Source organism: Castor canadensis, chromosome X, assembly GCF_047511655.1.
Source record: "Castor canadensis chromosome X, mCasCan1.hap1v2, whole genome shotgun sequence".
Lineage (NCBI taxonomy): Eukaryota > Metazoa > Chordata > Mammalia > Rodentia > Castoridae > Castor > Castor canadensis.
Window position 1 is genome coordinate 67,671,482 of NC_133405.1, and position 144,179 is coordinate 67,815,660.

Genomic DNA, 144,179 nt, shown 5'->3' on the forward strand with positions numbered 1-144,179 from the left:
AGGCTTATTCTGCATCTATTGAGATGATCAAGTAGTTTTTGTCTTTGCTTCTATTAATGTGCTATATTATATTTATAGATTTGCATATGTTGAACCACCCCTGCAACCCTGGGATGAAGCCGATTTTGTCATGGTCAATGATCTTTCTGATATGTTGTTGGATTTGGTTTGCCATTATTTTATTGAGGATTTTTTCATTGATGTTCATTAAGGAGATTGGCCTATAGTTCTCCTTTTTAGAGGCATCTTTGTCTGGTTTTGGGATGAGTGTAATACTGGCTTCATAAAATGAGTTAGGCAGTGTTCCTTGCCTTTCTATTTCATGAAAAAGTTTAAGAAGTGTTGATATTATTCCTTCTTTAAACATCTGATAGAATTCAGCAGAGAATCCATCAGGTCCTGGACTTTTCATTTTTGGGAGACCCATTATTGCTGCTTCAATTTCATTTTGTGTTAATATCTATGCAGTTGTTTAATATCCTCTTGGTTCAACTTTGAATGGTCATAAGTATCTAGAAATTTGTCCATTTCTTCAAATTTATTAGAATATAGAGTCTTAAAGTAGTCTTTGATGATTTCCTGGATTTCCATGGTCTTTGTTGTTACCTCCCTTTTTGTATTTCTGATTTTATTGATTTTGGTTTTTTCTCTCCTCATTTTAGTCAGGTTTGCCAGGGGTCTGTCAATTTTGTTTATTTTTTCAAAGAAACAGCTTTCTGTTTTGCTGATTCTTTGTATGATTTTTTTGGTTTCTATTTCATTAATTTCAGCCCTTTTTTATTATTTCTCTCCTTTTGTTTCTTTTGGGATTTGCTTGTTCTTGTTTTTCTAGGAGTTTGAGGTGTATCATTGGGTCATTGATTTGAGATCTTTCTGTCCTTTTAATATATGCACTCATGGCTATAAACTTTACTCTTAGGACTGCCTTTGCTGTGTCCATAGGTTCTGGTAGGTTTTATTTTCATTTTCATTAACTTCCAGGAAACTTTTAATTCCCTCTTTTATTTGACCCACTGATTATTTGCAGGATTTCTTCTTTGTGGAGTCCTTGGGGTCATTTGTCTTTGTTTTGTTGGAGTCTGGAACTGGGTATTCATTTTCTTCATTTCCCTCTGAATCCTGTATTTTTTTGGGGGAGGAGAATGGTTTCCATCTCTTTTTCATCTTCCCATCACTACACTTGGTGCTGTGCAACTTTGTTCTTGATAAGCTATTGTTGGTTTCAGTCACCTGTTTTCTTTCCCTTGGTTTAATTTTGTTTTGTGGGTGTATTGGATTTTTGGCTTAGTGTATGTATGGTATTTCTGTCCCTGGTCTGGGTGCAATTTAGTATTGACTAACTTACAATAGTAAAACTAAAAAAAATACAAAACAAAACAACAACAAAACCTAAAGAAATCAATGGGGGGAGATGAACAAACACAAACAAATTCACACACACAAAAAAACCAACAACAGCAACAATAACAAAAAACCTCAGAAAACTCCAGGTTCAGGAACAACAGTATTTTAGTCTTGGTAGATCTGGTGTTACTCCTTTGGCATCCAGCCCTGGTGTTGGTATTTAAGCAGAGGCTCTGTCATATCCTTGCCAGGTGGTTGGGTAATGTTTGATATTTTTTCTTCTTCTGTCTTCCAGAGGCAGCTGCTTGGTCATCTCCTTCCTCAGTGAGGTATGGCAGCTTAAGTTGTATGTTTTCCTCAGGTTCCAGAGATCAGCTCTGTAGCCCACTCCTGCTTTGGAGTTGGGTTTTCATTATGTTGATTTACTAAGGGCTTGTTTCTTTGCCTTGCCCCCTTTCTCTGGGGCAAGGTCAGTGATCTGTTAGTCAGCCCCCTGCTGTTGTGATGGTTTGCTGATTATTTTTCAATGCAGTGTCCTTTGACTTTGGATGTTGCTCACTTGCTCAGGAGATGAGCTTTGTGGACCTTTTCATGCAGCAGCTTATCTCTGGCCTGCTGTCAGCTCTTCTGCCTTTCCAGCCTTTGTTTACTGAAGGTTCACATGGAGATCAGTTCCTTGTCCCTCTCCCCTTCTCTAGTGCCCTTACAACACCCTGGCCCCTCTGCTGTGTGTTAGTTTTCAGTTTCTTGTTTATTTAGTTTTTTGTTGTTGCTTTTTTTGTGGGTTGTGGGAGGGTGTCAATTTGCCCAGGGGGCTATGCTGGTTTGTCCCAGGGGTGGTTGGGCGATACCGCATGATGCTTGGAGCTCATCTGTTGGTCTGTCGAATATTTCCCAAGCATGTTTGGAGCTGGCGTCTGGCAGTGTGGGAGCCCACCTGTTTTTTCAGTGTAATGTGGCATGGAGAAGCTTTCCATGGGCTAGGGGTTGTTCTTGGTGCTTTACTTCCACCAAGTGTGGCTCCAGCATCTCAGCAACATTTTTGATTTATGGAGCTCATGCTGTCTGCTCCTGCGCCCTAGTTACCATCTTGGATCCTTTCCTCTGCTGGCCCTTTGTCGTATTGGATATTTTTGAGATATGGTGTCCCCAACTATTTTCCTGGGCTAGGTTCAAACTGTAATCCTCTTGATATCTGCCACCTGAGTTGCTAGGATTACAGGCATGAGCTACTGGTGCCTAACTCAGATTCTAAATCTTTCATTCTGCATTTTATATTTGTTTCTAAATCTTGTATTAATCTGATCTGTGTACCTTCTAGTATGTCTCCCTCTAGGATTAATTGATCCATTAATTACCTGTCTCTGGTAATGGTCTTCCATTTACTAACCTCTTGGGAAATATTGTTATCCAAAGCAGGTTGTTCCGTGGCCTTATCAAATACCTTGCTGAAATCTGGGTACTTTTTTATCTATAGCATTTCTATCACTTGTCTAGTGACCCTATCAAAAAGAAAATGAGATTAAACTGACCTCTAAACTCATTGCCTTTTCTGAAATCCACATTCCTCTTTCACAAAATTCTCAATGGAGCCTCTCTTCTATTTCTAAGGACAGGCAATATCACGTTTTTCCAGCAATGTCTCATATTCATGCCCTTTTTCACTCTATTCCCATAGTCAGAAATATCTTCCCCCTTTCTTCTCCAGTTATTAATGTTATTATTCAAGATCTGGTTCAAATTCAACTTTATCTTAGAACCTTTAAAAGAATCCCATTCTTCATTTCACCTATAATGAGGAAGTGAAATGGGATGGTCTCTGCCACTTTTTGTAGGTTGGGAAAGAAAGTGAGGGAAACAGAGTAAGCAATTTGATCCTGGCATTCTTCACAGTCAATTACAGAGTAGAGAATAGGATAAAGATCTCTGAGTGTAATAAAGTCAGGATTAATTTTTCATCTAATGTTTAAAATATTCAAATTTGTTATATAAGCCAGATGGAACATGGGGTAAGATTCATTTTTAGGTTCTCTGTTGTAAATATAATAGGAGAGAAAATACTTACAACTTTACCTCTATCCATATCCTCAGAATATATCTACAGAGAAACTCTGAAACACATAAAAGAGTGGTAGAAATATATCCTATAAGTTGCTTTGTATTATAGCAAATTATACTTATATTAATGTACACCTCAAAATTCTATCCACAATAGAATTTACATTATTTGATTTCTAAGGCTGTGTCATAATCACTACAATAGAATTAAATTCTTTCATTCCTGAACATAAGAACCTAATTAAGTCATAAAGAACCTAAATGATTCTTAAGGTTTGCATTAAAAAAAAACCTGATGCAAGTTTTCAGGTTGGAAGATTTACTACTATTATTTCTGCTCTATTGATAGCAATGTCTACAAACATCCAAGAAAGTTGCTAAATAAAGAGCTAGTGCTTTTAAATCTTTTTGGTAGGCATCTTTATTAGCATATATTAATTATTAAGGGGAGTTGTGATATTACATATGTGCTTAAAATGTATCTTAATTAGAATCACCCCATCCAACATTGTCCCTTATCTTCTCTATTTAGGATTTAAAAAAGGAAATTTAGGAAAGTTTCTACTTGGTAGAGCTACCTTAATATATGATTACAGATTAATGTGATGCCTTAATCTTTTCTTCACTAAGATTATGTCCTGGTTCTATCACTTTTGCTTGTGGTCATATCACTTTAAGTGTCAAATCTCTGTCTCTACTCTGTCTTCACATCTCCTTCTCCTCTGTGTCTGACAAATTTCCCCCTACTTCCCTTTTAAATTATTAGTAATTTAATCACATCAGCACAGCACCTTTATCTAAATAGAATGACATTTACAAATTCCAGGGATTAGGACCTGGTGTCTCTGGTGGCCATTATTCAACTTATTATACCATCCATTTCCAGACTGTTGAGGGAGAGATAATGGGAAGGAGGGAGGGAGAGAGAGAGAGAGATTGAGAATATGGAATACAAATTCATCTACCAACGTTTTAGGTCTGAAAAGTAGCTCTCCACATACATGGATCTATGTTTTGTAGAGTATGCTAATGTCTCTTTCCAATACAAAATGGTAGGCCTTAAGCTGAGTGTTATTAGGGAGTGAATTGTATTCCAAATTCATATATTTAACCTTAGCCTCAATGTAATTGTATTTATAGATTGGATTCTTAAAGAGGTAATTAAAGTTAAATGAGGTTATAAGGATGGGGTCTTAATTTAATAGGACAGGCGTATGTATAAGAAGAAGGGTCATCAGTAGCTTTTGCTCCAAGAGAAGGATGCTGTCTGAAAGCCTAGGATAGAAGACTCATTAAAAAAAAAAACCCACCCTGACAGTACCTTGATCATGGACTTATAGTCTTTACAAATGTGAGAAATATTTTTTCTTTAAGCTACCCAGTGTGAGGTATTTTGTTATGGGTATCTAAGCAGACTAATACAATGAGTAAAGGGATAGATAACTAAATTGTTTTGTATAATAAAATAAAGAGAATTACGTTTAGGGAGAGCAATGCTGGAGTGTCCTGGTAAATAGAAGGGCAGTGATTTGTAGGGAGAGCTTTGAGGGGGAGAGGCCTGAGCATTCTAAAAGAATTTTAGAGACTGGGTGCCAGTGGCTCACGCCTGTTATCTTAGCTACTCAGGAGGCAGCGATCAGGAGATATCAGTTCAAAATCAGTCTTGGGCAAATAGTTCACGAGACCCTATCTTGAAAAAATCCATTCCCAAAAAGGGCTGATAGAGTGGCTCAAAGTGTAGGCCCTGAGTTCAAACCCCAGTACTACAAAAAAAGAAAGAATGCTGGAGTTTGTGGCAAAAGATGACCAATGAGAACTTTGTAATAACAGGTTGGTCAAAAGACTTGCAAGGAAATTTGTATCTAAAGTTTAGCTGTAAATTGTTCACTTTATATCATTTCAAATTCTCTGTTTCTAAATTGCAAGTAGTGTTCACAGAGCTTATGCAAAAAGTTAGGGACAGAATTAAAGGAACAGAGTTCCTTGGCTAAAAGAAGAGAAAAACTGAGATTGATTAGTGAAAACAGGAACTCACAACCAGATTTGATTATGACACTGTATTATTCTGAGGATTCACAAATCACAGAGAGAACATTGGGCTTCTCTATAATTTGTGCTAGAGAATTTGTGCCAGAATTAGCAAATCTCAAAGCATTGGGTAATATTAGCTGACATCTGGGTAACATACAAATATTGCCCTGTATGTTTAGTATCTACCTAGAAATTTTCTTTTCTATTTTCTCCTTTTTCTCCTGGAGAGAATAGGTAGATGTGTTGAAACAAAATAAACTTTTCAGTGAGGCCTACATGAACTAATACTCAGCTTTACTTTTTTAGAGTCTTGTATACCCTAATGTTCAGAAAGAAAGAATATTATACATAAAAACAGTGAAGTACAGAGCGCCAGAAGAGCAGTGTGTAGGCTGAGCAGACAACCTTTTATAGATTTTAGGGAAACTAGCTGAATGAAACATATTTCTAGTATAGCAATTAGGAACCCCAAATTTAGAAATTACCCGCAAACCATGAAATGAAGACATACTACTGGAATGTTCTTCAGACTTTCTGTGTTTCCAATAGCAAATCTCCATACCACATGGGAAGAACTAAGAATGTCTTTTTTTCTAATTTGGCAGAATTTGAAACATCTTCTTATATGATATAAAGTAATGATATGTATTAAACACTTTGAAGTTTAACAGCCATGAAAGCACCACAAATTTACTGACAGTGGATGTTTATAAACAGATTCCAGAAGCCTCAAGTCCTCTCTAGAATTCTTTTGAATAGAAAGGTGCTTATAGTATTTCATATGAAGAATGATATTGTAGAATTTGGGAGATATTTTTCTAGTAATGCCTTGAGTAATCACAACCAGCTACCCAGAACCCCAAGAAATGTTATGGAGGTAATTAACTCCTCCACAAGAACCTAATTCCTTTTTGGGCAGTTACATGGATGTCACTCAGCACTTCTTGAAATGTTCTGCCTTCTCTCCAACCCCACCACCACAGAGGTGGAAATCCTTCCAGCTATTCCAAAGTGAAATTTTATTACAGAGTAGAAAATTATGATGAGCACCTCCAATGTAACTACTTATGAAAGAGATATTTCTTAACTGAGTCATTCTCCCCTGAAGGGGTAAAGCAAATTCTATTTCTTTATGCTTACTTTTGAAAATTATGTCAGGACTGCTGAAGGCAGCAGAAAGAAGACCATTTGTACTTGGGCAGCTCATACCTTGTCAGTGCTTAGATTTTCAGTTCTGTAATGAACCACTAGTTAAATGGTATAATTGGCTGATTGCAGATATTGCAGCTGACACAAGTTTCCAGTAGCATTAAGAAGACACTGCTTCAGACTGAAAGATTGCATGAAAAATGTTGTATTAGAATCTGACTATATAAAAGTAAGGTATAAAGATGTTTATAGACTTTTACATTCAAGATATAAGTGAAAAAAAACAGAGAACCATGAATATATCTCAATTTGTTCTTTAAAAAAGTAGGTATTTATCTTCATACATACACACATGGAATAATATATGCCAAATTGAGAAACAGTTGATTAAGGATTTTTTCTTTTTATTACTTGTATTTGCTGTAATTTCAATAATAAATATGACTATATATTTAAGAATATTATAGTGATATCTTTATAGAAAGAGATTCAGTTATTCAGATATATTTTCCGTTTTTGGAACAGGGTCTTGCTATACAACTTATGACTATTTTGCTATAGGATTTGCATATCTATTCTTTAATCAAAGCCCCCATTCTTTAAACTGTTGGTTCTTTTCAATAAGGTTAAAAAATGAATTTGGGTGGTTAGTTAAAAATTACTGAGGATCCACTTGGAGGAATATTTTGGTTCAAGAAATGAATTAGTTTTCCCTACTCTAGTTGTCTTAAGCAGGGTTTTTTTTTTTTAATGGATTCTAGCTTTGCTCAGCAGGATAAGGCTATGAACCAATTACTTTGACAGCTATTGTCTCAGTCTCTAGAAGGCATCTCTTGACCAAAGTCAAAATTGTTCTCAAGGAGATAAAAAGTACTTTTTTTGGATGAAGCAGTCTTTTTGGTTTTTTAAAAAACTTTTTTCTTTCCAAAATGCCAGAGTTTATTGAATAACTAAATTCACAAGCTACATCAATTAACTTGGCTTTAAGTCATCAAGAATCCTTTCTTATGGGGAGGGAGGCAGTACTGAGGTTTAAACTCAGGGCCTCATGCTTGCTAGGCAGTTGCTGCACCACTTGGCCATACTTCGAGTCCTCCTTTTGTGCTTTACTTATTTTTTAGGTAAGGTCTCTCACTTTTGCCTCAGGCTGGCTTCAGACCAAAATCTGTGGGTGGCCTCTCCAATTTAGAGACTATTTTCTTGTTGTTGTGCAGAAGCTCTTTAATTTCATGTTATCCCATTTGTCAATCCTTTCTCTTAGTTGCTGAGCCACTTGAGTTCTATTGAGGAAGTCATTACCTATGGTCATTAATTTCAGTGTATTCCCTGCTCTTTCCTACACGAGTTTCAAAGTTTCTGGTCTTATATTAAGGTCCTTGATACACTTTTTTTCAAGTTGATATTAGCACAGGGTGACAGACATGGATCTAGTTTCAGTTTTCTGCATGCAGATATCCAGTTTTCCCTGCAACTTTTGTTGAACAGGCTGTCTTTTCTCCACTGTATGCTTTGGGGGACTTTGTCAAAATTCAGGTGAGCATAGCTACATGGATTCATACCTGGGTCTTCTGTTATGTTCCACTGGTCTTCATATATGTTTTTGTGCCAGTACCATGCTGTTTTCATTACAAAGGCCCTGTAGTATAGTTTGAAGAAGGGTTTTGTGATACCTCCAGCGTTTCTCTTTTAGCTCAGTATTGCCTTGGGTATTCATGGTCTTTTTTGCTTCCAGATGAACTTTAGAGTAGATTTTTTAATCTCTGTGATGAATGTCATTGGGATTTTGATGAGAATTGCATTGGACATGTAGGTTGTTTTTGGTAATATAGCTGTTTTCACTATGTTGATTCTACCAATCCATGAGCATGTGAGATCTTTCCATCTTTTGTAGTCTTCTTTGATTTCTTTCTTCAGTAGATTGTAGTTTTCCTTGTAGAGGTTTTTCATATCCTTTGTTTTTTCCTAGGTAGTTGATTTTTGGGGGGCTATTGTAAATGGCATTGTTTTCCTATATTCTTTTTCAGTCTGTTCTTTGTTGGCGTATAGAAAGGCTACTGATTTTTGCAAATTGATTTAGCATCCTGCTATTGTGCTGAAGCTGTTTATGGTGTCTAGGAGATTTTTGGTGGAGTATTTTGGGTCTTTTAGGTATGCGATCATGTCATTTGCAAATGGGGATAGTTCGACACCTTCCTTTCCTATTTGAATTCCTTTTATTTCTTCTTCCTCTTTTATTGCTCTGGCAAGGAATTCCACTCTTATGTTGAATAAGAGTGGAGAGAGTGGATACCCTTGTCTCATTCTTGACTTTAGAGGAAGTGATTTCAGTTTTTCCCCATTTATTGTGATGTAGCTATAGGCTTGTCATGTATAGCCTTTATTATGTTGAGGATCATTCTTTCTATTCTTAGTAAAATAGTATTTCTGAACAATGATAGCTACTACTAGATGAACATCTACCATGTGCTATGAACTTAGTATACTTTATTTCATATAATCCTCAGACTAATGCTTTTGGTAAATGCAATTGTTCCTATTTTCCAGGTTAGTATTTGTGGTTAAAGAGACATTAACTTGTCCAAGAGCATACATCTGCAAACAAAATGATCTGTGACTCTAACTCATGTCTGAGTTACTCCAAAGAGTCTTCATTACTATGTTATATCAACTTCTTTGACCAACTATATCTAGAGCAGGATTATTTACAAAGAGAATATGTATAAAGAGAATAGAAAGTGGAAGAAAAACTAGATTTTTTAATTCTTTAAAAAATTTTATCACTTTCACATTTACTCACATGTGTATGCATTGTTTGGGCTACCTACCCCTCACTCCAAGCTGCCAGGCAGAACCTGTTCCACCCTCTTGTATCTGAATTTGTTTTTTGTTTTTTTTTAATTTATGTAGTCTTTATAATTTTCTAATATTAATAATGACAGTTAATGATTGACTCTTCTTGAGTGTGAGACAATATAGTAAGGACTCTACATTTTTAATTTTCAAAACCCAGATGATGAGAAATATCATTGTCCCCACTTTAGAGATGAAAAAGTGATACAGGGACAGATTAGTTCAACTCAAGGATAAGAAAGCAACACACCAGAAAAAAAGAGAAAGAAGTAAAGAAAATAAGAAAAAAAATGAAGAAAAATACTACTTCATTAAATAATACTAAGAAAACATAAAAGATAATAAGAAAGACATAACATTTTTGTTAGTTTGAGATAGAAAAACTAGATTTTATATACATTTTACACATACCATCTCATTTCATCCATGAAATCCTATGAAGAAGTTACTTCTGTAAATCTCATTTTGTAGATGATGAAAATGAAGTTCAGAGTTAAGTAAATTAGCTGATTCTACATAGTTGGTGAGCAGTGAAATTAAGATTCAAATTTAGATCTATTTGATTTTGAAGCTCAACACTTCACACAAGATCATATAAAGAAATAAAAGCATTAAAAAAATAAATAACATTTCACCATGTATTGAATTGTGCCCATTCACCAAATTCATCTGTTGAGGTCATAACCTTCAATGTGATGGTACTTGGAATTGAGACTGCTGGGAAGTAATTAAGTTAGTTAGAGATCATGAGGGTGGGATGCTCATGTCAATATTAGTGCCCTTATAAGACGACACTTGTCTCTCTCTCTCTCTCTCTCTCTCTCTCCCCTTTTCTCCCTCTCCCTCCCTCTCCCTTCTTCTCCCTTTGTCTCTGTCTGTCCCACATCTACTTTAATCTCTCTCTCACTCCTTATGGCATGTGAGCACACAGTAAGAAGGTAGTTGTATAAGTCTATTTCTGTTACTATAACAAATTGCGTAAGGATGTCACTTTGTAAAATAGAGTGTATGGTACTGATATTAGCTTGCTTCTGGTTAAGGCTTCAGAGCAGGTGACATCATTACAGGGGGAGTGTTTGTGAGGGGGAACAATCATATCAGAAAGCAAGAGTCAACTGGAGTTCTATGATAATGATGTTATGAAGACACATCCCTGAAGACCTAATAAGAGACTGTACTTCTTAACATCACAACAAATGAACTTGTGGGAGTCAAACCATATCCACACTGTGGCAGCAGCATTCCACAACGATGAGAGGCCTTGTCAGAAATCCACAAATTTGACACCTTGATCTTGAACTTCTTAGCTTCCAGCACTGCAAGAAAATTAATTTCTGTTGTTTAAGCCATCTAAGGTATTTTGCTATAGTAGCTTGAGCTAAGAAGACTTATTGAATATTCATTACAGTCAACCTTCTGCACCTGTGATTTTCACATCTAAGAGTTCAACCAATAGTGGATTAAAAATATTTGGAAAAACATTCCAGAAAGCTTCAAATATCATAAATTGAATATGCTGCATGGTTAGCAAATAAAGGGAATCCTTGCAAATGAAGGAAAGTGCAGGCATACACTGCTTAATCCTTCCACCATTACACACATTCTCAATCGCTCTCCAACATTCATTGTTTGAGCATTGTTTGCCTTACACCTGCTTTGCTAATGATGTAGCTAAGACTTTGATGGTTACATTTTACTGAACATGTACAGACTTTTTCATGTCATTATTCCCTTAACTAATACAGTATAACAACGATTTATTTATAGTGTATTGTGTATCATAAGTAATTTATAATCTATAGTAAATCTATAGTATATGTTTGTAATAAAATTTAAAGCATATAAGATGTGTGTAGGTTATTGAAAATACTGCATTTTATATATGAGACTTAAGCATTTTCAGATTTGGGTAGCCATTAAGTGAGTGGGTATCCTGGAACCAAGAGCTAGTTGTATAAACCAAGTACTATGCTAAATTCCTTATACATATTATCTCATTGAACCATTACACCAATGTCTTATGAGGTAGAAACTTTTATTCTTCTGAGTCCACAATTGAGGATGAAGGCTTAAGAATATTAAGTAACATGTCGAAGTTTACATCAACAGTTAAGTGGTAAAGCAGAAATCAAGCTGTAGTCTTTTTCACTACGAAGTCACAAGACATTTGTAGGCAGTATTATATAGCGATTAAAGGAACAGACTGGGGTCAGAATTTTTGGAGTCAGATCACATGGGTTAAAATCTTTGTTCTGTATTCACTAGCTGTGTGATCCTAAGAATACTGGCTACCATTCTAAGTCTCAGTGCTCTTCTTTGAAATGGAAATAATGATGAAAACTAATTAATAAGTTAACATATATAAAGTGCTGAGAACAGTGTCTGACAATAGTAAGTGTTACATTACATGTTAGACAGTATTATTTTTAACAATTTGGATAAGGAGCAAGCATTGAACATGTTCTCTATGCTTTTCTTATGCTAAGCATCAGAGGAAGTAGCAAGAAACACTGGACTTAATTTCTACCATTTGTAGGGACAAATTGGAGGGAGTAAAGGTTGTAAGGAAATCTAGTCAAATAATCTCGATTTTCTAGCTGATGAAACATGCAGAGAATATCACTATACAATTAAAGAAACAAAGAAAGGAAAAAGAATAGATTCAAATCTGTCTAAAGAATTTATTACAGATATAAATTCCAATTTGCAAAGTGTATAGCAAGGTTTTGAACACATTCAAATATAAATAAGGAAACAAAAGGATTATATGATGCAGAATTAATCTACATGCTTCATCCTCAAAATAGTGCTTCTGAAGTAAGTATGATTATTTCTGTTTTCCAAGTTAGAAGTTGTGGCCTACAGAGGTTAAATGATTCTTTTGGATAGGACCCTGAAAGCGTAGGAAACAAAAGCAAAATATAGAATTGGAATTATATAAAACTAAGATGCTACTGCACATCAAAGGAAACAATCAACAGAATGAAGAGACAATCTATAGTATAGAAGAAAATATTTCCAAACTGTTCAACATGGGATTAATATCTAGAATATAGAAGAAACTCAAATAACTCAGCAAAAACAAGCAATCCAATGATAAATTGGCAAACAATGTTTCTCTAAAGAAAAAATTCCAATAGCTCAACAAGGGTATGAAAAACTGTCCAATATTACTCATAATTAGAGAATTACAAATCAAAACCACCATGAGATATCACTGCACTCCAGTAAGAATGGCAAATATTGAAAAGACTAAAGATAACAACTACTGGATGTGAAGAAAAGGGAACTCTATACACTGCTGGGAATGTAAATTAGTATAGCTACTAAGAAAAAAAGTATAGTAGTGGTTTTTCAAAAAGTATAAACATAGAGCTTAGCATGGTAGTACACTCCTATAATCCCAGCATTTGGGAGGCAGACACAAAAAAACCATAAATTCAAGGCCAGCCTAAGCTAAACAGCAAGTTCAAGGTCAACTTGTATTACATAGTGATGCTCTGTTTCAAAAAACGAAATAGGTTGGGTGTGGTGGCACACATCTGTCAACTCAACTACTCCAGAAGTAGAGGTAGGGACATCATGGTTTACAGCTGGTCCCTGCAAAAGCATGAGATCCCATATGAAAAATAAACATTACAAATCGAAAAAAAAGAGAGGGGATGGGGAGAACGATAGAGGGGATGAATTCAACTGTAATAGAGTGTAAGAACTTTGTAAATGTCACATTGTACCCCTAGTAAAACAATAAACAATGGAAAAAGGAACTGGTGTATGGTTCAAGTGGTAGACTGATTACCTAGCAAGTAGGAGGCCCTGAGTTCAATCCCCAGTACTGCCAAAAATGAAACAAAATAAAACAAAAATAAAATAGATCTACCATCTGATCAATCAACTACTTGTTTATATAGTCAAAGAATATGAAATCTGTCAAAAAGACATCTAGGGTGACGGAGTGGCTCAAGGTGTAGCAAGCGTGAAGCCCTGAGTTCAAGCCCTAGTGCCACCAAAAAAAAAAAAAAAAAAGAAGAAGAAACAGACATCTGCACTTTTATGTTTACTTGCAATACCCAAGCTGTGGAATCAGCTTAAGTGTCTACCAATGGATGAATGGGTAAAGAAAATGTGGTACATATACTCACTGGAATACTATTTAGACATAAAAAGAATGAAATTTCATCATTTGTAGCAACAGAAATGAAACTAGAGGACATTATGCTAAATGAAATAATCTAGACACAAAAAAACAAGTCCCATGTGTTTTCATGAATATTTAAAAATTTAAAAGTTAATCTCATAGAAATAGAGTAGTCATTATTTAAAGAGAGGATGGGTAGTGAGGAGGAGTGGTAATAGGTAACAAAATAAAGTTGCCCATATACAATAAGTTTTAATGTTCTATAAGCTTAGCAGGGTTATGCGTTTCACAATTTAATATATATTTTATAAATAGCTAGAAGATATTTGACTTTCTGCCAAAGGGGATCCTACTTCAGGATGAATGTTATTTTGATAAACCTCTGTACAAATGTTAGAGTTGGTGAAGAAACCCCTCTAACAGATCTAAGTACATTAAAAGTGAGGCTAAAAATGGCCTGCACACAACATGGTAATTTCTGTACGTACGGCTAATCTACCCCTTTCTCACTGCCTCCAGAAATGTTCCAGAGCTAGCAGCATGATCAGTGCTTGTAACAGAGTAGAGATAGATTTATAATTTATGTAGATCCATGCAAATGATTGTATGGGTGGTTGTGCCAAGCATATCAGATGAAAGGCTTCAGAGGTTAGAATGTGGTTTGCGAGGGCATCCAGTTCATTTTTTTATCTTTTACTGGGATTATAGCAAAATTATCTCACGAAGCTAAAACAATTGTTTCTTCCTTGTTTGCAAAAATCTCCAAAGAGATGGCGCAAACAATTGGTGACATGTTTCAGTCTTATGTTTCTTATGCAAATGATTTAGCCCTAATAGAGACAGGGTTACCGTAGTAAATAATTTCCATTTCCATCACTTTATGCAGTGAGCAGGGCAAACAAAGCCACCAACAAGAAGCTTTGCACATGGCTAGCCCATCTGTTAACAAGGGAACACATTATATGCATATTTAGTACATAAAAGATTCTAAAATCTGGAACAATACACACACACACATGCAGGCACCAAAGTAATCAGCTAATAATACAGAAACTAATCATGAGTATGATGTGGAGGTTGTTTGCATTTATTATGTTTAACAATGTAGCCTTTGTTTCAGGAAATGTTCCTTGTTTTAAAAATGGAGCTGAACTCCTAATTTATTCTTGTAACAAAGTCCAGATCTCACTGGGAGGACACTGTCTCGATGTGGGTTCTATATCTCCAGCTATCATTGTGTACCCAGGTGACTGGACCATAAGTCTCAATAATTCTTTGGGGTGGCCTGCCTAGCGGTGTGGGCCTCCTATTTCTGGGAGTTCTTTTAGCCCAGGGAGGTCTTTTTTTAGGTTTTGTTTTTAAGTCTTGAAAAATAGGGACTCTTAACTGTTGTCCTTTTTGTTTGAGCAAGAGCAAAAATCTAGGTTGTGGGTGAGCATCGCTTTTGGAAGGCAGGTCTGATATTCCCAACAGACCCAGCAATCTAGATTCCCATGACATTGCCCAGTAGAATTGCAGGTAATTTTTGTCTTTTAGAATTTTTTCTTTTCCTTCCATGTATACTTGAGCCTCCCAGTAGCAGGTGCTTGGTATATGAGTGGTGGTTTGAAAGCACTGGGGACCACTTCCCCAGATCCAGAGGAGGCCTTTGGAGAGTGGTTTATAACATTCTGAGCACCATGTAAACTCAGCCTTTTTGGCTGGAGAGGAAGAGGCTCCCATGAGTGTAACGATTTGTATGAGCATCAAGATCATAAAGGGGGACATTATGCTCTTTACAGGGTGTTAGGGATAGTTGCAAAACAAAAGAGGAAAAGAGCTAGGGCTCTAGTTAGGGGGAGCTATGGCATTAATCCTTTAAAGTCCTTTGTTGTAAGTCCCAGTTTCAGCCATATGTAGATCAGTCAGACCATGGAGTATCTGAAGCAGGGCAGGTTGTCACCATGGTGCTGTGTTGGGCTGTCTGTGGAAGATGAGCTTTTCAGGCTGTTGTGGATCTGGAAAATACTTCCACTCCACTCTAGTGGACACTGCTGGTTTTTAGATGGCTGTGATGAATCCAGGAGGTCACCTCAGCCACCTTGAAAGCAGTGGGGGTACATAAGAGGACAATATAGGGGCTCCTCCATGGGGCCTTTAATGGTTGTACATTTCATTTTATTACACATACTAAATCTCCTGGCTGATAAGGATGTACTACAGTAGAGAGGCTTATTGGGAAATGTTCCTGGACCCATTTATGGAGCTTGACTAAAACTGTCCCTAAGTCTTTTATTTGTTGTTGTAGGGTAAGATTGCCGTTTTTTTAATAGATTTTCCCTAAAACCTTTAATCAAAGGAGGAGGCATTTCATACAAGATTTCATAAGGAGAAGATCTGGTTTGCTTATTAGGGCTGCACCTGATTCTAAGGAGGGCAACAGGCAGAACTTGAGTGTATTTTAGGTGGGTCTCCTGGCACAATTTACTTAGCTGTAGTTTTAAAGTCCAGTTCATGGGTTCTATCTTTCCTGAGCTCTGAGGGCAATAGGCCATGTGCAGCTTCCAGTGAATGTTTAGACCCTGTGATAGGGCTTGAACAACCTCAGCTATAAAGGCAGGCCCATTGTCTGATCCTTTGGTGAAAGGGATGCCATAGCAGGGAATGATTTCCTTTAGGAGAAGTCAGGTCACTTCTTGGGCTCTTTTGGCTTGGTCTGGGAAGGCTTTTACCCAACCCAAAAAGGTGCAGACACATACTAGTAGATATTTGTTTCCATTGGCCTGGGAAAGCTCTGTAAAGTCCATTTGGATGTTCTTGAATGGGGTGGTTCCAATGCTCTGGATGCCTGATGGTGACTTGGGCCTCTGGTGTCAATTGTTTTTTGTGCAAAGCATCATGGCTCACAAACAGCACAGGCTATGATGGATAGTTGGGGGATGTAGAGATATTTTTTGAGAGCAGCTTCCAGTGCAGTCTAGCCAATGTGGGTGTCTTGGTGGTATGATTGTACTACTGAGAAGGCTGGAGCTTCTGGGATAACTTTGTCCATCTTTGAGCCTTCACCATCCTTCTTTGAGGAGTCCTCCCTCTTCAGTGTCAAAACAATTTTATTCATGCTGTGAATACTCAGGGTTCCAGTCTCTTAATGGTGTTGGTAAGAGGGTGGCCTCCAGAACAGGTGCAAGGAAGGCTGATTCACTGCTAGCTGCAATTTTTTGTGCTGCTTGATCTGCCTTTCAGTTTCCTGGGGTGGTGATTGAGTTTCCCTTTTGATGGCCTCTACAGTGTGTTACTGCTACTCCTTTGGGGGACCAAACAGTTTCTAATAACTCCAGTATTTCTTGGCCATACTTAATGTCTTTACCTCCTGAATTTATGAGTCCTTTTTCTTTGTACAGAGCTCCATGGACATATAGGGTGGAAAAAGCATACTTAGAGTCTGTGTAGATGTTTGCCTGGACCCCTGTTGCCAATTGTAGGGTTCTGGTGAGAGCTGTGAGTTCATCCTTTTGAGCAGAGGTTCTTGATAGATGAGGGAGTGTGGTTTTTCCAATTCAAGAGGTCTGTGATGGTGAATGGCTGGTAATGAAAGATATGGTGACCTCCCTGGATTTGGCCCTCCTGGTCAGTGTAAAACAGAGTTCATGTCTCCCTCAGTGGCATCTGAAGTGCCTTAGAATTTTGGCTGTTTGTCTGACTTCTTGGACCTTGGCAGGGTCAGAGGGTTCTAAACTTAGGCTCTGGAGATTGAGGAGACATCTCAGGAGTAGGTGTTGTGGTCCCGGAAGGACTCTCTGGTGAAGAATCCTCCATTGAAGAGAGTGAGGGTGCCAGTGGAGTGGTTGGCACTCTTGGTGGCAGTGGGTCTGAGAGGCTGTAGGGCAGTGGGCTGTCTTCAGGGTCAACTGTCAGGAAAAGTTTTTTGGGGGTTTCTTTGGGCATATGGTGCCCGTGTCTATGAACCTTGTCACCATAATCTTGGGTTGTTGCTCTGCGTAAGCCTTAAGCCCCAAGGGCTTAAGATCCCACCAAATATTTATATATGGGAACTGATCTGGGTGCCCTGGTTTTCCTGTGACCGCCAAATAAAAATACTGGATAATCTCTGGGTCAAATGACCCTTTAAATGGCCATCCTACCTCAAAACTGGTCCGGTCAATCTCATAAAAGTTTCATAGTTTTTGAGGAGTGAGTTTGATACCAAAGTCATCAGTAAATCCCTTTTTAAAGTTCTTTAGCATGCATTCTAAAGGGGTACACTTGCTCTCTTGTCCACCCATTTTACACCCAATACCAGACTTCAAGACAGACCTAGATGGGTTGGGATTTTGGAGGAAAGGTAAGGGGTCCTTTCCGACACACAGGAATAAGAAAATTAACATCACTTGCTTCGTTCATCTCCAGCTGCTCCCCTTGTGGGGATTTAGGCATCTCATGGCCTTAATGAGTCTGTATAAGTCCTGGACCAGAGGCCCTGTTAGAGTTCACCCTGGATCACCATATGAATTCACCACGGATCCATGAATCAGGACTCTGCACTCAGTTCACAGCTGGGCTGTGTCTCAGGATCTCACTCTCATACACTTTCATATAACATCAGCCCTCCACCCAGGGATTGTTTTAAGAGTTCCCTAAGAGTTGCAGTTTCCTTTCATCTACTTGAAAATACTCAGACAACTTGACTCTGGGAGGTGATCAGTCTCCCCTTCTGCCACTTAGAGGTAAACACTACCACTGGAACCAGGGTTCTTACCAGTCTGATGGGCAGTGCTCCAGATGCTAGTTCCTAGACCTCCTCAGGTACTGTTGTTGCCACAGGGTGCATGATGTTTGCACTGGGAGAAGCCCTTCCTCAATGGGAGAAATCATCTGTTGGCACCAGAGGACATGGCTGGTCCTGTGGCATCCTGGGCAGGTCTCTAGGGAACAAGGGAGGTGGAAGACCACTGTCTCCAGTTCTCAGTTTCCCAACCAATGCACCAGAAATATATCAGGAGCAAAGGGGTCATGACACTGAGATCTGGAAGCAGCACTTTATTGGCAGCACCATGGCACAGTGGGATAACTCCCAAAATCTGAGCCCTGGACACAGTAGGGTTATTACTTGTATACATTAGCAGGTTTTGAGTACATCAAGGCAGGGGGTCAATGCAGGCTCATTGGAGGACAGCTTTTACATTCCTAATTTGAGTACAAGCCTGTCTCTACCAAGGCAAGGAAAGGGGGAAAAGAGGGTCTTTACTTCTGTTGCTCTGCTTTTGCTATTGTGGTTACCTTGCTATGAGTTCATGTCAGCAGCTGTCAGCTTCTGTTTTTGCCCTGTGGTTAAATGTCAGTGGGCACGGTTGTGGGGAGCGGATTATGAGAATACTATGAAAACTTAACATAAGCACAGTTATGCTCAATAATCTGCAGGCTGAGTTTGGCACCACCACAGCTGCAGAAGGGGCCAAGGGCAAAATGCAGCACAGCTGCTTTTCCTAAATGTTTATGTTCAGAGAGTAGTGATCACAGGTTTCTCTTGTTACAGTGTCACAGCCCTTCCCAAGAACTGTTGCTACACCTCCTTGTTTATACTGTATATAAAAGACTGGCTGAAGGAGGATGGGGTTGTTGGTTGGCTGCTTGTGAGATTGGCTGCTGCTGATGACACTGCTGGCTGCTTCTGTTGATGCTGCTGGCGGCTGCTGTTGTGTGTCTATGAGTCTGAGGACTGAGACCGAGATTAAAAGAAACACAGGACAGTGCAAGTCTAAGGACCAAGACTTTAAAGAATAGAAAAGAAGTAAGGTTTTAAAGAATACAGAACAGAAGCAAAGAAAAAGAAGAGAAGAGAAGTAAAAAAGATGTAAAAGTGGCTGTTGTGCATCTACATCCGAGTGCCCAGCACACCTGACCCCAACTTTCTGCGTATTTGTTTTCTATATCTTTTGTCCTTTCTGCATCTCCAGTTGCTCCCATTTAGGTCAGTAGGACAAGTTTTCATGGGTTGGGAGAGGTGGTGCCTGAAAAGGGACCTAGCTATGGGGGAACTCAAAGCCTGAGATGAGGAGACACTCTCTGAGAAGCATGTGTGTAATAGAAGAAAGGAATAGAAGGAAGAGAAAAATAAGTAAAGTGAGGAGGAGAGCGAATTGAATACAGTCAGGTGTAAAAACATGGGAACTCTATATATAGGCCTTTAAAAAGCTATAAGAAATAAAGTAATAGAGAAAAGAAGTAGGCAGGATGTGAGACTTACCCCTTAAGTAAGAAGTAATAGAGAAATAGAGAAAAGTAAGGGAATAGATCCATGTCACTTTCAGGCTATGGTCTAAGTAAAGTAATAGAGAAAAGAAGTAGCCAGGATGTGAGACTCACCCCTTACATCCAGTCATACAGGAGTATGAGAGGCAGTAACAAGATGCTGTGGGTGGTGGAGCTGCTGAACCATCTGTTGACAGAAATGGTGAGGGAAACAAAGTCACCAAGACCACTTTGCAGGAAGCAGGAATGTTATTACACTAGTGGACTCAGGGGAGATAATTTCTCAAAGCCTTGAGCCTCAACCAATGAGTTATATACCTCCCAAGTGTTTATGTAAACAGGGGTTTTTTTCAGTATATTGTTCACTGGTAGTCAGAATGACAAGTCAGTTACAGAGAAACAAGTTGGTTACAGAGTTTCTCCTCAACTCCCCTACAGACTGTGGTCACAGTTACAGGAAACCTTGCAGAGCCTAGCTTGAGGTCTGTGACACTTTGGAGCTTGCAGAAAGCTGCTTGTAGCCCCCAGAGTAGGGAATTCAAGGTAAATTCTAGACACACAGTAAATCCCAGAAAAATAGCCACGTTGGCTCCAACATCTCCCCCTTTGATACTTTGACATTTTATTTGTCAAAATGCATCATTTTTTTCATCCTCAGGGATGGGATTTACTCTTTGGCAACCCAAATAAAATTGTGCAACTGTTTTTCGTTCTACCATGGCTTCCAACAGGGTCAATATGGACCGCATGACCAGTGACAGCATGCATGGGAATATAAGACAACCCAACACTATAATTACTAAAGCCCAAACATTGTTTTAAACCCTCCTATTGTAGAGAACCATCCTCCAAGCAAATCATCAGGGTTCCACCCTTTCCAAGTCTGAATTGGAACATGAGCAATCTTTCTCATTCTCTCTGTGATCTCTTCTATTGCTTTTCCCATGTCATCAATCTAAAGACAATAGTTACTCAAATTGCATTTGTCACAAAATCCCCCTTCTGAGACTAAGGGTAATCTAGAGCTAAGTGGTTTTAATGAATTGTATTGTGCATCTTGGTGCTCTGCTTAGCTAGTATATTGAGGGCTTTTGCAGTTTCATTGGTTATGTTCTCTTCCACTGCCTGGAGCAGTATGATATGGTTGAGCATAAATATTGGAGTCCGGTAGCCCCAAGAGACATCCTCAGTCTGTGTGGCTGGCCCATAATACTGAATTATGCCCTCTGGGGGCCATTCATCATCTTTCCGGTTTCCAATCTGTATACTCTTTTGTACAGCCCTCCTACTCCTTGGATGCCTTTTTTCTTCATAGACTGGAATTCCCAGCTGTTCACCTTGAGGTAAGGAGAGGAGGAAAAATGAGGGATGTATTGTCTGTAATACACAGGCCCTGGCCCAGTTCTGGGGCAGCCTGGCATAGGCAGTCCTTCCACATATCCAATATAATCATCCTGGGGCTCACCACTCTATGTGTATGTCAACCTTGTACCATGCCTTTTGGAGGCAGGGCAAACTAGACAAGGGCTGTGTGTTTGGCTCAGAATGGTTTGGAGACCTCCAGCACTGGGTTTTTCTGTCAGTGGCATTATGAAATTGCTGACCCAGGCACGTTAAGCTCCTGACAGGGTTGTCGAACTTTCTTCCCCACTGGGCAAGACAGTTTTTACCAATAATGGAAGTTTTTAGGAGACAAGTTTCTTCCTCAAGGTGAGGATGCTTTTTCCCAGTGGGGGATTTCTGGGGATCTAATTCTTTGGCCTCCCAGGGCCAGTGATCTCCCATATTTGCTCCCCTGCACACATAGCAAGAAGTGACATTAAGAGACTATTGTCTCTTAAAGACAGGAACAAATTTCTGGTAATGATGGAAGTGGGAAGAGGGCCTTTTTCCATCTCCTCATAGAAGGAATGAAAAACTTGGTAGGATGTGGTCTTGCATAAGACAATGACCATCTTTAAAACTAGTTTTTCTCTTGGGTCATTCCATAGGCCACCTATGCAGATGCCTATTATGTGGCCCTTTTCCCATCTCCATCTGGAATCTGTGAAGTTAAGGATAGTGAAATTGACAGGATTGCACGCTCCCCAGAAACAATCAGGTGGTGCAGCTCTCTTTTGGAGAATGGCAGACTTATTGCTTTCTTGGGCTCCAGCCCATGTGGCCCAAGTTACACATCTCCAAAAAGGGCACAAGGGTCTCCATAACACCTATATTTATATCCATTTGGCTGTTCTTCACATGTGTACTTGTTTTCTATAGTATAGCTCCTTACCCATGAGAGGGTTGTACACTCAGAGACATCGGCATCAGAATTATGGCTAGTTGTCACACAAGCATTAAAATAGACTGATACTGTCTGATGGGGGTTAATGATCTGGGTCTGGGTAATTAGGGACCCTGTAGTGTGCTGGACCTCTAGCCATTGCTCTGAGGGAGCATATACAGGGTCAAAGCAGGTGTGCTGATTGCTGTGACAGCACACTGAGTAAGTAGTACCATTGTGAAAACATGACCCAATAACAGTACCTGCACATGAGTAATAATTATGGAACAGCAAGGTTCTGGTAATGGCATCCCTAGTCTGAGTAGTACACAAGTGAAACTCACACATGAGGGGTTAGGCTTGTAGGAGGAACCCAGAATAGAAACAACCAGAAACAATACCACATCCTGTCAGTAGGAGGAGAAAGATTGCCAGAAAGAGCCCCTTTATTTGGCTTTGTCCTGCTGGGGCAGTTACTATTATTGGTACTGACCAAAATAAGGTTACAATACCAAAAAGAGAGATGGGTAAGGGATGGCAGAACTCAAACATCACCACAGAACATTGCCCATGAGAAATAACAGTCCACCAACTGTCTGTCCAGTTGACTCCTCAAGCTTCTGCCATGCGTACACTAGTCAGCTCCAGTTTGTGACTAGGGCAAGGCTGAAGGTTGCCTCCTCAGGGTCAGTTTGAGTGGATCACTGGAGTCCAATTGACTCTTCCACTCAGGATCTGCCTTCTTCACTCAGGTGTGGTGGATCCATGGGGTGATCTCCGCCACCTCGATTGCTGTGGAAGTGGTTAGGATCACTGAACAAGTCCCTCTCCACCAAGGCTGGAGAGGCTGAAGATTCCATTCCTTTATCCAAACTTGGTCACCTGGATTAAAGGAATGTACATCAGTAGTTAAGCTAATAGGGAGTCTTTCTTGAATAAGGCAGTGTAAGTCATTGAGCACTTTTCTCAAACAGTGTATCTGTTGGAGCAAAGTTAGATTTCCTATCTCTTTTAGATCTCCCTTAATGTCCTTTATTAATGGGGGTGGCCTTCCATAGAGAATCTCATAGGGTGAGAACCCAGTCTGTTTGGTGGGATTACACCTGACCCTAGGTAAGAACAATGGCAAGACTTGTTCCCATGTCAGGTATATTCCCTGACAAGAGTTTACGCATCTGAGTTTTTAGTTTCTGATTCATTCTTTCAACTTTGCCTGAACTCTGAAGCCGGTATGCTGTATGAAGGTTATTTTTAGTCCCTTTTCCAGTTGTTTAAGAACTTCTGCCACAAAAGTTGGTCCATTGTCTGACCCAATGGAGATGGGGATCCCATACCTGGGAATTATTTCCTTTAGTAAAGCACAGACCACTTCTTGGGCCTTCTTTGTTCTGGTGGAGAAAGCCTCTATCCATCCAGAGAATGTGCACACAATCACCAGAAGATATTTGTAGCTTCTGGTTTGAGGCAGCTCAGTAAAGCCTACTGCTAAGTCTTCAAAAGGGGAACTACCTACATGTTGGACTACCAGTTTAGGGAGAGGCCCCTGCCTGGGGTTATTTTTGGCACATGTTTCACATTGCTTACAAAAATTGCTTGCTAAGCTGGTGAGATGGGGGCGAGGGGACATAGAAATGCTGGCTCAACAATTGCTCAAGGGCTGACTTCCCCATATGAGAGTCCCAATAAGCATTCTTTATAAAGGTGGGGGCTAGTGTCTCTGGAATCACTATCTGCCCATCTGCAAGCTGATACCATCCCCCTCTGCAATATTTTCCTTTCTCTTGAGTAAGCTACTCACATTCATGACTGGAGTAATGTGGAACACATTCTGTCACTGGGGTAGAAAGGAGTTCAGCAGTTACAGCCACAAGCAGGGTGGGTGACACTCAGAGAGCTGCTGCGTGAGCTACCTGATCTTCTCTCCAGTTTCCCAATGCCACCACAGACTTGCCTTTTTAATGCCCTGGACAATGCATAACGGCGACCTTTTTAGGGGCCCACACTGCTTCCAGGAGTTCAAGAATCTCTGACACATATTTTATGTCTCTTCCTCCTGAGGCAATTAGTCCCCTTTCTTTGTCTATATCCATGAACATTAAGAGTGGTAAAGGCATATTTAGAGTCTGTGTATATGTTAACAGTCTTTCCAGCTGCCAGGAGGAGGGTGCATGTCAGTGCAACAAGTTCAGCTTTTTGCACTGACGTGCCTGGAGCTAGAGCCTGAGCTTCCAGGACTGAATCCAGAGATACCACTGCATACCCAGTATATCTTGCTACTTCTTTAAGGAAGCTTTCTTGTCTGTGAATAATTCAAGGTCAGGCTGAACTAGGGGCAGGTCTCTGAGATCAGGGCAGCTTGAGAAGACCTCATTAATCACCTCAACACAGTCATGGTCCAGAGGCCCCACAGCTGATGGGAGGAGGGTCACCAGTTTTAAAGTCTGGACAACCTCTAGCTTCACTTGTGGATTTTCACAGAGCATACTCTGGTATCTGACCATCCTGGTATTTGTCAGCCAATACTGTCCCTTGTATTCCATTAGAGTCACTGCAGAATGTGAGACCCTAACAGTTATTTCCCCTCCCAGTGTTAACTTTTCTGCCTCTGATACCAGCAAGGCTATGGCTGCAAGAGCTCACAAGCTGGGAAGCCATCCCTTTGCCACTGAATCCAACTGTTTGGAAAGATAAGCCACAGGGCAATACCATGAAGCTAGGAATTGGGTCAGGACTCCAACTGCTATGCCATTTCTCTCATGCACATAGAGGAAGAAAGTCTTTCTCACATCTGGGAGTCCCAGAGCAGGGGCACTGACTCCTTGATGGCATAAAAACTGGTTGCTGTTCAGATTCCCAGATTAGGGGTTCCCTTTCACCCCTCTTTGTGGCTTCATACAAAGGCCTTACTAGCAATGAGAAACTAGGTATCCAAATCCAGCAGAACCCAGTTGCTTCCAAGAACTCATGGATCTGTCTTTTTGAAGTCTGAGTCGGGATTGAACAGACAGCTTGTTTTCTTTCTGCACCAAGGCTCTGCTGGCCTTGGGAGATGTGAAACCCCAAATATTTGACCTGGTCTTGACAGATCTGGGCCTTCTTTTTAGATACCTTGTATCCAGCTTCCCATAAGAGATGGAGTAGGAGTTCTGTCCTTTTAAGACAGTCTTGGTGGTAAGCTGCTGCAAGGAAGAAGTCATCCATATATTGTAAGAGTGTGCAGCCAGCTTCCTCTGCTGGGTATGCTCGCAAATCTGATGCCAGCGCAGTTCCAAAGGTGGTTGGGGAGTTCTTGAAACCCTATGGGAGATGGGTCCAGGTTAACTGTTGTTGCCCCCCTGACTGCAGGTTCTCTCATTGGAAAGAAAAGATAGGTTGGCTCACAGGTGCCAACTGGACACAGAAAAATGTATCTTTTGTCCAAGCATGAGAAGCAGATTGCCTCTGCTGGTATCAGGGCTAGCAAGGTGTATAGGTTAGGAACCATCGGTTGCAGAGTCACTGCTGCTTGATTGACTGCCTGGAGATCCTGCACTGGGTGGTAATCATTAATGCCTGGCTTCTGAACTGGCAGCAAGGGAGTGCTCCAGGCAGACTGACAAAGTCTCAGGATTCCATAGTTTAAAAGTCTCTGGAAGTGATGAGATATCCCTTCTCTTCCCTTGTCTGTATTGGGTGTTGCCTCATTTTTACTGGAGTGACTCTAAGCCTTATCTCTATCACCACTGGTGGAATGTTGATGGCTAGCCCCAGAGGATTGTCTTCTGCCCATACTTCCAGAGCCCTAAAGGGCATCTCTGGCCCCATTAAGGCAGTCTTTACTGAATGTAATCTCCATTCTTCTTCCCGGGGAGTGACGAGGGCTAGGACCCTAGGGAACCCTGAGCCAAAGCTCAAAGCTGCTTGTCCATCCTCTGAAAACTGATCTTGGCCCACAGCTTGCTTAGCAGATTTTGGTCCATCAGTGCTACTGGACATTCTGGTATATAGTGAAGCTCATGAGTCATGAGATGTCCTCCCAGAATACACTTTCGGGGCTGGAGAAAAGGGTGGTGGGCTTGGGTCCCTGTGTCCCCCACAATTGTCTGGTGTCTTTTTGAAATTTGTGCCACCTGTCAGGTCACCACAGAATGCTCAACACCAGTGTCCACCATTAAATCTGCAGGTTGGCCCCCTACTGACATACAGACCATGGGCTCTTGGGGACTGAGGAGGAAAGAGCCCAGTCAGCCCACTCAATGCTTGAAGCCACACAAAGTCGTCTTTCTCTTTTGTCACTCTTCATCTGGCCTGGAGCTATGGACACTCATTTCTCCAGTGTCCCTCTTGGTGACAGAAGGCACACTGATTTTTCTTTAGTGGCTCTGATCCCTGGGGCTCTGCTTGTAGGGAGTTTCCTAGGGTCCCCCTTTGCCTGTTCTTTGGCCTTTGCCCTGACTGGAACTGTGCCCCCCTCCATCCATTTAATGCTGCTGCCAGGAGATCTACTTTCTTTTTTATCTTTTGTTCTGCCTCCTTTTGAGCTTCCTGGTCTCAGTTAACAAACACCTTTGTTGCCACTTCTAGAAGTTGTGATGCATTCATGCCTGCAAACCCTTCTAATTTTTGTGACTTTCTTCTAATGTACCCCTGGGCTTACCCCACAAAGGCAGTATTGATCATTCTCTGATTTTCAGGGGCCTCAGGATTGAAGGGAGAATATAGACAGTATAATTCATATAGTCTCTCATAGAACTGTGCTGGGCTCTCATCAGACTTCTGTAAGATCTCTGAGACTTTGTTCATGTTTATGGCCTTTTTCCCCACTTCTCTTAGACCTGCCATTGGAGCCTCTCTATATCTGTGTAAGTTGTCTTGGTCTTCTGCTTCATTAGGGTCCAATGTAGGCTCTGCTTCTGGAAAGACTTTCTGGGCATAAGCTCACACATCATTTGTCCCATTGGCATGAGCCTCAAGCCAGTGAAGGGCTTCCTGGACATCTCATCTGTGTTCCTCCACACTGAGGAGCATTTGGAGCAATTGTCTCCAATCCTGCCAGGTGGGATTGTGAGTTTGGATGATGGACTGAACCAAGTCAACCATGGCCTGTGGTTTCTCAGTGTATGAGGGGGTATGATATTTCCAATTTAGGAGATCCGTGGTGGTGAAGGGCTGATAAATGAACAAGGGCCCACCCTCTTGCAACTCACCATTTTGATTATACCACATGGGCACTCTGGTCTCCCTGAGAGGCATCTGGAATGCTACCTGTGCTGTTGAGCAGGTTTTTGGGCAAGCTCCTGACTGTGCAGGGGAGCTGGTTGAAACTCCTGATGTGGTAGGAGAAGAGGGGTCTCCTGAGTCCTCAGGTTCTGAGTCTGTTGTGGTATCTGCAAGGGCGGCCAAGGCATGGGTGGATAATCTGGGGCATATGGTGGTGGGGACAGGTCAGGATCAGCCTGGAGCACTGGGGGAGGAGCCTTTACTTTCTTTTCCTTTCTTTTAAGAGTTTCAGCATTTGTAGCCCTTGCCATCATTTCTTTAAACAACTGTCTTCAAAGCATTTCTTAAGCCAAGGAGGAGGATGAGCTGCGAATGTCTGCCATATGTCTATGTGGGGGTTAACTGGTCAGGATGACCTGGTGTTCTTCTCACTACCTGATAGTCCCTACGAATGATTTCTCAATCTAGAGATCACTCAGAAGGCCATCCAACCTTAAAGTACACCCAATCTATTTGACAGAATCTCCAAAGTTTCTAGGGTGTGAGTTCCATGCCATAATCACCTGTGTATCCTTTCATGAAGTTGTCAAGCATACATTGCATGCATACATTGCAAAAGCATACATTGCAAGCATACATTGCAAAAGAATCTTTTTACTTTGGCTCCTACCCATATTGAGACAAGGTAGAAGAGGATCAAGGAGTTTGGAAATGAGGTATGGGGTCCTCAGTTTCCAACACAAAGGGAAAACAGACAACTTTCACTTTGTCCATCCCTAGCTGCTCTCCTCATGGAGATATTTCAGACATCTTTTAGCCTTAGTGAGCCTGTATAAACCCTGGACCAATGCCCCATGGGAGGGTCACCCTAGACCATATGAGAATGCCTCTGGCTTCTGGAAAAAGACTCCTCACACCATGTGGTAACAAAAGTCACACTCCTTTCATACTCTCAGTTGTACACCACACATTCAACCAACCCAACAAACCTGGTCTGGAAGGTATCCCAGCTTCCCCTTGAATAATCACAAAAAACAAAAAAACACATTCAAGAGTACTAGTGGGAACCTAGGGAGTCACCATGCCCCTCTTCTGTTTTCTCACAGATGGGCCTAATCTCATGGACTTGGGTCCTACCTGTACTAGACAGGTGCCACTCCAAATTTTCCTGGTTCCTGGAGTCTCTGCCCAGGTTCTGTTGATGGGTACAGACCTGTGGCCTCAGTCACCATGGAAGGCTTTCCTAGCTGTCTAGACTAAGTGTCCATTGGTGCCTCAGTTGGGTTGCATCTCCAGGAGTTGGGCCACAGTCCAACAGCCAGGGAGGCAAAAATGCCAACTTTGTTCTCTCCCTTTCCTGGCCAATGCACCAGAAATGTTGCAGCAAATGGTGAGGGACACTATGTCACCAAGACCACTTTGCAGGAAGCAGGAATGTTACTACACTAGCGGACTCAGGGTAGATAATTTCTCAAAGCCTTGAGCCTCAATCAGTGTCAGGACATGAGTTATATATCCCCTCAGTGGTTTATGTAAATAGAGGGGTTTTGCAGTATGTGGTTCACAGGTGGTCAGAAAGACAAGTCAGTTACAGAGAAACAAGTTGGTTACAGAGTTCCCCCTCATCCCCCCTACAGAATGTGGTCACAGTTACAGGAAACCTTGCAGAACCTAGCTTGAGGTCTGTGACACTTTGGAGCTTGCAGAAAGCTGCTCATAGCGCCCAGAGTAAGAAATTCAAAGGAAATTCTAGACACATAGTAAATCCCAGAAAAATAGCCATGTTGGCTCCAACAGTCAGCCCCACCTTAAAATTAAAATTCAGTCCAGAGATGATTCTGATTCTGATTCAGTGTCAGAGGAGGAGGGTCAGGAGGATGCTCTGGCTTGTCAAGTACTGGGAACCATGCTTTTGGGGTTACCTCCAAGGGCCAAGAGATTTCTTACTCTTGTGAAGAGTCCTCTACAGGCTGCCTTACAGGTGGCTCATAGTCAAGGAGGTTTTACCTTGTCCTTGAGAAACTGTACCCTAACAACCCTAGCATGCAACAGAGGTTTCATGAAAATATTCCATTTAACTCAGACTATACATGGTGCAAAGACAGCTTCTTGGATGGGGGATCAGGCTTCATTGGGAGCATTTAAGAAATAAAAAAGGGGGAGATATGGGGAGCCAATTATGAGAAACCTATGAGAATTTGACATAAGCACAGTTATGCTAAATAATCTGCAGGCTGAGTTTGGCATGGCTCCAGCTGCAGAAGGAGGAGAAGGCAAAATGCAGCACAGCTGCTTTTCCTAAATGTTTATGTTCAGAGAGTAGCAATCACAGGTTTCTCTTGTGACAATGTCACAGCCCTCCCCGAGATCTGTTCCTACACCTCCTTGTTTATACTGTATATAAAAGACTGCCTGAAGGAGGATGGGGATGTTGGTTGGCTGCTTGCGAAGTGTGGCTGCTGTGGGCTGCTTGTGAGGCTGCTGCTGCTGCTGCTTCTGACTGCTGTCTGCTTGCAAGGGGGGTGGCTGCTGTTGTGTGTCTGTGAGTCTAAGGACTGAGACTTTAAAGACTTTAAAGAATAGAAAATAGCAATGGCTTTAAAGAATAGAAAAGAAGTAAGGTTTTAAAGAAAAGAGAAAAGAAGTAAGGTTTTAAAGAAAAGAGAAAAGAAGTAAGGTTTTAAAGAATAGAGAAAAGAAGCAAAGTAAGAGAGAAGAGAAGTAAAAAAGAAGTAACAAGGCTGTTCTGTGTCTCCATTTGGGTGCCCATCACACCTGTCCCCAGATTTGTGCATGTTTCTCTTCTATCTTTTATCCTTTCTGCATCTCCAGTCTACCCCAGTTAGGTTTGTAGGATAAGAGCTCATGTGGGTTGCAAGACATGGCTACTGTCTGCCAACAAGAGCTGCTAAGACTGATTCCTTTCCATTCCATTTTTACCACAGTTGAGTTCATGGATGCAGAACCCATGAATTCAGAGGGGTGACTATACTTAAAAATGACTAGAAAATGACTTATACATTGCAGGAGGAATTAAAATCAAATTCTACAGGGACAAAACAAACAACTAATAGAGAAAAACAACATTCCAAAATAGTAACACAGTTTGTGCTTGTCCTACTCCATCTCTAGCATGGCATGGTTTGGGGTAAACAGTGGCTTGATCCTTTGTCTGCTTCCATAAACTGAAGAATGAAGAACAGATGAAATTTTCAGTGTTCTTACCTGTCTGTGGGATGCCTGAGAGGTTGGTCTTCATGTCAACTAACTCAAATCTCAAAATAGGAAAAGTCACATACAAAAGCAGCAGTTATGAGTTCAGGAAAACCTAGGCGATTATGGAGTATTAAATGCCCCTGGAAAAGAGATTATGGGACAAATCTCTGGATAAGAGATTATGGGAGGAAGAATACAACAGAATAGCTAAGACTGAAGAAGAAGCTCAGGGAAATAAAGGCATTTAAGAGCAAATGTTTATACCAAATATTTTGGGAAAAGTACACACAGAGGCCAAGAGAACATGTATACCTAGAAAAGGCACAAAAGGACTTTAAGGCTTCAAACAGAGTTGATTTGTAAAGGTGTTTCCATACAGAATGGCTCCATGCATGGGAACAATAGCAGAGATAGCTCTTTCTTGTTGTCCAATTTCCAACAAAGGATCACAAGGCATATAACAAAATAGAAATGCATTGCCCATTGAAGGAGGAAAGAAAGTAAATCTCTAGAAATTATTTCTAAAAAGTAGAAGTTTTAAACATACTAGACAAAGGTTTTAAAAACAACTGTCTTTTGTCTCTTTTTATGTGCATACCTTAATTGTGCAAAGGGGTTTCTTTGTGATTTTCTGTGCATACATTTAATGTACTTTGATGAAATTCACCCCCCCATTAACCCTTTCTTATTCTTTACCCCCTTTAAAACAATTTTAACATATATGAAGTACTTTGATCACATTTATATGTTTATATTGGTAACTCAATTCAGATACAAAATTATGCATAGGTCAGAAGTAAACATTGGAAAGAGATATTCTATATAAATAGTAACCCTGGAGAGATCAAGATTTGCTGTACTAACATCAGATAAAGTAGATTTTCTGAACAAAATTTGTTACAAGAGACGAAAAGCATTATATAGTGATATATTTACCAAGAAGATATAAAATTATAAACGTATGTGCACCAATCATCAGAACAACTAAACATATGACACAAGCCTTGACATAATTGAAGGTAGAAATAGGCAGCCCTGTAGTAATAGTTGTAAACAGAAAATCAAAAGGGAAATAGAGAACTTGAGTAACAGTGTAAACCAATCAGATGTAAAAGAGTTATATGAATTAATTCATGCAGCAATACAGCAAAATAAACATTTTTCAAGCATGCATGGAATATTCTCTAAGAAAGGCCATATGTTAGGTCATAAAACAAGTCTACTAAATCTAAAGTTATTAAAATAATACAAAGTTTTTTCTGATAGCATTGAAAGGAAACTGTAAATCAAGAGTAGATGGAAAACTGGAAAAAACACAAACATGTGGAAATTAAGCAGCACACTCAGAAAACTAATGGATCAAAGAACCCACAAGAGAAATGAGAAATTACATGAAGAAAAATGAAAACACAATAAACAAAAACCTATGGGATTCAGTGAAAGCAGTACTAAAAAGGAAATTTGTAGTTATAAATGTTTTCATAAGAAAAGAAGAAAGATCTCAAATTAACAATGTAGCTTTACACCTTAAGTAACTCTGTATAAAGAAACTAAGCCCAAAGCTAGAAGGGAGGAGAGAATAATGATTAGCATGGAGACAAACACAGAGTATAGAAAAACAATACAGAATAATCAATGAAATCAAGAGTTGCCTCTTAAAAATCAACAAAATTAACAAACTTTTAGCGAGATTAACAAAGGAAAAAAGAGATAAATAAATAATTAAAATCAAAAGGAAAAAGAAGACATAGCCACTGATTTTACAGAAATAAAAAGATGTAGGAGAATACTATGAATAATTGTATAGTAATAAATTGGAAACATTCCTAACAGCACATAGCCTGTAATGACTAAATCATGAAGAAATTGTAAAAAAAAAAAAAAAAAAAAAACCTGTAAATAATAAGCAAGATTGGGAATAAGGCAAGGATGCCTGCCTCCATCACTAGTATTCAATATGGTGCAGGAAGTCATAGCCAGAGCAATTAGGCAGTAAATATAAAGTACAGATATCCAAATTGGAAAGAAAGAAGAAAAATCATGTTTGTATTCAGATAAGTGATATTATATTTAGAAAATAAAGATTCCACCTCAAACCATAAAAGCTAACAAATGACTTAAGCAAAATTGCAATGCACAAATTCAACATGCAAAACCAGTTGTGCTTCTATACACCAACAATGAACTATCCAAAAAGAAAATTAGTATAACAATTCAATCTACATAATATCAAAGGAATAAAATGGTGAGAATAAACTTGACAAAGGAGGTAAAAGTCTGTACAGTGAAAATTACAAAACGTTTCTGGAAAAAATTGAAGAAGACACCAATAAATGGGGAGATCTCCATAATCATGGACTGGAAAACTTAATAATGTTGAGATGTAAATATCATCCAAAGTGATCTACAGATTCAATGCAATTCTTAACAAAATCTCAAAAATGTGTTTCACAGATAAAACAAAGTTCATTCTAAAATTCATATGAAATCTGAAAGGACCATGAATAGTCCAAACATTCTTGAAGTAATAGAACAAAGTTGGAGGACTCACACCTTCTAATTTTAAAACTATTAATAACTATTGTTTTTTTAGTGTACATCAGTAGTTTATTATGTAGTTTTTACTTACAATAGATATTTGTATTGTTAATAAAAATTTGGAATACTTCTAAGTTTAAATTACTTACACATAGTATTATCCTAAAATCTCATATTTTCTCTGGTGACATTGACACAGTTATGCTTTATACAAACTTCAGAATGAGATCGCTGATCACAGATATGTATGTGTTTAATTTTAAGAGATACTGAAAGACAATTTCAAAACAGTTTCTTCCCATTTACCACCACCCAAACAATGTATTATGAAAATTCTCATTTCTTTGCATAGTCACCAAAACTTGGTGTTTTCAACTCTTTTTTATTATTATTGCTGTGCTGGGTGGGGAAACATTGGAATATTTTCAAAAGTTCTTACAATGTGTCAAATATATTTGAATTCACCCCCTCAAATGTATCATACCTGAATTTACTCCCTCCACTGCTCTCTCTCATCCCCTCTTGCCAGATTCCTGCAACAGTCTAAACAGGTATCATTTTTGCATTTACTTATATATGTATACATTATTTGTACTACACCCTCCTCAAAGCAGAACTTGTTGTGCCATCTTGTTCTCTGATTTTGTAGAAGAAAAATCATAAAAGATAATAAGAAAAACATGGTGTTTTTGCTAGTCTGAAATAAAGATAGCTATATAGGGAGATTTCTTGTGTTGTTTCCATGCATACATGTATTACAACCCAAATTCGGTCATCTCAAACAGACCTCTTCAACACTCTCTAACCTCTTATCATAGTGGCCTTACCAGTTTAGGATTACTATATTAGGTCCTATACAGTGAGCACATCAACCACATTCAAGTTTTTAGTATCCTTCCCTTGCCCTAGCCCTCCTGTGCATTCTCCTCTTGGTGTGGCCCATGTCCAATAATATTACTGCATTTATTTTAGATCTATAATCTGCATATGAGGGAGAACATGCAATTTTTGGCTTTCTGAACCTAACTTCGCTTAAGATGATGCTCTCCATTTCCATCCATTTACCTGCAAATGACAAAATTTCATTATTCTTTGTGGCTGAATAAAATTCCATTGCATATAAATACTACATTTTCTTAATCCATTTGTCAGTAGTGAGGCATCTTAGCTCTTTCCATAGCTTGGCTATTGTGAATAGTGCTGCAATAAGCATGGGTGTGCAGTTGTCTTTATAGTAACCTGACTCACATTTCTTCCAGTATAACAGTGGGAGTGATATTGCTGGATGGTATGGCAGATCTACTTTTAGTTTTTTAAACAGCTTCCATATTGTTTTCTATAGTGGTTGTACTAGCTTACCTTCCCACCAGCAGTGCATGAGGGTTCCTTTTTCCCCACATCCTCACCAACATTTGTTGCTGATTGTGTTCTTGATGGTAGCTATTCTAACAGGAATGAGGTGGAACCTTAGTGTGGTTTTGATTTGCATTTCCTTTTTGGCTAAGGTTTAGTGAGCATTTTTCCTTGCATTTTTTATCCATTTGGACTTCTTCTTTGGAAAAGATCTATTTAGTTCAGTCGCCCAATTCTTTATTAGGTCATCAATTTTTGGGGGAGTTTAGTTTTTTGAGCACCCTGTATATTCAGGTCATCAGTCCTTTGTCTGATGTATATCTATCAAAGATTTTCTCCCATTCTGTCGGTAGCCTCTTCAATTTAGAAACCATTTCTTTTGTAGTGCAGAAGCTTTTCAATTTCACATACTCCCATTTGTCAATCTTTCTCTTAGTTGATTAGCCACTTGAGTTCTACTGAGGAAGTCCTTGCCTATGCCTATTGCTTCCAATAGATCCCTAGCTCTTTCCTGTACTAGCTTTTAGGTTTTAAGTCTGATATTAAGGTCCTGCCATTTAGTTGTTTTTGTTGTTTAAGTATTTAAGTGTGTGCAGCCAAATAAATGTTACTCTCTAATTATTTGTCTTTTCTTCTCCTGTGGTTTAATACTTCCTGTCCTCTCATGGTTTTGCTTGCTTTCATCTTCTGTGTGCAGAATTCCTTGTAGAATCTTCTGGTTGTGGTTTGGTGGTCATATATTGTTTTAGTTTCTGTTTATCATGGAAAACTTTTATTACTTCTTCAATTTTGAATGATAGTTTTGCTGGGTAGACTATCCTAGGGCTGAAATATTTTCTTTTTCTACTTGAAATATCTTACTGCATTTCCTTCTTGCTTTTAAGGTCTCTGTTGAGAAATATGCTGCTATTTTGATGGCTTTACATTTATAAATTATTTGTTTTTTTCTGTCTTACAGGCTTCAATATTCTTTCTCTGTTCTCTGTGCTAGTTGGAGTGGTTCTATTTTTGTCAAGTCTGTTTGGTGTCCTGGAAGCATCCTGTACCTGAACAGGCAATTCTTTCTCAAGATTTGGGAAATTTTCTGTTATTATTTTGTTGAATATATTACATATCTCTTTGGTTTGCATCTCTTCTTATTCAATGCCTGTGATTCTCAGGTTTGATCTTTTGATGGAGTCACTCAGTTCTTATATATTCCTTTCACAGCTCTTGAGTTGTTTGACTAAGAGTTCTTCTGTTTTCTTTTTTTAATATATAATTTATCTTTGAGCCCTGAGATTCTGTCTTCTACTTGTTCTGGTCAGTTGGAGTGGCCTTTCACTCTATATTTTTGTGGTACTGGAGCTTGAAGTCAGTGCCGACACCTTGAGCCACTCCACCAGCCTTTTTATGTGAAGGGTTTTTTTGAGATAGGGTCTCACAGAACTATTTTTCCAGGCTAGCTTTGAACCACAATCCTCTTGATCTCTGCCTCATGAATAGCTAGGATTACAAGCGTGAGTCACCAGTGCCTGTCTTGTACCTTTTATTTGACTAAAGGGACTTTTATTTGCAGAATTTCTGCTTGATTTTTTTCTGAGGTTTTCTATATTTTGTTCAACTCATCTTCCATATCTTGTGTTTTCTTCATTTCATATATCCCTTTTTTATGGTCTCCTTTTCTTCACTTTAGTGTTTGTTGAAGTCCTCTCTGAGTTCATTTTGTTGTTTCTGTTTCTTCTCAAGTTTTTCTTTATTTATAGTGTCTTGATATTTCTTGAGTGCATCTTGTACTTTCTGGTTAACTGTGTCTTATAGCTTCTCCATCAGATTCTCTGTGATCTCATCTATGATTTCCTCTTTGAGAGATTTTTTTCTGGACATCACTGAACTCATTAGTAACATTTATCATTGTTTTGTTTGTTTGGATCAGGAACTGGGTATTCATTTTCTGCATTTTCCACTAAATCCTCCTTTGAGTTTTTTTTTTCCTTGCCTTCTTCTTCTCCCCATCATTCTAATTGGTGCTGTGCAACTATGTTTTTGATTGGCTTGTTGGTGGTTTTAATTTCCTGTTTTCTTTCCCTTGGTTTAATTTTTGTATTGTGACTGACTCAGTTGTTTGCTAGGTTGATGTGCTATTTCTGACCCTGGCCTGGTGGAGTAAATTATCAATAACAAATTCACAGTTTCAATGCCAGACAAGTTGTTTACATATTATATAGAAAACCCCTTGATGATGATGTCTATAAACAGTGGGAGTTGGTTGGGGGGGAATTGCTGTTTGGTTAGAGTTAGAAATTTGGGTAATTGATAAAGGTGGTGCTAAAAGGGGTGGGAGGAAAGGGGGGTGGGGTGGATGGGGAAGAGGTATGGAGGCTGCTGGGGTTGGGAGCCCTTGTTGTAGTGGAAGATGCTTGTGTCAGAGATTGCAGAGTGTTGGGGGTGTGCACTGTTGGTACAATAGGCTACTCGGTGGGTGATAAATGTGAAGGAAGGAGGGCTGATATGGTGACAGGTTGGAGAAAGCGAGGGGGAGGCAAAGACAGAGGGAGAGAGTGAATGACAAGTGGCAGAAATAATAGTTGGGGGTGAACAGTGGGTTGTAGCACAAGAAAGGGAGAGAAAGTGAAGGGGTTAAGAATAAGGATAAAAAATAGTAATGGTAAAATTAATAATACAAAAACAAACTAGGTGCAACAAAACCAAAAAGTTTAGTCCGTTCAGCAAAAGTTCTGGACTTGTTCTTTTGGTGTCCAATCTTGGTATTTATGCTTGCTATACTGGGATGTGTGAGAAAGTGTACTGCCCCTCTTGTCAGACAGATGGGGGGAATGGTGGAAGGTTTTTTTCCCCTGCTTTCCTCAGTTTTATAGGCTGTCTGTTATAAGCAGGAGCTCAGAGGTGATCTCATCAGACATCTGGCCTGTGAGCAGTACTTGGTTCCTTCTGTCCAAAAGGCAGGTTGCATTTGGGATCTGAGGTAACTCACTACCCATTTGTGCAACGTGACCCAATCTGTTGTTGTTTTTGCCAGGTGGCTGCTGCATTAACCACTGTAACTCTGTCTGGTCAGCTCCTCCCCCAGCAAGGTGTGGCAATTCAGTTTTGAGTACTGCCCTCAGTCCCAGGATACTAGCTTAGTGATCCACTATGCTCCTGCTTTGGGAGGTTGGCTTGTTGTTACCCCACCCCTGCTCTAGGCCTTTGTTCCTCACCCCACCTCTGCTTACTAAGAGTTTGGCTACTCTGGGAGGTTGGCTTGTTGCCCCACCCCACTCCCAGTGCTTGTTCCTTGCCCTGCCTTTGCATGCTGAGAGTTTGGCTCCTTGCCCCACTCCCATTCTCTGAGGTTTGTTCAGTGCTCCACCCCACCCTGTCAGTGTTAGATTGCAACTCATAGTTTACATTTCTCAATTTTGTTCAGGGAGGTTCAATCTCTCTGGGGGTTGCCCAAGGGCTGGGAGGGGGAGTTGCAATGGTGCAGGTGCCCACTTGTTGGGTCTGCAGATTTATGCAGACAGCTTTGAAAATGGCTGGTTGTGGAGAAATGGTGTGCTGCTTTTCTCGAGGTACTTACTGGGACTGGGTTCAGCCTGGCAGGGTATAGGTAAGCTTTCCATAGGTTAGAGGTCCAGTATGTCACAGGGTTTGGTTCCGTTTGATGCTCTATATTCTTCTTTCTGAAAAAAAAAAAGAAGAAGAAGAAGGTGAGAGAAAGAGAGAAAAAAAAGGGGAAAAAATGGCCAAGGGGCTTTTTCACAGGATAGACACACTCTATGGGCTGTACCATGCTGGGATTTTCCTGACTGTTAGGTGCAATTAAATGCTGTTTTAAGGGTCAGTACTTGAATTTTCTGTGGACCTAATGTGTTCGCAGTTATTATTTTGTCTAGAAATAACAAGAATTACCCAAGTGTAGCTCACACATCTCGATGTGGTCTCTGAAATCATGCAGCTCAGGAATTCTGGTTCTCTATCCTACCCACCATCTTGGATCTCTCTACTAAAAACTGTTATAATTAAGCATATGATAAAGGCATAAGTGTAAATATTTAGACTATAGAATTGAACAGAGTCATGAAATAATCTCTCACATATATGGTCAAAATGATTTTTGACATAAGTGTCAAGACCATTCAATTGGAAAAGACATTATTTCCCAAATAGCTGAGAAAGCTGGATATGTACATGCAAAAGAAAAAATTTGTTCTCTTACCTTACACTGTATGCAAATATGAATCTCTAATTATTCAAAGATCTAAATGTAAGACCTAAATTTATAAAACTTTTAGAGGAAACATAGGGGAAAAGCTTCATTACATAGGGTTTAGCAATGATTTCATGGATGTGACATCAAAGGTATAGACAATAAGATATTTCAAAAGATTAATTAATCTATCCCCAAAATCAAAACTTCTGTGTCTTAAGTGAAACAACCAACAGAGCCAAGAACCACTCACAGAGTGAAATAAAACACTTGCAAATTATGTAGCTGTTAAGAGGTTAATATCCAGAATATAAGGAACTCTTATAATTCCACATGAAAAACCACCCCAACTTAAAAAAAAATACACAAAGGGCTTGTATAGCCATTTCTCCAAAGAAGAAATGCTAATGGCCAATAAGCACATGAAAACATGTTCAACTTCACTAATTATTAGTGTAATGAAAAATCAATACTACTGTAAGATACCACTGCACACCCTTTTGGATGGTTATTCTGGGGAGAAAAAGGAGAGAATAAAAAGTATTAATGAGATGTGGAAAAATTATAACCTTTGTGCACTGTTGGAGTGAGGGCAAAGTGGTGGAGAATCTATGAAAAACAGTATGGTATTTCCAAAAAAATTCAAAATAGATTTATTTTTAGTAATTATAAATTGTGTACCCACTGTGGGTATATCCTCAAAAGAACTGAAATCAGGGACTTGGGCAAATATTTTTACTTTAGTGTTCATAGTTGAAGCAAATCAGTTATTCATAGATGGATGAGTAGATAAACCAAGTATTGTATATTGCATATCCCTTAAATAGGAAGGAGATTATAACCCATTCTATAATATGGATGAACCATGAAGAGATTGTTAACTGAAAGAAGCCCATTATCAAAGGACAAATACAGTAAGATTTTCACTTATATGAAATATAAATAGTATATTTCAAATTAATAAAGACAGAAAGTATAATGGTTTCCAGAGATGGGTAGGAGGTGGGGTGGGAATTACAGTTAATGGGTATAGAATTTCAGCCTGGAAAATTTAAAGTTCTGAAGAAGGCCTATGGTGATGGTTGTGCAACAATGTGAATGTGTTTAATGCTGTTGAGATGTACACTCAAAGTGGTTAAATGGGCTGACAATGTAGCTTTGTTGTAGAGCACTTTCTAGCATGCACAGTGTCCCAGGTTCAATTCTGAGGACTGAAATGTTTTTTTAAAATCCACCACCTAAACTCCATCAATGATTCTTTTTTTCTTTTGATTATTATTATTGTTATTATCATCATTATTAATATTAATTGTACAAATTAATGTAATTCACTGTGACATTTCTATCCATGCATACACTATTCATTGGTCATACCCATCTACACCTCTTCTTTCCTCACCTCTCCCAGCACACTTCCCAGTCCCTACTGTTCCTCTTTTACTTTAGGTTAACTTAGTTTCCACATGTGAGAACAAATGTGCAATGCTTGTCTTTCTGTGACTGGATTATTTCATGTAGTATGATTTCATTCTGCTTTATGGCTGAATAATATTTCATTGTGCATATGCATCACATTTATCCACTCATCTTTATACATCTTTTTCCACGCATCTGTTGATGAGCACTTAGGCTGACCCATAACTTAGCTGTTATGAATAGTGCTTCAAAAACCACAAACATGCTGTATCTGTATTGTATGCTGATTTCATTTGCTTTGGTATATACCTAAAAGTAGGATAGCTGAATTATATGGTAGTTTCTATTTTTAGTTTTTTCAAATGAATCAGCATACTGTTTTCCATAGTGACTGGATTCATTTACATTCCTATCAACATATAAAGGTTCCTTTTTTCTCTAAAATCTCATCAGTATTTGTTATTTTTTGCTAATAGGCATTCTAAGTGGGGTAAAGTGGAATTTTTTCTTGTAGTTTTAACTTGCATTTATTTGATGCCTCATACTACTGAGCACTTTTATATACACGTATTGGGCATTTTTGTCTGTTTTTCTTGTTAAGTTTTTTGAGTTCTTTGTGTATTTTGGATATAAATCCCTTGTTAGATGAATATCTGGCAAAGATTTTTACTCTGTTGATTGTTTCCTTTGTTTCACATAATTGTTTTTAGTTTGATGTAATCCCATTTGTCAATTTTATTTACTTATTGATTGATTGGTTGATTGATTGTTGTTGCTGTACTGGGGTACACTGTGACATTTAACAATATATCATAGCTAAATTTACCTCTTTCCTCCATCATTCTCCTTTATTCACCTTCTCTCCATTCCTAGAATAGTTTCAACCAATCTCATATTTCCATTTTCACACAGGAGTACATAATATTTCCATTATATTCACCCTCTTACACTCTTTCCTTATATCCTCCCCTCCCACTGTGCCAAGCTCCAGACAGGACCTGTTTCACCTTCCTGTCTTCTGTTTTTGAAAAATGACATTTTTGTTTGTATAAGATAGCTATACAGGGTGTTTCATTGTGACATTTCCATGTCCATATGTATTATAACCCAAATTGGTTTATCCCCTCTATGTTTTTCCTTTCTACCTTAGTTCTTCTTACGGTGATATCAGCAGGTTTGAAAATTCTATATTCATTCTTGTATAGAAGGTACATCAACCATATTTACCCATTTGTCAATTTTTGAAGTAAAATCCCTTTTGAAAACCATGTTACTGAGCCAGTTAAGGTTTCTTATCTATATAGGCTGTAAGCTGTAAAGGTTGTGAAGTTTTCTAATAGTTATGATGGTCAGTAACTGTACTGACAGAGTTTATGCCAACTCTCTCTCTTTCACCTTTACCTCTGTGAAAGAGCAATTTCCCCATCCTACAGCTATGAAGCCAGTTTGGCAGGTGATAGAATATTTTATCTTTATGCTACTGTCCTATAAATACCAATGTTCTTCATAATCATTCACCTCAATATGCATCTATACACCCATCTTTCCCATCTCAGTGATTCTTGAAAAGCCCACTATAGGAATGGCTGCTCTAAAGTTATACATTTTAAATGACCTCCCCTCAAAAATTTAAGAGCCTAAAAAAGAAGATCCTGAAAGTAGGTTTAAATGGGTAATTCCAAGATGAGTAGAAATGTGAATCTTCACTATTCCAACGATTTTTATTCTTGGTGTTTTGGCAAAGAACATCTCCAAACTAAGAATGATCTTTGCCATATTTGCGTGTGTATGGTCTAATGCAGGAAACAGAAGCCCTAGTAGTTATCTTTTTCTATTGCCCACAGAAGGACACTCTTTATCTTTTTAAAAAATACATGTATTCACATGTGCATACATTGTTTGGGCCATTTCTCCCTCTTACCCCAGGCTCCCTCCATCTCCCCCAAATCCCCCTTAACTTCCAGGCAGAACCTGTTCTGCCCTTATTTTGTTGAGAAAACATAAGCAATAATAAGAAGGACAAAGCGTTTTTCCTAGTTGAGATAAGGTTAGCTATACAGAGAGATTCTTAGCATTGCTTCCATGTATAAATGTGTTACAACCCAAGTTGATTCATCTCTACATGACCTTTTCACTAGTTCCTGATCCCTTTCTCATAATGAACTCTATTGCTTTAAGGTTTCTGTATTAGTTCCTCAGCAATGGGGACATCAAACACTTTCATGTTTTGGGTTTCTTACCTATCCCCATACCTCCCGAATGTGCTCTTCCTTTAGCATGTGACCCAAGTTCAACCACATTGCTGTACTTGCCCTAGATCTAAAGTCCACATATGAGGGTGAACATATGATTTTTCATCTTCTGAGACTGGCTATACTTGTGAATGATAAGATTTCATTCTTCTTCATGGCTAAGTAAAATTCCATCAAATATAAATATCACATTTTCTTAATCCATTTGTCAGTAGTGGGGCATCTTGGCTGTTTCCATAACTTGGCTATTGTGAATACCACTGCAATAAATATAAGTGTGCAGGTGCCTCTGGAGTAACCTGTGTTGCATTACTTTGGGTATATCCTCAGGAGTGGGATTGCTGGATCATGTGGCAGACTTCTGTTTACATTTTTAAGAAGCCTCCAAATTTATTTCCAGAGTGGTTGTACTAGCTTGTATTCCCACCAGCAGTGTACCAGGGTTCCTTTTTCTCCACATCCTTGCCAACACCTGTTGTTAGTGGTGTTTTTGATGATGGCTGTTCTAACAGAGGTGAGGTAGAATCTTAGTGTGGTTTTGATTTGCATTTCATTTATGGCCAGACATGGTGAGCATTTTTTCATGTGTTTTTTAGCCATTTGAATTTCTTCTTTTGAGAAAGTTCTGTTTAGTTCAGTTGCCCATTTCCTTATTGGTTCATTGATTTTGGGAGAGTTTAGTTTTTAAAGTTCCCTGTCTATTCTGGTTATCAGACCTTTGTCTGATGTATAGCTGGCAAATGTTTTCTCCCACTCAGTGAGTGGTCTCTTCAGTTTAGAGACCATTTCTTTTGTTATGCAGAAACTTTTTAGTTTTATGAAGTCCCATTTGTCTATACTTTCTTTTAGTTGCTGAGCTGCTGGGGTTCTATTGAGGAAGTCCTTGCCTATACCTATTACTTCTAGAGTGTTTCCTCTTCCTTCCTGTAGTTAGTTCAGAGTTTCAGGTCTGTTATGGTTCTTGATTGACTTTGAGTAGATACTAGTACAGGGTGATAAACATGGATCTAGTTTCAGTTTTTTGCAGATAGATAATCACTTTCCCAACAACAATTCTTAAAGAGGCTGTCTTTTCTCCATAGTATATTTTTGGTGACTTTGTCAAAAACAAGGTGGGCATAGTTGTGTGGATTCATATCTGGGTCCTCTATTCTGTTTCACTGGTCTTCATGTCTGTTTTTGTGCCAGTGCCGTGCTGTTTTTATTGCTATTGCTTTGTAATATAGTTTGAAGTCAGGTATTGTGATACCTGTAGCATTTCTCTTTTTGCTGGTTATTGCCTTGGCTATTCATGGTCTCTTTGTTTCCAAACGAACAGTAGGGTAGATTTTTCAATCTCTGTGATGAATGTCATTGGGATTTTGATGAGAATTGCATTAAACATGTAGATTGCTTTTAGTGTTATAGCCATTTTTACTATGTTGATTCTATCAATCCATGAGCATGGGAGATTTTTCCACCTTCTTCAGTTTTTCTAGATTTCTTTTTTCAGGGGTTTGTAGTTCTCCTTGTGGAGGTCATTCACATCCTTTGTTAAGTTTGCTCCTAGGTTTTTTATTTTTTTTGAGGCTACTGTAAATGGAATTGTTTCCATATATTCTTTCTCAGTTTGTTCATTGTTGGTGTATAGAAAAGCCAATGATTTTTGTAAGTTTATTTTGTATCCTGCCACCTTGCTGTAGCTGTTTATGGTGTCTAGGAGTATTGAGGTAGAGTTTCTTGGGTTTTAAGGTATAAGATCATATGGTCTGCAAATAAGGATAGTTTGACTGTATCTTTACCTATTTGTATTTTTTTTATTTCTTCTTCTTGCCTAATTGCTCTGGCTAGGAATTCCAGTACTATGTTGAATAGGAGTGGGGATAGTGGGCTCCCTTGTCTCATTGCTGATTTTAGGGGAAACAGTTTCAGTTTTTCACCATTAAGTATGATGTTGGCTGTAGGTTTGTCGTATATAGCTTTTATGATGTTGAGGTATTTCCTTCTATTCCTAATTTTCTTAGAGCTTTTATATGCAGTGGTGTTGGATCTTATCAAATGCTTTTCCTGAATCTATTGAATTGATAAAGTGGTTTTTGTCTTTGCTTTTATTAATGTGTTGTGTTACATTTGTAGATTTATGTATGTTGAACAAAACCAGCATTCCTGGGATGCAGCCAACTTGGTTGTGGTGAATGGTCTTTCGGATGTGTTGTTGAATTCGGTTTGCCATTATTTTATTGTGGATTTTTGCATCGATGTTCATTAAGGAGATTGGCCTATAATTCTACTTTTTAGAGGTGTCTTTGTCTGGTTTTAGGATGAGTGTGATACTGCCTTCATTGACTGAGTTAGGTGGTTTTCCTTCCCCTTCTATTTCGTGGAAAAGTTTAAGGAGAGTTGGTATGAGTTCTTCTTTAAAGGTCTGATAGAATTCAGCAGTGAATCCATCAGGTCCCGGACTTATCTTTTTTGGGAGACTCTTTATTGCTACTTCAATTTCACTATGTGTTATAGATCTAGTCAGGTGATTAATGTCCTCTTGGTTCAATTTTGGATGGTCATTAGTATCTAGAAATCTGTTCATTTCTTCAATATTTTCAAATTTATTAGAATATAGGTTCTCAAAGTAGTCTGTGATGATTTCCTGGATTTCTGTAATGTTTGTTGTTATCTCCCCTTTTGCCTTTCTGATTTTACTGATTGGGTTTTTCTGTCCTCATTTTAGTCATGTTTGCCAGGAGTCTGTCAATCTTATTTATTTTTTCAAAGAACCAACTTTTTACTTTTTTGATCTTTGTATGGTTTTTTTTTTTGGGTTCTATTTCATTGATTTCAGTTGTTATTTTTATTATTTCTCTCCTTTTGCTTGTTTTGGGATTTGCTTGTACTTGTTTTTCTAGGAGCTTGAGATGAAGCATTAAGTCATTGATTTGAGATCTTTCTGTCCTTTTAATATAATCACTCATGGCTATAAACTTTCTTCTTAGGAATGCCTTTGTTGTGTTCCACAGTTTCTGGTAGGTCATGTTTTCATTTTCATTAACTTCCAGGAACCTTCTAATTTCCTTTTATTTCATCAATGACCCATGGATCATTGAGCAATGTGTTGTTCAGTTTCCAACTGTTTGCATGATTTTTACTGTTGTTTTTGTTGTTGATTTCTGGCTTTAATGCATTGTGATCAGATAGAATGAATGGAATTATTACTATTTTCTTATATTTGCTGGGGCTTGCTTTGTGCCTTAAGATATGATCAATTTTGGAGAAGGTTCCATGGGCTGATGAGAAGAATGTATATTGTGCAGAAGTTGGATGAAATATTCTGCACATATTAGCTAGGTCCATTTGATCTATGGTGTGATTTAGTTCTAGAATTTCTTTATTGATTTTTTTGTTTGGATTACCTATCTATTGGTTATGGGGGGTATTAATGTCTCCTACTACCACTGTGTTGGAGGCTATATATGTTTTTAGGTCCTTCAGAGTATGTTTGATGAAGTTGGGTGCACTGACATTGGATGCATGTAGATTGATAATTGTTATTTCCTTTTGGTGTATTTCCCCTTTTATTAGTATGGAATGTCCTTCTTTATTCTGTTTGATTTGAAGTCTACTTTTTTCAAGATAAATATTGTTACTCCTGCCTGTTTTCAGGGGCCATTGGCTTGGTAAATATTCTTCCAGTCTTCACCCTAAGCCAGTGCTTCTTTTTGTCAGAGAGATGTGTCTCCTGCAAGCAACAGATTGTTGGATCTTCTTTTTTATTCCAGTTTTCCAAACCAGTGTCTTTTGATGGGGGAATTAAGTCCATTAACGTTCAGTGTTAGTATTCATAGGATGTGGCAATTCCTGTCATTTAGTTGTTTTTTATTGTTTAAGGGTTTGATTTTATGCAACTGAATCAATGTTACTCTCTGATTCCTCGTCTTTTCTTCTCCTACTGCTTTGGTACTGTTTTTCCTTTCATGGTTTTGTTTGCTGTCATTTTTGGTGTGCAGAATTCCTTGAAGAATCTTTTGTAGTGGCGGCTTCGTGGTCATATATTGTTTTGCTTTCTACTTATCATGGGAGACTTTTGTTGCTCCATCTATTTTAAATGATAGTTTTTCTGGATAGAGTATCCTAGGGTTCAAGTTATTTGCATCCAGTGCCCAGAAGACTTCATTCCATGCTCTTCTTGGTTTTAAGGTTTCTGTTGAGAAATATGCTGTGATTTTGATGGGTTTATCTTTGTATGTTATTTGGTTTTTCTCTCCTACAGCTTTCAATATTCTTTCTCTGTTCTCTGTGAATGTTGTTTTAATGATAATATGTCATGGGGTAGTTCTATTCTGGTCAAGTCTGTATGGTGTCCTGGAGGCTTACAGTACCTGAATGGGGATAGTCTTCTCCAGATTTTTGCAATTTTCTGTCATTGTTTTGTTGAATATATTATGAATTCCTTTTGCTTGCACCTCTTCTCTTTCTTCAATGCCCATGATTCTCAGGTTTGGTCTTTTGATGGAGTCATTGAGTTCTTGCATATTCCTTTCACATGTTTTGATGTTTTTGAGTAATAGTTCTTCAGTTTTTCTTTTAATTACCATTTCATCTTCAAGTTCTGTGGTTCTGTCTTCTGCTTGTTCTAGTCTGCTGGAGTGGCCTTTCATTGTGTTTTGTATTTCTTTTTCATTCTTTTTCCTGAGGTTTTCTATATCATGAGTCACTTCCTCTTTAATATTTTCTATTTTTGTCCTTATTTCATTTGTCTCTGTATTTATGGTGTTCTCTGTTTCACTTTGGTATTCATTTAGGGCTCCTATGAGTTCTTTTATTTGTTGTGTATCTTCTCATATTCTTTATTTTTGTTGTCTTGGAATTTCTTGAGTGCCTCCTGTATGTTTTGGTTGTCCTTTTCTAGCAACATCTCCATGAAATTCTCAGTGATTTCTTGCAGCATTTCTTCTTTCAGAGTGTTCTTGTGGGCTTCGTTGGGTTCCTTGGGGTAGATTATCTTTGTTTTCTTGGAGTCTGGAACCGGGTATCTGTTTTCTTCATTTCCCTCTGAATCCTGTACTAATTTATTTTTGGGGTGAGAATGGTTTACTTCCCTTTTTTTGTCTTCCCATCATTCCACTTGGTGTTGTTTCTGTTCCTGTTCTGTGTGTAATTTAGTATTAGCTAACTTACAATAGTAAAACTAACAAAACTAAGAAAGAAAGAGAAAAAGAAAGAAAATAGAGAACCAAAGAAATCAACAAGGAGAGATGGTTGACAAACAAACAGTGAACAAGACAAACACTTAGAGAGAAAGAAAACAGAACAAAAAAAATTCCCGTTTCAGGAACAATAGAATTTCAGTCTTAGTAGTTCTGGTGTTATTCCTTCAGCATCCAGTCCTGGTGTTGGTATTTAAGCTGTAGCTTTTTCATCATCTTGCCAGGTGCTTGGGTCAGGAGACAGCTTTGTGGACCACTATCTTCCCTATATCATGCAGTGGCTCATCACCCACCTATGTCAGCCCATCTGCCTTTCCCAGCTTTGTTTACTGAAAGTTCACATAGAGTTCAGCTCCTTGCTCCTCCCCCTTTCTCTGGTGCGCTCAGTGCACCCTGCCCCTCTGTTGTGTGCCCTTTTCAGTTCCTTGTTTATTATCCAGTTTTTTGGGGTATTTTGCAGGGCAGGGGTCAGTCTGTCCAGGGGGCTCTGCTGGCTTATCCCAGGATAGCTGTGGGAATACTGCATGCTGCTTGTTTGCTCACCTGTTGGTCTGCATCTCCCAAGCAAGTTTGCAGCCAGCAGCTGGCAGCAAGGGGGCTCTCCTGTTTTCTCAGTGTAACATTGTGTGTAGAATCTTTGTGCATGGTGGGGTTTAAGGGTGTCAGAGTTTTGCTTCCTCTTGGTGTTTTTTTCTGCCAAGTGTGGCTCCAGCATCTCAGCAAAATTTTTGATTTATGGAGCTCACACTGTCTGCTTCTTCCCTGTAGTCACTATCTTGGATCCTCTTTATCTTACTTGAGAACACTGTGCACTTCCAAAAATTCTTAAATCTCTTCCACAGCATAATGAAAGCTGTCATATTGACTGCTTTTTGTGTTCCAGGAAATCTAAAAATGTTATATGCCTGTTCTCATTTATGTTTTATAGCCTTAAAGTGTTTTACTTTATTATTTTATTTCATTTTATTTTATTCTATATTATTTTTTAGGCAAAAGACAGCTCAAATGCCAGCACAAGGTTTATTGTGAAGTGGTCCTGTGGAGGTGATCCCCAGTAAAAGAGCTGGAGCCCACAGTTGCTTACAGCCTAGGCATATTTATGAGGTGTGTGGTGAAGCCCCAGGAAGGACACTGGTAGGGATAATCCTCAATGGCCTTCTGACCCTCCTGAGATAATGGCTCAGGTCACTCCTTCTATGCCAGGTGGGGAGTTTCTAGTAAATGATTAAAGGTGAATGACTATTTTTCTTTAGGGCCAGGTAGGGAGTTTTCAGTAAGTCACCTTCAAGGGGGGAGGGTGTCCAGTTCTAACATGGCTTCCTTTTGTTCACCCTAACATTCCTGTCTTATATATATAAAAATGGGTTGGGCACCTATGTTCCTGTATCTACTTCCTGCTGAACAGGAGTGTTGAGGTCTCTTAAGGGAAGAGGGTATCAGTAGGGTCTTCTTGCTTTAGTTGACTGTAGCAGGCCTGTTGGAAGAATAGCACTGAGTTGATCTGTTTATGTGTAGTTTCCTGGACAAATGCCTGAAGCCTCTGGGAAACAAAGTGAAAAAGGGTTTGAAGAAGGCAAGATCTGATAGCAGAATGAGGAAAAAAATAAGGGGTCCTAGCAGAGAGGTTTCCCATGGCATCCACTCAGCCCAGGAAGACCATTGTCCCCAGTTGTCCATTATTTATTGTTAGAGGTTGGCAACATGTTCCTGAAGTGTCTCAATGGCATCATAAACAATTCTGGACTGGTTGACATAAAAGCAGCATTCTTTGGACAAGATTTTGAGTGGCAACCAGTGAAGGAATGAGGGCTTTGGGAGATAAAGTGAGACATGCAGTTAAACACACATGGGCCAATGGTAATCAGCGTGAAAAAGAAAACCAAGAGATCTTGGTACACACATTGGCTATAAGTTTAAGTAGACAAAAGAATGAGGGTAGGGACAAAGATTTGGTCATTTTCTCAGTTTTTGTTTTGGGAGTGGTTCCAGAGTTGTTATCTGGAGGGTGTTCCATCCTTCAGCAAAATCAGTTTAAATCTAAGTCAAAAGTACCTGTTATTTAAGTCTAAAACTAGAAACACATTTATAAGGTAGAATACAGAGAAAGTAAAAGTCAGAATAATCCCAGTTAAATAGAATTTGTAGGGGAAAATAGTTCCATGAGCATGGAGTACTAAGATAAGTTTGGAGCCAGCAAAAACAATTTGTCTTCAATTAAATAGAAGGACTTGGCCAGAATTATGAGTTTCCCTGCAGTCAGATGTGCCTGCAAGGACTTGGGTGTCTACTAGCTATATGTAAGATCACTTCTTTAAAACTTTTGGCTTTAATAACTTTTGTGAGGTCTAGCACAGGTGACTACATCAAGATTGTGACAGCTTCCCCCTTGTCTCCAAATTGTTTGTTTCTGAACAGTTGCCTCTGAAGATTTTGTCAATCATTCAGGTTAATGAATGTCCCCCATTGCAGGAATAGTTTTTCCTGGTAGTTTTGATGTTGGAGGGACAGCATAAGGCAGGTCAGGTAGGAATCAGTGCCAATTAAGACCAAATTATAAGCAACAAAAGAGGTTTAGAGAAGTGGGATTACCTGGCATCTAATTTTAGTTCTTTCTGGACTATAGATGATATTCTGACAACTTAAAAATGCTGCAGAATGTCAACAGGTAACACTTAAAAGTTTTACAAGGAGAATACAAAAGCCAGCAAAAGCAAATATCTAAAAGACTGAGTCAATTGAAAAATAAATACTTGTTATAGTCATTTTGGGGTTTGATTGCAAATGCTCCAGAGAAGGACCCAGACTACAAATGACAATATTGAGAACAGTCATGGTTAAAATACTGAAAAGTAGTTTTATAAGTGTCAGAATATCTAGTTGTTTCCACTGTAGACAGCAATTTAGGAAAATAATTATGACTTACAGCATTAAAACAGCAATACTAAGTGCTCCTTGTTACAATTAGTAGCACATGAACACAAGCTTGCAAAAGCCTCACATCATTAACAGTTTTAACTTGGAGAATTAAATGAATATGGTAAAGGTCTCTTCCTAAGTTTTGTATTTTAGAAGGCTAATATATTAGGGGGATATAAGTACATTTTAATATATAAGCAACAGTGTCACAGCTATACAGATGTCATATATGTGTATTAATAAACTTTTTTCTTGGAGTAAAATTTAGAATTTTTGGCTAGTCAAAACTAAATCTCTTAGAGTTAGGAGGACAGTGCTAGTGATCCCAAATAGCCTTGTTTCCTAATGCACAAGTACATTTCATACATCATTTGACTAAGACAAATATAGGCCAGGTTTTAAATGGTAGGATTGCCCTAATGGCAAGATTTTTTTGAATGTTACTGAATACAAACAGCACAACTGCCAAAAGCTTTATTAACCATTTTATATGTCAAAGGTTTAGACATAGTGCTTTTGGATAAAAGAGAGCTTTAACTAGTCATTTTATATATATCAAACTGACACAATTTTAACTCTGCAAATGTTTGTACAATATTTAAATAAGGTCTAGAACATAAATGCAGATGATACTTCCCCTCTCACCACGTCACCAAGGGGGAGGACAGTGGCTGGGTCTGAAGAGGAATAGGGTAGCAGAGGTACAGGAAATGGAATCATGTGGGGGGGTGATAGGAGAGATGCTGGGGCTGGAGATAGAGTGGAGGGGCAAAAGGGATTTTGGCTGGGGGAGGGGGAGCAGGTTGGGAGGCTGGGTGAAGAAGAGCCTCTTCCACTGGGTCAAAATCCATGATAGAATGTTCAGGAGAAGAATTTGTTAAGGGAAGTGATGCAGCTTTGGAGGGTAAGGAAGACACAGTTTTGAAGGGTTTTTCATCTAGAAGGAGGATCTGGAAGGAATTATAAGACTGACAGAGAGAAGCTTTTTAGTGGATATAAGTGAAAGCCTGTATGTATGGGACCTCAGACCATCTGCCATAGCCCTGGAAAAAAATTTTTGAGATCATGCTGAATTTGGAAACCAAAAGTGCCATGTTCAGGCCAATGGTTATTATTGTCCAATTTATATTGGGGCCAAATTGTGTTACAATAGAAAATTAGCCATTTGGGTTTAATGATCTCTGTGAGTTCATTCCCAGAGTCTGAAAGTTTCAGAGGAGACATGTCAATGGTCTGCCCTTGGGGACTTGGATGATTTCTGAGCCATTTTTGTGGATTGGAGACAGAGCGTCCAAAATAGAGATGGGCCCTGTGGAGCCAAGGGTCTGAAATTGAGACAATTCCAGTGGGATCCAAGGTCCAGAATTTAGACAATTCCCCTGGGACCCAGGGTCCAGGAGCAGAGACAATTCCCATGAGGCCCAGGGTGAAATCAAGAGGTGGTGAGTAATCCATCCCCACAGTGGTCCTACCTGGTAAGACAGATGTATCAGATAGCAGGAGCAATCCCAACTGCCAACTGATAAACTATGATATATGTGCATGCACCTGGATTTTCTAGGTGACCCTAGAAAATAGAAGATGAATTCACCCAGTTCTGGTGAATGGAAGGAGTCTTTTACCCGGCTGGGGCTTAGATGTGGTTCACAGTAGAATAGGCAGTGAGAGAGACACCAGATGGATGGAAAACTAACCAAAATCTGAAGGCCGGTGTTGGATGGAAGTCCAGCAATGGGGAGATGGTCCCTAGTGAAGTCATCAAAGAAAGAAAAGGGTGGGAGAGATTCAGTGAGGGGATGGATGAGGATGGCTCTAGCCTCTGCTCAGGATCTGGGAGTGAATGGAGAAAGGGCTGCCACTTGTCCATTGCTTCCCAGGTCGCAAGAGTAGAGAACTGAGAGGTGAACCTACACTCCCTTCCTGGGTTTCAGCACCATCTATTAGAAATGGAAGAGGTGCAGAATGGATAGGCAGGGAGACTGCTCAAATGCCAGCACAGAATTCATTGTGGAGAAGAAGCCCTGTGGAAGGGGTCCCCAGCAAGAGATCTGGAGCCCCCTTAAAATCATTTTAGTACATATGTTATATAGCAATTGTAAGCCATTTCTCCCTTTCCACTCTCACTGATGTTGGTGAACAGCTGGATCAGTCATCAAATTTGTCTCAATTACCTAGCCTGCTTTGCTTTTGATCTCTGGCTTTTAAGGACCAACATTTGGGCTCTGACTATGATCCCATCCAATTACGACTCCTGATTTTATATTTCTGGAATCCCGTTTGCTTTTGGCTCTGATCCTGAATTTTCTGAATTTGTCAATAAGTTAACCTCATCGGTCTCCTTCATGAAAAGTACTTTGTCTCTGAACTGCAACTGTTTGGTCTATTTCTTGAAGATTCATGTGGTGAACACATATAAGATTGTTGTTGTATTGCAGGATTGTTGTGGTAAACACATATAAGATTGTTATTGTACTGATGGATTGTATTGTGTTAAAGCATGAAAAATTGTTGAAATAAAGAAGTATTAGCTAGTGTGTGTTAGGGCTTAGAGGCCAGCCAGAGTGTGACAAGCTGATATACTAATAAGCCAAACCTAAGGTGGCCACTGATATGCTAATAAACCAACCCTAAGGTGACAGTGTGGATAACAGAAGTGGTGAGGTCATCACAGGGTATATAAACTCAGGCCAGAACCCAAAGCCTTGCTCAACTCTTTGACATCAGAGATCATGCTGTCAGGAGTCTCCTTGAGACCCTGACATAGAGGCAGCCGCCGCTTGTGAGCATGCCCCTTCTCCCGACGACCACTGGGTGTCGCCGGTGAACTGTGAACTGGCCCTGCACTGAAGGTGGCTGTGAGGATCCCCTGGGGTGCAGCTATGCCCCCCTCATTGGCTGAGAAGATACCGCATGGTGAGCGAGACTTGGGGGAAGGTCTGAGTAACTCCTGGCTGGCTAGGGTAGTAGAGACAGGCATTAGGATCCATAGGAAAGTGCTGTGTGAATTTGTTTGAATAAAAACTCTGTTCTCTGAAATATGAAATAAGAGTCTCCTGAGTACTGTCTCTCTGTACTCAATTGAACCAATAGGGGCTCGCAACAATTCAACAACTACATTTCAATTTAAACATTTTTATTAGTGTATATTAATTATACAAAGATATTTTACTGTGGTATTTCACAGTGCATATATTGTACTTTGACATTGGCAGGACAGAAGATCCTGAAGAGTGGCAGGGGTAGTAGGAATCTGGATTCTTTTGGTACCAAACATACAAATGAATGCCATCTCTCTTAGAGCCACTTGTTCTACAAACTACTAGTGAGGAGTATATCAACTGAAATGGCAATTCACATGTGCCTTGCTAATGGCCAGAACTGACAGACATCATTTTGGACTTCCCAATGAAAGCCATTTGCTGTTTCCAGCTCTACAGATGCTCTTTTTAGCCTGAAGTATTCTCTGTAATGGTAGCCTTTGGCCTAGGTCCAAAATGTTCTAAGTACTTTGAAATCGAAACAATTGCAATTGGTAGACGTTTCTACCAATTGCAAAGTATTCTCAGCAATATTAAATACTCTCTTGTTCAAATCACTGCTAACTAGAAAATCAACTAGAAAAATCTTTAATTGAAATCAACAAATTTCACATCAAATAGATTAGCAAACCCTTAACACAAAATAAAACAATACAGACAAAATGAGTTTCTGTTTTCTTTTAACCACTGCCTAATGCATTCTACTTTAAATAATCTATTAAGAGGTTAACTTTGTACCAAGGAATACCCCTAGACAAAACTGTAAAATAATCATGAATGTAATTTTATTTGTCCTTCCTCCTATTTTGAGCTGTTTCTTCCATTTTAGGTTCATCAACTCCACACACCCCAACAGTACTTATTATTTAGAATTTCATGTCTTTTCACAAATGGCAAAATTAATTAATGCTATGAAAATTATCATCTACTTCACAGCATTACAGAAAACCAATATTTGAAAGAAGGGATCTCTGGACATTCTATTTAAGTGAAAAAAATAAGAATATTTGCAAATGGTTTGAATTTAGGTACAAGCAAGGAATGTCCAGGAAGGGAGAAATTTAAGGGATGAGAAATTTAAGGGATGAGAAATATCCCCAAATCCCTCAAATCACATCACACACCAAGAAGCTTAACTATAAAGATGCTGCTGCAGTCATTTTCTTTAACCACAATTTCACTTTTAATACACACTCATTTAAGTGTTAGTCAAGTTCTTACATGCTTTGTTTCTTATAAATCTTTTTTTTAATTTGCAGTACTGGTGTTTGGAGTTAGGGCCTTTACCTTCAGCCATTCCACCAGCCCTTTTTATTGTGTGATGGGTGTTTTCAAGATAGGCTCCCATGAACTGTTTGCCTGATCTCTGCCTCCTGAGTAGCTAGGATTACAGGTGTGAGCTACGAGTGCCAGGCTAAGTAGAAGATTTTTGTTTTTGTGGTGTTGGGGCTTGAACTCATGCTTCATGCTTTCTAGGCAGCATTCTACCACTTGATCCACTCCCCTAGCTCTTAGAAATCTAGATTTAGAAAAAAAAAACACCAGGAGCTCCTTTTCTATTCCTCTTATCTCATAAAAACATTTTATCTCTTTTCTCATTTATTCTTTTAAATTTCATCATGTAGGGGGAAAAATCTTATTCTTTTTCAAGGAATTCAACAAGCAGAACAGACAAACACCAAGAAATCTTTTAGTCTCATTAATATCTTCTTTTTTTCTGTTTCACTATACTATCAAAACTCCCCACCTAAAATTAGAAACAAATTTTTTAAAATTAGTTCTCATTTGCAATTTTTATTAGAAATAATATTGTGGTTATGCCATTCCTGATTTAAAAGCTATACTTTTTTGATGCTTGGCTCTGAAAGGTTCTTCCAAAATCAGTTGACATTAAACAAATCATGATTATTTATAAAGTAGATATGTCTTTTATCTATGTTTCAATGATACAAGAAGTTTATATTTATAAACATTTTCCCACAATTTTTGCCTAACAGGGTTTAAGAATTGGTTATTCATGGGCCTGGTGTGATGATACACATCTGTAATTGCAGTCACAATCTGGAGACCAGTCTGGACTAGGCAGTGAGATACTGTCTCAAATAAATAAACAAAAAAGAATTGGCTATTCAATTGGAACTGTATTGTGGTCCCCAAACCATTGACTGTCTTGCTTTTATTTATCCAGTTTTTCCAATTTATTTATTTATTTATATTTTTTGCAATGCTGGGGATTAAAGCCAGGCTGTCATACATGCTAGTGAAGCACTGAACTACCCTCCTATCCCCCTTCTACTAATTTATATTTTTTCCTGTTAAATCTATGGAAAACAGAAATTCCAACCACTGCACATGTAGTGACAATAAATCACTGTGTGATAGAAACAATTTACTTGTGCCAAACCTAAAACAGACAATTTACAATGGGAACTTGTTTTGGTATATCGTAGGAAGCAAGTTACTTCATTTGGACATATTGGTTAGAAATAATTTAGGTGATTAGACACTTTGGCAAATACTTCAAATGTATGTCTTCATAACCATATTTTTTCTAAGTAATCTATTACTTTTTATTTGTTTAGTTTAGTATATTTCCTTTTTGAACACTGTCCAATTACTCAGATCATTAAATAGAGCCAAAGACTTAATTTTAACATAATAAAATTTTATTAGAATATGATACCTGTTCTGGGGGTGTAGTTTAGCAAGTAGAACTTGCCTTGCTGCTAAAGGTCCTGGTTTTGATTCCCAGCACAATGAAAAATAAGATAGCTCTGCTGGCAGAAAAAACAGTGAAAGACCAGTCAGGGCACACAATTGAACACTTGCAAATTCTTATTTCTTTTGACAGAAATTTTGGTTGTGTCAAAAAAAGCAAAAATATTTTTGGTCTCATTGAATATATGTCTTAATTGCTGCTATGTCACTGATAATATTTTCTATTAAATCACTTTAGCAATATGCTTTCTGTTATATAAAAATATATCTGGAAGCCAATGAAACACTCAATTCCATTTAATTTCTTTATGCATTTCTAGATCTTATTTGATGCCAAATTTGCTAAATGACAGATAAAAACTCATTGTGGAAGAAATTTAGTCAAGCCCCTAAACTCTCACAAAACTGCAAAATCCTTTTTGTTACACTCTTATAACAACTCAACTTTATTCCAAATTACAACTTTATTATTTGGTCTTTGTGTGAAACACTGTATAATAAAGGCTGTTCCCAAATAACAGTTTGCTTTTTGACCACTGTCAGTGCAGCAAAGCAAGAAAAATAAGGACAGCATTTTTAGCTTTTCATAATATTAAGTGTATTACATTATAAAGTGGGCAGTCTTATTTTAAAATTATGCTGCTTTATGTCTCTGAAATGATAATAGGAAACTCTAGTTTTGATGATCTTAACTAGTAAAATAAAAAATTGGTAGTTCTATATTGTTCCTTAAAATTTTGGGGGAAATTAAAAAAATTTTTTTATTCATTTATTCACACGTGCATACATTGTTTGGACCATTTCTCCCCCCTGCCTCCTCCATCTCCTCCCTATCCCCCCCTCACTTCCAGGCATAACTTGTTCTGCCTTTTTCTCCAATTTTGTTGAAGAGAAGACATAAACAATAATAAGAAACACAAAGTGTTTTTGCTAGTTGAGATAAGGACAGCTATACAGAGAGATTCCTAGCATTGCTATCATGTACAGATGTGTTACAACCCAGGTTGATTCATCTCTAACTGATCTTTACACTGGTTCCTGATCACCTTCCCATATTGACCTCTGTCACTTTAAGGTTTCTGTATTAGCTCCTCTGCAGAGGGGACATCAAACACTTTCATGTTTTGGGTTTCCTACCTATCCCCATACCTCTTGTATGTGCTGTCCCCTTAGTATGTGACTCAAGTCCAACAACACTGCTGTATTTGCCCTAGATCTAAAGTCCACATATAAGAGAGAACATACAATTCTTGGTCTTCTGAGCCTGGCTAACTTTGCTCAGAATGATGTTCTCCAGTTCCATCCATTTACTTGCGAATGATAAGATTTCATTCTTCTTCAGGGCTGAGTAAATTCCATTGTGTATAAGTACCACATTTTCTTAATCCATTCATCTGTAGTGGGGCATCATGGCTGTTTCCATAACTTGGCTACTATGAATAGCACTGCAATAAATATGGGTGTGGCAGGTGCCTCTGGAATAACCTGTGTTGCATTCCTTTGGGTATATCCCCAGGAGTGGGATTGCTGGATCATATGGCAGATCTATGTTTAGATTTTTAAGAATCCTGTATATTTTTTTCCGGAGTGGTTGCACTAGCTTGCATTACCACTAGCAGTGTAAGAAGGTTCCTTTTTCCCCACATCCTTGCCAACACATTACTGGTTGACAAAACCCAAGGTTCTCAAAATCACTTCAAAAACTCACACCCATCTGTTTTTTCATGACTGTGTGTGTTGTAAAGGATGTACCTATGGTCTCATGAGTGCTAGGCATGTGTTCTGCCACTGAGCAATATACATGGCCCTATATAGTTTTAGGGGATTATGATTGCCTTTTCTTTGGACCAATGAAGATAGTATAATATTTTTACTTACTATTTCTTTGTACCTAACTTGTTATGTCAAATTGTTTCCTTATAGTTATTTTTATAAACTAGATTCTCAACTTAATGATACATTTACTGTTTAAAACTTCCCATTGTGTTTGGAATAGATTTTGCAATCATTGAACAACTGGTTTTTTAAGAAATATTTTTAGAATGATTATTTTTGATATTTTGCATTAGTTACAAATATAAACAGTAGATGGTGCTAGAGTCATTCTAATAAAGTATAAATTCACTACAAAACAGGAAACAAGTCACAATTGGAACAAATGTCCAAAATTTTAGGATCTTATATGGAGTTAAGGCTAAAATACTAAATTGGTTAAAAATTGACATTTTTACTTGGAGTGCAATAAAAGGTGCCATATTATATATCTTTTCTCTGACTTCAGTGCCATTTTACACCTGGAAATGGCATGAAAATAATTTTGAGATAAAACATGGATCTAAATGTAAATTCCTTACTCTTTGTAGAGAAAAGATCTCAGAATATTCCTAAGGTAACTATCTTTTTTTAAATTTTATTATTCATATGTGCATACAAGGCTTGGGTCATTTCTCCCCCCTGCCCCCACCACCTCCCTTACCACCCACTCAGCCCCCTCCCTCTCTCTCCACCCCCTCAATACCCAGCAGAAACTATTTTGCCCTTATTTCTAATTTTGTTGTAGAGAGAGTATAAGCCATAATAGGAAGGAACAAGGGTTTTTGCTGGTTGAGATAAGGATAGCTATACAGGGAGTTGACTCACATTAATTTCCTGTGCGTATGTGTTACCTTCTAGGTTAATTCTTTTTTATCTCACTAAGGTAACTATCAAACAGGTTCTCTATGGCATGCTGAAAAACATAAATTCAAATCCTTAGTATTGCTCTAAGTAGAAGAATTAAAACATGAATCACAGCATTTGTAACTTAGTGTGACCCTGAGAAATAAGAATGGTAATTTTTTTCAACACAAAATTAGTAACAGAAAGGTAGCTTTTATATATTATCATCTTTAGAAATAAACTGTATCTAAACTGAGATTTCCATGGAAATGTACCAAGTGAAAAAAGAAACACTTTGGGACTTATAATTCACTTAGTTTATGTGATAACGTGAAAATACAGATGAAGTTACCAGCAAGTGATCATGTTTCTGAAATAATTTTTGGCCAAAATGTATATTATCATATAGGTCATAACATAATTTTTGTCACTTTTTCTGTTTTACTTTTATTTTTATTCTTGAACTGGATTTCCCAAACCATTTCTAAAATTACAAACATTCGGTCCTGGGGTGTTCTGAGCAGGCCTAGGCTAGGAGAAGAAGTAGAGAGACATGATATAGCTCATTATTTTGTGTCAGTATTTGTAAACATTCAATGTTGAACTGGTTTTTTTCCCCTTCTAGGGAGAACTAAAAGAGTCTCCATGGAAGTAATAGCATGTTAATCATATCAAAACAATCTAGTGAAGCCTTAAAAAACAAAGCTTTTAACATATACCTTTAAAATGATCATAGTCCATTGAAATCCTACCCATTTCTCAAATAGGTACACTTCTGGAAACTATTATAAGTTGATTTTATTATCCACAAATATATGCTTACCTTGAGAAGAAAAAAGAAATAGTGCATTTATACAAGTTTATTAAAATTAACTAGTTAGTCCTCTACCAAAACCCAATTGTTTCACTGAATTCAATTTTTTGTATGTGTGGCACTAGAGTTTGAACTCAGGGCCTTGCTCTTGGTAGGTAGGTGCTGTACCTCCAACCACTGAATTCAAAAGTTTAAACTGCCAAAGAAATCCAGATTCCATAGCTCATGTATTTACAAAAAAAAAAATCACTAAAGCTTTTTCCATATAATAAGAGAAGTCTTAAGGACATACTTTGTCAGTACCTATGAGACCATAAAACTCTTTTATTCTGAAAAAATGAGTCATATACAAATTCATAAAACTAGGGAGAATGCCTTCTTTTCTTCCTACATATTTTAGATTATTTGAAAAATGTAAACTCCAGTTTTCAACACTTTTTCAAATAATCCACTGAGCTCATATGGAAAACACCATGTGTTTTAGAGGTGTTACATATTTATTTCAGCTCATCATTGCAGAAACCACTATAATGCTTCCATTAGAATACAGTTTTCTCTTGTCTTGCTTTGTTTTGTCTGTGTTCTTCTTAGTGTTTTACCTGGAAGGTGTGATTTTGGATTAGTTCTTGAAACTACCTTAGATTGTAATCTAGAAAAGAGTCAATTATGTGTACAATTATTTCTAATACTGGAAACTAGTGTTTTATGTAAGCATTCTGTTGGAATTGAAGGATTCACTTTTTTAATCTTGCAAGATTGTCTCTTCTGTTCAAGTGGTAAAGCCTTGTTTATTTCACATTATAAATCTGTTTTGAATATTCAGGATCTTTTGTTGTTTCATAAAATTTTTGAATTGTGCTTTCTGTGTCTATTTATACTCTAAACCTCCACATTGATAATATAACCCAGAAGGAATATGGTTCAGTCTAACTGCTGTTGTGTAGAGAAGAGTACAGACACTATACTGTTTCTCTAGGATAGTAAGAACCATGGAAATTTCCAGACTTCAATATCTAAAGTTCTAATTAAAATGTTAAAAATAGTAATACTAATAATTTATATATTTAGTTTTGTGCATTTTAAGCAGGAAAATAGCCAAATATCTACCCTTGTTTTTAACATGAATGTCACTCATGAAGCACATCCTTATTCAATATTTGTATGATATTATTAATATGAAAATATTTGAAAGAGGTAGGGTCTCATTTTGATAAGACATTCTATTTAGTATAGCACTTAAATTTATTTTATTTTTTCATTGTGGATATAGATAATGATGTGATCTCATTTAAAAATGGAGGGAATTAGGTATTTTGGGATCCTTATCATGTGTAGTCTCTTTGCTAGGTTATTTATGTTTATTATCTAATTTATAGGTATTTATGAATATTATTAATAGAAAACAATCCCCTGATGGAATTTGAGATAATTGATTTTTATGTTCCTCTTTTAAACAAGAGCCTCAAATACTAATAGGCTACAGGACAAATGGAATTTACATAAAAACTAAAATATCAAAATAGTCTAAAATAGCATATGGTTTACTGATCCCCATGGCAAATTATGTTTTGTATGTGTCAATCTAATCAGTAAATCATCTTCTTGCCCAGGACTTTGAAAATTTAGTTAGGTGTTTTAGTTTAAATTAAATACGTTCTTAGATATTATTTACACACAAACAACTGTGCTTTATGCAAAGAAATCTTTGAAATCACCACTGTTACAGAATCTTAAGATAACACTGTAGCATAGACTCCATCTCTAGAATAAAAAATGGATTTAGCCAAAGCAATAGTGTTAAGTAGCATTATACCATAATTTCATTTAGTGCAGCTGCTGTTGAGCTCATCTCAAGTGAAAGGAGAAATAGATAACAAAACCAAAGTTTTTTTCTAAAGGGAGCATTTATGGAAGGGATTTTTTTTTTTATCAATTTAAGGCAGTTCAATGAGCTTGGCAGGACAAATTTCAAAATGTTGTTTTGGCCTCAGTTTTCTTATGCATACTTGGGCATATGGTTAAACATAGATGGAGATTACAATAAACTACATTTGTAGGTAGTGGAGTCACTAGATCCTACTTCAGTTATAAAATTATTAATAAATCCTAAGTGTATTTTTTGTTGGACTAAAGCTGACATTGGGCAAGACCTCTCATTTTGAATTTAAAGTAACACACCTAAAAAACTTGATAGCATTTTTTGCCCTCAATGCAGAGAAACTAAAGCAGAGAATTCCAAGATGGCGGCTAGAGGGAGGAAGCAGAAAGCGAGCCTCCTATAGTGAAATCTTGGAGAGACGCTGGAGACACACTTTGCAGGCATAATCACTGAGAAAAGGCATAAGCAGAGAATCTCCACTTCACGTTAAATGGAGAAACGAGGATGGCCCCCTGGCCGCCAGTCACCGGCACCCAGATGGCTTGGGAAGACGTGGACCAGGTGAGCTTCGCAGTACCATGGTACTCCCACAGACAAGCCTGGGCCAGAGCAGCATAGCCCCCTGGACAGACTGACCTCCACCCCAGGAAAAAAGAGAACCTGAGTAATAAGCAATAAGAACAAATAAGACACGCAGGAAAGAGGGTGGGGCACCCTGAGCGCTGAAGATTGGGGGAAGGGAATCCTTCCCGGGACTGTAAATAAACAAGCCAGGTGGGCCGGAGAGCCTCTGGTGGGAGCGGGGGCACGCGCCCAGCAACCAGGAGTGGGGAAGCTGGTGAGAGTGGCAGAGGGAGGAAAACTCCACAGGAGAGGAGGGAATACCCACTTCCCACATGAGCTGTAAACAAACACGGCAGCTGGCAGGAGCAGCAGCACCGCCCAGTAACCAGGTGTGGGAAAGCTTGTGAAAGTTGCGGTGGGAGGAAAACTGCACAGGAGAGGGGGAAAGACCCACCTCCCACATGAACTGTAAATAAACATGCAGGCGTGAGAACGCAGGTGCAATGTCACCTTTCCGAGTGCTTGGAAAGGGGAAAGCTTGTAGCAGAAGCTCACACACAGGAGAAATCTGAGCAACAAAGCCTGCAGGTACAGGTGAGTGCTAAGCTCACCCCAGAGATCTGCATAAATAATGCCTCCAGCAACAGCAGACTGACAACAGCGAGCAGGCAAGCCACAGTTGCAGAAACAATTCTCAGAACTGTCTCCAGACTCTTTTTTTTTCTTTGTCTCCCTACCTTTGATGAGAGAACAACCAAATTACACCTGCAAGCTGAAAAACTTACTGAAACTGCATTGCATTTGAACTTGGAACACTTGGTGGGTTTATTTGTGTGTGTGTGTGTGCGTGTGTGTGTGTGTGTGTAGTTTTGTCCTTCTTTATGTGTCCCCTTTAATGACACAACTACAGAACAACATCTGAGGCACCATCTCCAGGATTGGAGACTGAATTCACTGCATTTGAACTTGGAGGTTTTTTAAAATTTTCTATTTTTTCATTTTATTTTAATACATTTTTATAAATAGATTTTTCTTTCATTTACTTATTTTTTATTTTTATTCTTACTTTTTTTTTATTTTTGATTTTCAATCCTCTTTCTATCTCTCTGTCTGTTCAGCTTACTGTTGATTAGTACACTAAAGCTCCCTGGTAATACCTTTGAAATCTTGTCTGACACCTTGTTCTGTTTTCTCCCTCCAGTCTGTGTATTTGCTTTTCCCATTTCTTTAACTTCTTGCTTCTCATCTCAGCTCATCCTTCCATTCTAAATATTACCATTGTTATTATTACAAGCTAGAAAATACTTAATTACACACAGTACAGGGACAATAACAACACCAAAGACAATGACGGGAAGACAGAAAAAACAGGGAAACCAGTTTCCCCACAGCAAAAAATTAGTACAGGAGCCAGAGAGGAATGAAGAAAACAGGTACTCAGATCCAGACTACAACAAAATGAAGATAAACTATGCCAAAGGACCCAATGAAGCCCACAAGAATAATTTAAAAGAAGACATAGTACAGGTACTCAATGAGAATTTTATAGAGATGATACTGGATAGGGTAAACCAAAATGGACAGGAGACACTCAAGAAATTCCAAGACAATAAAAATAGTGAATTTGAAAAAACAAAACAAGAAATAAAGGAAACCATAGAAGCACTGTATAAACACCAAAGTGAAAGAGAGAACATCGTGAATAAACAGATAAATGAACTCAGGACAAAAATAGAAAACATAAAAGAGCAAAACAGCCAGGATATGGAAAACCTCAGAAAAAAGAATGAAAAAGAATTGCAAAACAAAACAGAAGGCCAATCCAGCAGAATAGAACAAACAGAAGACCGAATCTCAGAACTTGAAGATGAAATGGTAATTAAAGGAAAAACCAAAGAACTATTAATTAAACAACTCAAGACCTGTGAAAAGAAAATGCAAGAACTCACCGACTCCATCAAAAGACCAAACTTGAGAATCATGGGCATCGAAGAAGGAGAAGAGGTACAAGCGAAGGGAATGCGTAATATATTTAACAAAATAATAACAGAAAATTTCCCAAATCTAGAGAAAGATATTCCCATACAAATGCAAGAGGCCTCCAGGACACCAAACAGACCAGATCAAAATAGAACTACCCCACAACATATCATCATTAAAACAACAAGTTCAGAAACTAAGGAAAGAATATTGAAGGCTGTAAGAGAGAAAAAACAAGTAACATACAAAGGTAAACCCATCAAAATCACAGCAGACTTCTCAACAGAAACATCACAAGCAAGAAGAGCATGTGGTGAGATCTTCCGGGCACTGAATGAAAATAACTTCAACCCCAGGATACTCTACCCAGCAAAACTATCATTCAAAATAGATGGAGCAATAAAAGTCTTCCATGATAAGCAGAAACTAAAACAATATGTGACCACAAAGCCACAACTACAATGGATTCTTCAAGGGATTCTACACACAATAAGTGAAACCCAACTTAACCATGAAAAGAAAGGCAGCACCAAACCACAGGAAAAGAAAAAACAAGAAAGTAGAGAGTAACCTCAACTTAGATACACACAATCAAACCTTCAAACAACTAAGACAACTAAATGACAGGAATCACCACATACCTATCAGTACTAACTCTTAATATTAATGGACTTAATTCACCCATCAAAAGGCACCACTTAATGAAATGGATTAAAAAGGAAGATCCAACAATTTGTTGCTTACAGGAGACCCATCTCACCAATAGAAATAAGCATAGGCTAAGGATGAAAGGCTGGAAGAAGATTTACCAAGCCAGTGGCCCCCGAAAACAGGCAGGAGTAGCAATACTTATCTCTGACAAAGTAGACTTCAAACCTACATTGATCAAATGAGATAAAGCAGGACATTCCATACTAATAAAAGTGGAAATAGACCAAAAGGAAATAATAATTATCAACCTGTATGCACCCAATGTCAACACACCCAATTTCATGAAACATACCCTGAAAGACCTAAAAGCATATATAAATGCCAACACAGTGGTTATGGGAGGCTTTAACACCCCATTATCATCAATAGATAGGTCATCCAAACAAAAAATCAATAAAGAAATCCAAGATCTAAAATATGCAATAGATCAAATGGACCTAGTAGATGTCTACAGAACATTTCATCCAACTTCTACACAATATACATTCTTCTCAGCAGCCCATAGAACCTTTTCCAAAATAGATCATATCCTAGGGCACAAAGCAAGTCTCAGCAAATACAAGAAAATAGAAATTATACCATGCATACTATCTGATCACAATGCAGTAAAAGTAGAACTCAACAACAAAAGTAAAGACAAAAAACATGCAAACAGCTGGAAACTAAATAACTCATTACATAATGAAGAATGGATCGTCGATGAAATAAAAAAGGAAATTAAAAAGTTCCTGGAAGTCAATGAAAATGAAAACACAATCTACCTGAACCTAAGGGACACAGCTAAGGCAGTCCTGAGAGGAAAGTTTATAGCCACGAGTGCATATATTAAAAAGACAGAAAGATCCCAAATCAATGACCTAATGATACATCTCAAACTCCTAGAAAAACAAGAACAAGCAAATCCCAAAACAAATAGAAGGAGAGAAATAATAAAAATAAGAGCTGAAATCAACAAAATAGAAACCAAAAAAACCATACAAAGCATTAATAAAACAAAAAGTTGGTTCTTTGAAAAAATAAACAAGATCGATAGACCCCTGGCAAACCTGACTAAAATGAGGAGAGAAAAAAATGCAAATTAGTAGAGTCAGCAATGCAAAAGGGGAGATAACAACAAACACCATGGAAGTCCAGGAAATCATCAGAGGCTACTTTGAGAACCTTTATTCAAATAAATTTGAAAATTTTAGAGAAATGGACAGATTTCTAGATACATATGATCATTCAAAACTGAAACAAGAGGAAATTAATCACCTGAGTAGATCTATAACACAAAATGAAATTGAAGCAGCAATCAAGAGTCTCCCCAAAAAGAAAAGTCCAGGACTTGATGGATTCTCTGGTGAATTCTATCAGACCTTAAAGAAAAACTGATACCAACCCTCCTTAAACTGTTCCACAAAATAGAAAGGGAAGGAAAACTGCCAAACACAGTTTATGAAGCCAGTATTACACTTATCCCAAAACCAGGCAAAGACACCTCCAAAAAGGAGAACTATAGGCCAATCTTCTTAATGAACATTGACGCAAAAATCCTCAACAAAATAATGGCAAACCGAATTCAACAACACATCAAAAAGATTATTCACCATGACCAAGTAGGATTCATCTCAGGGATGCAGGGGTGGTTCAACATATGAAAATCAATAAACATAATAAACCACATTAACAGAAGCAAAGACGAAAACCACTTGATCATCTCAATAGATGCAGGAAAAGCCTTTGATAAGATCCAACACCATTTCATGATAAAAGCTCTAAGAAAACTAGGAATACAAGGAAAGTACCTCAACATTATAAAAGCTATATATGACAAACCTTCAGCCAGCATTATACTTAACAGAGAAAAACTGAAACCATTCCCTCTAAAATCAGGAACCAGACAAGGATGCCCACTATCTCCACTCCTATTCAACATACTGGAATTCCTAGCCAGAGCAATTAGGCAAGAAGAAGGAATAAAAGGAATACAAATAGGTAGAGAAACTGTCAAAATGTCCCTATTTGCAGATGACATGATCCTATACCTTAAAGACCCAAAACACTCTACTCAGAAGCTTCTAGACATCATCAATAGCTTTAGTTAGGTAGCAGGATATAAAATCAACACAGAAAAATCACTAGCATTTCTATACACTAATAATGAGCAAACTGAGAAAGAATACATGAAAATAATTCCATTTACAATAGCCTCAAGAAAAATCAAATACCTACTTGTAAACCTAACAAAAGATGTGAAAGACCTCTACAAGGAAAACTATACACTTCTGAAGAAAGAGATTGAGGAAGACTATAGAAAGTGGAGAGATCTCCCATGCTCATGGATTGGTAGAATCAACATAGTAAAAATGTCAATACTCCCTAAAGAAATCTACATGTTTAATGCAATTCCCATAAAAATTCCAATGACATTCATTAAAGAGATTGAAAAATCTACTGTGGAATTTATATGGAAACACAGGAAACCACGAATAGCCAAGGCAATACTCAGTCAAAAGAACAATGCAGGAGGTATCACAATACGTGACTTCAAATTATATTACAAAGCAGTAGCAATAAAAACAGCATGGTACTGGCACAAAAACAGACAGGAAGACCAGTGGAACAGAATAGAGGACCCAGATATGAAGCCACACAAGTATAACCAACTTGTCTTTGACAAAGGAGCTAAAAATATATGATGGAGAAATAGAAGCCTCTTCAACAAAAACTGCTGGGAAAACTGGTTAGCGGTCTGCAAAAAACTGAAACTAGATCCATGTATATCACCCTATACCAAGATTAACTCAAAATGGATCAAGGATCTTAATATCAGACCTCAAACTCTAAAGTTGATACAGGAAAGAGTAGGAAATACTCTGGAATTAGTAGGTATAGGTAAGAACTTTCTCAATGAAACCCCAGCAGTACAGCAACTAAGAGATAGCATAGATAAATGGGACCTCATAAAACTAAAAAGCTTCTGTTCATCAAAAGAAATGGTCTCTAAACTGAAGAGAACACCCACAGAGTGGGAGAAAATATTTGCCAACTATACATCAGACAAAGGACTGATAACCAGAATATATAGGGAACTTAAAAAACTAAATTCTCCCAAAACTAATGAACCAATAAAGAAATGGGCAAGTGAACTAAACAGAACTTTCTCAAAAGAAGAAATTCTAATGGCCAAAAAAACACATGAAAAAATGCTCAACATCTCTAGCAATGAAGGAAATGCAAATTAAAACCACGTTAAGATTCCACCTCACCCCTGTTAGAATAGGCATCATTAGCAACACCACCACCAACAGGTATTGGTGAGGATGAGGGGAAAAAGGAACCCTCTTACACTGTTGGTGGGAATGTAAACTAGTACAATCACTCTGGAAAAAAATTTGGAGGCCACTTAAAAAGCTAGATATTGTTCTACCATTTGATCCAGCAATACCACTCTTGGGGATATACCCAAAAGTCTGTGACACAGGTTACTCCAGAGGCACCTGCACACCCATGTTTATTGCAGCACTATTCACAATAACCAAGTTATGGAAACAGCCAAGATGCCCCACCACCGACGAGTGGATTAAGAAAATGTGGTATCTATACACAATGGAATTTTATGCAGCCATGAAGAAGAATGAAATGTTATCATTCACTTGTAAATGGATAGAATTGTAGAACATCATTCTGAGTGAGGTTAGCCTGGCCCAAAAGACTAAAAATCGTATGTTCTCCCTCATATGTGGACATTAGATCAAGGGCAAACACAACAATGTGATTGGACTTTGAGCACATGATAGAAGTGAGAGCACACAAGGGAGGGGTAAGGACAGGTAAGACACCTAAAAAATTAGCTAGCATTTTAAGCAGATACCTTAAAAGCAACTGAGGCCAATAGGAAAAGGGGACCAGGAACTAGAGAAAAGATTAGATCAAAAAGAATTAACCTAGAAGGTAACACACATGCATAGGAAATCAATGTGAGTCAATGCCCTGTATAGCTATCCTTATCTCATCCAGCAAAAATCCTTGTTCTTTCTCATTATTGCTTATACTCTTTCTACAACAAAATTAGAAATAAGGGCAAAATAGTTTCTGCTGGGTATTGAGGGGGTGGGGGGAGAGGGAGGGGGCAGAGTGGGTGGTAAGGGAGGGGGTGGGGGCAGGGGGGAGAAATGACCCAAGCCTTGTATGCACATTTGAATAATAAAATTAAAAAATATATATAAAAAAATATAAAAAAATTTAAAAAGACAGAAAAAAAATGTAGAAACAACCTAAGTGGAAAAAAAAAAAAAGAAACTAAAGCAGATACTTTAAAGCAACTGAGGCCAATAGGAGAAGGAGACCAGGAACTAGAGAAAAGGTTAGTTCAAGAAGAATTAACTTAGAAGGCAACACACATGCACAGGAAATCAATGTGAGTCAACTCCCTGTATAGCTATCCTTATCTCAACTAGCAAAAACCCTTGGTCCTTCCTATTATGGTTTATGGTCTCTCTTCAACGAAATTAGAGATAAGGGCAAATTAGTTTCTGAAGGGTAGCGAGGGGGTGGGGTGGTGAGGGAGGGGGTGGGGAGGTAAGGGAGGGTGTAGGGGAAGGGGGGAGAAATGACCCAAACATTGTATGCACATGTGAATAAAATAAAAATAAAAATAAAAGAATTTAAAGTAACAAATGGAGAATGTAGTGATTGTGACTGATACCTGGTTGGTGACCAGTATAGAAGTTTTACTAGAAAAACCAGTGCCATCCCAGTATGTGCCAGGCCTACAACTAACAAAGTAGTAATGGAAGGTGCCTCTGACAGAAAATATATTACAAAATCAACATTCATAATACCCTTATTTGTATGCATTCTCTGTGCTGGCCTATGGTAGGAAGGGCAGCACTAAGATGTTCTAGCATGTGGGAGAGTAATGGAAGGTCAAACTCAACTGACTGAGACAGGTGTCATTTCAGGAGTCTATGGGCTATAAACTCCTGAAGGGCAAGGTCATTCGTAATTTGTGCTCTGTACCCCCAGTTTGCCTAACACAGTAATCTTCACCATGTACATGTGCAATAAACATATATGATTATGCGAATACTGACTTTGAATGGTTAAGATGATCTGAAACACAATCAAAAGAAATTGAGTGATAGCAAACTTAGAAAGAATGGGCAATAGCCCTTTTACTGAGTCAAGTGACTTACCATTTAAATATTTAAGTGCTAGATGTCATTCATGACTGCTGCCCTCTAGGCATTTTTCTACTCAAGTAGTAATACATATTACAAAAATCCTATCAAATATTTATTTCACTCTTTATACAGATAGCCTCTGATTAGGCAGTGCATTAGGTTTAAAAAATTTAAAGTGGATCCTCAGAATAAGGGAATTCTTTCCTTAACATTTGTTAGTAGTACAAGGGAGTCTCATGTGAAAATTCCATATATGCATATAGTATGTTATTAGCAAATTCACCCTCTCTTTTATATTCCCTTAATCTCCTTCTTCTTACCTCCCTTTTCACAGCAATATTTGGTGTGTTTATTCATGGTACCTCCATACATATATAAGTAACATACTTTGATCTTCTTTGCCCTCTCCATTTCCCCTCCTTCTCCTCTTAAATACCCACGACAACAATGTCCCTTATACACTCAAGTCCCATTATTATGTTATTTTAACATTTTAGACCAAGATTCAGCATATGAACAGAAACATGCTTAGAAGGACTTCAGAGAAGTTAAAGTCAACATGGTACCATCTTAGGAAGAGAAATATCAGTATCACATTTATTTTTTAATAGATATTGAGTATCTTAACAACAAAAATGCTTCAGAAACTATTCTTTATTCTGCATAGTGAGGTCAAACATAGATAAATGAAACAAATGGAAAGAGACTGTACTTTACTTCCCTTCCTCAACTATCTAACCATAGTTCATCTCTAACCATTGAGCAGAACTGTGGTGATTTTCCAGAGCAGACTCATAAGAAACAGCGAAATTGTGAAGAAATTTTCCAAACATCAGTAATTTTTTAACAAGATCTATTCCTATTGTAAAATATCTGCCCTGTTGAAATCAACAAAATGGAAACAAAGAAACAAACAAAAATGATACAAAGAATCAATGAAACAAAAAGCTGCTTCTTTGAAAAAATAAATAAGATTGACAGACCCCTGGCAAAATGGACTAAAATGAGGAGAGAAAAAAAAACGAAATCAGTAAAATCAGAATGCAAAGGGGGAGATAACAAAAAACACCTCAGAAATCCAAAAAATCATCAGAGACTATGTTGAGAGCCTATACTCTAATAAATTTGAAAATTTTGAAGAAACAGACAGAGTTTTAAAAACTTACAACCACCCAAAACTGAATCAAGAGGATATTAATCACCTGAATAGAACCATAACACAAAAAGAAATTGAAGCAGCAATTAAAAGTCTCCCAAAAAAGAAAAGCCTAGGACCTGATGGATTCACTGATGAATTCTATCAGATGTTTAAAGAAGAATTAATACCAACTCTCCTTAAACTGTTCCATGAAATAGAAAGGGAAGGAACACTGCCTAAAACATTTCATGAAGCCAATATTACTCTCATCCCAAAATCAGACAAAGACACCTCCAAAAAGGAGAACTACAGGCCAATTTCTTTAATGAATATCAATGCAAATATCCTTAATAAAATAATGGCAAATGAATCCAACAACACATTAGAAAGATGATTCACCATGACCAAGTCAGCTTCATCCCAGGGATGCAGGGGTGGTTCAACATACGCAAATTTATAAATGTAACACAGTACATCAATAGAAGCAAAGACAAAAACCACTTGATCATCTCAATAGATGCAGAAAAAGCCTTTAACTAGATCCAACACCATTTCATGATAAAAGTTCTAAGAAAACTAATTATAGGAGGAATGTATCTCAACATTGTAAAGGCTATATATGACAAATCTACAGCCAACATCATACTTAATGGTGAAAAACTAAAACCATTCCCCCTAAAGTCAGGAACGAGACAAGGGTGCCAGCTATCCTGATCTTATGCAACATAGTACTGGAATTCCTAGCCAGAGCAATTGGGCAAGAAGAAGAAATTAAAGGAATACAAATAAGTAAAGAAACTATCAAAATATCCTTATTTGCAGATGATATGATCCTCTACCTTAAAGACTCAAGAAACTCTACCCAAAAACTCTTAGACACCACAAACAGCTACAGCAAGGTGGCAGGATAAAAAATCAACTTATAAAAATCATTAACTTTTCTATACATCAACAACCAACAAACTGAGAAGGAATATATAGAAAAAATTCTATTCACAATAGCCTCAAAAATAATCAAATACCTAGGAGTAAATTTAACAATGGATGTGAATGAACTTTACAAGGAGAATTATAAACTCCTGAAGAAAGAGATCTAGGAAGACTACACAACATGGAAAGATCTCCCGTGCTCATGGATTGGTAGAATCAACATAGTAAAAATGGCTATACTACCAAAAGAAATCTACATGTTTAATGCAATTCCCATCAAAATCCCAATGACATTCATCACAGAGATTGAAAAATCTACCATTAAATTTATATGGAAACACAAGAGGCCACGAATAGCCAAGGCAATACTCAGTCAAAAGAACAATGCTGGAGGTATCATGATACCCGACTTCAAACTATATTACAAAGCACTAACAATAAAAACAGCATGGTACTGACACAAAAACAGACATGAAGACCAGTGGAACAGAATAGAGGACCCAGATATGAAGCCACACAACTATAACCAACTTGTCTTTGACAAAGACGCTAAAAATATACCATGGAGAAAAGAGCTTCTTCAACAAAAACTGCTGGGAAAACTGGTTAGCAGTCTTCAAAAAACTGAAACTAGATCCATGTATATCACCCTCTACCAATATTAACTCAAAATGGATCAAGGATCTTAATATAAGACCCCAAACTCTAAAGTTGGTACAGAAAAGAGTAGGAAATACTCTGGAATTAATAGGTATAGGCAAGAACTTTCTCAATGGAACCCCAGCAGCACAGCAACTAAGAGATAGCATAGATAAATGGGACTTCAAAAACTAAAAAGCTTCTTCTCAACAAAAGAAATCATCTCTAAACTGAAGGGACCACCCTCAGAGTGGGAGAAAATATTTGCCAACTACACATCAGACAAAGGACTGATAATCAGAAAATATAGGGAACTTAAAAAACTAAATTTTCCCAAAATTAATGAACCAATAAAGAATTGGGCAAGTGAACTAAACAGAACTTTCTCAAAAGAAGAAATTCAAATGGCCAGAAAACACATGAAACATGCACACCATCTCTAGCAATAAAGGAAATGCAAATTAAAACTACACTAAGATTCCACCTCACCCCTGGGAAAAGTGGTTCCCCATCTATAAAAAACTGAAACTAGATTCATATCTATCACCTTGTACTAGTATCAACTCAAAATGGATCAAGGACCTAAATGTCAGACCCGTAACTCTGTAGTTACTACAGGAAGGAGCAGGAAACACTCTGCAACTAGCAGATATAGGTTAAGACTTCCTCATAGGATTCCACCTCACCCCTGTTAGAATAGCCATCATCAGCAACACCACCAACAACAGGTGTTGGAAAGGATGCGGGGAAAAAGGAACCCTCTTACACTTTGTGGAAATGTAAACTAGTACAACCACTCTGGAAAAAAATTTGGAGGCTACTTAAAAAGCTAAACATTGATCTACCATAGATCCAGCAATACCACTCTTGGGGATATACCCAAAAGAATGTGACACAGGTTACTCCAGAGGCACCTGCACACCCATGTTTATTGTGGCACTATGCACAATAGCCAAGTTATGGAAACAGCCAAGATGCCCCAGCACTGACGAATGGATCAAGAAAATGTGGTATCTATAGACAATGGAATTTTATGCAGCCATGAAGAAGAAGGAAATGCTATCATTCGCTGGTAAACGGATGGAATTGGAGAACATCATTCTGAGTGAGGTTAGACTGGCCCAAAAGACCAAAAATCATTTGTTCTCCCTCATATGTGGACATTAGATCAAGGGCAAACACAACAAGGGGCAACTGAGGCCAATAGGAGAAGGGGACCAGGAACTAGAGAAAAGGTTAGATCAAGAAGAATTAACCTAGAAGGTAACACACATGCACAGGAAATTAATGTGAGTTAACTCCCTGTATAGCTATCCTTATCTCAACTAGCAAAAACCCTTGTTCCTTCCTATTATTGCTTATACTCTCTCTACAACAAAATTAGAGATAAGGGAAAAATAGTTTCTGCCTGGTATCGTGGGGGAGGCGGTGGGGGCAAGGGGAAGAAAGGTGTTGTGTATGCACATATGAATAATAAAAAAATAAATAAAAAATAAAAAGAAGTCTGAAAACATGGGGTGGACATAGAAAAGTTTTGATTCACAGAGAATAATCTTCAAGATGCAGTATCTGCTTACCAGAAAGTCTATGATGAAAAAAGGAAACACACCCAGAAAACACATGGATTAAAAAAAAAAGACTTCCTCAATAGAACCCCAGCAGCCCAGCAACTAAGAGAAAGGATGGACAAATGGGACTTCATAAAATTAAAATTCTTCTGCACGACAAAAGAAATGGTCTCTAAACTGAATAGACCACCCAGAGAGTGGGAGAAAATATTTGCCAGCTATACATGAGACAAGGGAGTAACAACTAGAATATACAGGGAGCTTAAGAAACTAAACTCTCCTAAAATCAGTGAACCAATTAAGAAATGGGCAACTGAACTAAACAGAACTTTCTCTAAAGAAGAAATTCAAATGGCCAAAAAATACATGAAAAAATGCTCACCATCTCTAGCCATAAAGGAAATGCAAATCAAAACCACACTAAGTTTCCACCTCACTGCTCTTAGAATTGCCATCATCAAAAACACCACCACCAACATGTGTTGGTTAGGATGTGGGGACAAAGGAACCCTTGTACACTGCTGGTGGGAATGCAAGCTGGTGCAACCACTCTGTAAAAAAAATTTGGAGGCTTCTTAAAAATCTAAACATAGACCTGCCGTATGATCCAGCAATCCCACTCCTGGGAATATACCCAAAGGAATGCGACACAGGTTACTCCAGAGGCACCTGCATACCCATGTTCATTGCAGCACTATTCACAATAGCCAAGTTATGGAAACAACCAAGATGCCCCACTGCTGATGAATGGATGAAGAAAATGTGGTACTTGTACACAATGGAATTTTACTCATCCCTGAAGAAGAATGAAATCTTATCATGTGCAGGTAAATGGAAGGAACTGGATAACATCATTCTGAGTGAGGTCAGCCAGTCTCAGAAGACCAAAAATCATATGTGCTCCCTCATATGTGGACTTTAGATCTAGGGCAAATGCAGCAATGTGATTGGACTTGGAACACATGACAAGGGGAGAGCACATATGGGAGATATAGGAATAGGCAGAAAACCCAAAACATGAAAGCATTTGATGTCCCCACTGCAGAGGAACGAATACACAAAACTTAAAAGTGACAGAGGTTAACATGAGAAGGGGATCAGTAACCAGTATAAAGATCAGTTAGAGATGAATCAATATGGGTTTTAGCACATGTTCACATGAATGCAATGCTAGGAATATTTCTGTATAGCTATCCTTAACTCAACTAGCAAAAATGCTTTGTCTTCCTTATTATGCTTATGTCTTTTCTTCAAAAAAATTAGAGATAAGGGCAGAACAGGTTCTGCCTGGAACTGAGGGGGGAAGGGGGGAAAGGTTGGGGGATGGGGGAAGGAGGGAAACATGACCCAAACAATGTATGCACATGTGAATAAATGAATAATTTTAAAAAAAGAAAACACTAAAGACAAAGAGAATGTGTTTGGCACACTGGAGAATTTTTTGCACACAGCTGGACTATTTCAGGAATGGAGTTAAACTTGCTTTGGGAGACAATCATCCTTTATTTAAAACTCAAACCACCAATTTCCAGGTTAAATTATTTTATCAGTAATTCTACAGTAGACATTAAAGAGGACAGAAATGCCTTGTTTTTGTAATAATGATAATAATATTTAAAAATTTCTTTATTGCCATTAATTGTACAAGGGGCTTACTTTCAATAATATTCTTATTTTGTGGAATTTTATAGCTTACATATTTTCATCATATTTCATTGAGGATGTATGTGTTTTAATGGAGTGAACACTTTTTCTGTTGATTCATTTATAAGGAAGCCCTGACTGTTTGGGAAGCTTTTATTCTAAACAGCCTTCTCTATTAAAATGGGTCATGGTCATTAAAAACTGAGGTGAGAAGGAAAAAAAATCTGCCCTAATGATTTATGGTATTGTAATATAATCTGGTGTTATTCTAGTATGTGGCATAAAAATTAATCTAAGCAAATAACCAAAGAGACTACCTTAATAGAAAAATATAAAAAGATCAAAGAAAGTTCACATAAGCCAATCTTAATAAATTAAGTGCAAAGTAGAAAGATTTTATAAGGAAAGAATAGCTCCAATATAACATGTCTTTCTTGGAAAAAGAGTGAACATGAAGTGTTCTCAATACAAAAATGATAACTATGAGAGGTAATACATATGTTAATTAACTAAATTTAGTCATTTCACAATTGATATGTACTTCAAAACATTATATTGTGCACAGAAAATACTTATAATTTTATGTCAATTTAAAATTTTGCAAGTTTTTCTAAAGCTGATTTTAAAGGATATCTCATAGAGAGTTCTCTGTAAAGGAAACTGCAGGCTGGATTCGAAGATGGCGGCTAGAGGTAGGAAGCAGAAAGCATGCCTCCTACAGTGAAATCTTAGAGAAATGCTGGAGACACACTTTGCAGGCAAGGCCACTGAGTAGAGGCAAAACTTTGACCCCTCCACACCTCCAGCCTGCACAGAGAATCTCCACTTCACATTAAATGGAGATACCAGGAGGGCTCCGGGCCACCAATCACCCGTGCCCAGATGGCTTGGGAAAACACAGACAAGGTGAGCTAAGCAGTATGCAGTACTTCCACAGACAACCGTGGGCCAGATCAGCATAGACCCCTGGACAGACCGACCCCCAACTGGGGAAAAAAGAGAAACTGAGTAATAAGCAATAAGAACAATAAAGACACGTAGCAAAGTGGGTGGGGCACCCTGAGCTCTGAAGAGAGGGGCAGGGGAATCCTTCCCAGAACTGTAAATAAACAAACCAGGCCTGGCCTGAGAGGCTCTGGCAGGAGTGGGGGCACATGCCCAGCAACCAGGAGCAGGAAAATTTGTGAGAGTGGCGGAGGGAGGAAAACTCCACAGGAGGGGGGAAGACACACTTCCCACATGAGCTGTAAACAAACAAGCTGGCCGGCAGGAGCAGTAGCACACGTCCAGCAATCAGGAGTGGGAAAGCTTGTAAAAGTGGCAGTGGGAGGAAAACTCCACAGGAGAGGGGGGAAGACCCACTTCCCATGTGAACTGTAAATAAACACACAGGCCTGAGAAAGCCGGTGCAGTGTCACCTCCCCCAGTGTGCTTGGAAAGGGGAAAGCTTGTAGCAGTGGCTCGCGCACAGGAGAACTCTGAGTAAAAAAAGCCTGCGGGGCCAGGGGAGTGTTAAGCTCACTCCTGAGATCTGCATAAATAATGCCTCCAGCAACAGCAGGCTGACAGCAGTGGGCAGGCAAGCCACAGCCACAGATTGCCATTCACAGTCCTGTCTCCAGACTCTTCCTTTTTATTTTTTCTCTCTCCCTGCCTTTGATGAGAAAACAACAAAACTACACCTGCATGTTGAAAAACTTACTGAAACTGTATTGCATTTGAACTTGGGACATTTGGTGGGCATTTTTTTTCTTTGTGCAGTTTTATTCTACTTTATGTCTTCCCTTTGATGAGACAACTACAGAACAACATCTGAGGCACCATCTCCAGGATTGGAGGCTGAGGGACAAACACCAAAATTGTTAAGACTGAAATTTCATTGCATTTGAACTTGGAGGTTTTTATTTTTATTTTTTATTTTGTTTTATTTTATATATATATTTTTTTCTTTCATTTACTTATTTTTTCTTTTTATTCTTATTTTTACTCTTTTTGTTTTTTATTTTCAATCCTCTCTCTGTCTCTCTAATGCCTTTTCAGCTTAAGATTGAATAGTACACTGTCTCTCCCTGTATATATCTTTGAAACTTTTTTGTTTGTTTCTTTGTTTTCTTTTTTTGTACTTCTTTATTTGTTTTTCCCTTTTCCTTTGATTTCTTTGCTTTCCAACTCCTCTCACTGTTCCATTCTAAATATCACTAATGCTATTATTACAAGCCAGAAAATACTTAATTGCAAACAGTACAGGGACAATAACAACACCAAGGGCAATGACGGGAAGACAGAAAAAACAGGGAAACCAGTTTCCCCACAGCAAAAAATTAGTACAGGAACCAGAGGGGAATGAAGAAAATAGATACTCACATCCAGATTCCAACAAAATGAAGATAAACTATGCCAAAGGACCCAATGAAGCCCACAAGAATAATCTAAAAGAAGAAATACTACAGGTACTCAATGAGAATTTTATAGAGATGATACTGGATATGGTCAACCAAAATGTACAGGAGACACTCAAGAAATTCCAAGACAACAAAAATAGAGAATTTGAAAAAGCAAAGAAGAAATAAAGGAAATCATAGAAGCACTGTATAAACATCAAAGTGAAACAGAGAACATGATTAATAAGCAGATAAATGAACTCAGGACAAAAATAGACAATATTAAAGAGGAAACCACCCAGTATATGGAAAACATCAGAAAAAAGAATGAAACAGAATTACAAAACAAAATGGCAAGCCAATCCAGTAGAACAGAACAAACAGAAGACAGAATCTCAGAACTTGAAGATGAAATGGTAATTAAAGGAAAAACTGAAGAACTATTAATTAAACAACTAAAGACCTGTGAAAAGAAAATGCAAGAACTCACAGACTCCATCAAAAGACAAAACTTGAGAATCATGGGCATCATTGAAGAAGAAGTGCAAGCAAAGGGAATGTGTAATATATACAACAAAATAATAACAGAAAATTTCCCAAATCTAGAGAAAAATATTCCCATACAGATGTAAGAGGCCTCCAGGACACCAAACAGACCAGATCAAAATAGAACTACCCCACAACATATCATCATTAAAACAACAAGTTCAGAAACTAGGGAAAGAATATTGAAGGCTGTAAGAGAGAAAAAAAATAACATTCAAAGGTAAACCCATCAAAATCACAGCAGACTTCTCAACAGAAACATTAAAAGCAAGAAGAGCTTAGGGTGAGATCTTCTGGGCACTGAATGAAAATAAATTTCAACCCCAGGATACTCTACCCAGCAAAACTATCATTCAAAATAGATGGAGCAATAAAAGTTTTCCATGATAAGCAGAAACTAAAACAATATGTGACCACAAAGCCACCACTACAAAAGATTCTTCAAGGGATTCTGCACATAGAAAGTGAAACCCAACATAACCATGAAAGGGCAGGCAGCACCAAACCACAGGAAAAGAAAAAGCAAAAGTAGAGAGTAACCTCAACTTAGGTACACACAATCAAACCTTCAAACAACTAAGACAACTAAATGGCAGGAATCACCACATACCTATAAGTACTAAAGCTTAATGTTAATGGACTTAATTCACCCATCAAAAGACACCGTTTGACAAAATGGATTAAAGGAAAACCCAACAATTTGTTGCTTACAGGAGACCCATCTCACCAACAGAAATAATCATAGGCTTAGGATGAAAGGCTGGAAGAAGATTTACCAAGACAATGGCCCCTCAAAACAGGCAGGAGTAGCAATACTTATCTCTGACAAAGTAGACTTCAAACCTACATTGATCAAACAAGATAAAGGACATTCCATACTAATAAAAGGGGAAATAGACCATAAGGTAATAACAATTATCAACATATATGCACCCAATGGCAATGTACCCAATTTCATCAAGCATACCCTGAAAGGCCTAAAAGCATATATTAACTCCAACACAGTGGTTGTGGGAGATTTTAGCACCCCATTATCATTAATAGATAGGTCATCCAAACAAAAAATCAATAAAGAAATCCTACACCTAAAATATACAATAGATCAAATGGACCTATTTGATGTCTACAGAACATTTCATCCAACTTCTACACGATATACATTCTTCTCAGCAGCCCATGGAACCTTCTCCAAAATAGAGCATATCCTAGGGCACAAAGCAAGCCTCAGCAAATATAAGAAAATAGAAATTATGCCATGCATTCTATCTGATCACAATGCAATAAAACTAGAACTCAACAACAAAAGTAAAGACAAAAAACATGCAAAAAGCAGGAAACTGAATAACTCATTACTTAATGAACAATGGGTCATTGATGAAATAAAAGAAGAAATTAAAAAGTTCCTGAAAGTCAATGAAAATGAAAACACAACCTACAAGAACCTATGGGACACAGCAAAGGCAGCTCTGCTAGGAGTTTATAGGCATGAGTGCATATATTAAAAAAACTGAAAGATCCCAAATCAATGACCTACTGATGCACCTCAAACTCCTAGAAAAACAAGAACAAGCAAATCCCAAAACAAATAGAAGTAGAGAAATAATAAAAATAAGAGCTGATATCAATGAAATAGAAACCAAAAAAAGCATACAAAGAATTAATGAAACAAAAAGTTGGTTCTTTGAAAAAATAAACAAGATCAACAGACCCCTGGTAAACCTGACTAAAATGAGGAGAGAAAAAACCCAAATTAGTAGAATCAGGAATGCAAAAAGGGAGATAACAACAAACAACTTCGAAGTCCAGGAAATCATCAGAAACTACTTCGAGAATCTATATTTAATAAATTCGAAAATTTTAGAGAAATGGACAGATTTCTACATACATGTGATCATCCAAAACTGAGTCAAGAGGATATTAATCACCTGAATAGATCTATAACACAAAACAAAATTGAAGCAGCAATCAAGAGTCTCCCCCCCAAAAAAGTCCAGGACCTGATGGATTCTCTGCTGAATTCAATCAGACCCTGAAAGAAGAACTGATACCAACCCTCCTTAAACTGTTCGACAAAATAGAAAGGGAAGGAAAACTGCCTAACACATTTTATAAAGCCAGTATTGCCATTATGGAGATGGAGAAATAGCAGCTTCTTCACCAAAAACTGCTGGGAAAACTGGTTAGCGGTCTGCAAAATAATGAAACTAGATCCACGTATATCACCCTATACCAATATTAACTCAGAATGGATCAAGGATCTTAATATCAGACCACAAACTGAAGTTGATACAGGAAAGAGTAGGAAATACTCTGGAGTTAGTAGTATAGGTAAGAACTTTCTCAATGAAACCCCAGCAGCACAGCAACTAAGAGATAGCATAGATAAATGAGACCTCATAAAACTAAAAAGCTTCTGTCCATTAAAAGAAATGGTCTCTAAACTGAAGAGAACACCCACAGAGTGGGAGAAAATATTTGCCAGCTACACATCACACAAAGGACTGATAACCAGAATATATAGGGAACTTGAAAAACTACATTCTCCCAAAACTAATGAACCAATAAAGAAATGGGCAAGTGAACTAAACAGAACTTTCTCAAAAGAAGAAATTCTAATGGCCAAAAAGCACATGGAAACATGCTCACCATCTCTAGCAATAAAGGAAATGCAAATTAAAACTACACTAAGATTCCACCTCACCCCTGTTAGAATAGCCATCATTAGCTACACCACCAACAACAGGTATTGGCGAGGATGAGGGGAAAAAGGAGCCCTCTTACACTGTTGGTGGGAATGTAAACTAGTACAACCACTCTGGAAAAAAATTTGGAGGCTACTTAAAAAGCTAAACATTGATCTACAATTGATCCAGCAATACCACTCTTGGGGATATACCCAAAAGCCTGTGACACAGGTTACTCCAGAGGCACCTGCACACCCATGTTTATTGCAGCACTATTCACAATATCCAAGTTATGGAAACAGCCAAGATGCCCCAACACTGATGAATGGATTAAGAAAATGTGGTATCTATACACAATGCAATTTTATGCCGCCAAGAAGAACAACGAAATATTATTATTCGCAGGAAAAGGGATGGAATTGGAGACCATCATTCTGAGTGAGGTTAGCTTGGCCCAAAAGACAAAAAATCATATGTTCTCCCTCATATGTGGACTTTAGATCAAGGGCAAACACAACAAGAGACTTTGATCACATGATAAAGCGAGAGCACACAAGGAAGATATGAGGATAGGTAAGACACCTAAAAAACCAGATAGCATTTGTTGCCCTCAACGCAGAGAAACTAAAGCAGATACTATAAAGCAACTGAGGCCAGTAGGAGAAGGGGACCAGGAACTAGAGAAAAGATTAGATCAAAAAGAATTAACCTAGAAGGTAACACACATGCACAGGAAATTAATGTGAGTCAACTTCCTGTATAGCTATCCTTATTTCAACTAGCAAAAACACTTGTTCCTTCCTATTATTGCTTATACTCTCTCTTCAACAAAATTAGAGATAAGGGCAAAAGAGCTTCTGCTGGGTATTGAAGGGGTGGGGGGAAGAGGGAGGGGGTGGAGTGGGTGGATAGGGAGGGGTGTGGGGGCAGTGGGGAGAAATGACCCAAGTCTTGTATGCACATATTAATAATAAAACAACAAAAAAGAAAGAATTAATGAAACACAAAGTTGGTTCTTTGAAAAAATAAACAAGATCGACAGTCCCCTGGCAAACCTGACTAAAATGAGGAGAGAAAAAAGCCCAAATTAGTAGAAACAGGAATGCTAAAGGGAAGATAACAACAAACACCATGGAAGTCCAGGAAATGAACAGAGACTACTTTGAGAACCAATATTCAAATAAATTCGAAAATCTTAAAGAAATGGATAGATTTCTAGATACATATGATCATCCAAAACTGAACCAAGAGGAAGTTAATCACCTGAATAGATTGATAACACAAAATGAAATTGAAGTAGGAATCAAGAGTCTCCCCAAAAAGAAAAGTCCAGGACCTGATGGATTCTCTGATGAATTCTTTCAGACCTTTAAAGAAGAACTGATACCAATCCTCCATAAACTGTTCCACAAAATAGAAAGGGAAGGAAAACTGCCTAACACATTTTATGAAGCCAGTATTACACTTATCCCAAAACCAGGCAAAGATACCTCCAAAAAGAACTATAGGCCAATTTCCTTAATGAACATTGATGCAAAAGACCTCAACAAAATAATGACTAACCTAATTCAACAACACATCAAAAAGATTATTCACCAATACCAAGTAGGCTTCATCCCAGGGATGCAGGGGTGATTCAACATATGAAAATCAATAAACGTAATAAACCACATTAACAGAAGCAAAGACAAAAACCACTTGATCATCTCAATAGATGCAGAAAAAGCCTTTGATAAGATCCAACACCATTTCATGATAAAAGCTCTAAAAAAACTAGGAATACAAGGAAAGTACCTCAGCATTATAAAAGCTATATATGACAAACTTACAGCCAGCATTAGACTTAATGGAGAAAAACTGAAACCATTCCCTCTAAAATCAGGAACCAGACAAGGATGCCCACTATCTCCACTCCTATTCAACATAGTACTGGAATTCCTAGCCAGAGCAATTAGGCAAGAAGAAGGAATAAAACGAATACAAATAGATAAAGAAACTGTCAAAATATCCCTATTTGCAGATGACATGGTCCTATACCTTAAAGACCCAAAACACTCTACTCAGAAGCTTCTAGACATCATCAATAGCTACAGCAAAGTAGCAGGATATAAAATCAACATAGAAAAGTCATGAGCATTTCTATACACTAATAATGAGCAAACTGAAAAAGAATGTATGAAAACAATTCCATTTACAATAGCCTCAAGAAAAATCAAATACCTACTTGTAAACCTAACAAAAGATGTGAATGACCTGTACAAGGAAAACTATAAAGTTCTGAAGAAAGAGATTGAGGAAGACTATAGAAAGTGGAGAGATCTTCCATGCTCATGGATTGGTAGAATCAACATAGTAAAAATGTCCATACTCCCAAAAAAGTAATCTACATGTTTAATGCAATTCCCATCAAAATTCCAATGACATTCATTAAAGACATTGAAAAATCTACCGCTAAATTTATATGGAAACACAAGAGGCCACGAATAGCCAAGGCAATACTCAGTCAAAAGAACAATGATGGAGTTATCACAATACCTGACTTCAAACTATATTACAAAGCAATAACAATAAAAACACCATGGTACCTGCACAAAAACAGACATGATGACCAGTGGAACAGAATAGAGGACCCAGACATGAAGCCACACAACTATAACCAACTTGTCTTTGACAAAGATGCTAAAAATATACAATGGAGAAAAAGAAGCCTCTTCAACAAAAACTGCTGGGAAAACTGGTTAGCGGTCTGCAAAATAATGAAACTAGATCCACGTATATCACCCTATACCAATATTAACTCAGAATGGATCAAGGATCTTAATATCAGACCACAAACTGAAGTTGATACAGGAAAGAGTAGGAAATACTCTGGAGTTAGTAGTATAGGTAAGAACTTTCTCAATGAAACCCCAGCAGCACAGCAACTAAGAGATAGCATAGATAAATGAGACCTCATAAAACTAAAAAGCTTCTGTCCATTAAAAGAAATGGTCTCTAAACTGAAGAGAACACCCACAGAGTGGGAGAAAATATTTGCCAGCTACACATCACACAAAGGACTGATAACCAGAATATATAGCGAACTTAAAAATCTACATTCTCCCAAAACTAATGAACCCATAAAGAAATGGGCAAGTGAACTAAACAGAACTTTCTCAAAAGAAGAAATTGTAATGGCCAAAAAAGCACATGGAAACATGCTCACCATCTCTAGCAATAAAGGAAATGCAAATTAAAACTACACTAAGATTCCACCTCACCCGTTAGAATAGCCATCATTAGCTACACCACCAACAACAGGTATTGGCGAGGATGAGGGGAAAAAGGAACCCTCTTACACTGTTGGTGGGAATGTAAACTAGTACAACCACTCCGGAAAAAAATTTGGAGGCTACTTGAAAAACTAAACATTGACCTACCATTTGTTCCAGCAATACCACTCTTGGGGATATACCCAAAAGCCTGTGACACAGGTTACTCCAGAGGCACCTGCACACCCATGTTTATTGTGGCACTATTCACAATAGCCAAGTGATGGAAACAGCCTAAATGCCCCACCACTGATGAATGGTTTAAGAAAATGTGGTATCTATACACAATGGAATTTTATGCAGCCATGAAGAAGAATGAAATATTATCATTCGCTGGTAAATGGATGGAATTGGAGACCATCATTCTGAATGAGGTTAGCCTGGCCCAAAAGACTAAAAATCTTATGTTCTCCCTCATATGTGGACATTAGATCAAGGGCAAACACAACAAGGGGATTGGACTTTGAGCACATGATAAAAGCGAGAGCACACAAGGGAGAGGTGAGGATAGGTAAGACACCTAAAAAATTAGCTAGCATTTGTTGCCTTTAACACAGAGAATCTAAAGCAGATACCTTAAAAGCAACTGAGGCCAATAGGAGAAGGGGACCAGGAACTAGAGAAAAGGTGAGATCAAAAAGAATTAACCTAGAAGGTAACACACACGCACAGAAAATTAATGTGAGTCAACTCCCTCTGTAGCTGTCCTTATCTCAACTAACAAAAACCTTTGGTCCTTCCTATTATTGCTTATACTCTGTCTTCAACAAAATTAGAGATAAGGGCAAAATAATTTCTGCTGGGTATTGAGTGGGTGGTGGGGAGAGGGAGCGGGCAGAGTGGGTGGTAAGGGAGTGAGTGGGGGCAAGGGGGAGAAATGACCCAAGCATCGTATGCACATATGAATAATAAAACAATAAAAATTTAAAAAAAGGAAACTGCAGGAAAATACATACTTCATTCTTCCAAATATACAGAAAATCATTATCTTCCCTTTGTCCATTATATCTGAGGAAGAATTTTTCTCTTTTCCAAGTATTTTCTACCTTGTTCTTGATTCCATTTCTTTTCAGTATCTCTGGAGACTTAATTCCACCAATTGCCCCTTTTTTGTTTATGCTAGCTTTAATTTCATCCTTCTACTCCTTCCTTTTCCTTGGCCTGTATTCATGATTTGGCTTCTTTATTCTCAAAGCAAGAAAACAAAAATGCTCTTTTCTTAATTCTCTGCCTTTTTTGAGCTCTTTCTATGTCTCACAATAGTACTAGTGGTATTTGTCACTCTCAGTGGCAGAAATCACAGATGTTTTATATCACATAACTGTCCATGCAGATTTATTAAAATGTTATTTATACTCACCACTCTTTTAGAATTATGGTAGATATTAGATGATACAGAATTACAGTCTTCCTGTCTACTTATGCTATGTCACATATGTGGCCAATAATTGGGCAACTCTACACCTACTCATAATTCAGCAACCAAATAGCAAAGTCATATGTTCTCACATTGGCATATAAGTGGCTTTCTGATATTTCATATCTACAATTATTAATTGATCAATACATAGCAGGAGGCTAGTCAAAGGTCACTCTAGAGTTTAGTGTTTTAATTCAACCTATTTCTTGTAGCAACAACAACTTTAACAGTGATATGCTTTGTATAAAATAAAATCTAATTTAAATTGGCTATATTTTATTTTTAAATTTTCATTTTTATCTGACAAAATTATATATGTTTATCATTTACAACATGATGTTTTGAAGTATATGTACATGTACATTGTGGGATGATTAAATATAGCTAATGAGCATATGAATTACCTGACACAGTTTTCATTTTTGTGGTGAGAGCATCTATCATCCACACTCTTAACTTTCCAAGAACACAATATATTGTGACTACCTATAGTCACAATGTTTTACAACAAATGTCTTGAATTTATTCTTCTGTCTAACTTCTCTAGCCCCTGGTAAACACTTTTATATTCTTTTGTCCTATGAGACCAACATTTTTAGATTCCATATGAGTGAGATCTTGCAGTACTTGTCTTTCTATGCCTAGCTTATTCTACTAAACATAATGGTCTACAGGTTCATTGTAGTGTTGCAAGTGGTAGGATATTCTTCTGTGTTTTGGCTGAATAATTTCTGTTTTGTATATATAGTACACTTTCTTTATCCACTCATGTGTCAATGCACACTTAGATTGATTTCATATCTTAACTATTCAGAATAATAATGCTGCAGTGTGGTGCAGCATTGTAGTGCACTGTAGTGCAGATATCCTTTTGACATACTGGTTTTCTTTTTTTTTTTTTTTTTTTGGATATAGACCCCATAATGGGTTTGCTAGATCTTATATGGCAGTTCCATTTTTAATTTTTTGTGGAAGCTCCATACCATTTTCAACAGTAGTTGTACTAATTTCCATTTCCACTAACAGTGTATAAGGATTCCATTTTCTCCACATCCTTGCCAACACTTATTATCTTTTGTCTTTTTCATAGTAGCCAATCTATCAAGTGTGACATGGCATCTCATTGCAGTGTAAATTTGTGTTTTCCTAATAATCAGTGATATTGACTATTTTTTCATAAACTTGACAACCATTTGTGTATCTTCATTTGAGAAATGCCTGTCTAGGTCCTTTGTTCGTTTTTAAATCAGGTTGTTTTCTGGCTATTGACTTTTCTGAGTTCTGTATTTTAGATATCAGTCCCCTACATCCATTAATGTATGGCTTGCAAATATTTTCTCCTGTTCTATCAGTTGTCTCTTTTCTGCTGATTTTCTTTTTTGCTATGCTGAGGGTTTTTTTTTGTCTCTTGTAATCCCATTTGTCTATTTTTACCAAAAAGAAAACACTCAAACTTATGTCATAGAGCTTTTACTCTTTTTCTTCAAAGAGTTTTGGAATTTGGGGTCTTATATTTAAGTATTTAATCTATTTAGACTTGAATTCTGTACAGTGTGAGATAAGGCTAATTTCATTTGTCTGTATGTGGATATACAGTTGCCCTAAAGCTATTTACTAAAAAGGCAGTCTGCTCTATTATGTGTTCTTGGTATTTTTGTGAAAATCAATTGGCTGTAACTGTGGATTTATTTCTTGTTTTCTATCTTTTCTATTGGTCTATGTGCCTGTTTTTTTGCCAATAGCATGCTATTTGATTAGTAGAGCTTTCTAGTATATTTTTTAGTTCAGTAGTATGATGCCCCAACTTTATTGTTTTTGCTAGATTGTTTTGGATATTTAGGGTCTTTTGTGATTCCATGCTAATTTCAATTGCTTTTCAATATCTGTGAAGAACATAATTGATATCTTAATAGGGATTGGATTGAATCTATAGGTAGATTTGGGCATTGTAGACATGTATTAATTTTTTCAATCTGTGAACATGCTATACCCTTCCATTTCTTTGTGCCTTCTTCAATTGTTTTCATGAACATATTATACCTTTTGGTATAGAGATTGTTTACCTCCTTGTTCAAATTTATTTTTAAGATTTTATTTTTATAGCTATTATGGATAAGATCATTTTTAAACTTTCTTTTTTAGGTAATTCACTTTTAGTTTATAGAAATTCTGTAAAGGTCTGAAGGTTCAGCTGAGGGTGTGGTAGAACATTTGCCTAGCATGGGTGAGGTCCTGAGTTTGATTCCTACCACTGAAAAAGAAACACTAAGGAATTTATTTATTTGTTTTAACAGTTTTTTTCTTCAATCTGGCTGACAGGACAAAAAATGAATTCAAAATAGATTATTTGTTATAACTACACAAAATAGCTCACAGAATTGAAAGATCAATTAAAGAGAACCAGGCTTAGAGAGGACACAGACTAAAAAGATACAGGGATTCAAATAGAAGGAGAAAATGAATGAATCAAGCAACTGTTCTCTCATTATTTATCTCTGCTCAGGTTATAATACATATGTACATGGAAATGTCACAATGAAACACCCTGTATAAGCTATCTTAAACAAACAAAAATGTCATTTTTTTTACAAAAATGGAGAACAAGAAAGCAAAATAGGTCCTGTCTGAGGGATTGGTACCAGTGGGAAGGGGGAGGATATAAGGAAAGGGTATAGAAGGGTGAGTGAATACAGTGGAAATGTTATGTACACATGTATGTAAATGGAAAAATGAGACCTTTTGAAACTATTCCAGGAATGGAGAGAGGGAGGATAAAGGAGAATGATGGAGGGGGTGAATTCAACTCTAAGTCCTTTGTAAATGTCACAATGCACTCCCAGTAAAACAATAATTAAAAAAAAATCCTAATGTCAAGGAGAATGTTGAATAGCCCTTATCTTGGGTCACATGTCTACCACTTAGCTAGGGAGGACAGGGTTTCTGGAATCATACCAGAAAAATTATATTCCATGTATTGTGATGGAAAAGTGTCTATCCATTGCAGATTAAAGACCAATAGATAATCAGTTTTGTTAAGCACCAAGATAGTTATTTGAATCAACTTTCTCCTCCCCATTTATCCAAACCTAGGATTAATTCTAAAGAACTTCAAAATCATCCTTTAATTCTGTGAGAATTTAGAATCTCAAGACTCTAGTGTTCCAAATAGTAATGTCAGAAAACATTGAGATGACTCCTCACTAAAACAATTACAAACCTTCTTTGGAATGATGGGTGTGTAGGGTGAGATGAGTACTCAGAAGTGTGTATCATTACAATGACTTGTGACTTCTGAATATACCTATTGACTTCCACCTCTAGTGCTCAGTCCAGAGGTGTGAATTTGAAACACCTCAACAAATGAGTAAGTCTAAATCAAGTTACCAAACAAGGTTTTACAAAGGGTTGTCCATCCAGCTCCTAGAAATGTTTTTCTACACTCCCTGGAATATTTTAAGGCTCTCAAGTAAAACAAAGACTACTGGAAGTTTTGGAACATCTGTGTTCCTGGATACATGTCATGGGAAAGTTACTACACCTATGATTAGACATAAATGTAACACTTTATGAGATATATGTAGAGCAAATAACCCACTATATAAATGTGTTTTGCAATAATTGGGTGTTTTATGTTAATTTTGCAGCCTTTATTCTTTTCTTTTAACTGATAATAATCTTTATTCCTTTATCCTGATGCTTAAAAAGTATTCTCATATAAAGGATTTTAAGGAAGAGAGTTTGAAGTTGAGTTGCAACTATTACCAGAAGGAAAATTGAGCAGAAGAGGGAAGTTCCTTGAATCCCTCTGCAGCATTATGTAGTAGCAGAAATAACACTGAATTAAAGCTTTTGTAACTACGATCATTCTCCTGAACCTCCCCAACTGGTTAGAGTTGGTTTCGGCTAAGGTGGAGCCAGCTGTGACATTGCATTGTTGTTATTACTGATAATTATTTTTATTTTGCTATGTAATATCTACATGGCATTTATAACAGCATACATAAAGACCAGGTCCCTTTCCTACATTTCTTGAAATATCATTTCGGGTAAATACTCAGGTATGTTGACTTTTAAAAAGTAGGATTTCATGATTATTTATACACCTCTCATTACGCTTTTGAACTTCATATATATTTTCTCTATACTCTTTTTTTGTGGAGCTGCTGATGCTTCTCAGGGTCTCATTCATGCTAGACAAGGGATCTACCACTCAGTTACATCTCAGCCCCTTCTGTCCTCTTTAAATACTTAAAGTGAAAGATGCAACAAGATTGCCCAACACAAATCTATCAGCTGTTCCTGAACTATATCTTACATGAGGGGACAAGTCTTTTATTCCTCTGTTCCATACATTCATTTATCCAGTTACTCATTAATTAAAAATGTTTTTATTTGGCATCCCAGATGGAAAAAAAGGAATCTATATTTTGTCAAACAAAACTATATTTTGAAAATATTTACTTGTACTAATTAGGGGCTTTAGTTAGTCACTTTTAGGTGTTGCTAATATAAGCAAACAATTGAGAGAAATATAAAGTATAGCCATTTCCTTGAAGCCATCATGATTCATGAGACATTTTAAATATTTACATAGACAAATAGATTACTTAAGACCAAAGTATTCCTTTTTACTTAGAACCATACTAGAAACATTCCAAACAAAGATCCAGACTCAGTTAACAAAATTACCATGAGCCCTACACTGACTGGAGGAACATTACCCAAAAATATAAACAAACTCCACATATGAAAATTGTTCCCATTGCTTTCTCACATGATGATAGTCTTCTGTATGTACATACCTAATACATTAATTATGATCAAATTTTAAATAATTGCATTATTTCAAGTCTCTCTCTACATATGTGTACATATATTTTATATGTATATGTGATATATACAATATGCATATTTGTATAATATATATTATATTTATGAAAATTATTAGTGAATATATGTAATATTTTCTGTGTTTCTTGCATATTGTTCTCTAGGAATATAAGGCTTAAAATTGTTTTGATCTCCTTGATGAAGACAACAAAATTCTCTGAAAGGATTTACATTTCCTTATAATAGTTTAATAATTCTAATGAAATGTGGAGCATATCTGCATATTATATAAGGTTCATTTATACTTAGTAATTTATTTTATGTTTATGAGGTACTATATGTATAATTATCAATTAGGATTTTGAATCTCTGCCATTGAGATCAGGTATTAAAATGTGATATTTTATCTTGCCTATTTGAATTATAGTGCCCTGATCAAATTCCCCTCTATTGTTCTGATTTAACAATATCATCAGTGGGAAGTCATGAATTCCATAAAATGTTACATTAGGTCTTGTACACTAGTTTTGGTTTAGATGAAATGACGGACATTGAAATTTTATAAATCCTGGGATATTTCATGAGAAATGACATCCACAGATGTTCTTTATTCAACTTAAATTGAAATTATTATGGGTAAAAGAAGAAGCTTTTTCTTTGTGATGATATTTTTCTATAGCATAATTTCCAGTCCAGTTTCTATCATAGCATATTTGGACTAAAGATCTTAACTTCATTGCTCAGTGTATGACTAAAACTGAGTTTCTATGAATACCAGACACACCCAACTAAACCAGTTTTAAATTTGTACACACTTGTATTGCTCAGATTGGCAAATCACAGCATGCTGTATTTTCTAGTACATCATGAGTCATTAAAAAATTTTAAAGATACTTCTTGAACTCTACCTTGTCAACACTGATCATAATTAGAAAGGAAATGTAACTGATTTATTCATAAGTAGGACCACTTAAAATTATATCCCATGTTTATCATCAGTTGCACTACTTCAAGTATGCTGGCCTGTAAGAAATAAAATGCTTTTTATCTACCCCAGAAACAAATGATCTTACCAAAACAAAACAAAATTCACTTGATTAAATTAAACAGACAGTTTTGAAGCCCACATCCTCCACACCGCTGAGTTTGGTTTAATTCTACAAGGCATGGTGAGAACCTGGCATACCAAATAACTACAAAGAATCAAGAAAGATTGAAAACTTGTTAGCACTGCACAAGGTTTTGCCCACCAACTTATTTTGCAAATGAAAATGGATTCGGACACCTTATTGAAATAATTATTCTTTCATTTTTTTTTACTAGGAATACAAAAGCACAAGATAATGGAATAAGCCTTCTCAGAGGTCTGGGCATCCTTCATTCATTCATCTATTCATTTATGCAGCCAATATATAATGTGATCCATTTCTATGTAGTTAGCATTCTAGGTTTTAGGAACATTATGGTAAGAAAAACTCAAAATCATTACCATGCAGTGTGAACATTATTTTGATGCATTCAACTGTGGAACACCATTGAAGCACACAAGAACTTGATCCAGTCAGGAAAGGCATTTTAAAGCAAGTGACATCTAAGCTTAGATGTGAAACCAAAAATAAATGGATTTGGTGATTGAGATAGAGCAAGTAGGCAATTAGGTACAAAGGGCTGAAAGAAATTTTGCTGAAGCCTAGAATTCATTGTTCTTTGGGTTTTCTTCACATAATTACATTCCCCTCATAATACAAATGTTCTTGTCTTCTCTTCCTGTGGCAAACCTCAGCTGGGTAATTGTTGTTGTTATTGCTTTTTAATTTAAGATGAAAATGTAACTGCAATATAATGCTTGTAAATACAGAATACAGGGAAAATGGTTTCATGAGAGGGAATCATCAATCATGAAATGTGTATTCCATCACAGGATCTCCCAATCCAATTAATGATGTAGCATAAATAGGAACCTGAGTGTGAGAAGAGTTGGTTAAATCAGAGAAGCTGATTGTTAGACCAGATGCTAGATGGATCGTTTTAGTGCTCTTGATTACATTGACTGGTACTCCGTCAACCAAATTTCAAGGGACAAGATAGAACTTGTTTAAGTCACCTAAAGATTTCAGTTTTCAACCATGTTTGTGTCATCTAGCTTCAGAATGGCCTTAGAGAAAAGACTAAGAGAAGAGAGGACAGAGAAAGCATCTCACACAACAGCATTCAATATCTAAATTTGAGTCATGTATAGGCTGTATCTATTGAAGCATTTATAGATATTATTATTGGAAAATAAAATATTGCTCTGTGCACTATCTCACAGATAAAATGTACTATTTTTATATGAATGATACTTGTTAAATGTGAGCATCAATTTGGCGCCTAATCTGAGTAATTTCATCCCTAAAGTTTAAATCTTTCTGCTACATAGTTTCTATAACTCTGAGTGCCTGGAGTGAAAGCTGCCATCAATGGCTCTATTATAACAATATAATTCTTTCTCCTCCTAGCATCTTCTCATAAAACACCTTCTTGTTCAGTAATAAAAAACTAGCTACTTCATTTACTTACCATTAGAAAATCTTGTTCTGAACATTTGAAATCTCCAAGGAGGCAGTAGATGTTATAAATGGAATTCTTTTTGCCATAAAGTAGAGCCATCAGGGTAGAGCCTGTGGTAATTGTGAGGGCACTTTATGAGATCCAAGTTTTTATGTGACTTATTTTACATTTTGTTTCCTAATCTTATATTTATATGATGAATAAGTGTAGTTAATTTGGCCTTCACATTCCTCAAGTTGTTTCAACACACTAAACGTTGAAACAAGTTGAAAATAAAAAAAAGATTCTACTTGTGTTTTGGAAGGATTGTTAGAGTAGAATGAATTTAATTGGAATCAGTCTTATCTATAAATCAGACAAGGGCATTTTTTTCTGTATGAGAACTTTGATGATGAATTTAATAACGTGAACTGTAATCATGTTGCTACATCTCACAAATTATTATAATAACACCTTTTGCCATAGTTATTCAGAAACATTTTTCTAGACATTCAAACTTTACCAACATTATCTAATTTAAAATTTGAATGTTCCATGGACACAGTGAGTACCTAGAAGGTAATGGTCAAGCAACATTTTGTACAACTTTTAATAAATATGACCACAGAAAGGAGAGTTTATAAAAACAAGTAGGAATATAAATTTTGGAAGACACTTCAACCCTCAAAATTGAACAGCTAAAAATTGTAGTAAAAAGAATAGTAAATGAGACCCATGAAAACTGGTTTCAAGTCCTGGCATAGCCACTAATCACCTGGGTGAACTTGAGCAAATCACTTAACTTCTGATTATTTATGTCCATTTACAAAATGATATGTTAGGTAACCATGATCTCTCAATCTCTTCCAGATAAGACCAGCTATTACCTATTTGGAGTGCTTGAATTGTTCTAATTCTTCTCAAAACATCAAGTTAGGAGGGCTTTATTTAAAAAGCATCAGCAAGTTTTTCTGTCCTGAAAAATGGGCACTGAGACAAAGCACAGTCTAAGGGATACTGATTTAATCAATTTATATGAAATATGGCATTACAACATAATACTATGCAAAATTTCCACCTATTTATGGCTTATTTAAGCCTCTTATAATACCAGATGTAGTTGAAAGAATTAATGTTGAAGGAGAACATATTCCTAGTTGTTAGCTAAATATCACCTACCTTTCTCTTTCTCATACCACATATCAGATTGCTGAATGGTAGAAGGGAAGCAGTTGACTGATGAAGCACCAGGAGAGAAGTGCCCTGCTATCTGATTTGAGAGTGCCATTAAGTACATTTAAAACTTATGAATTTGAAAGTGTCTGTAGAAAGAAAAACTGTTATCTTTGCCAACAGCTGGTAAAAGATAAAAAACAAAATACAAAATTTGGTTCATCAAAATAGGAGCAAAATAGCACAAGCTGAAACAATCAGTTACCCTCACTAAAATATATTAAAACAATAGCAGAATGATCTCTCTGAAAATAATCTAGTCTGATAAGAGCTGGAGAAATTTTCCATTTACTTAAGTCTGAATTTATGTTGGATGCCCTTAAGAAGAAGAAATAAGTAGAGTTCTTTATTAAATATCAGAAAATGTTTTGATAAAAATGGTAATGATGGTTTCTAAACCATTTGCTGAAGAAGCCTGATCTCCACTGTTCAAGCAAAGTGTTGGTAGGAAATAATGAAAAACTTAAGTAATCATGGCAGCCAGACAGTGTCTTGAATGCAGTATAAACTAAATAGGCATTAGCTTATGGAATGATTAAAGTTTAGAAGCTGAGATGCTGGAGAAATAATTAAAGAGTCTAGTGTAGTTCGAATTGTCTCATTTTACAAATGTGGAAAATTAGGTCTGGAGAATAAAGTGACTTGCCAAAATTTGTGTATCCATGAATGTGTTCAGGGATTGAGTTTCTTACATAAAATTAGATATCAAAGGCATTTTTCTATCAATATCAGTTCTAAAAGAATAAAATTAATAGGTACATGTTGTAATTATGGGAAGTTATGAAGAGCCTTCCTACAAAAGAACCCACTAATGCAATTATATAATTACAGGGATAAATGCATTCTTTTTTTTTTTAATTTTTATTGTTTTACTATTCATATGTGCATACAATGCTTGGGTCATTTCTCCCTCCTTTCCCCCCCACTTTCCCCTCACCTCATTCCTCTAGCCCCCACCCCATTGCTTCCAAGCAGATACTGTTTTGCCCTTATTAGTGAGAGTTTCTTAAAGAGAGAGAAAATGATTGTACTTGTGGCCAGCAAAAAAATAGTCTAAAACAAAATCATTTTCTTAAACTAGAAGTGGAGACAATAAAGTTAAGCTGCAAAATTGGAGAATATATTCCCATTAACTGGCACAAAAACTGCTTGGAGCAGGAGCCAGTGGCTCACGTTTGTAATCCTCGCTTCTTAGGAGACTAACTTTGGGAGGATTGTGGTTCTAGGTCAATCCAGGCAAATAGTTCATAGTACTCCATCTCCAAAATAAGTGATAAAGTGCCTGTTTTGGAAGGGCAGAGCTCTGAGTTCAACTTCCAGTCCCACCTTAAAAAAACAGAAACCTTGCTTAAATTAAGCAATTCAATTTAAATCAATAACCAATATTTTTATCTCCAAGAAAAGATAAGGAGAAAAGGAACAAAAATGTTTAGCAGTCACTCAACCTTTTTTTCTGCTATCAAAACTTAAGGATATCCCTTTTTGATAGTGGGAATGTCCTCAAGTTTATTATTACTTAACTAATTATATCCTGCTATAGCCATCACTACACTGTACATATGTCCACATGAGTAAGATGATAACAGCTAATGTTAATCAAGTGTTTACTGTGTGCCAGCACTATTCTGTGTGCTTCACAGGCATTAACTTGGGCAATTCTCACATCAGTTTAATGAGGTTATGTAATATTATTTGTGAAAAGTAGTAGAGCTCATAGTTAAACCTAAAAAGTCTGTCACCAGCACTTTCATGTTTAATCATCAATGTGAATAAAGTTAAAGAGGGTAGAAACTAGCCTTCATTTGTTGTTCACTGCTTAATATGATTTGTCTTTAATAATAAACCAAAATAATAAATCTATTTGGAAATGTTCATTTCTAAATTACAAAGAATAAAGATTTATGGTGAAAGCTAATTATCATTATTTGAGATATTTTGCCATAAAGTGTGAAGTTATATATTTTAAACAGTAAGCTATTAATCCTTCCACCTACTATTAATCTCAAAGTTTCTAAAGTAGAAGCATTTTTTCATTTCAAAATTTATTTATCTAAATGGAAAAATAAGGTAGAATAATTTAATCTTATTTAGTGAACTAGCTAACTCAAAGCATTAGCTATTTAACACGATTGAGACAAATAGAGAACCTCAATTTTCACAAATATAGAGTTTATGGCATTAGAGAAAAAAATACTGTAGTAGGAAAATTAACAGAGAAAATGTCCCTCATTACAATCTTAATTATGTCAATTAAGTGCACACAATATTCAAGCATGTTAAAAGCATTCATTTACATATAAAGTATTTGTGGTAATTATAAAATGTTCTCATGTATTCATTCAATTAAGTTAAATGAACTAATACATGATGAAGCGCATTGCAAGACAAAAATGCATTATGAAATATACAATTTTAAAACTAAAATTGGAAGCTAGAGAACTACTACCCAGAAACCCCTTGCTAAACAATCTGTACATTTGCAGGCCTGATGTTAGACAGTGGTAATAGTAAAGTTGTCCCTACTACCTCGCACATTCAGAGACCAGGGAAAATCGAAATGTGCCCTTTGCTCCACTATGGTTCTGTTGGCATCCTGAAGCACTTTAATGCTAAACCTTTGGTCATGCCATCCAAGTTACTAATACTTTTTTCTCTGCCTAAAGTTGTTAGCAAGTGAATTAAGGTTCAACATCACTTGAATGGGAAGAAGAGCCTTTCTGGCTATACAAAACCCCTGCTCTACCCTTAGGTGGGCCTATGTGGATATTGTTATAATACATGGACCTTTCTCTTAGCTCACTCTTATCTTCCAAATGGTACCCAAATAATTAAGAGAGGCTGGAAAGAATCAGAAAAGTAACATGAATTTAAAGAGCTTAGGCACCAAAGTCAGATCTTTGAAGCTTCAAACCAGGTTTTCACTCAACTTCTTAAAGCTTTAATTTCCCTATCTGAAAAATAGAGGACTTGAAAATATTTTCTTGATATAATTATTATTGATCTTAAAAAGGAGATGATATATATAAGCATTTAGGACAATTTCTGGTACATTGTGAGCACTCAATAAGTTTTACCTAAGAATATAAAATAAAAAATAAGGTATAGATTCCTTTTGACAAGAAACTCATAATCTACTAGGAAAATATGTGAGCAACATTCATAAAACAATATAAGAAAAGTGATAGTTTAAATAAGTTTTAAGTTCTGGGGAAGAAGGAGAGGCAAAGTATTTCAAATAAGATTAAACAAATAATTTTGTGAAACTTGTCAAAATGAACTTGAAATTCATATTTTATTCACCTTTTTTTCCAAGAGAACCCTTTATTCATTGGTAAATCTATGTTCAACCTCCACATTACATGAATCAATGCATATTTTGAATTTGAGGAAAATGAAATGACATATAATTTTATTATATTCTGAAAGCTTAGAATTGATATAGTAATATTGTTTTATCATAGTATTACTTTAAACCCCTGCTAAAAAACAGAAGTAGTGAGAGTGATTAGAACATACAATAGGCATATAGTGAAAAATTGAAATGATAAAATGTAGCACTATATAACTTGTTAAGAATATGTTTTGCAAAAAATAAAAATGCATAAATTGGTAAATTCTGAGCTGAGAATTGATTTCAAAATGTAAGGACTTTAGTGAAGTGGTGAAAGATGTGAACCAATATATTGACTTTGTTGGGTTTCCCTGAATACAAAGAATTCTGGTTCAAGGAGTGACCCTTTACTTAGTGAATTTCCTTGTTGCAGGAGTAGCACTTAGCATGTGTCTTGGACCATTAATCAGCTACCTATGATTTGATGCTACAATTATGCCCCAAATCCATAAAAGCCAGTCTGCACAAGGTTCATACCTGAATATTAAAGGTATTATTTAGAACATTTTATCTTTGAACAGCAGTACTAAATTTTCCTGTCTAATATTTCTTGTTCATCTACAAGTAAAAATGAAATAACAGATTTTTCATAGTTTACAAAGAGCCCTAAAAATTCCCATCCTCATGTAATGTTTGGTCTTTGTGACCTTTCTACTATTGGTATTATCTGATATTACTATCATGAGAATAATTTGGCATGAAGTTTAACTGCATGGTAAAAAATTTATGAGTGGGAAATAGGAAAACACATTTATGAGACCACTCTAGTAAATCAGTCTGCACTTTGTTATACATAAGAATGCATGCAAAAATGAATACCTATAAAATAATACCTTTCTAGTGACAAAGGAAACCAAAACATTAATAAACTATTCTCCTTTCCTACAAATAACCACTCACCTCAGCAACTGATTGCATCAAATATTAGGTACAGTAGTAATGCATTATTTTTATTTTTGCCTCTTAAAATTGTATTCCTTAGATTTGACTGATAAACCGTTTTATTTATTGTTGCTATTGCCTTCACACTAACCATGCATAAAATCATTTGCCTGATTGTACAAAAATGTCCTGTTTTTTTAGAATTTACATTATGTGGAGTATATATACTTTCAGAATTTGGGCCTCAGTAAAGCAGTTTAGCATGGATAATATAGAGTACTGAAATGAGCATTGTAAGACTTGAACACCTGCAAACTTTGCCAGTGTTTTATTCTGAAATCTTGAAAAATGTCTAATTTGTATTAGTAGCTTAAAAATGAAATTCCTCTTACTTACCTCATGTGATGCTTTGGTAATTAGACAGAAAATGTAGCAAAGATCTCTGGGAAAAACACCTGTGAGTGCATAGAGTAAGAATAATTTTTCCCTTTTTCTCAACTCCATTAGGCACAGGCAGTTAATTCCCAATTGCTATTGGTTGGTAAATGGCTAAGGGTTTTTTACAGCTACCATTTACTGAGAACTTACTATTTGCCAAGCTCTGTGCTTGGTGCTTTATAAGAATTATCTCACTTCTATGTTTAGTTTTCTAAGAAGCCTCCATAATGTTTTCCAAAGAGGTTGTGCTAGTTTACATTCCTACCACCAGTATATGAAGGCTCCTTTTTACCTTCAGCCTCGCCAATATTTGCAGTTGGTGGTGATCTTGATATTAGCTATTCTAACAGGAGTGAAGATGAATCTTGGTGTGGTTTTGATTTGCATTTCCTGTATGGCCAGGGATAGCCAACATTTTTTTCATGTGTTTTTTGGCCATTTGGACTTCCTCTGTTGAAAAAGTTCTGATTAGTTCAGTTGCCTACTTCTTTATTGGTTCATTGATTTTGGGGAAGTTTAGTTTTTCGAGCTCTTGTATATTCTGGTTATCAGTCCTTTGTCTGATGTATACCTAGCAAATATTATCTCATCAATTTAGAGACCTTTTTTGTTGTTGGTGTGCAGAAGATTTTTAATTTCATGTAGTCCCATTTGTTCATCCTTTCTCTTGATTACTGGGCTGATGGAGTTCTACTGAGGAAGTCTTTGCCTATGCCTATTGCTTCCAGAGTATTCCCTGCTCTTTCCTGTACTAACTTCAAGAGTTTTAGGGTCTGATATTAAGGTCCTTAATCCACTTTGAGTTGATACTAGTACAGGGTGATAGGCATGGATCTAGTTTCAGTTTTCTGTAGGCAGATAACCACTTTTCCCAGAAACATTTGTTGAAGAGGCTGTGTATTCTCCATCAGATGTTTTTTGCGCCTTTGTCAAAAATAAGGTAGTCATATCTGTGTGTATTCATATCCAGGTCCTCTATTCTGTTCCACTGGCCTTCATACTTGTTTTTGTGCCAGTGCCATGCTGTTTTTATTGCTATTGCTTTGTAATACAGTTTGAAGTCGGGTAATGTGATACCTCCAGCATTGCTCCTTTTGCTGAGTATTGCCTTAGCTATTTGTGGTCTCTAGTGTTTCCAAATGAACTTTAGGGTAGATTTTTCAATCTCTGTGATGAATGTCATTGGGATTTTGATAGGAATTGCATTGAACATGTAGATTGCTTTTGGTAGGGTAGCCATTTTTACCATGTTGATTCTGCCAATCCATGAGCATGGGAGATCTTTCCACCCTTGGTAGTCTTCCTCAATCTCTTTCTTCAGTGGTTTGTAGTTGTCCTTATAGAGGTATTTTACATCCTTTGTTAAATTTATTCCTAGGTATTTGATTTTTTTGAGGTTATTGTAAATGAAATTGTTTTCCTATATTCTTTCTCAATTTGTTCATCCTTGGTGTAAAGGCTACTAATTTTTGTAAGCTGATTTTGTATCCTGCTATATTGCTGAAGCTGTTGATGGTGTCTAGACATTTTTGGATGGAGTTTTTTAGGTCTTTGAGGTATAGGATCATGTTGTCTGCAAATAGGGATACTTAGACTATTTCTTTACCTATTTGTATCCATTCTATTTCTTCTTCTTGCCTTATTGCTCTGGCTAGGAATTCCAGTACTATGTTGAATAGGAATGGGAGAGGGGGCATCCTTGTCTTGTTCCTGACTTTAGGGGAAATGGTTTCAATTTTGCCCCATTAAGTATGATGTTGGCTATAGGTTTGTCATATATAGCCTTTATAATGTTGAGGTACATTCCTTCTAGTTCTTGTTTTCTCAAAGCTTTTATCAATCTTATCAAAGGCTTTTTCTTATCAAAGATTTGGTCAATCTTATCAAAGGCTTTTTCTGCATCTATTGAGATGATCAAGTGTTTTTTGTCTTTGCTTCTATTAATGTGCTGTCTTACATTTATTGATTTGTGTATTTTGAACCATCCCTTCATCTCTGGCCTGAAGCTGACTTGGTCATGGTGAATGATCTTTCTGAAATGTTGTTGGATTTGGTTTGTCATTATTTTATTGAAGGTTTTTGCATCAATGTTCATTAAGAAGATTGGCCTATAATTCTCCTTTTTGGATGTGTCTTTGTCTGGTTTTGGGAGGAGTGCAATACTGGCTTCATAGAATGAGTTAGGCAATGTTCCTCCCATTTCTGTTTTATAGAAAATTTTAAGGAGAGTTGGTATTAGTTCTTCTTTAAAGGTCTGGTAGAATACAGCAGAGAATCAGTCAGGTTCTGGACTTTTTGGGAGCCTCTTTATTTCTTCTTCAATTGTGTTACATGTTATAGATCTGTTTAAGTTGTTAATATCTTCTTGGTTCAGTTTTTGATGGTCATAAGTATCTAGATATTTTTCCATTTCTTCAAGATTTTCCAACTATTGGAATATAGGTTCTCAAAGTAGCCTCTGATGATTCCCTGGATTTCTTGGTGTTTGTTTTTATCTCCCTTTTTTCATTTCTGAATTTACTGATTTGTGTCTTTTCCTTCCTCATTTTAGTCAGATTTGTCAGGGAATTGTCAATCTTGCTTATTTTTTTAAAGAACCAGCTTTTTGTTTTGTTGATTCTTTGTATGGTTTTTTTTTTTTTTGTCTCTATTTCATTAATTTCAAAACAAGTTTTGTTTTGGGATTTGCTTGTTCTTGTTTTTCTAGGAGTTTGAGATGTAGCATTAGGTCATTGATTTGAGATCTTTCTGTCCTTTTAATATATGCACTCATAGCCATAAACTTTCCTCTGAGGACTGCCTTTGCTGTGTCCCATAAGTTCTGGTAGGTGGTGCTTTCATTTTCATTAACTTTCAGGAACATTTTAATTTCCTTTCTTATTTTTTCTATGACCCACTGATCGTTGAGCAATGTGTTATTCAGTTTCCAATTGTTTGTGTATTTTCTGCTGTTGTTTTTGTTGTTGAGTTCTAGTTTTAATGCATTGTGATCAGAAAGAATGCATGGGATTATTTCTATTTTCTTATATTTGCTGCGGCTTGCTTTGTGCCCTAAGGTATGATCAATTTTGGAGAAATTTCTATGGGCTACTTAGAAGAAAGTCTATTGTGTGCATATTGAATGAAAAATTCAGTAGACATCTGTTAGGTACATTTGATCTGCAGAATGATTTATTTCTAGAATTTCTTTACTGCTTTTTTGTTTGGATGACATATCTAATGGTAATATGGGGGTATTAAATTCTCCTACTACCACTGTGCTGGAGTCCATATCTGCTTTTAAGTCCTTTAGTGTATTTTTGATGAAATTGGGTGCACTGACATTGGGTGCATATAGGTTGGTAATTGTTATTTCCTTTTGATGCATTTCCCCTTTTATTAGTATGAAGTGTCCTTCTTTATCTTGTTTGATCAGTGTAAGTTTGAAATCTACCTTGTCTGATATAAGTATTGCTACTCCTGCCTGTTTTCTGGGGTCATTGTCTTGATAAATTTTCCAACCTTTCACCATAAGCCAGTGTTTGTTTCTGTCAATGAGATGGGTCTCTTGTAAACAACAGGTTGTTGCATTTTTCTTTCTAATACAGTTTGCCAAACAGTGTTTTTTGATGGGGGAGTTGGGTGCATTGACATTCAGTGTTAATACTGATCTGTTTGTGGTGAGTTCTGCCATTTAGTTATTTTTATTGTTTCAGAATTTGATTGTGTGCAACTTAATCAGTGCTACTCTCTGATTCCTTGTCCTTTCTTCTCCTGTGTTTTGATACTTTCCGTCTGTCCCCTCATGGTTTTGTTTGCTTTCATCTTCTGTGTGCAGAATTCCTTGGAGAATCTTTTGTAGTGGTGGCTTGGTGGTCATATATTGTTTTAATTTCTGCTTATTGTGGAAGATTTTTATTGCTCCATCTATTTTCAATGATAGATTTACTGGGTAGATTATCTTAGGGCTGAAATTATTTTCATTCAGTGACTGAAATACCACACTGCATGCCTTCTTGCTTTTAAGGTTTCCATTGAGAAATCCTCTGTGATTTTGAGGGGTTTACCTTTATATGTTATTTGTTTTTTCCCTAGTATAGTCTTCAATATTCTTTCTCTGTTCTCTGTGCTAGTTGTTTTAATGATAATATGTTGAGGTGTAGTTCTATTTTGGTCAAGTCTATTTGGTGTCTTGGAGGCTTCCTGTAACTGAATGGGCAAAACTTTCTCAAGATTTGGGAAATTTTCTGTTATTATTTTATTGAATATATTACATATCCCTATTGCTTAGACCTCTTCTACTTCTTTGATACTTAAGATACTCAGGTTTGGTCTTTTGATGGAGCTGATGAGTTCTTGCATATTCCTTTCACAAGTCTTGAGTTGTTTGACTGATAGTTCTTCAGTTTTTCTTTAATTTCTATTTTATCTTCAAATTCTTTGATTCTGTCTTCCAATTGTTCTAGTCTGGTGGAGTGGCCTTCCACTGTGTTTTTTTTTTTTTCTGTTTGATTCTTTTTCTGAGGCTTTCCATATCTTTGGTCAATTCCTCATTTATATTTTTTGATTCCATCTTTAATTCATTTATTTCTTTTTATAGTGTCTTTTGTTTTACTTTGGTGTTGTTTAAGTCATCTCTGAGTTCATTTATTTCTGTGTCTTCTAATGTTTTTTATTTTTGGTGTCCTGAAATTTCTTTAGTGCTTCTTGTACATTTTGGTTAACCATGTCTAGTATCTTTTCCATGAATTTCTCAGTGATTTCTTGCAAGATTTCTTCTTTGAGGATGTTTTTGTGGGCATCACTGAGATCCTTAGTGACATTTGTCATTGTTTTGTTGGAATCAGGAACTGGGTATACATATTCTTCATTTCCTACTGAATACTGTAGTGAATTATTATTTTGAGAAGATTGGTTTCCATCCCTTCTTCTTCTTCCCATTACTCTACTTTGTGTTGTACATCTGTATTCTTGATAGGCTAGTTGTTGGATTTAATTGACTGTTTTCTTTCCCTTGATTTAATTTTTGTGTTGTGACTGTCTTAGTTGTTAGCTAGTTTGGTGTGCTATTTCTGTCTCTGGCCTGGAGTTGTAAGTTAGCAATAACAAATTCACAGGTTCAATGCCAGACCAGTTGTTTATGTATTATATAGAAGACCCCTTGGTGATATTATCTTAAAAAAGTGGGAGTTGGGGGAGTAATGCTTGTTAGGCTAGATATAGAAATTTGGGAAATTGGTGAAGGTGGCACTAAAGGGGGGGCATGAAGTGGTGTGGGTGAGTGTGGGGAAGAGTTATGGGGGCTACTGGGTTTTGTCATCCTTGTGTGTGTTTGGGTGTATTTCTGTTGTTGTAGTGTAGGGTGCTGTGTCAGGGATTGCAAGGGGTTGGGGTTGTATATAGTTGGTACAATAGGCTACTCAGTGGGTGATGAGTGTGTGGGAGGGAGATGTTGTGCAGTGACAGGTTGGGGGAGGATAGGAGGGGGAGGTGAAGGCAGGGAGAAAGAGAGTAAATAAGAAGGGGCAGAAAGAGTAGTTGGGAGGGAGAACAATGGACTGTAGCATAGGAGAAGGGGGGAGAGTGAAGGGAGTAAGAGTAGGGATGAGAAGATAGTAATGGTAAAGTTAATAATACAGAAAGAGAAAAAGGAAATAGAAATAAAAATAAAATAAAAAACCCACAATAATAAAAACAATAAAAAACAACAGGTTCAGGAGCAGTAGGACTTCAGTCGTTGGTTTAAGTTCTGGAGTAATTCTTCTGGCATGCAGTCCTGGTATCGGCATACAAGTAGAAGCTGTGATGTGGTTTCACCAGGTTACTGGCTTGTGAGTAGTGTTTGGTTCTTCTGTCCACCAGTTTTATTCATTCAAGGTGGTCAGAGCTGTTGTTTTCACCAGCTGGCAGCTATTTTATCCTTCAGCTGTAGCTCTGTTTGGTCAGCAATTCTCTCAGCAGGGTGGGGCAGTTAAGTTTTGAATGTTGCACTCTGGCTCAGGAGATGAGTTCTGTGATCCACTACCTTTCCTGCTTTGGGAGGTGACGTGTCACCCCCCCCCCCACTCTCAGACTTTGTTGCCTTTCCTTTGTTCATTCACTGAGTTCAGCCCTGAGAGTTTAGCTCCTTACTCAGCCCCCATTCTCTAGGGCAGGTACATCATTCCACCCATGCTTCCATTGTTGGTGTTAGATTGCAGTTCACTATTTATGTTTTTCAGTTTTGTTGGGGGGTTCAGACTGCCTAGGGGCTGCACTGGTTTATGTTTCCAGGGGGTGGTTGGGGAGTCACATGTGGTTTGTGATGCTCACTTGTTCATTCTGCCAATTCATGCACAAGCAGGTTTGAAGCCAGTGGTGGTGGGGAGAAATGGTGCCAACTTTTCTCAGTGCAGTATAGTGTGGGGAAGCTTTCCACTGGCTAAGGGTTCAGGATGTTGCGGGGTTTGATTCTGATTGATGCTCTGTCTTCTGCTTGGTGGATGAAGGAGAAGAGAAGGAAAGAAAAAAAAAAAAGAACGAGAGAAACAGCAGGTCGGGGGTGGTTCCCAGGGCCAGATGCACCTTGTTGGCTGGGCCGTGGGTCACAGCTATTAGGTGCAATTAAAGGCTGATTTAAGGGTTAGTCTTTGGCTTTTTTTTCTGCACCTAATGTGATGACAGTTGTTATTTTGGCTAGAAGCAATCAGAATTATCCAAGTGTAGCTCTGATGTCTAAAGGAAGTTTCTGAACACACATAGTTGGGTTTCTGCTCCCGTACCCTAGCTACCATATTGGATCTCCTCTTTTTCCTTCTAGATACCAACATCTCTGTAGGATCCAGCACCTAAAATATTAAAGTATAAATGGCTACCTCATCCTATGGAAATTGTATTTTAAAGTGAAAAGTAAATAAATGGCACTTTAAAGTGACATTTTCAATATCACATGCTGTGGGCACTTTGTGGAAGATATCAAGAAGTATAGGTGAATCATAAATCATAAATGATATCATTTAGGAATTATCTGCTATTTTTCAAGGAACTCTCTCTCTGTCTGTCTCTTTTCTCTCTTGCAGGTAGCTTCAGAAATCTTCTCATTTTCAACTACGGATTTCATTTTAAAAAATGGGAAAAGGCTTTATTGCTTAATAGTTAACACTGAGGGATGTCTAAGACAAGATCCCTGTCTCTTAAGGACACACTTTTCCAAGGAAATTTATTCCCACAATTTAACAAAAACCTCAAAACAACATGCTTAGTCTTTATCTTCTCCTAGAAAGGTAGTGATAGCAGCCAAGCTAATGGGCAAAACAAAATTTGTGCCTTGTGACTTCCTTAGCTGTACTTGTCCACTCCCGTTCCCATTCAGTGGGTTCTCCAAATTACTCTGAATTTGCTTGCCCTTCAGACTTCTCATCTGCAGCCCAGAGAAATAGATTTTGAATGCTATGCCAGTGTCTAATGACACAATGAACTTGTTACAAGGTCTTATATGTATATGTGTATCACAGGCTACAAACATATCTATGGAATTATTTTAGTTTGTTGAGCCATTAATTTCTTATTTAAGTACTTTCAATATTTATATCCACCAGGAAGTCATTATGTTTCAGACCATGTATTTGAAATCTCTGTTTGTAACTGTGTACAATATTTGTTATGACATTTTATAAGCATGACTAGAACAAAGTGTCTAGATTTCATATTGCTTGTTTTAAATTCATTAGAAAAATGCATGAAAATGAATCAGGTGGTAATAACAATTACTACTAACAATGTGATGTGATCATCACAGAAGAAACTCTTTGAAGTTACTTCTACCTCTAACAACCAGTACAAATGTCTACAATACTGGATTTCTGAGGACTCTATTGAATCACTGTCTTTGGTTCTAAAGTCTGTATAATTTAATGAACAACTTATAACAGAAACTACCAAAAAACTCCTAAGAAGAAGCATTGTGATTGTAAGGCACCGAATGTTCTTGAATTCAGAAACAGACACAGCAAGACAGATAATACAATAGAATATAAATGTTGGTCATTAACTGTCACAAAGCCCACATCATAACTCAGTCCTCTTCATTTTGAATAGTGGTTTTGGGCTATTGTTATCTTGTGTTGAGAAAATTGGTATTGCATGTTTCATCTGATTCAAGCATCAGAATCATCAAAATAACAAGGCCAGGTATTGTCATAATAAGGATGAAAATAACTCATGGGGTGCTCAACTGAGAGTCAGATTCTAATAAAGGTTAAAATCTCACTATTGTATAACACATTTCAATTACAAGGAAAATGTATGTTTTATCTTTTTATTTTCAGCACAATTATGTAAAGTTTGTTTTATTATCTTCCTTTTATGAATAAAGAAATGAAATCTCAAAGAGAACAGGGGACTAACTCCAGTTTCTCCTCACCCCAAGCCTAAGACTTTGTCCTCTATCCCACAGCTCTACTTTCCTGCCCCAGTTCTGATGCTAATTTGCTCAAATTACTTGGCCTCTCTGAGTCTAATTTTTTCACTTGAGAAATTAGCCTAGGATGTGGGGAATCAGGACTGAACTTCAGTGACTTCAGTGGTTCAAATCTATAAACTTCAGTGTGGCTTGAGGAGAAGGGCTCAAAAATATAGTAAATTGCACATGACTTTATATGACCACTGAACAAGTCTGTAGAGTTCATAAAGTAATATACGTATCACATCTGTGTATGAAATGCTACTGAAATTAATAATATGCACATTTATTTAATACAAATATTAAATCATTGCAACCTTTTGTTATTATATATTTTCTCAATCAACAGCTTCTAAATTTGCCACCATTATTTTGTGAAAGGAACTTTAAAAATTTTAAAAGGGTCTGTACAATTAAAAAATAGTTGAGAATCTCTAAACTACATGATCTCTAAGACACCTTTGTACTTGAAAATACCATTAAATTGGTTTTTGTTCTGTCATTAGTACAGAATTGGATTGTTTACTTGTGACCTAATTGGCTGTGGTGTGACTGACCTACAGAACAATTGATCTAATTAGTCATGTAAAAGTAGCCTGAGTAATATTTATCTAAGAAACTAATAACAGAGTGGTAGTGGGGAATTTGAAAGAATAGAGGTTTCAAAAAAGAAATATTTCATTATTAATATCATTATTATTCATTATTTTAAGATTCTGTATGGCGTGTGAGATAAGGCCAGTTAAGTATATTGGTATTAGCCTTCTGGGAGCTTATGAGATATTTACTTTTTTAGTACTTCTATCCCCTTTGAAGTATGTCTCAAATAAATCCAATGTTAATCACCACCTCTGATCCCATCTTCCATATTCTCTTGTCTTTAATATTGTAATACTGTCCTAATTGGTTTCTTTGCTTCTGCCCCAGTCCCTGCTGTAGTATAGTCTCAACACACCAGCCTGAGTAATCTCTAAAACATAAATCCAATCATGTCATTCCCCTTCTCACAACTATCCAGTGACTACTCATGTGATTAATAGTAAAAATTGAAGTCTTTCAAATAGTCATATGTACTAAATAACTTGCCCTTTATTCTCCAACACTCTTCTCTATTGTTCTTCTACACATGGAGCCTCCATTCCATCTATGCCAGCCTCCATTCCATCTATGCCAGTCTCCATTACTGGAACTAAAGGTTCCAAGAGGTAGTTGTTACTTTATATTACTGTCTCCCCTTTGGCTCTCTTGCAGAACATGGTAGTAGTGGTTTGAACAAGTGAGGACACTTGATAAATCCAGCAGCTTTTATCTCATGGGAGATCATTAACACTTTGATAAGAAAGCTCTATTTGCTATGGCTTGACTTAAAGTGAATCTAACTTCCCAAGTAAGAAAGTAGCAATAAAATTTACTAACAAGTCTTACCTATTTATTTTATCTAGTATTTCCCAGGCACTTTTATATTTTATGTTGATTATTATTGTTTTATGACTTGCTGGTCACCACAACTCTTAAAATTAGAGGAATGCCGACAGAAAAAAATGAATTGCATAGGTCTTAGTTTTATGTTTGGATGTTGCACATTGTTTAAACTGACATGTATAATAGGAACAAGTTACAACATGCACTTAATTATGTGTCATGCAAACACATTACCAGGGCAGTTTCTGTAGGCACAGCTCCAGAAACAACGTGGGCACATGCTAAATGATATTTACTACTACACAATGAAATGTGAGGAACAAATTCTTCAACACAGATTTTTTTTCCATTAACAATTTTGCTACCATGATGTACAAAACAAAATAGAAGCTTCAGTTATTTTGCAAGTTCTCAATCCTTCTCTCAGAGAATTAACCAGTAATCAAATATCAAATCAGGTATACCTCTCTGGTAAGATATTGCATAGAGTACCTTCTAAAAACCAATAAACAAGACACAATTCAACACAAAATAAGAAGGGATTGTGAGGGAGTGGTTGGAAAACCCAAGAATGCATGTAAAAATACAACTCTAAAGAACCTGTTTTTACATGAGACCTGATAGGAATCATCAAGGCTCAGCTACATTTAAGGTGGAAAAAGTAGTGACAAGAGATGTTGAGAAAAGATTTGGAAAGGGAGTGAGACAGTTTGAATCTTATGATTGCATTCTTAAGACTCTCTGTTCAGAAATGGATTCAGTAGGTACAGATTCCTTTAGTTTTTTTCAGAACTGGTAAGAATTAATGCAAATGCTAAACCAAAAATAAAAAAAGAAGGACAAAGGACAGAATGAAAGAAGAGAAGAAGAGAGGGGGAAGGGATAGAAAAAGAAAAGTAGAAGGAAGAAAATTATGTTTATTTTTTACTAAATGTTTGATGGTTTATATACATGTTGTTTACCACTCACAATAACTCAACAAAATACCTTTGTGAGAAGAGCAAATTGAGGCTGTGAAAGGCCTATTTGCCTAAGGTGTTGCACGAGTAATTGGCTCAGAATTCCAGCCTAGGTTTGTTTGACTCACTTCTATGATCATTCTAGTATGTCACACTTTGATGATAACTGCCACACAAAACTTTGGTTCTCAACTCCTGGTTTACATGAGTCCTCCAAGTGGCCCACAGGCTGTCATACAACATTAATGAAAATAACAGCAATATCTATTTTTAGTTCCAGTCATGCATTCGGAATGCTTGTCTTTTTAATAAAAATCCACATATAACCCCATTGGTATCTCATCAGAAGTAAAGCCTTCCCTAATTATGGAGAGATTTCTTTGGATTTTGTGCAGAAAGTAGTAGGTAGATATGTACTTCATGAAATCTTTGTCCCATCAAAGGGGTCAATGGACCGAACATTTTAGAACTCACATAGGTGTATTTTTAAGGAGGTGTTGTAGCTCTAGTAGTATTTTAGAGATGAAGGCAAATGTAATATTGAAACACTGTAAGTTGATCCATTGAGTCAAGGCCTAAAGTATAATTTTTTGTAATGGCATTGTTTTAGAATGAAGCAATCACAGTTTCTTAATTGGCTCCTGGGCTTGCATCCAGAATCTCTTTTATTATATTTTCTCTCCACTGGTGCTTTAAAAATTATAAACAATAAAACATGCACACAAAAGTAAAAACCACACTAAATTCTTATGCTTCTTTTTTTAATATGGATAATATATAATATACTGGATTTTAAAGCCCAGCAGAGGCAAGAAACATGCAAAATTAGTTATTTTTAAATTTCTTTTGGTGGTACTGGTGATTGAACTCAGTGCTTCATGCTTACTAGGCATGTGGTTTACCACTCGAGCCATACTTCTAGCACTTTTTACTCTGCTTATTTTGGAGGTAGGGTCTCATTTTTTGCCATCATTTCCTATTTATATAAACACTGCTTTTCCCAAGCTCTAAAAATGTTGAAAACTTTCAGGAATTAGGCTGTGCCCATGTATTTCAAGACTGCTATCAATGGGAATAACATGTGGTTATTCTTTTTAATGTATTTCTTCCTTTTTTCTTTTATTGATTTATTAGCATATTATTGTTGTAGCAGGGGTACATTGTGACATTTACAAAAGTGCTTATAATATATCTTAGTTAGATTCACTCCCTCTATCTTTCTCTATCTCCCTCCTCCTATTCTTAGAATAGTTTCAACAGATCTTGTTCCCATTTTTCATACATGAATCGGCATTATGAAGCTTCTTTTTTGGGTAATGATAATGTTATAGAGTTGAATTGCAATGATAATTAAAAAGTTCAAATTTGCTAAAAATTCTATAATTAAGATGAGAAAATGTATGATATAGAATTCATACATCAATAAAGCTATATACAATGCATTTAGTATATAATAAAATACAAATTATATAGAAGAGCACAAAGTAAAAAGTAAAAGAGTACAGAATAAAAAAAGAAAATTTAAGGTTAATGAATAAATACTAATACTGAATGGGAGCATTAAAAGAATGAAAGAAAAAATATTTTCATATTATGCTATACAGAGATTGGTCATTTAAAAATTGTACACAATGGAAATCTAAATAGTAATAGGCTTATCATACTAGCTAGATAATAACAGGCAAATGGCAGTCTAAATAATAATAGCAATTAATAAATAGTGCTTTCTAAGTGCTTTACAGGTATTATCTCAACTTGTACTAACCATAGTCTTATGAGGTAAATAGTATTTTTGACATCTCCATTTTGCAGATGAGATAATTGAGACAAAGATATTACGTACCTTCCTAGGTCACATGCTAGCAACTTTGCTAGCAACCCATGCTAGAAACCAGGGTTGGTAATACAGGTAGTTTGATTCTAGGAGCCTTCCTCTTAACATTACTAATAAGCCAATTAAGTCTATCTAATTTCAAAGAGGTAGCTCATGGACAACTACTTCTTTGAAGCCATCTCCAAGTGCCCCTTTTCTAATATTTTCACTTTAGTATTTAGTATCATGTGGTCTTGTTTTTACCTCATTTTATGTTACCACCATGACTCAATGAAGACTAGGAAAATGTGAATAAGTCATTCTTTTGTATACTTGAAAATGCTTAACTCATGCTCCAATTCAGAGCATATACTTAATACAAACATGTTTATTAATTAACTCTTTGGGGAAACTCACTGTTATGAACATATAAACAATACACATAAGAGCAATAATGAAGAGTCTTAAGGTGGTTTTGTAAATGCCTCAACCCAAAAGCTCAGCAGCTGAATGGTTAAAAATTTAATTAAAATCATTAAATAATTGCTTTTCTGCACTTCTCGGTCCTTCTGAGAAGGATATAATTCTGTATCAATCAAAAGTGTGTATTATAAATAACCTGATTAAAAATGGGCAAAGGATCTTAATAGTCATTTCTCGGAATGGTTAATAGATATATGAAATACACTTAAAATTACTAATTATACAGGAAATTCAAATCAAAACCATGATGAGATATCATCTTCCACCTGTTTGAATGCCTATTATCAAAAAGACAAATGATAACAAATGATGGTAAGGATGTAGAGGAGAGGAAACCTTTCTACACTATTGGTGGGAATAGTAAATTAGAACAGCCATTTTGGAAAATAGGATGCAGTTTCTTAAAAAAAAAAAAAAAACCTTAAAATTGATGAATTAAGATCCAGTACTTCTATTTCTGCATATATATCCAAAGTATTTGAGATCAGTATCTTGAAAAGACATTGGCACTTTCATGTTCATGTCAGCATTATTCAAACTAGCCAGGATAAGAAAGTAACCTTAGTGTCCATGAATGAATGAGAGGATTAAAAGTATGTGACATATACAACTAAAGCCATCTGATCTTTCACAAAGGAGACAAAGACATGCACTGGAGAAAATACAATCTTGTCAATAAATGGTGCTTGAAAAACATGCTATTTATATGCAGAAGACTGAAATTAAACCCCTATCTCTCATCCTGTACAAAAATCAACTTTAAATGGATGAAAGATCTTAATGTAAGATCTGAAACATTGAAGTTGCTGTAGAAAATATGAAAGGAAAACTCTGGAAGATACAGGCATAGATGATCATTTTCTGAACAGGACTTCAATTGCCCAGGAAACAAGAGTAGGAATTGACAAATGGGACTGCATCAAATTTAAAAAATCCTGCACATCAAAAGAAACAGCTTTTGTAACAGTAAGGCCAGGAAGATGATATGTGTTCATTCTCTGGGTAGAATGGCTAGGCTGGCCTAGGAGCAAGGTGGGAGATTAGCAGTTGGTGGTGATGATATTCCAACTAATGTATGTGTTAGACTGCTGATGTGGTGATGTGAGCTGGAGGCTGAGCTGACTATTGCTGCAGTTGGAAGGTGCACACTTGGCTCACACATTGCTGTTATTTTGTTATTCTTGCAAATCTTGCCTTGCCAAGGCAGTCAGACATCATTGTCTTCTCAGTGCTTTTTCAACCCCTTCCCATGTCCAAGCCTCTCAATAAAATGATCTGATTTCAAAAGAAAGAAAGAAGGAAAGAACATTTTTTCATGTGTTTTTTGGCCATTTAGATTTCTTCCTTTTGAAAAATTTCTGTTTAGTTCATTTGCCCACTTCTTTATTGGTTCATTGATTATGGGGGAGTTTAGTTTTTCAGCTTTCCAATTATCAGTCCTTTGTCTGATGATTAGCCAGCGAATATTTTCTCCCACTCTGTGGGTGTCTCTTCAGTTTAAAGACCATTTCTTTTGTTGTGCAGAAGCTTTTTTTAATTTCATGTAGTTCCATTTATCCATTCTTTCTCTTACTTGCTGGGCTGCTGAAGTTCTACTGAGGAATTCATTGCCTATACCTATTGCTTCCAGAGTATTCCCTGCTCTTTCCTGTACTAACTACAAGGTTTTGAATCTGATATTAAGGTCCTTAATCCACTTTGAGTTGATACTAGTACAGGGTGACAGGCATGGATATAGTTTCAGTTTTCTGCAAGCAGATAAACAGTTTTCCCAGCAACATTTGTTGAAGAAGCTGTCTATTTTCCATCCTATGTTTTTGGCATCTTTGTCAAAAATAAGGTGGGCATAGGTGTGTGGGTTCATATCCGGGTCCTCTAATAAAGGAAATGTAAATTAAAACCACTCTAAGATTCCACCTAACTCCTGTTAGAACAGCTATCATCAAAAGCACCGCCAACAACAAATTTTGTCAAGGATGAGGGAAAAAAGGAACCTTCATACACTGCTGGCAGGAATGTAAACTAGTAGAACCACTTTGGAAAACAATATGGAGGCTTTTTAAAAAACTAAACATAGATCTGTCATATGATCCAGCAATCCCACTTCTAGGGATATACCCAAAGGAATGTGACTCAGGTTATTCCAAAGGCACTTGCACACCCATGCTTATTGCAGCACTATTCACAATAGCCAAGTTATGGAAACAGCCAAGATGCCCCACTACCAATGAATAGATTAAGAAAATGTTGCATTTATACATAGTGGAATTTTACTCAGCCACAAAGAAGAATGAAATTTTGTCATTTGCAAGTAAATGGATGGAACTGGAGAACATCATCTTAAGCAAAGTTAGCAAGACTCAGAAGGCCAAAAATCATGCTTTTCCTCATATGCAGATTATAGACCTAAAATGAATGCAATAATATTATTGAACATGGGTCACACACTAAGGGGAGAACATTTACAGGAGGAGTAGGGAAAGGGAAGGAAACCTAAAACTTGAAAGTGTTTGATGTGACCACTGTAGAGGAGATAATAAAGTAATCTTAAACTGACAGAGGGCACTATGGGAAGGTGACTGGGAAGTAGTGAAGACGTCTGGCACAGATGAAATAATTTAGGTTGTAATACACATGTGCATGCAAGCAATGCTAGGAATCTCTGTATAGCTCTCTTTATCTCAAGCTAGCATAAATGCTATGTCTTTCTTATTGTCTCTTATGTTTTCTCTTCAACAAAATTGAAGAACAAGAGGGCATAACAGTTTCTGTCCAGAAGCGAGAGGGTGGGGGGACAGGGGGGAGAGGTAGTCCAAACAATGTATACACATATGAGTAAATGTATAAACAATTGAAAAGGAAAGAAGAAAGAAAAGTAACAGTTGCCAAAATCAAGAGACAATCCACAGAATGGGAGAAAATCTTCACCAGCTATTAAACAGATAAGGGATTAATATCTAGAATATAGAAATCTACAAAGAGCTCTAAAAACTAAACAACAGAAGAACAAATAATCTAATTAATAAATGGGCAAATAAGATGAATAGACAGTTATCACAAGAAGAAACACAAATGACTCAAATGGCTAATAAATACATGAAGCAATATTCAACATACTTAGCCATAAAGGAAAGACAAATCAAAACTACAATGAAATTCCATCTCACCCTAGTCAAATTGATCATCATCAGAAAAAAAATGCTAATGAGGATACATGGAAAAAGGAATCCTCATACACTGTTGGTGGAAACGTGAATTAGTACAATCACTCCAGAAATTAGTATGGAAGGTCCTCAAAAAACTAAAAATAGACCTACCCTATGACCTCACCATACTAGTCTTTGGCATATATCCAAAGGAGTATAATTCAGTATACAAGAGAAATACTTGCATACCCATATTTACTGCAGTATAGATAGAAAGAATGAGAGATAGGGGTTTAGTTTCCATAGAAATTTAACCAGAAAGAAAAAAATGAATGTCATTTGCAGAAAAATGGATGGAACTGAAGATCATTAATGCTGAGTGAGATAAGCCAATCTCAAAAGCTCAAACATTGCATGTTCTCGCTCATTTGTACAACCTAGATTTAAAATGATGGTGGTGATGATAACAATAATAATGGGGTGTGAATTTATATGGGAGATTATCTGCTGGGGGATCACCAAAAGGAGGGAAGGGGATAGGGGTGGGTACTGAGGGGTGAAGAGGATGGAAGTATGCTTCATATATACATATGAATACAGCACAATGAAACCCACCAAACACAGTTTGAAAGAGGTGAGAAGAGGGAGAGGGTGAATGAGAATATAATAGAGGGGCAAACTTATTGAAGGTACACTGTATGCATGAATGGAATTATCACAATGCAATCCCTGATTGTGAGGTGAACAGACATTGCAGGACACTACACAACCAAGAATGGAGTTGGTGACCTCTGAGAATGTGGCTGTGAACTTTACTCTGGAGGAGTGGGCTTTGCCAAATCTTTCCCAGGAGAATCTCCACAGAGCTGTGATGTGGGAAGCCATAAGGAATCTGCATGTGTAGGATAAAAATGTGGAGACCAGAACTTTGAAGATGAATACAAAAATCTTGAAAAGTATCTAAGAAGTCAAGTGGCAAAGACACTCCGTGAACATAAAGAAGGCTCTTAATGAGGAGAAGACTTCAGCCAGTCTCCACATGAGATTGAGAACAACAAAACACCTGGAGGAACACCATGTGAAAGCCCCAGGTGTGCAGAAGTCTTCAGTCACTCACTTGTAAATGTGCCCCTCAGGAATTACGGTATACACAAATCATATGAATACCCAGCATATGGAAGAAGGCATGTACATGTAAGTAACTTAGGGAAACTTTCCATTCTCCCCAATGCCTCAATAAAAACGAAAGGATTCACACTGGAGAGAAATCCTATGAATGTAAGCAATGTGGTAAAACCTTCAGCTATCTCATTTCTCTTCAAAATCATAAAAAGATTTACATTAGAGACAAACACCATGAATGTAAGCAATGTGGGAAAACCTTCAGGAGATACAGTAATATTCAAGTTCATGAAAGAAGTCACACTGGAGAGAAACCATATTTATGTAAGCAGTGTGATAAAGCCTCCACTAGATTCAGTTACCTTCAAATACATACAAGAAGTCACACAGGAGAAAAACCCTTTGTTTGTAAGCTGTGTGGGAAAGCCTTCACCTGATCCAATGAACTTCAGAATCATAAAAGAATACACACTGGAGAGAAACCTTAAGTGTGTCAGCAATGTGGGAAAGCCTTCATTTTGTCCAGTTACCTTCAAATACATACAAAAATTCACCCTGGAGAAAAACCCCATGTATGTGAGAATGGTGGCAAAGCCTTCACTTAAGCTAGTTACATTGTGACACATAAAAGAATTCACACTGGAGTTAAATCTTATGTGTGTCAGCAATATGGCAAAGTCTTCACTTTGTCCATTTATCTTCTAAGGCACAAAGTAGTTCACACAGGAGAGAAACCCTGTGTGTGTTAGTACTACAGAAAACCTTTAGCCCTCACAGCAGCATTCACAAATATAAAAAGACTCACTGAAAAGAAACCATGTTAATGTGAGAAATGTGAAGAAACTGTCAGGTGCTCCAATTACTTTTGAGTACACAAAACAACTCACACTGCAGGAAAACTTTGCCTTTTTAAGGAATGTTCAGAAGCCTTGGTTGCTGCCTAGGAAGCATGAGGCCATGAGTTCAAACCCCAGTGTCACCACAAAAAGAAGCCTTTGTTTGCTCCAGTTCCATTTCATGCCATGAGGGATTCACAGTAGAAAGAAATGTTGTGGATGTAATTTGGGAATGTCCTCAATCATTCCAGTTCCTTTCACACACATAGAAGGACTCACACTGGAGAGAAACCCTAAATTTAGCATGTGAAAAGGCTTCAATATCATCTGATGTTCCTAGCACTTACAATATTCATAGAATAAAACACCTAGGAATGCCTTGAGTCATCTAAGTTCAAGTCACATGTACAAAAGCACACAGGATAGAAACCTCCTGAATAGATGTGTAAGTCTTCATTTGGTCTACATGGAAGCAGACTGCACACTATATCAAAATAACATGAATATGAAAAAGACTCCAAGTTGTCAGTTTTGTTGGGTGTTGTGGTATGTGCCTGTAATCCCAACATTTGAGGGGGCTCAAGTGGGAGGATCTCAAATTTCAGTCTAGCCTGGGCTGCATTGCATCATCCTAAGACAAAAAAATTTCAGTTTTAGTAAATAATTTGAGTGTACCATGACAATTCCTCTTGTAGTGAAATACTATGAACCTAAGTAATTTGGGGGGACTGAGACAAATGTATTTGTATAATTTGTGCAGAATGCTCTGGAAAATACCTGACCTGAAGGTAATATTCTAAAAGTTATACACATTGTTTGTATTAAGGGCTCATTTTTAAAGTACACATCTTTAGGCTGTGTTGGCATCATTCAGACCCTTGAAAAGAAATGTGGTGGCATAATTCTGTAAGTACCATTTGAGCAATAGGGTGTAAGTTTAATAGGTGCTATTTATTTTGGTCAATCTGGGTAATAAAATTTTCTTTATGCTACTGGCCTTTGGTGGCATATTCTATATATTTCATAGTTTACTTTTTGATGTATTTTTTCTTTAAGTATGGTTTTTGTTTGTTTCTTTGACACAACCCCAAGACTAAAAAGTGTTATCTGTTTTCATTTACTGAGAAGATATGTGAAAAAGTCCATGGTTTCCTTATCAGATCATTTGTAATATTGCCATACTTGTTATTTAAAACTGGGGTTCACAGTTATCATGAAAAAAACTTTAGATATTTTCTTCCTCGTGTAAAATTTGCTTTTAATGTTTATATTTTTAAAACTTTTAAATTTGGATCATAAAAATTGAAATCCCCTCATATTATTAGTGTAAGATAAATAAAAAATTAAGAAAAAATAAAATATGATAGAGTTTCAAAAATGAACATGTAGAGCCTTAAAAAGGAAACTCTGTCATTTGTGACAAGATGGATAGAATTAGAGGAAATAAATGAAATAAACCAAGCACAGAAAATCAAATATTGCATGATTTCCTTTATATTCAGAAACTAAAAGTCAATCTCATAATCAGAAAATAGAAATGTGGCTACTAGATGTTCAGAGAGAGGGGGAAGAATGGGTAAAAAAAGATAACTGATTTAAGGATAAAAAATTTTAGTTAGCTTGGAAGAATAAGTTTAGTGATCTATTGAGTATGTGGTGAGCACAGTTAATGTGTATTTCAAAACTACTAAATTAGATTTTTAATATTATCAGGATTAAAAATGATAAATTTGTGAGGTTATAAATGTATTAATTAGCTTTATTGAACCTTTGTGTACTGCATATATAGATCAAAACATAACATTTTATCCATAAATATATAAGTATAATATTTTACAATTAATTTTAAATCCACATATGTATAGAAATTTGATATATGTAGAAATGACACTATAGTAGGATGGAAAGAAGAGGTAATCATTAAATTAATCAGAAAAATGATTTTAAAAAACATATTGCTTCTACTTCATGCAGAGTTATGTATGCTGAAATCTTTTAATATCTACTGTTCTTCTGGACACAAATGATATGGTTTAATAATTGAATAGCTTTCTACAAAGTTTCCTTTGATACATTACTACCTGAGAAACAAAGGTGAGTTTGTCTTATGCAAAATTGCTCTGCAAGAATGGTGAATTCCTTTGCTATCTTGGAGTATGATGATTGTAGCCTATTATAGACTGCTTAAGTTTATACAATTTTATTTCTTTTTATGTTAATGGTGTCTGCCCCTTCCCTCTCCTGACATTTTAATACTTCAATTCCAATTTTGTGGAGTGATATTTTAGGAGTAGCAAAAGAAGAAATAAAGGAAACCATAGAAGCACTGTATAAACACCAAAGTGAAAGAGAGAACACAATGAATAAATGGATAAATGAACTCAGGACAAAAATAAACAACAATAAAGAAGAAAACTGCCAGGATATGGAAAACCTCAGAAAAAAGAATGAAACAGAACTGCAAAACAAAACGGAAGGCCAATCCAGCAGAATAGAACAAACAGAAGACAGAATCTCAGAACTTGAAGATGAAATGGTAATTAAAGGAAAAACCGAAGAACTATTAATTAAACAACTCAAGACCTGTGAAAAGAAAATGCAAGAACTCACTGACTCCATCAAAAGACCAAACTTGAGAATCATGGGCATCGAAGAAGAAGAAGAGGTGCAAGCGAAGGGAATGCGTAATATATTTAACAAAATACTAACGGAAAATTTCCCAAATCTAGAGAAAGATATTCCCATACAAATGCAAGAGGCCTCCAGGACACCAAACAGACCAGATCAAAACAGAACTACTCCACGACATATCATCATTAAAACAAAAAGTTCAGAAACTAAGGAAAGAATATTGAAGGCTGTAAGAGAGAAAAAACAAGTAACATACAAAGGTAAACCCATCAAAATCACAGCAGACTTCTCAACAGAAACATTAAAAGCAAGAAGAGTGTGGGGTGAGATCTTCCGGGCACTGAATGAAAATGACTTCAACCCCAGGATACTCTACCCAGCAAAGCTATCATTCAAAATAGATGGAGCAATAAAAGTCTTCCATGATATGCAGAAACTAAAACAATATGTGACCACAAAGCCACCATTACAAAAGATTCTTCAAGGGATCCTGCACACAGAAAGTGACACCCAACTTAACCATGAAAAGGCAGGCAGCACCAAACCACAGGATAAGAAAAAGCAAGACAGTAGAGAGTAACATCAAGTTAGGTACACACAATCAAACCTTCAAACAACTAAGACAACTAAATGGCAGGAATCACCACATACCTATCAGTACTAACGCTTAATGTTAATGGACTTAATTCACCCATCAAAAGACAACATTTGACAAAATGGATTAAAAAAGAAGATCCAACAATTTGTTGCTTACAGGAGACTCATCTCACAGACAGAAATAAGCATATGCTTAGGATGAAAGGCTGGAAGAAGATTTACCAAGCCAATGGCCCCCAAAAACAAGCAGGAGTAGCAATACTTATCTCTGACAAAGTAGACTTCAAACCTACATTGATCAAACGAGATAAAGAAGGACATTCCATACTAATAAAAGGGGAAATAGACCAAAAGGAAATAATAATCATCAATCTGTATGCACCCAATGTCAACGCACCCAATTTCATCAAACATACCCTGAAAGACCTAAAAGCATACATAAACGCCAACACAGTGGTTGTGGGAGACTTTAACACTCCATTATCATCAATAGATAGGTCATCCAAACAAAAACTCAATAAAGAAATCCAAGATCTAAAATATGCAATAGATCAAGTGGACCTAGTAGATGTCTACAGAACATTTCATCCAACCTCTACCCAACATACATTCTTCTCAGCAGCCCATGGAACCTTCTCCAAAATAGATCATATCCTAGGGCACAAAGCAAGCCTCAGCAAATATAAGAAAATAGAAATAATACCATGCATACTATCTGACCACAATGCAGTAAAAGTAGAACTCAACAACAAAACTAAAGACAAAAAACATGCAAACAGCTGGAAACTAAATAACTCATTACTTAATGAAGAGTGGATCATCGATGCAATAAAAGAGGAAATTAAAAAGTTCCTAGAAGTCAATGAAAATGAAAACACAACCTACCAGAACCTATGGGACACAGCTAAGGCAGTCTTGAGAGGAAAGTTTATAGCCATGAGTGCATATATTAAAAAGATTGAAAGATCCCAAATCAATGACCTAATGATACATCTCAAACTCCTAGAGAAACAAGAACAAGCAAATCCCAAAACAAATAGAAGGAGAGAAATAATAAAAATAAGAGCTGAAATCAATGAAATAGAAACCAAAAAAACCATACAAAGAATTAATGAAACAAAAAGTTGGTTCTTTGAAAAAATAAACAAGATCGATAGACCCCTGGCAAACCTGACTAAAATGAGGAGAGAAAAAACCCAAATTAGTAGAATTAGGAATGCAAAAGGGGAGATAACAACAAACACCATGGAAGTCCAGGAAATCATCAGAGACTGCTTTGAGAACCTATATTCAAATAAATTTGAAAATCTCAAAGAAATGGACAGATTTCTAGATACATATGATCATCCAAAACTGAACCAAGAGGAAATTAATCACCTGAATAGACCTATAACACAAAATGAAATTGAAGCAGCAATCAAGAGTCTCCCCAAAAAGAAAAGTCCTGGACCTGATGGATTCTCTGCTGAATTCTATCAGACCTTTAAAGAAGAACTGATACCAACACTCCTTAAACTGTTCCACGAAATAGAAAGGGAAGGAAAACTGCCAAACACATTTTATGAAGCCAGTATTACACTTATCCCAAAACCAGGCAAAGACACCTTCAAAAAGGAGAACTATAGGCCAATCTCCTTAATGAACATTGATGCAAAAATCCTCAAGAAAATAATGGCAAACCGAATTCAGCAACACATCAAAAAGATTATTCACCATGACCAAGTAGGCTTCATCCCAGGGATGCAGGGGTGGTTCAACATACGAATATCAATAAACGTAATAAACTACATTAACAGAAGCAAAGATGAAAACCACTTGATCATCTCAATAGATGCAGAAAAAGCCTTTGATAAGATCCAACATCATTTCATGATAAAAGCTCTAAGAAAACTAGGAATAGAAGGAAAGTTCCTCAACATTATAGAAGCTATATATGACAAACCTACAGCCAGCATTATACTTAACGGAGAAAAATTAAAACCATTCCCTCTAAAATCAGGAACCAGACAAGGATGCCCACTATCTCCACTCCTATTCAACATAGTACTGGAATTCCTAGCCAGAGCAATTAGGCAAGAAGAAGGAATAAAAGGAATACAAATAGGTAAAGAAACTGTCAAAATATCCCTATTTGCAGATGACATGATCCTATACCTTAAAGACCCAAAAAACTCTACTCAGAAGCTTCTAGACATCATCAATAGCTATAGCAAGTTAGCAGGATATAAAATCAACATAGAAAAATCATTAGCATTTCTATACACTAACAATGAGCAAATGGAAAAAGAATGTATGAAAACAATTCCATTTACAATAGCCTCAAACAAAATCAAATACCTAGGTGTAAACCTAACAAAAGATGTGAAAGACCTCTACAAGGAAAACTATACACTTCTGAAGAAAGAGATTGAGGAAGACTATAGAAAGTGGAGAGATCTCCCATGCTCATGGATTGGTAGAATCAACATAGTAAAAATGTCGATACTCCCCAAAGTAATCTACATGTTTAATGCAATTCCCATCAAAATTCCAATGACATTCATTAAAGAGATTGAAAAATCTACTGTTAAATTTATATGGAAACACAAGAGGCCACGAATAGCCAAGGCAATACTCAGTCAAAAGAACAATGCAGGAGGTATCACAATACCTGACTTCAAACTATATTACAAAGCAATAACAATAAAAACAGCATGGTACTGGCACAAAAACAGACATGAAGACCAGTGGAACAGAATAGAGGATCCAGATATGAAGCCACACAACTATAAGCAACTTATCTTTGACAAAGGAGCTAAAAATATATGATGGAGAAAAAGCAGCCTCTTCAACAAAAACTGCTGGGAGAACTGGTTAGCAGTCTGCAAAAAACTGAAACTAGATCCATGTATATCACCCTATACCAAGATTAACTCAAAATGGATCAAGGATCTTAATATCAGACCCGAAACTCTTAAGTTGATACAAGAAAGAGTAGGAAATACTCTGGAGTTAGTAGGTATAGGTAAGAACTTTCTCAATGAAGCCCCAACAGCACAGCAACTAAGAGATAGCATAGATAAATGGGACCTCATAAAACTAAAAAGCTTCTGTTCATCAAAAGAAATGGTCTCTAAACTGAAGAGAACACCCACAGAGTGGGAGAAAATATTTGCCAACTATACATCAGACAAAGGACTGATAACCAGAATATACAGGGAACTTAAAAAACTAAATTCTCCCAAAACTAATGAACCAATAAAGAAATGGGCACGTGAACTAAACAGAACTTTCTCAAAAGAAGAAATTCAAATGGCCAGTAAACACATGAAAAAATGCTCACCATCTCTAGCAATAAAGGAAATGCAAATTAAAACCACGTTAAGATTCCACCTCACCCCTGTTAGAATAGCCATCATCAGCAACACCACCAACAACAGGTGTTGGCGAGGATGCGGGGAAAAAGGAACCCTCTTACACTGTTGGTGGGAATGTAGACTAGTACAACCACTCTGGAAAAAAATTTGGAGGCTACTTAAAAAGCTGGACATCGATCTACCATTTGATCCAGCAATACCACTCTTGGGGATATACCCAAAAGACTGTTACTCCAGAGGCACCTGCACATCCATGTTTATTGCGGCACTATTCACAATAGCCAAGTTATGGAAACAGCCAAGATGCCCCAGCACTGACGAATGGATTAAGAAAATGTGGTATCTATACACAATGGAATTTTATGCAGCCATGAAGAAGAACAAAATGTTATCATTCGCTGGTAAATGGATGGAATTGGAGAACATCATTCTGAGTGAGGTTAGCCTGGCTCAAAAGACCAAAAATCGTATGTTCTCCCTCATATGTGGACATTAGATCAAGGGCAAACACAACAAGGGGATTGGACTATGAGCACATGATAAAAGCGAGAGCACACAAGGGAGGGGTGAGGATAGGTAAGACACCTAAAAAATTAGCTAGCATTTGTTGCCCTTAACGCAGAGAAACTAAAGCAGATACCTTAAAGCAACTGAGGCCAATAGGAAAAGGGGAACAGGTACTAGAGAAAAGGTTAGATCAAAAAGAATTAACCTAGAAGGTAACACCCATGCACAGGAAATCAATGTGAGTCAATGCCTTGTATAGCTATCCTTATCTCAACCAGCAAAAACCCTTGTTCCTTCCTATTATTGCTTATACTCTCTCTACAACAAAATTAGAAATAAGCGCAAAATAGTTTCTGCTGGGTATTGAGGGGGGGAGAGGGAGGGGGTGGAGTGGGTGGTAAGGGAGGGGGTGGGGGCAGGGGGGAGAAATGAACCGAGCCTTGTATGCACATATGAATAATAAAAGAAAAATGAAAAAAAAAAGAAGAAAAAAGACTGAATTTCCTTGCTTACTTTTCACATACAGACTAGTTGTTTTTAAAAACAGCCATTTCCCCGATGGGATATATATCTCGTTTATTACTGACATTTGGTATGTTTCATTCATTGGAATATTTCTTATTTTGTATGCATTTCAAAATCCTGTGACAAATACAGACTTTGATAAACATTTTGGAGGTAGGAATAATCCAAATTGTTTCTTGAGTCATGGTTACCTTCTGACGTGGAAAAAAAATGCCATTTGGAAAATTTGACAAGTTTGGTTCTTGCTGGTGTAATACCTGAATAAAGGGTGTTAATAGAATTTTTTCTTTTGCTATGTGATCCCAAAATAATTCTAAAACCTCCTGTTTTTACCAATGAAATTTAAATTGTGACATAGGTTTTAAATGTCTAGAATGCAACTGATAGACTTCCTTGAACTGTTAGGTTTTTTTGAAATAGTGGGTTTTTTCGTGTTTCATTTCTATTTGTAAAAAAAAAGAAAGAAAGAAAAAGAAAAAAATCTCCAAATCTGAATAACAAAAATCAGAGCAAACTGTTGTGACTTCTATTTATCTTTGATTCCAGTCTTGGCAATTGTTTAAAGAAAAATAATAAAAATTCTAGATGTGTTTAAAAAGAAACAAAATATCTCTGCAAATTAAAAGAATAAGTATTGTAATGAGGTTGCAGCATACAAAGTTCAGTGCAAAAGTAAAAATTATATGTAAACATGGTCATTGCTCTTTGGGATTTTATTAAATTTTTTATTAAAATATTTTCTAAAGTGGATAGGAAAATGCATATTAAACTGTTAATAATAACTACTTCCATGGGGAACCTTGGGGGGGTCACGTCTAATGGGCTTGTCAGTTTTTACTGTGAATACTTTTATATTTTTTCAATTATCTACAAAAAGTATGGGTTAATACACTATTTGTGTAACTTTTAAAGCAAGCACTTAAAAATAAAAATGAAGTTTCTAGTTTTGTGATATTTTTTAATGGACAGATTTTGGAGGCAAGAAGTAGGTAAAAAACCTTGCTAGGAAAGAGCGAAGGGAAATCCACCTCCTCCACAAACACTTTAACTCTCTCTCTCTCTCTCTCTCTCTTTCTCTGTATCTGTCTTTGTCTCTCTCACCCATCCCACCCCACATGAACACATACACTTACATTTTCACAGAAGATCCTTCCCTCTTTTGAGCACCTTCCCTCAAATTATCTACACTTTAGAAAACAAAACGAACTGAAACATTATGAAAGACAAAAGGCTTTCTGATTAAATTGCTGAGCTTTTCAGTTAACCAGTGAATGTTGACCTTATAGGATTTATTTGTCAAGCTCTTGGATGCGATCTTTAATAAAAACATCAGGGCTCTTAGTGTAGGAAACTTGCTTTAAAATATTACTTCTCATAAATTTAAAAGTGAAAGAAAGTTACAGTCACAAATGAGTCATGTAAATGATAGAACAAAAAGCAAATATAGACCGCCATAACCCAAGTGGATCATTGAATAAACTCGAAACCAATCATCTTAATGATATCCTGGATTAAGAAAGTGGCTAACCCAACTAAAACTCCTTAGCTCTTATTGGAGAGAGACAAAGAGCAGCAACACTTATATGTCTAGACAACAAGGATAATTACATATCTCATACAGCACATCTTTACTTACATATGCTGAGAATTTATAAATATTATCTGACTTTGAAAAAAAGACTAAATTGAAAACAGAACTCAAAAAGAACAATAATAGATAAATTTTAATTCACAAACAAAATTGTCCTTTTCTTCAGAATACCCAGACTTCATCTCATTCTTACTTGTAAATTTATATCAAAAAATACATATGCTTCTCCTGAAAGCATTGCCAACACACCTGCTTTCTTTCCAATTCTTTGATTAAAGTAAAACACACTAAAGAAATATTTCTTAGAGTCCATGACATATTTAAGTATTCTTCTACCTAAGGCTGCAGTAAAACTGAAATAATTGGATAAATGAACTTAACTCTTTTTTCTAACTTTCCCTTTATTCATCCTTCCTTCATTCATTCCTTCATCTCTCTTCTTTCCTTCCTTCTTTGCAATCTTTCATTCATTCATATAACAATTAATTATTGAGTAGTTGCTGTGTGTTAGGTACTTTTTGACTATCAGAGGTATGAAATGAGCCTAATCCATGCCTTCCAGGATCTCACAATCCATGGTGATTTCCAGACAATTAAATCTATAGTTATGATGTAAAATACAAGTACCAAGATAGGTGAAGTATTTGATCGTCTATAAGCATAAAATTGTAGTTATCTAAATAAAATCAGAGGAAAAAGAAAAATAAAACTAGAACTTGGAAGATGAATATGAGCTGGTCTATAGATTACTATATGGTCAAATTGGAGAATTCAGTAAATGAATGTGTTCAGTTACACTGTTGAGAGTGAATTTGAGGAGTGGCAAAACTGTAATAAAGTGACCTATTGAGATATTGTTGTAGTATTCCATGTAAGGAATAATGGGAACTAGATCTAAAGTGGTAGAAGTGTGTATGAAAAATTAATAAAGACATAAAGAAGATAGAATCAATCTGATTCAGCAATTGATGCAATGCAGGAGCTGAGGGAGAAAGAAGAATTACAGATGGCACTCAGATTTGAATTGGGTAATTATGTAAGTGGTTGTAGAATTTATTGGGACAGGAAACACAGAAAAAATTATTTGAAACAGTATAGTCATGAATTCAAATATGAATATGTTGCACTCAAAATGACTGAGAAACACCCAGGTTAAAATGTTCAGTAAGCAACTGTATATTTGATCTGGAATATGGAAGAAACAGTTGAGATAGTGATAGCAATCTGAGAATCATCACAAGAGATAGTTATTAGAATCATGAGGATGTGAGAATGTGTGCAGTAAGAAAAGAAGACCCAGGAACCCAACACGGATACAACTAATACACCATCTTACTTACAGGGAATGGTACATTTAAAATTGTATATTCTCATCTGAATGTTTATTAAGGTATTTTATCCATTCTCTCTTACCAGATGTCTACTATGGGCTGTGCAAAGACAAGTGAAAAAATACAGTTGCTTCCACAATGACAAAACTCATGGCTACTGATAAAATGAAAGAGCTTTCATGAAGGTGCGTATTTGCCTTCAAAAAAGTACTTGGTGAAGAGCCTGAAATAATTTTCCAAATAAAATTAAATGTTTCAACACAAGTCTTCTATCAAAATTAGTTAAAAAATGGAAAGAAAGAAAAGACACAACATTGCTTAAAATTACATTACTTTTAGTGGGGTATTATAGAGATTCTATAATACAATTCTTTGTAAGAGACAAAATTTGACCCTGGCCTAGTAGCACAACAAGTAGAGAAAATGAGACAAAGCAGTTCTTCTGCTTTGCATTAGACTGCTTATGGTTCCACTAATTGCATCGTTCAGGTAGGCATTAAGAGGGTGCTTGAAGAAGTCATTCGAACTGAAGGAGGACCATTCTTGAAGAAGTTTCCTAGAACTGTTCCATACAATCTACACGATGATGGTGATACTGATAATGTTGCCTGAAACCAATGACTTAGAAACACAAGATTAATCAAGCACAAGAACCTCTTCATGATAAGCTAAGTTTTATTTGGCAGAATTTTGTCTTTATTAGTTAGAGACAAAAGAACAAAGATAAAGTATTATCAGTGATTTTCAATACATGGTTTACTATTTGTACATTTATTTTGCTGGTTAACCATTTATTAACATGAACATGATATTATAGCATAATTATAAGACTCTGCTACAATATGTAAAAAATAAACAGACTTAAAAGTTATCTATACATGAAAATTTAAAAAAATCCAGGACCAGAAAGGAAATCAAGGAGAGCCTTGTACAAATTATTATTATCAATGTAAGTTTGAACAGATTATTAAAAAACACTTTAAAAGAAGTATAAATTAAGTCATAGATTAATGATAGGCACACATTGTTGACTTAGAAACTATAGTGTAAGAATTTGGGAATTATTTTATCTTCCATCTGAACATTTTTGGGAACCTGGGAGATTGAATATCTTATAATACTGCCAACTTGGTCTCAAATTTATGAGTTCAAGTGATCCTCTTACCTCAGCTTCCCAAATACTTGGGAATACAAGTATACACCACCACACCCAACTACTCCTTAAGTTTTCATAGACAGATTTCTATCCTAAAAGGGTGCAGGGAATATAGAACAGCCAATGTTCTAAATGATTCCTCTATAAAAATCTTCTATGGGTACTTATAAAAGGAGGAAAAGAGTTTCTGAAGTAGGTTGCAACATCATTATTTAAAGCTCTGAAGAACTAGACTGTGACTGCCACCATACTCAGCATCTGAGTGGGTAATCTGGGTTAGGATTTGCGTTGCTCTATAATTTAATAACCTGGTCTGGCTATTATGCTAAGAAGATTACCTTTCTGGGATCCTTTTACAGGATCACTAAAATTTTATTGAATTATTCAATCTTATATGATCTGCTCTTTCAGTATATTGTCCTAAGCCTCAGATGAATCTTGGTTCAAATTCCAGCTTTGCCAGTTAAAACTGTTCAGACTTGGAAAATTAATTTGATATTGTTATCCCTGGCTTCCTTATCTCTAAGAAGCAAATGACTATATCACCTATTTCATATAATTGCATTGAGATTAAATGAAATAACATGAATCAACATGTTATGTCTGGACTTACACTCAATGTTAAGATTATGATGTATTTCCAACGTTATCAAATGTTGCTTGCCTCCACTCAATATTTTTCAGATATTTTGATCATTGAGTACATTTGACAATTTGACAAATGTACATTTGACAATTGAGGTGAGTTTATCATTCAATACAAAAAACCCACAGTGAGTGAAGGAGACTCTGCATCTGCTTGAAAATTTGAGGTGTTTTTATAATTCAGTTCTTGGTACTCAGAGTAGAGATGAGGAAAATGATCTTGGGGAAAAGGTAATAGCTCAGATATTCTACATTTCACAACATGAGTTTTAATGGGCTGGCAAGAGAGCCACCGGGAATTCTCTTGATCATAGAAGAAACAGTAATTAATTGTTTCATAATGCTTGATGCAGACACACCCTTAATGTCCTTGTTTTCTTCACTGCATCTCATTTCCTAATGAGGTCTAGGCAGGAAAGTCTGGATGTGGAGTTCCATTGGTTGGTAGTTAAAGAAAGTTGAGATCTCTCTGGATGAAAATTATGGCACAAATAACTAGCATTTGTGTTAGAGTTTATAACCATCTTATTCCCTTTAGGAAAATTTCTTCCCTCAGGTAGCCCATGTTTCCTTTTTAGCTCTCTTATTGCACTGGAATAAAATCAGTCAACACTGATTGCTAATGGCTGCTAATGAAGTAGTTGTCAAATTTTAGTTACAACATCAAATCACCTGAGTAGCCCTGAAAGTATACAGAGTTTAGAACCTCATGGCAGACTGAACTAGAAGCTTTTAAAGTAGGGTCTAGAAGCTTATACTTTAAATAAATTTCCAAGATGTTCATTGTGTATAGACTTTCTTGGGAATCCCTATGAATACATTACTAAAATAATGAATTGTCACAGAAGAATTCTAGAAAACTTACAGTATAAGCCAAAGGAACAGCTCTCAGGTGTCAGCAAACTTCTAGAAGGATATATTTGGGGTGGGGACGTCACTGATATAACATCCCTTGAATCACTCATACTTCCTATTATAGATGGTGAATGGATGCCTTTTGGAACTATTAGAACATTTGTTATTTCCATTCTTTAGTCTTCTTGGTAGCACTCAGAAGATGATGCTTAAGGCAATACTCTTTTCTTTGTTTTTTTTTTTTTTTTCCGCAGTGCTGGGGCTTGAACTCAGGGCCATCACCTTGAGCCACTCTGCCAGCCCTATTTTTGTGAAGGGTTTTTCGAGATAGGGTCTCCTGGAACTATTTGCTGAAGCTGGCTTCGAACCTCAATCCTCCTCCTAATCTCTGCCTCCTGAGAAGCTAGGATTACAGACGTGAGCCACCGGCACCTAGCAAGGCAATACTCTTGCTGATGATTTAGCTCTTGATCAGGTCTCTATCTGCATTCTGTAGACTTAGTTTTGCCAGAGACCACAGAACATGAAACTGAGGAACCCTCTATACTAATATTATAGATCTTACAAGAATGGCTGCTATATTAATTAGCTCCTTTGGTGTGCCAAAGTCCTCATATCACGCCACAATTCCTGTTAGGTAAATCGTGTTATCATAGTAGTTTTGATGACAGAAATACAAGTTGAAAGAGGATAGATCATTCAAAAACTCAGCTCAGCAGTGATGGAACACAGAAGAGACAGGTGCCTCCTATTTGTCTATTATATAGCCCATGCTATATAATTTTCCAGCTTTAATCAAATTTTTCAGCTTCAGTCAAGAGGATGATGAATATTAGATTTCAATTTTTATGAAGATAAGTCCATAATTTAGGTCTCTCCTAGTTGTATTAGATTAATTGATGTTACTTTTCATTTGAGTGCAAAAGCTGAAACACTGGGGAGGGGTAGAGCATTTGAATCTGGTGACATATAAAATCACCCTAATTCTGTGCCTTTCATAATTGTCAAAACTTTGATTACAGACTAGGGTAAACAATATAATCATTTTTTCCTTTTTCCCAGTGCAATATGAATTTCAATTACCAACTACATGAAAATTCTAAATGTCTTGGAAAATGATTAATTTAATGCAATTTCATATTAATCCATTGGGTTTTTTTATCTCAATTTTCAGAGTTTTCTTGTTACTGTGGTTTCCTTAAGTTGCTTATGTTATTATGATTCCTTCTTTCAGTTCATTTGCTTCTTCAAATATTGTAACATCTAAAATGTTTATTGGCAATGTGGCTAACACAAAGAAAGAAGGCCACTTTTGATTGAACAGCTTGTTTTAAATAACATTATTATCGACTCAGAATCTGTCCATATATTGAGTTCTTTCAAAGGCACATCATTTCAGTAACTATAATAGAAAATTGATCTCACGGAGCGAATATGACTAAGAGCATAAAGTATAAGCTTTAATTTGTAAAATTTTCATCTAATATAACAAATGCACTGAGATACAAGTCTTTCATACTTTGTTGTTCCTATTGTGCTACTAATAATTAGTGCTATAAAGCATTGCAACAATAATAGTATGGGTGTCAAGTTATGAGTCATTGTATGAGTAATTTTTAATGGCTTAGGCTGCTTTTGGAGGGAATAGTTTTAGTATTAAACAACAAGTTTCTGTAGGTTTCCTGTTTTGCATAACTTATTTTAAAAAATATAATGATTCAGGACAAATTACACCAAATAATTTGCTTCACTATGATAACATTTTTTACTATCTATGTGTATCCCACAATACTATATTTACACCTTAAATATATGGAATATAATTTACTTTGTATGACATCAAATAAAGCCAAACATAAGACAAGTTAGTAAATTACCACAGAAATAAATATAATTATTAATAACTAGAAAAAATAAAGCTTGGAGAAACCTGAATCTCCAGTAAAATAGAGGTAAATTAAGGAATTGAGAGTTTCAGCTATTTCCCTGTAACTTTCTCTAAGCCAACCACAAAAATGATAGGATAATGATCAGTTTATGTTTGTGTATAAAGTAAATTTCTGAAAACACCCTATTTCATCTCAGAGTAAGTGAACAGTTTCCTGTAAATTTCCATGGGCTCCCAACACTGCCATCATGTCTTCACCAGTGAAATATCAACATATTAAAAGGAAATTTCCCTCCCCATCTCACACAAAAAGTTTTTCTACCATTTTCCACTTTTTTCTCACAAAGTATTCATATCATATATAACACTAAAGTTTGCCAGTTGTCCGTTAAACCACTAGAGCTCATTGCATAAGAAAAGAAATGCAAACAAGCAAGTAATTTGAGATGTCTTCAAATTTTTTTCTATCTGTAAATAAGACATTCAACATTATTTAAGATCAAAAGAAACTATCGTCAAACTACATCAGAGATTGTATTTGCTTACTAACTATATCACACAAGCACACACACACACGTGGGTGCACACACATGCACACATACACACTATTATGGTACTGTTCTGTAGCCTGAAATGGGAATGAAAGAAGTGTCTTTTCAAGTCACATTCCATATATATTTTTCCAACTTCTGTGATGAAAATTATAAAGAAGAGCTAAAGGTTGATAGAATCAGCTTATATACTTTAGAAGTTCACCTATTTATGCTACAGGTTAAACTCTAGAACTTAAATTCTGGGAAATGTGATAGAGTAAAGCAGCCGCTCCTCCCCCAATCCTCAAATTAAACAAGCCAAAGCCAGTTGCTGACAATGCAAGGTATTGAATGCACCCTATCTCCACTCCTATTTTCCCATCTCCATTTTCTCATAGTGCTCCCCTCTACTCATTTGTTCTGCAACCTGAAGTGGGCCTAAGTGCTCTCAATGAATAGCTCCTTTACTGCTCTGTTCCGTATTTTCAAGCAGAGAAGCCAGGTAAAGGGAAGGATATTATATTAGACATCAAAAACCCTGCACTTGAAGCCTTGTTTGATTTAAAAAAATAAACTTCTCTTCATTTTTCTGTTGAACTCATCTATCTCCTTAATAGCTAGATGTTTTTAGATAATCTTTAGATTTTCTTCAGACTAACAGTCCATGATATGCAAGAGGGTGTTAGTTTCATTTGCTTACTGTGATTTTACTTCTTGTTTTCTCCTTTTTCTCTTTATAAATGGCACATTAATAATGGGATATCAAGAATCAAAAGATTACTGAAGTAAGCAGGGCTCGTATTCTGAATAATTGAATGCAAAACAGGCAACTACTGTGCAAGTAAAATATCATCACCTCAGTAAATACAATAATGGTGACCTTCAATTCATATAAGTTCTTGATTAAGTAGTTAACAAATATAGCACACACACCCACATACTTGCAAACACATTCACAAATGTGAATTATAATAGTAAACAAGTATAATGAGAAAAGGTATCTTGGGAAACAAAATAATAAATATTTGAGACCTGGGATACATGTGAATCACTGAGGATGATACTTTTCCAATGTACTTTTCATTTATTTTTGGATAGGAATTGAAGTTTTAGGGGGTGGTAGTGAACAGCAGATGGAACACTCTAGGTATCCTGGTTATAATGAGGGTGGTTATGCTGACAGTGACTACCTTTTTTTGAGTGAATATTATGTGCTAAGCAATATGCTAACCTATTGGCAGATGGTAATATACTTATTTTACAGTAAGATGAGAAAACCAGTGCTTAGAAGACTAAGTAAATTTACTCAAGATTATAAAACTAGTAAGTAGTCTTGTTGTTACTGCAGTTATGGGAGCAGTGATATGCTATTTCTGATTCACATTAAAGACTCAGAGTGGATGGTGCACAGGAATACAAAGCAGTCAATTGTTCCTCGGGAATATTCCCTAGGCCTTTTGTTTTTTCTCTCTCAACATTGTTTATGTTATGAAGTTCATCTTTTTTCTTGAGAGATTCCACAGGAAAGACTTCAGGTAACTTTCCATTCTCTTTCTCTCCTCTATCATGCCTTTCTGTCTCAGTGACTCTCCCTCAGTGTTCTTCTCTGTCACATATTTTTGTGTCTGTCTGATATCTCAGGCCTTCTCCAAATTTCTCTGTAATGAGAGGGAAACCTGATGTCATTAGGCTGGAAAAAAATAATTGTGGAATCCAACACTACAATGACCTCTACATCCAGTGAGATATATCTGTGAAACTGCAGCTGTGCAATTTGTTTTCCATTGGTTGTTTAAAGCCTCAGGGCAGGGCACATTCCCATGCCTTGCGGTGTCAACTACTGTCTTTTGTTTTCTTTATCATTGTTGTTTTATTTGTGTGTGTGTGTGTGTGTGTGTGTGTGTGTGTGTATGTGTATGCGTGTGTGTTGGCAGGGAGGAAGCATTCATATTTACCACTCCCCCAAACCTTTTCTTCAGCATCAGGAGGTCAACTCTAAAAGGCAGTTTATGGTATTTCTGTGCTTGGCATGGGCCTATTGAACACCACAAAAAAAAAAAAAGAAAATTGATAACATTTTAGTGTAACAATGATGCTGTCACCACATTTCTAGATTGATGATTTTGATTATTCATAAGGAAAAGTATTGCAAGATTCTGGGCTTAGACTGTATAAATATGAATTTTTTATGTTGGGGGATTTTTTTCCCTCTGATTTTATTGCCCTTGATAGGTAGATTCACAACCCTTCCTCATTGACATTTTGACTTGAATCTCTTTAAACAATACTACAGTCTGGGAAAAACAAATGATCACATTCACTGCTAGAAGTAGTATAAATTGGCACCACCTTCCTGAAGGTCTACTAAATACTATGTATCAAAAGCCTTAAACATGTGTGTTTCTTAGACTCATGAACTCCCATTTCTAGGAATTTTATGTAGGGCAGGAGTCGGCAGACTATAGTACATTGGCTAATTCTACCCACTGCTTATTTTGTAAACAATTTTTAATAGAACACAACTACATTAATTTATTTACATATTGTGTGCTACTTCTTTCACACTATAATAGCAGAGTTGAGTAGTTGTGACAGATACCTTCTGGCTGCAAAGTCTTAAATGTTTGTCAATTGTCATTTTGTAGAATAAATTTCAAGCTTATCATCTAGAGAGATGATTAAGAATATGCACAAAAATTTAAATAAAACTGTTGATTTCAAAACACAATTTATAATAATGAAAATTGGCAAATGAATCTCCAACAGTAGGAAACTGGCTAAATAAATTGCTTTTTTCTATGCTTTTTCCTTTTCTTCCTCCCTCCCTCCATTTTCTCCCTTCCTTCCTCCCTTCCTTCTTTCCTTCTTTCTTTCCTTTCTTCCTTCTTTTCTTTCTTTTTGAAACAGTGTTTTGCTACACAGCCCAGGCTGGCCTCAAACTCACATTCCTCCTGCCTCAGCTTCCTGAGTGCTGGGATTATAGGCACATACGACCACACCTAGATCAAAAAGTTTCCAACAATATTGTAGAAATATATGTTTCATTATGAAGATATCTAAAATATTTCATTTCATTTAAAAATGCAGCACACAAAACAGTATGTGTTTCTATATTTATATATAATTCTACCTTTAAAAGTATTACCACTGAGTTCAAACCCTAGTCCCACCAAAAAAAGTAATATGTGAATTTTACAAATACACACACACTGGGGGGGAGGGGAGAGAGGGAGAAAGAGAAAAGAGAGAGAGAGAGAGAGATTATTAGAATGTGAAACATGTTTTTTTACTTGCATTTTCAATTTTTCTGTACTGGGCATATGCTGTTTATAAAATTAAAAAATATATATTTAAAACTGTACTTTAAAAATAATTAGTATATTTGTAACATCTCTGTGATTTTTCATCTTAGACTTTAATGGAACACTCCTAATAATGTCCCAATTTTGAATTTTGAATCTTTAGATCCTCAAAGAAGCAGTTTTCTTTATAGAGTTTTTATTTCTAGAACTCTAACGAAGCTCTAATGTAAAAGAAAATTGAGTTGAGGACAAGGTGGAGCTAATTCAGTTTCATGAAGGTGTTGGGAAAATAGGATTAGTGAAAAAGCATGACTCATGTTTTACTTCATAAAGACCTTATAACTAGAATTGCATTGTGCAGACTTAATTTAAATCATTATTTTATGTTTTTAAGATCACAAAAATGTGAGTGCTCCATTTAATGTTTTCTATTTGTTTTTTGTTTTGTTTTTGTTTGGTTTTGTTATTTGTCTTTCTGGTTTCACTATCACTGTTCAGGGGTAAAACACATTAGAAACCAGGTAGCACACAATGTCCTATTGCAATTATCCACATTCACCATAAGCTAATCCAGGAAATTGGAACAATAAAGCCTGTCATTCACTCAATCAAGCACATGAGATCATGGAATCAGAAAAAAGAAAAGGAAGCACAGCTCACAGCTTAAACAAGAGGTTGGGAACTACACTAATTAGAAGGAGCATGCATTACTTTAAGCATTGTTCCACAATTGTGCCTAAGAGTGGTTTCAACTGGAACTTAACTAACTAGTTTCCTATGGGAAGCAAATTTGTTCCTTTAACTTGGCCTCTGTTTTCCCTCATTCATATCATAAAGACATAAACAGACCATACAACAAAAATAAAAAAAAAAGCTCACCAGAAATTGTTTAGTGGATTGAAATAAAAAGTGTCACCCTTGGGATTTAGCTAAAGATTCCTGAAGGGAATCTCAGCCCTAAGGATTTTTTTTTGTTGTTGAAGAAAGACTGGTAAAAGGCTGAGTATTAATACTAAAGTCTTGAGAAACCCTAGGTAATGCAAGTCCCCTTTAATCTGTTTGTCATAATAATTCAGTAACCATGGTTTGGTTTCTGGTTAGTAGGCTAAATAACAAGGTTCTGACATCTTGAACAAAATATAAGAGAACAAGGAAAAAAAAATGGAGAAACTTTTTTGAATGACTGCAAACGTGCAAGTAATTCAAGGGTTTTTCTTTTTGATTGGAAAATGAGAGCAAATAAAAGAACACTACAGATATGGATATACTTCTTGGGGGCAATGATTTTGGAAAGGATTAACTCTTCTACTAGAAGGATTAAAGAAATTCTGAAAGCAAAAGAAAGAGAAAGAGGTATGGGTCACACCATCCCCTTCAAAGGCATGGCCTTGATGACCTGAAGACCTCCCATGATGCCTCACCTCCAAAGACTCTACTACCTCCCCAAAGCATAACAGACTAGGACAAAGCCTTTAACACATAAGCCTTTATGGAACACTTACACAAACCATAGCTCACATATCCCCTCCTTCCAGTTTCCAAAAAATTTCCCCATCAATTCTCTAACCTACTTACCTACCATATAATCTGTCACCTTCCCTATATTCATTGTGTGGAAATAGTCATTTAAATTCACTGTTACTTCACCTTCACTGTCCATTCACATTTCAACTGCCTGGATTTGACTTCCATTTTATCACTCTACTAAAGTTTCTTTTGCTAAAGTAACAATAGATTTTCTAATTGTTAAACTGAATTGGCAAATTTTAGTGTTTAATACAAAATTAAAAAAAATACTTCTTTTGTCCAGAATACAAGGACCTTGCTAATTTGGCCCTCATATTTCTAGGTTCATTTCATTACCTTCTTCCACATACACTGAGGTCTCACCATCTTCAGCTATTTTCAATTCAGGAAAATACAATGATTTTTTTTTGCCCAAAAACTTTTGCACATGCTGTTTATTCCCACTGGAAATCTCTTGTGTACCTCATGAACTTGTTTCAACACTAAACTCAAATGTGATGACTAATTGAATGCTTCATATTCAAAGACGAGCACTTTCTCTTCTGCACTACCATAACACTTCATACACATAGTGAGTATCATTGTACTAGTTCATTTAAATATCTTTCTCATTCCTTCTTCAGACTGTGAGACCTAGAAGCAAGGGACACAACATCCTAAATCTATATATCTTTTTTTGACATTTTGTAATTTTTATTTTAAAGACAATAAACATTTTTATTTCCTACCAGTCAGTATGAGTGTCTAACAGTGTCATTTATCAATATAGAATAATGTATATTTGATGTTTAGTAAATATTTGTTGAATAGATAAGTGAATGACTTATTATCAATAGACATTTATTCAGTATCTACTATTCTCAAGCACTGTGTTAAGTTCTGGCTCTCAAGAGGCTTCCAATCTAGTTAAGGTGATGGAATAAGTTAAAAATAGCTATATAGCCAGGTGCTGGTGGCTCATGCCCACAATTCTAGCTACTGAGGAGGCAGAGATCAGTAGGATAGAGATTTGAAGCCAGCTGGGCAAATAGTTCTGTGAGACCCTTTCTTGAAAAACCCTTCACAAAACAATAGGGCTGGTGGACTGGCTAAAGGTGAAGGCCTTGAGTTCAAGCCCGAGTACCACAAAAAAAAAAAAGCTATATAAATAGATGGCAACATAAAAATAATCTACAATAAATGTCACATGGGTGATAATAAGTGTTCTGAGTCTATGAATGAAGAAGAACTCTGAAGAAGAAAGAAGTATTCTGTTTTGGGATGATTACAAAAAGATTGACCTTGGTTCCAAAAGACCATCAGAATTTTATTAGAGTGAAAGGGTGACCGTTTTGATGGAAGTTATGGAATGAACAATGGAGAGCAGTGAAGAATTGGTTTGGGGTAGAAGAAGATGAATTTGCATTTTGAATATATAATTAACTTGCATTGATTGAATGCCCAATGGGGCTAGATAGTTGGTAGAGTAACATGGATGATAGAAACAATACTGCTACTTTCAAGAAGCTTTCAGTGTAGTTGGGTAATTCATACCTAAAAATAGGATAAGCACTTAAAATTTAATGACTAGAAAGCTTGGATAAAAGGCTGAAATATACTATTAAAATTAGAAGATATTTCTTATTTACAGAATTCAATTTTAAAAGTTTCTGTTAATATCTTTTTGTCAAATTATAAAACATTTGGAGATTTAAAAAATTACAAAGAAGAAAAGAATAAAACACTTATGGTTCTACCACTCAGAGAAACTATAGTTAGTATATTGGTGCAATCACCTTCAGCTTTCTGAGAATTGTATAAATTAATAGTATATATTAGAATTTCCATTTTTGGCACCATCATAAATACTAAAGGTTAGCTTTCATTTTTATTAAGTTGACAAACAAAAAGCAATATCCAACTTTTGGTACATTTTTTCATTTTGGACATCTAGTGAAGATGTTTACTAGCTTTCTTGTGAACCTTTTGTTCAAGCATTTTACTCACTTTTAAGTTAATATACCCATTTTTGATGTTTTAAATCAAAGTCTTTTTTTTAGTGCTAGCGACTGAACCTCAGGCCTTAGACTTATAGGTAAGTGCTCTACCACTGAACTAAATCTCAACCTTCCCCACATTTTTAACCAACCAACATTTTAAAACTCGTCAGCCAATCTGTGGTGGAAGAATATACATTGATGATCTTCCTATAACCTTTTAAAACATTGACCTTTCTCATCTCTGTTGGCCATGAAACTCACTGTGTAGTTGTAATTGATTATACTCCTTTATGCTTGCTTATAGTTTAATCAAGGAGGCAAAGCTATGCCAGTCATGCCACTCCCAATCAAAGACAGCACCAATTTATCATCCTAATATCCTCCTAAAACAAAATGATGATAACATTCAGACCTTTATACAGGAGCCAGAATAAAAAACAGCATTAAGCTACTTAATCTTGTATTATATATTAGAAAGTTCTGATTTGTTTCAGTTATTTAAATTTATCTAAATTGATAACCTTTTCACACTGATGCCTCTTTAAAAGTGGTAACATTATAGATATTGCTAAGTAGATATGAATATATACCTGTTGAAAATGTACTAGAATGTTCTTGAAAATTGTCATTCAATCAGGTCAAGGGACAACTTATTGTAAGCAAGTGAGAAAAAAGAAACTTGAATTATTTTGCTACCTTCACTTGTACTCTATAGAATATGGTCTGAGGGTGGTGTTGGAAGGGAATGTATGAACTGGACATAATATCTCATATTTATTTACCATTAGTTTTTATAAATTTATTTCTTTAAAAACATCCTACCCTTTGAGAACCTGCACTATCATTTTACCTATTTCTGAGTATCTCTTCTCCTTGGGAATAAAAATCTTTCCAGCTGTTTCTTATACCTCCATTCTAATGACTATTTTTTGTCAGTCTTCTCATTTCTGTGCCAGGCTTGGCTTTTAATACTAAGGCATTATTAGCTATGTTCAAGCTGCTCTTTCTTATCACCTAGTCACTTGCTCTTCTCTACCATGTTTGGGATTTTATTTTATTTTGTTTTGTTTGCTAGAAAGTCTTGGACAAGTGCATTTGTTAATTCAAGTGCTTTGATGTTCTAGTACAGCAAGTTGCTTTTGTGACGTAATTATGAAGCAATCATGTTTTCTCGACTAGCAGAGGCTGGTGAGATGTGGCATGGAAAATTATATTTATCCACTCAAGGTCAGACTAAAGTGGTTAGTGGATTTGGCAGCAAGTGTTGCAGCAGCAGGGAGAGTATCTCTTCTGGAACACAGGGTGTGAATACAGTTTATGCAATTTCTTAGCTAGCTCCTCTTTTACAGAGATAAATTTCTTTGTTCTAACATTGTTTCCAAATGGATCTCACTCAGCAGCTTAGGAATAGCTATTCTGGTACATTTGTTGCACTGAAATCTCCTCACAGTGTTTCTAAAAATGTTTACATTGAAAAGAAATGCCATTTGAACATGAAGCACCACACAGCAGCAGCAAAGCCTGAATTGGAAATTTACGGATGACTTCTCTGGCTTTGTAAGAGCTGGAAAAAAAATAGTTGCAAAGCTGAAATGGTAAAACCTTCAACTTTGTGTGACTCTTGAAACACTGGTGTCTAAGGCAGAACATATAATGGGGGTAGTAGGTATTTACTTTAGCGGTAAGCAGTGTTGAGGCATGGGAAATGGAGGTAAATCTAAGAAAAAGCCCCTACCTGAGGGTTAGGTATCTTCTATAAAGGCTTAAGATATTCATTTTTTAAAAATCATGCAGTCACTGACTTGGAAAGAACATTAGATGTGCAGCAAAGTTTATCAGAGTGTTGACCCATAGTATGTTCACGTTAACTGTTTGTCTCATGGTGATAATAATAAATGGATGAATGCACAAATATACCCATGACTAAATACCTTCTAGAGTTTCCTGCCAGATGATTATCTGGCCTCTATTTGAATATTTCATTTGACAAGAAACTCCTGAGTAGTCCATTTCAATTTTGAGTAGCTTTGATTATTAGAAAATTTGTCTCATAGAACAAAATTGAGTCTCCTCGTGACTTTCACCTATTTCTCCCATTGTTATTCCTTGGACTCATGAAAGGTAAATCTAATTCTTCTTTATCAGCCCTTGATACTTTGGAGGACAACTATTATCTCATCTTTCCCGCTACATCAAGTTTTTCTAGTCCTCATAATGGTTCTTGTATTTGTACTGTCCTCATTCTTGTCCACTTTGACACATTCTTTCAGATGTGACTTGACATGAGTAAAGTATGACTATCATATTTCTCATTAGCAATAATACCTAATGTATGTAATAGTTACATTTAACCTAGAGCTAAATAGTTTACGCTGCTTTTCCTATTTAATCCTTGCAACAACCCTATGGGAAAGGTGTTATTATTATTACCCTGATTTTACAGAGCTGGATCTTAGGCTATAAACTGCTCTCAAGTTACATTCTCAGGTCTTTGATTTTCAAAACTAAATACAGAACATTGCATGTGTACCTATTCAATTTCTTCTTATCAGTTTCATGGCATTTTTCTTTCCCTTCTTTTTTTGTGAATGGGAATGCCTACTATAATTTTTTTTTTAATTTGGTGGTACTGGGGTTTGAACTCAGGAACTCACATTTGCTAAGCAGGCTCTCTACCACTTGAGCCACTCTGTCAGCCCATAAATGTTTTAAACTTTGCTGTTACATAAAGTTCTCATCATTTTTCTAGCATCATAAGATTCTCTTATTTTAACTAAGCATTCAACATCTATGATCTTCTATGATCTTATTATTCAGAATGTTAATTGTTCTTCCCAGTTTTGTTTCTTTTATATATATAATAAAATTTGTCTTCTGTATCTCCACCCAAATAATAATAATGATAATAATAATAGTAATAATAATGTTAAAGACAGCAAAGCTATGAATAGAACTCTACACACATTATTTGATAAATAACTCTTTCCAGAATGACATAAATTAACATTGTTTAGGTCAATTTTCAATCTTCCTAATTCTACTATTCAGCCCTTACTTTCTCATCTTACTTAGTAGGATATTATCAGACACTGTCAAATCACTTGTTGAGAATGAAAGATACTAGATAAATGGGACATTCCCTTTTTTACCTATTTATTTATCAAGAAAGGAAATGAGACTCATTCAGTATAACTTATTTCCAACAGACCTCCTCTAAGTATGCATAAATTAATCCATAATATTATATTCCTGATTTTTTTCAATCACCAATGCTTATCTTATCCATTTATAATTTTCAGAATTTAAATATCTACTCTTTTGGCATTGTTACAGACTTTCATGATTTGACCAAAATTACTGACAGTTCAGCAAATCCAATCAGAGAATTCTTTCAATTATCATATTTTAAATTTGTCTAAATTGGAGAGTTGCAACTACAGAAGAGGATTCAGTGATATGTTGCTATTTTCTTACTTATCTTGGGTTTCACCTATTTCTTTATGTCAATGCTATGGTTTGATTCATCAGTTTCCTGACAGTCTAGTCTTGTTTCTCACTGGGAAAGACAAATAAATATATCATTGTAAATTATCTGAATTAAATGAATTCTAAATGACAATGCTATTATAAGAGCTTTTTTACTATTTAAACATACTGTTGTCATCTCTCACTTTTCTTTCCAATCAAGATTGCATGAGATTAATGTCATCTAATCACATAAACACATTAAACAAATTAGATGCTGTAAATGATTATAAATAAAAATATTCTATGTACATAGGAGACAAAAAAAATTGACAGGGAAAAAAATCACCAAAGTAACAAGTGAGTAACCAAAGCTATATGAAGCAAATCCAATAAAATAATACAAGAAAGCTCAATAAAAGTCAAGAGAAAAAGGTGAGACATAATAAAGATCTTATAGTCAATGATGAATGGAAACTATGGGGAATTTAGGATTTAGAGTAATAATGAATTAAGAGTAAAAATAATTAAAGTATTAGACATTTTAAAATTAAACTAATGGATTTGGGACAATTGAGGTAAATTTTTTATAGTAATTGAGGGAAATACAATTTCTTGAGTATGAAAATTCCAGAGTAGTAACAGTAGTATCTCTTCTATTATTCTCTTTT

The 144,179-nt window shown here is 36.5% G+C and overlaps 1 long non-coding RNA gene and 1 other non-coding gene across 2 annotated transcripts; one reads left to right on the plus strand and one right to left on the minus strand.

The window, feature by feature from the left end:
- Positions 1-22,514: 22,514 nt before the first annotated feature.
- Positions 22,515-93,634, minus strand: LOC141419917 (uncharacterized). Its single transcript, XR_012444648.1, has 3 exons — positions 93,507-93,634; positions 37,933-38,035; positions 22,515-22,946 (listed from the first exon to the last, which is right to left on the minus strand). It is a non-coding gene; the product is annotated as an uncharacterized lncRNA (long non-coding RNA).
- A 19,932-nt stretch (positions 93,635-113,566) lies between these two features.
- On the plus strand, positions 113,567-113,635 carry LOC141420123 (small nucleolar RNA SNORD104). Its single transcript, XR_012444812.1, has one exon. It is a non-coding gene; the product is annotated as a small nucleolar RNA SNORD104 (small nucleolar RNA).
- The last annotated feature ends 30,544 nt before the right edge of the window (positions 113,636-144,179 follow it).